At 34.5% G+C, this 121,896-nt stretch overlaps 3 protein-coding genes across 3 annotated transcripts; 1 reads left to right on the top strand and 2 right to left on the bottom strand.

Annotated features, from left to right (window-relative positions):
• Positions 1-12,552: 12,552 nt before the first annotated feature.
• sta (stubarista 40S ribosomal protein SA) lies at positions 12,553-15,029 on the bottom strand. The gene is made up of 4 exons (XM_089637837.1): positions 14,946-15,029; positions 14,209-14,337; positions 13,789-14,022; positions 12,553-13,168 (listed from the first exon to the last, which is right to left on the bottom strand). Exons 2-4 carry the CDS (start codon positions 14,305-14,307, stop codon positions 12,608-12,610), a joined length of 894 nt encoding a protein of 297 aa, XP_089493963.1. The 5' UTR covers positions 14,308-14,337; positions 14,946-15,029; the 3' UTR covers positions 12,553-12,607.
• Positions 15,030-18,340: 3,311 nt separating this feature from the next.
• drk (growth factor receptor-bound protein 2 drk) lies at positions 18,341-60,848 on the bottom strand. The gene is made up of 5 exons (XM_089638329.1): positions 60,310-60,848; positions 60,124-60,221; positions 37,019-37,138; positions 26,991-27,156; positions 18,341-22,594 (listed from the first exon to the last, which is right to left on the bottom strand). The coding sequence occupies exons 1-5, from the start codon at positions 60,385-60,387 to the stop codon at positions 22,421-22,423; spliced, it is 636 nt and encodes a 211-aa protein (XP_089494455.1). The 5' UTR covers positions 60,388-60,848; the 3' UTR covers positions 18,341-22,420.
• On the top strand, positions 48,217-78,269 carry Ucp4A (Uncoupling protein 4A). The gene is made up of 7 exons (XM_089638328.1): positions 48,217-48,309; positions 61,293-61,544; positions 61,778-61,851; positions 63,331-63,532; positions 65,760-65,936; positions 72,614-72,836; positions 73,640-78,269. The coding sequence occupies exons 2-7, from the start codon at positions 61,427-61,429 to the stop codon at positions 73,815-73,817; spliced, it is 972 nt and encodes a 323-aa protein (XP_089494454.1). The 5' UTR covers positions 48,217-48,309; positions 61,293-61,426; the 3' UTR covers positions 73,818-78,269.
• The last annotated feature ends 43,627 nt before the right edge of the window (positions 78,270-121,896 follow it).

The raw sequence follows: 121,896 nt of genomic DNA, 5'->3' as shown, positions 1-121,896 counted from the left end.
ATTCAGCAGCTAGAGGCGGACCTAGGACCTGTGATGCGACGTGTCGCTGAAGCTACTGAGGCGACCATGTCATTTGCGGACATCACCAAAATAAAAACTAAAGATGCGACTCCATTGCCGATCACTAGGATCCGGAATCGCGGTGGCTTTTTGAAGAATTCCAGGGACGCTCATTATTAAAGGCAAAACAATTAAATTATCGCTATTCAACGGGTTAAATTCGTTTTAAACATACTGTCCTTTTGCAGCTGCATGTAGTATACATACTAGAGGCTTGGTCTGATCAAATTCTCAATTTTACATTATTTTTTAAAGAAATTAATTTTCCTACGGGGAATATTATTATTTAATGGATAATTTGTATAGCGCCGCTTTTGTGAGAGGGGCGCTTTACAGTTGATGCAGGTATTACAGAAAATATAAATATTACAAAAATAGAGTGAAGTTAAGTTAAGTAAAATGAAGTATAGGAACAGGTGACACGAAAATAGACGATGGAGACTCTGCAGTAAGAATCCTAGGTGGTGAAGAAACTGAAACATTCCACTTAAAGTGAAATAACACAGAAGTGCGCTATATAAATGTCATGTTATTATTCTTATTCCCTTTCCCTTCCCTTCTCGCCCTGCTTGTTTCGACACTAATCGCGCGCAACACTAAAATTTAACAAAGTTTCATCACAATAGGATGAATGATATAGAAAAAAGAGAATTTTGATCAAAATTTCATAACGCAGAGCTCACCATTATTTACAGAAACCTTTCCTAGCATTCACACAACTGGCCAAAGTTTCATTGATATAGGAAGAATGGTATAGGAAAAAAAATTATACACACTTAATAACGCCAGAGCTCACTTCTATGTATAGAAACCTTCCCAGGCGTGTGCACAACAACTTGCACAACAACTCGCCAAAGTTTTATCGCAATCAGATGAATAGTATACGAAATAAAGGAATTTTATACAAATTTCAAAACACCAGAGCTCACCATTATATATAGAAACCTTCACTTGCATCCACACAATAACTCACCAAAGTTTATTTGCAATCGGATAGGAAACAATGGATTTTATGCACAAATTTTATGTTGCCAGAACTCACTTTTAGGTACATAGAAACCTTTCCAGGTGTGTGAACAACAAATTGCCAAAGTTCAGACATCCAAACATACATTCATTTTTATATATATTGAAAATATGAAATCAAGGTTAAAATTAAATTTAAACAATATTAATAAAAGACAATACAGTTTCCTTGTTGGTATCACTATGTAAGCCAGTACTGTGATTCAACTACGGTATACAAAATTTGAGTTTATGTGGAAAGGTTTATATCAATCACACTAAAATAATATTATGTGACGTACTGCTCTTTGTCCTTTTTGTGGTAAAAATGACTTTACTTGACTTGTTAACTGAAGCTCGGCCCACGAAATATGAAATCCGATACTTTTGTTTATCGTACCACGTTGGCAATCGATAATAATAATTTCGTCTTTTTCTATTCAATGAACAAAATATGAGAAAGGAAAGAGACAATAGGTAATGGTAAATCGGTATGTCTTACTTTAAAACAAATATTTTTAAACGACAAGCCGATAGGAAATATTTCATTTTTTTGAAGTTAGTTACGAATTAGTATTCATCAATCATCACCATGGCCGCGCTTATAGTACCTTCAATTAATCTAATAAATAAGTGGATAAAACCCCATCCTGAGCTAAAATTTGATCGTGGGGTGATTTATTGTGACGTGTGTGATATTTCTTTAAAACAATTAAAAAATATATACAGTAACTAAGCACGTTTCAAGCAGAAATCATTTGATAATGAAGACAAATGATAAGTGTAAAACAGATTTCTATTTTGATTTAGCTATGTTTTTAATATGTTCTAATATTCCATGGACAAAACTAGACAATTTTAATTTCCGTCTTTTTTTTTCGAAATATTTGTGTTGTAAATGTTCGACTATGGATCTTCCGAGTGAATCTACTCTCCGAAAAGTGTATTTAAATAAAGTGTTTTGTAATGAAATTAACGATATCAGAAAAAAATTAGGACATTCATATATATGGGCGACAGTTGATGAAACGACCGATAAGTTTGGACGCAATATAGCTAATCTGGTCGTAAAACCACTAGGAGACATTGTAACTCGGTCATATTTGATTGCTAGCAAGGTTTTACCAAAAACCAATGCCGAAACCATAAAGGATTTTGTAAAAAACAGTTTAATTTTTTTGTGGCAGGAATCTGCAGTTAATAAATTCGAAAAACTTTTAATTTTAACAACAGACTCTGCCCCTTATATGCTAAAAGCCGGACGCGAACTTAAAGATGTGTTTCCCAATATGATACACTTTACCTGTTTGGCTCATTCATTAAATCTAGTCGCTTCAAATGTGCGGGATAAATATAAGAAAGTGGATGATCTTATTTCCTGTGTTAAAAAAATATTTTTGAAAGCACCAACAAGAGTAGACATATTTAAAACCATGATTCCAGATATTGCACTACCACCAGAGCCGATATTAACGCGTTGGGGAACTTGGCTCAAAGCTGCTGTTTACTATGGTCATCATTTCGAAAAAATAAAAAGTGTCGTTTCAATTTTAAATGAAAAGGACGCTGTGGCAATAGCGAAAGCTAAATTATTTTTTGAAGATGCGAGTATTAAGGGTGACCTAATTTTTATAATGGAATATTTCGGAACAATTCCAAATGCTATTAAAAAACTCGAGGATCCTAAGCTTACTATCGTCGAATCGTTCGAAATTATAGATGAAATAAGGACTCTTTTATCGTGGAGCAATGAAGAGTGGGCAGAAAAAAGATTCGATGCCATATTAAATAGAAACCCTGGCTACGATAAATTACGGAGCATTAGTGAAAATTTAAATGTTACCATCGATTCAACACAACTCTATAAATTTGCTCCGCTGACATCTGTCGATGTTGAACGATCATTTTCTATATATAAGTGGATTTTTGAAAATAGGTATAATTTATCACCAGAAAATATGGAACGGATTCTTATACTGTATTATAAAAATAATGTTGACGTCAAAATGAATTGATCCTGCATCATGTACAATGTACATTCTGTTCGAATTCACAACAGGTAAGCATTAAATAAAGATATTATTAATAAGAGGTGTGAAAGTTATTTCTAATAGGCTTCTCCGAGAAAACTTTTCAATGTTGACAACATACTTGACTTCTGGCATACTAAAACTGGAAAGCGGTCTATAAATAAGTGTTTCATAAGTAGGTAATTATTTTTCCCTTGAGTACAGCACTGGTAAAGCCACCGCGATTCCGGATCCTACCGATCACTCGTACAGGACAAGCAGTAGGACCTACAAAGCCTACTATATGCGTTTTTCCTAAGCTGGATAGCATTAAAGACAGCGAGGAAACAAAACAAAATGTAAGAAAAACTTTAAAGCCCTCAGCTTTAGGTGTCCGAGTAACCGGCATGAGAAACATACGAAATAAGGGAGTAGCGATTCATACTGCCAGTGTTGAAGACCAACAAAAATTATTAATTGCGCTCACTAATACGAATTCAAGTACTTTAAGCGCACGACTACCAGCAAAAAGACATCCCAAGGTAATATTTTTCAATGTACCTAGAGAGTTATCCGATGAGAGCTTCCTGAATAGCGCTTTAGCTGGAATTCCAAACATGGAGCAAATGGACACTGGAGAGATGATTTCGAATTGCCGACTCAGCCATTTGGCTGGCGCTCGATCTGGCTCAACCTGTCATCGAGTGTATGAGGTTCCGGCTAAGCTACGTCATCTGTTAGTAGAACAGGAACGGGTATTCGTGGATTGGACGGTGTGCCGTGTACGAGATTTTATAGGGCTTACTGTGTGCTCTAATTGCCAGATGACTGGACATTCATTCAAATTTTGTAAGGAAAAACCAAGATGCGCTCACTGCGCCAAGGAAGGACACGGACGTGAATCGTGCCCAAGCGCTGAAGCCAAGCCGGTATGTGCAACATGCACGAGGTTCGGTAAGGCCGCGGACCACCCGACGGGAGACAAGGAATGCCCAGCTTATCAAGCAGCACTATCCAGGGACTTGGCAACCATCGACTATGGCTTTAAATAATTATATAGAAGATGACTGTGAAGTGGACTTTATAAGAACAAACAATTTGAATCAATGGGTAAAAATGAAACGTAAAAGTGAGATAGGAGATTTAATTTGCATCCAAGTTAATATTAGATCAATATGTAAATATTGGGATGTATTACATGTATACTTAAATAGTTGCTGGGAGTTTGTAGACATTTTAATGCTATGCGAAACTTCCATACAAACTGACCTTATTGATTTATATGAGATACCGGGCTACACATGCTATAACTATTGCCGCACTAACAAGTCAGGTGGGGGCATTCTACTATATGTTCGGAATAATATTGTATTCAAACAAAAACAACTAGAATCGTTTTATTTTGAAAATGTATTCGGTGTAATTACTCTTCCAAATAAAGAAAATATTAGTATTTTAGCAATATATCGACCGCCGAATCTTAGCAAACAATCATTTATTGGGGAAATAACATCTGTTTTGACAAGTTTCATAGATCCTCTCGATAATGTTTTGTTCTTTGGGGATGTTAATCTAAATTTGATGAATTACCAAGATCCTGCTGTAATCTCATATGAAAATATTCTAGCTAGCAATTACTTAATCAAGTGTATAGACGGCGTGACTAGAGAAGCAATTGTAGACGGACGCGTTACACGCTCATGCATCGATCACATTTATGTTAGGTACAATAACGGGCATAAACAAGTGGACGCGTTATCAGCGTGCGTATGCGAGATTGCTATAGCAGATCATTACATGGTCGCAGTTAATATTAAATATGACGAGCAAAAGGAACCTTTAAACATTGCGAAGGAGATTATTGTTTTGTCCCAAAAACGTATAGACAGCCAAATACATAAAATAAATTGGAATTCCTTACTTGATGAACAAGACAGTATTACACTGTATCAAAAAATTAAAAACAATTTTATTAACCTATACGAAAGATGCACAGTATCATTCCTGAAAAAACCGAATAAAAGACCAAACAGGATCAAAAATTGGATAACTACTGATATTTTAGAGAAAATTAAAAAAAGAGATTTGCTATTTCGAAGGTGGAAGAATTCACCAACCAATAAAAATTACGAAAATGAATACAAGGCCTTTCGAAATAATGTTAACAAACTAATTACTAAACAAAAATCATATTTTTTTAAAGATAAATTTAAAACATGTTTCATATATTATACCTACCGTCATTGATTACACAGTTAGTGAATACGCTCCACATTAAAACTTCCAAAACATTAGAAAATTGCAAGTAAACACAACATAAAGTGTCGAAGTAGTTAAATCACTTCATCTTCGAAATATTCAATCAGTTAGATTTTTAAATTATCGTGTGTGCTGTGCAGTGCTGTGTTTTAAAAATATTAAAATAACAATTTTCAACTGGTAAACATACCAAACGCGCAGGCGCATTATCAGTCCGTCATTACTATCGCCATTGGTCGAAAGTGTCGTCACTTTTGAATAGTGCTAAACAGTTTGCGGGAAACAGGCGTTTGTGTATAAACTAATTACGAATAAAGTTAACATATTTTTAACTCTTTTTAAATAAATTTTAATATGGATTTAAACGAGAACTCTCTTAACTATATGACCAAGGCCAAGGATCTACTCTGTTCGCTGATAAAAATTATTAATGACCCCGGCAACAAATTTACGAAGGAGCAAATGGGTAAAATTACCCCGATAACAACGGATCTGTTAGGAACCACAGGATTGATGGCTGTTCGTATGGGAATGTTGGAAGGAGAATTGTCAACATTAAAAAGTGTAACGGATACTCAGTCTATTGTTACTAACCCGACAAATACTTCATCTTCAATAAATGATTTGCTCGCAGAGGCCGAGGAAAGAAAAACCCGGTCAAAGAACATTATTTTATTTAATGTTCCCGAAAGTATTTCAGAATCAACAACAACAATTATTAAAATGGACAGCGATAAAGTAGTTTCAGCGATTAGTGATATAAATAATGAATTAATACCGAGTGTGGTTAAGTCGTACAGACTTGGTGTAAAAAAGTCCAACAAAATTAGACCGATTAAGGTCGAATTCAATGACTCTGTCTCGGCTCGTGAGGTTTTGACCAGGAACGCAAAACTGAAAAACGGTATAAAGGCCAGTAACGACCAAACACCATTGCAGAGGACTCAACTTCTAGATTTACGCCAACAACTCGAGACGAGGAAGAACAACGGTGAAACCAATATAACTATCAAATATGTGAACTCTGTACCTAAAATTATTGAATGTGCGCCAAAAAACTGAAACAACAAAAAATAAAATGCTACTACCAAAATGTGAGAGGGATCCGCACTAAACTTCCCATGTTGCTGACTTCGGCGGCAACTATCAGCAGTGATATCTTCATTTTAACCGAAACATGGCTCGACTCAGGAATCAATTCCGCCGAATTAGGCTTCCCTAATTTCAACATCTACCGTATGGATAGGAATTCTAAAACAAGTGCCAAAACGAGAGGAGGTGGTGTAGCCATTGCTATCTCAAAAAATCTCAGTTCTTCAAAAATATCCACAAAAAACACATCCATCGAGCAACTATTTGTCAATGTGAACACTTCTAGAGGTAAAATAATAGTGGGATGTGCATACTTACCTCCGAATTCTGATGTCCAAAGCTACAGCAATCACTGCGACGAGGTTGAATCAATTTGTGCTAAATATCCTAATACTAAACTACTTCTAGTTGGTGATTACAATCTGCCACATTATGATTGGTGTAATATGAATTCTGTCAATTCTTGTTCTAATGTTAATATTCGTGTTATTAGAGATATGGCACTGTTCTTAGGTCTAACACAGTGTAATAATGTTCTTAATATAGGAGGTCGTACGTTGGATTTGGCACTGTCAAATGTGTCTGACATCTGTGTTGTGAGAAGTACCGAAATTCTATTACCTGTCGATGTTTACCATCCACCACTAGAAATATGCATGTCCAATCTTAAACCAATTCCTATCGTAAAAAAGGTAGTAGAAACTCGAAATTTCAAAAAAGCTGACTATGTTAAAATTTCAAATTTCCTTAAACAGACTGACTGGTCATTCTTTGATAGCGACGATGATATTAATGTACACCTTAAAAAATTTTACTTCATCGTTAATTCTGCAATTGAACAATTTGTTCCTTTAACGACTTACAGAGAAACTCTATACCCAAAATGGTTCTCAAAAGACCTGATAGACTTAATTTACCTCAAAAAATTATCTCACAAGAGATTCAAACAAAGTCGCCTGGCCATCGATTATACTGCGTTTCAAAAATTGAGGGCAGAGTGCAATAAGCTCTCCGCAAAATGTTACAAAAATTACATTAGTGATGTCGAAGGCTCTATCATGGACGACTCAAATTTCTTTTGGAAATATGTTAAATCCCAAAAAGAAAATGGTACTTACATACCTAGTAGTGTGTCATTCGATTCTAAATTATCCCAAAATCTTCAGGAAACTGTTAATCTTTTTGCTGATTTTTTTAGCGGCGTTTACATTAATGCAAGTGAAGACAGCAATATTTCGTGCTTTGATTTGGTTGAAACTCTTGATATATCTGACTGTAATGTAACCATAGACGATATTATATCTAAGCTGAAGAGTCTTGATTCCCGAAAATCCGCAGGACCTGATAATGTTCCGCCCAGGTTTTTAGTAAATTGTATGCATACATTGTCATATCCTATTCATAAGTTATTTACAAAGTCACTCTCATCAGGTGTATTCCCGGACCTTTGGAAGTTTAGTCTTTTAACGCCCATTTTCAAAAAAGGTAATAAGAGCGAAGTAACAAATTATAGGCCAATATGTATAATGTCTACTTTACCCAAACTTTTTGAAAGCCTAGTACTAGATAAGTTGATATCCCGAATCAATCGAACCATCTCTCCCCTTCAACATGGATTCATTAAAGGTAGATCTACTCTTACCAATTTGATATTGTACACGAATGATATTGTTAATGCCCTTAATGCATCACATCAAACTGATTCCATATATACTGACTTCAGTAAGGCATTTGATAAAGTAAACCACAAAATATTATTACGTAAACTAAAATTGTTGGGAATAAGAGGGAGCATGTTGGAATGGTTTAAGAGTTATCTATTAGGAAGGTACTTAGCAGTCAAGATAGATTCGTTTACTTCTTATACATTTGCTGCCTCGAGCGGAGTACCACAGGGATCTCACTTGGGCCCAATATTATTTTGTTTGTTTATCAATGATATTGTTAATATTTTTACTAATGTTAAAGTCCTGTTATTTGCCGACGATCTGAAGATATACAGAATAATCAAAGACGATGACGATCGCGCAATTTTGCAGTTGAACCTTAATAAACTATGTGCGTGGTGTTCTGTCAATGATTTGCAACTAAATTTAGGTAAATGCCAGATTATCAGTTTTTACAAAGGCAAAAATCCACTTAATTTTTCCTATTTTATGAATGGTGCTAATCTTCTTCGTGTATCACAGATTCGTGATCTTGGTGTTATATTCCACGAGAGTCTACAGTTTAACGAACACATCGATGAAATAACAAGCGATGCGATGAGAATACTAGGTTTTATTTTGAGAATGGGAGCAAATTTTAAAAGTATGTCAACATTAAAACATCTGTATTGCTCGTTAGTACGAAGCAAATTAGAATACAATTCCACCGTATGGTCACCGTACTACAAGGTCCATTCTCAATCATTAGAAAAGGTACAAAATAAATTCCTTCGGTACATTAATTTTAAAATGAAAATTCCAATCGAATTTATAAATTACAATAACTTGCTTGCTGAAACTAAACTTCTTAAATTATCTGATAGAAGAGTGTTAATTGATTTGCTATTTTTATTCAAAATTATTAAATCTTTAATTGACAGCCCTAATTTGTTGGAACTTATTTGCATTAATGTTCCTGCTAGGCAAACTCGCAGTAAAGATACTTTTAAATTTAACAAGAACCTCAACACTAATTATTCTATTTTTTCACCAATTCCTAGAATTCACAACCTTGCGAATAAATACTGTGAACTTATAGATATGTTTGGTTTTGACAATTTTGTGAGCTTTAAAAGGCAACTTATTTCGATTTTATCGGCTAATAATTAACTTTTATAGCTTTAATAATTTTATTACATCTTCTCCCATTCGAAACCTTTCAAGTAAATTATATCCATATTTGTTTGTTTTTTATTTGCTCTACTATACACTTATAATTGTATGCATATACCTACTAACTACTTTTTATACATAACACTATGTTCCATCTCAGATCTTATTATTTCTTATTCATGTCGATATTGCTAAATTCTATTAGTTTTTGCTTTTTACAGGTGCAACTCTTATTTTGTTTTTTTTTTTTTTTTTTTTTTAAATCTCTGTTATAATGTTCTTTACCTCACGAGTAAGTTACACTCTAATTTATATTGGTTTATCGATTTGTTAAACTCACAATTAATACTGGGTTTAAACACACCCACTTACTTACTTTTTATGTTGAACTTTCTTTTACTTACTATTTCATGCTTGGGTATATTTTATATTGAATCCATCTTATTAGTGTTTAGCTAATTTGCACAAAATTTTATTATATGTGTTGCTTTCTTACAATTAACTCCATTTATCTTCTTATGTTCAATTATTGTAATCAATGTAAATGTATATTTTCATGTAAAAGCCCATTAGGGCGTAAATAAAATAATAAATAAATAAATAAATAATACTAAAAAAACGTGGGATGAGATAAATAAAATTTTAGGAAGAAAAACTAAAAGCAATTGTGATGAAGTCATCTCGCGATATGTGATAAAAGATCAGACAGTGGAAAGTGTAACTAACCAATATGTGAATTATTTTTCAGATACTATATGTCATATGTTGCACAAGTGTGATTTTAAAGCATCTAATATTGATACAGTAGAATTACCTCACAGTATGTACCTACCTAAAGCAACTATCACGGAGATAACAAATATTGTTAAAAAAATTAAAAACTCAAAATCTGCTGCAATGGATAGTATAAGAATGCACGACATAAAAAAACATATAAATATTTTAGCCCCAATTATTACGCACTTAGTAAATAGACTTATTACTCAAGCAGAAATACCTGATGATCTAAAGTGTGCTATAATTAGACCTATTTACAAAGGTGGAGTACACTCAGAGATAGGAAACTATCGACCTATCAGTATCTTGCCTGCACTTGAAAAAATCTTTGAAAAATATATTTCTTTAAAATTAAACAAATACTTACAGAAATTTTCCATTATAGACAAAAATCAATATGGCTTTCAAAAGAAAAAGAGTACTGAAATATTATTACAGGATTTCTCGAATTATGTAAATAATGAATTAAATAAAAAAATGCATGTTTTAGTATTATTTATCGATAATTCCAAGGCGTTTGACACAATTAATCCGCAAAAATTATTAAATATTCTAGAAGCAATAGGAATCAGAGGAAATCTACTAAATTTATTTAAAAATTATCTATCTAATAGACATATCTGTGTAAAAATATTTGAAAAACTGAGTGGGAAAAAAAAAATGTACGCCGGTGTCCCGCAGGGGTCAATTTTGGGACCCACCCTCTATATAATATTTGTATCAATAATGAGTAAACTATTCTCACATGTTAAACACTTTGTATATGCTGACGACACGGCACTGGTCATATCGGATGAACAATTATATACTGCGATTAAATATATGCAAGAAGACTTTATATCTCTGATTAAATGGTGTCATGACGTAGGATTAATTATAAATACAAAAAAAACTAAACTCATGCACATAAGATCTCCACATGCAAAAGTTTCCATCATGCCTGAAATAATTTCTCATAACTTTACCTGCATCCATCAAAATATTGTGCAGCCCTGCTCATGCGAAACGATTGAGCTAGTAAACGAATATGTTTATTTGGGCGTGACTGTTGATTGCTACTTTAAATGGGACATACAAATACACAAAATTTGTAAACGGCTGCGGGCGATAGTGGGTAGAATATACAAATTGAAGTGTTTCGTTCCTGTGAATACCTTAAGAATTATTTACATGTCACTCGCGGAATCAACTTTAAGATATGGAATAACCACTTGGGGACATTCTTGCAAAACAAATTTAAATTACGCACAATCAATACAAAATTCTATCGTTAAATTACTAGTTAAAAAAAATATTTTTTCGCAAAGACGAAACATTTCACTTTTGTATCAAAATTTAACAGTTTTGCCGGTGCAGGCCTTATTGTGGTATAAAATATTAATTCAGCACATATCTGACTCTGAGTATAAGAGGAAAGTTGAACATGGGCACAATACTAGGTTCACAAAGAATGAAGGCATGCTTGTACCTAAACATAATAATAAATACGGACAGCGAACCCTTGAGTATAATGTGCCTAAAATATATAATATGCTACCTGGTAATATTAAGAAATGCGAATTTCCAAATAGAGTCAGATATTTGCTGAAAACGTGGCTACTAGGTAGAAATAATTTGTATTAGGCGATTTAATGTGTAAGTTTATTGTTATTGTATAAATTAAGGTCTAAGTTGTAATCTGTAAAAAGTTGTAATAAAAATCCTGTTTGACAAACTACTTAACTGTAGTTTAACGGGATATATATGAAATAAAAAAAAAAAAAAAAAAAAAAAATTAAATTTATTGACAAATTAAATGAAATTGGGACGGTCAAGCCGCTTCCCGCGCTCTGCACTAGTTGGTTTGTTTCCCTTTCCCTGATTGGCTAAATAACTAACTAACCATCACGCCATCTCGCAAGTGTAGGCAGAGGACGAACCGCCAAACAACTCGGTCTTGGCACACACCACTTGCATCGTTCACATTCATACATCGTCTCATATATACTCTTCTATTCGGACTACTGACATGGCCCGACTCAAGTATCTAACTCCCTTCTCCGACTTCTGCTACCACTCACATCTGCATCATATATTCTCGTTACACACCTTTCTTCGCTCTACATGCCCAAACCATCTAAGCGTCCATTTATAGGCTGAAATAGACAAAGCCATGATGCATATACCATGTGTCGCCTACCTGGTGGTCCCTTTCTCAGCCTTGTTTAATTAGGGTGGTGCATGAATAAGGTTTTAGGCATTTTTAGGCACATTGGCACAGCCGTGTATATCATTTTGTTACCATTGTAAATCTCAGGTATCTAGGGAAAACAATTACACAGCTATTTCACAGCTATGTGTATAACCCTGCAATTTACATACAAAACAATGTATGCAGCTAAATCACCAGTGCCAAACTATCCTTACACCCATATACATACATACATCTCATTTCTACAAATACACAAAATTTTGTGTCATTTCAACGTCACCAAATGACAATTGTGTAAAGGGCTGGATGGGTGTATACAGAATTTAAAAAAACGAGCAAATAGATTTCAGAATTTTTCATCCTTTATTGGTCAATCATAACGAGTGTTGTGCTCCTTAGACGTTCCAGTCAGCGGGGGTGCCTCCCCACGATGGAGCGGGGGCAGCGGCCACCTGCGGGGTCTCGGCCGCCCACTCATCCTGGGGCTTGAGGCCGCCCTCCACTCCGGCTGCTGGGGCCACGGCCTCTTCAGACCAGGTGGAGGTGGCAGATGGGGCAGAATCGGTGATCGGGGCCGACTCGTCTTGGTTGGACTGCATAGCAGGCTGCTCAGACTTGGCTGGGGCCATCAGCTCCTTGGCTGCCTGCTCTTCCTTCTCTGTCTCATCAGGATCACGGTAGAAGAAGAGATCAACTACGACGTCCCAGCGACCCTCACGGGGGATGGATCCTCTCAGACGGAGGACCTCGCGAGCCAGCATCCACCACATGAGACCAGCCGAGTGGGAAGACTTGGTGTTGCAAGGAATGCAGATGTCCACGAAGCGAAGGGGGGCATCTGTGCTACAGAAGGCGATGACGGGAATGTTGACGTAAGACGCCTCAGTGACGGGCTGGTGGTCCGTGCGGGGGTCGGTCACGATGAGCAGACGGGGCTCACGGAAGGCGGCTTGCACCTGTCAATTGGAAATTATAAAGTTAAATTAGTTAAAACAATAGAAAGAAGTACATAGTAGAACTTCAGCACACAATTTGGTTTCAATAACTCAGGGACTTATATTGCCTCAAAAAAAAAAAAAACTGGTGTTTTGAGTTAAACTTTGTTTCGGTAATGCCATAATCATATTTATCAGTAACTTTCTAGTGAAGTCTGCCATTTAAGAAATAGTTGGGCATACACAGGTGGGGATATATATCCTTACTTGCGTTTATCTCAAAACTACATTTTTGTAGATAGGCCCTGTGATCCTAAATCCCCAAATTTAAGTCTCCTGTTGACATTTTCTGCCAATACAGAGACAATACAATTATTTGGATGAGAAATGCACTCAAAAAATGCAGTGAAAGATGCATTCTTTCCACAAGCAGCGTTTCGCGCCGTTTGAGGTTGTTTTGCTCAAATTATGTATCCGTTTTCGTATCAAAACGGTCAAATCAAGCTATTTGCATAAAGCATCTTTAGTTCAATCAATACTAGTTTAAGAGACTACACCAATTCTTACTTTTTCTTTCTTTATATGTTGTCAAACAAGATATGATGGGAAGGTTAGAAGTAATAAGTATGAATAATATTTACCTGATTGGTGAACGCACCAGGGGTGAAACGCCCAGCGATGGGGGTGGAGCCGGTGTAGGAGCTGAACTTCAGCACAGCCCTCTGGCCAAAAGATTTCGAAGAGATGGCGAACACCTCCGCGGGGTGCTCAATTGCGGCAATGGCGCGGGCGGCCAATAGCAGCTTCTCCCAGGTGCGACGCAGGTTGATCACATGCACGCCATCAGTACGGCGCTTGTACACATACTGTTCCATCTGGAAGACACATGTACAACTTTAGTTCAACATTCATAACGATAGCACGATACAGAACTGCATAGTGTTTGCTCAGTTGGGAGAATCATAAATCATCAAAGTTATCAGACTTTAAAGGAACAGTGAGATTAATCATCATTTATTATCAGTTTCATAAATTGTTTGGGATAATGAATTTTTATTTACCTGGAAGTTGACATTCTCAGATCCCAAGTGGGTGGTAGCCGCCAACATTTTAGTGACGTCATCCTCGCGCAGGGCGAGCACATCCAGTCCTCCCGACATTGTTACGTTCACAATGAGTTACGATGTAACCTAGAAAAGTAAACACATTTTATTAGACTACTGCAAACTCTCCCAACGATTGTATTGTGGGGAAAAACAATAGATTGGCATTACGGTTCAAAGCAAGAAGCATAACTGAATCCGAAGACTGTCAATGTTTACAGCATGGATTTGAAAACACGGGAGCATATGCATCATAAATCAAGCGTTAAAACAAGAACATATCAGTCTTACATTTGTTTTTCATAGCAGTGAGCTGTTTCCATATTAACATGCCAATGTTTGACACGCTCAAATTAACCTCAATTTCGACCTCTCATTTGCGATAAAATTCACCGGTTCACGCGAAACAAAGGTTTTGTTTAAGTCATATCTGTGATTTGACTAACTGCACCACCCTTTACTTTACAACTCAAATCAATTTGCGAAAGCGATGTTACTTCCAGTAACATGCCGACAATGTTATTTGACGTATCGACAGATGACATGTTATATCAAGAATCGGTAACTTATTAAATAAAACTAATACTGGAGAAATAAATTATTTCTCAGGACGATAAACAGTAACTTGATTAATAACAGACGTTGGAGAAAACTGTAAAGCACGGATAAGACGGATGATTTGAAATAAAACTTACGCGTGTAAATGCCACTGGGAGTGGGACGAAAATGGACGAGAAAAGGCAGTTTCCTTATCCGATTCAGGTTTGCCAACATGCGCGTTACAATTTTAAGGCTATTTAGTTGGCGCATTATCTAACATCTCAAAAATGTCCAGTACCTACTTTCTTTAATCCTTTTTCAGATAAAAAAAACTTTAAATCGATAACGAAAATTAAATTTCGCATAGAGAAAAGTAAATCTGGTGAAAATAATATATTAAAATAACGCCACAGTGATATTACTATCATTGAAGAAGTAAAATATTATATTTTCATATTATTTTATTTCAAACTATAAAAGAATATTTATTGACCCCCAACCTCCCTTGTGGTACTTGAAAATCACTCTAGCTCCGGTGCTGTACTCAAATTTAATGCTACGTCCAGATCCTTGCGACAAGCTGCTTGTCGCAAGCTCAGGCAAGCTCTGGCAAGCGAATGGCTGGCGACCCCACACTTGCAAGCGCGCCAGTACATTTGCACTATTCGCAGCGCCCAAAGATGGCGGACGTCGAAGCAGCTGTTATCAGCTGTCATTTTTGCGCTAACCTATTTCTATTTTAAAGCGAAACAAAACGAAAGAAAGCGAAGAATTCGAAAGAGAAGATGGTGGATGATTAAAATCCATAGAAAGCGTACCAAATAATTCATTTAATATTCTAATTTTTGTTTATTAGTCCGTAAGTTGTACCAACGTGTGGATGCCACGCCAGCGTTTGCCGCAAGCGCTTGCCGCTTGGGCCAAAATATCCGACCTCGATCGGATCGGCGGCAAGCTCTCGCAAGCTCTTGCAAGCCTACGCAAGCCAAGCCACACGCGCGGCACCAGACGCTGGGACTTGTGGACGCTTGCAGAGGCTTGCCACGTATTTGGACGCGGCTTAACATGCTTTCTTCTGCCCTTCACTTTAAAAAAATGTATATATATATATAAGACAAATTTCGATCAAGAAAAAAATATAATTTGTATGAGAACCTGGAATATTCTTTTGCTTGTGTAAAGAGTATATTATTTTATTTTTTTTCACTTGTAGTAAACACTTTGTGGGTAATATACTAATTAAAATAAAATAACTTTGTTTGAATACCACTTTATTGTATATATTTATAACCAACCGGATTCAGTTCAACCCGAACCTTCATCAGGGTTAATAAAATCATATTAAATTAATTACAGAGCTGTATGGGTACTTATAGTTAAGCTGGAAGAGGGAGAGAGAACATCAACTTCGGTGGGGGTGGAAGACTTAGATAAGAGAGAGGGGGTAAACATAGGTGCAGGGAAGGGAAATATATTTAAAATGGGGCTGTTTGTTAAATCTAATTATTTATTTAATAAATTGATTTTATTGACTTTAAGGGATTTTTTTATTTCAAGTGCTTCTAAATTGTTGAGGCGTAGACCTATCCCGTTTCTATATAATACATCTATACCTGAGAGCTTATAGGTCAGAACTAGCCTCAGAGAGCTCATAAGGACATCATCGATGTTCGTATTCTTCCTTCTCACGTGTCTTGTTTGAAAACATAAAAGATAGAAGATACCAGAACGATAACGTCACGTATGATCTCTCGCTGGAACTAGTATATACCCATGAAATGTTTTATCATGCCTGTAGCAAACCCACTGAAGACTGTATAAAAACATTTTAAACAAGGAAAGTAAAAATGGGGTCATGACGATCAATATCGTTGGGAACATTCTGTATGATGTGAAAAAAAAAGTGGTAACTCACCATGCCCAATTTGACTAGTTGAAATATGTTGTCATACCCATTAAAGTTGCTTCTTTGGAAGGATAAAATATTCAGTCTTAACAGCATAATTCTATACAGGGTGTCAAGGGGTAAAGTGCACTAACTTGTACATAAAATAAAATATAAACAACCTTTTCCGAAATTCCATCTTTAGTGGTACTTTTCAGGTAAAAAGGTAAAATTTGGTCCGCCGTGTGCGGCAGGCATTACTGTATTGCTTTGTTGCCAAATCTACCGTCTCGCGTTCAGCTTCAGTCAATGTTGAATTTGAATGCAACATCCCATGCCTCGCCTAGTGTATTTGACTTTTATTTTATTCGCAAAGTAATATCTGATAATGTAATTTACTTTATAAGCAGTGTTTGACTTTAAAAACTTGATAGTTATAAATAATTATAAGCAATAATTAGTCATCCGAAATACTAATATAAATTGAAAATATCTCCAGAGTAAAAATAAATGCCGCCAACGGGAATTGAACCCGTGCCTTCTGATGTCCGGTCAGGTGCTCTGTATCCACTGAGCTATGTCGACTTATTTCCAACCCGCCAAATGATTCAATATGTACTAGTACCTCAATCAACAATTACTACTTATTATATTTTTTCACCTGTAAACACCAACTTTATTTTTGTGGGAAAGGCATTGTTAGTGCTAAATTTCTCACTAGATGGCGTCGAGACATATAATATCTTCATTTATTGGTGAAATATTTTTGACTTGTCAAATATTATTATTTTTGAAGCATGAGAGCAATAATTAGTCATTTCGCTAATTATTGCTTATAATTATTTGTTATCCTTTATGCTATGCATAAAACCTTGTCTTATAAACGTTAGTTTATCATTAAAAAAAATAAAAATAATAATTGATAGTTATAATCAAAACTGTAGTGTGTATTTATTAAGACTTACTTAAAATAACCTTTATTCAGTGCGTGTTTTCTCCAAAGACTTAGTTTTAACATTGTGTTTATTTAGTTGTACACTTACCTAAGTAAAATTGTGTACCTTTTGTGCGTAATTTTGATATTTGATTACTGTGACAATGTCTGGCTTTACCCACGAAGAACGGGCAGATATTCATTATGTTTACAGGCCATGTACATGATGGAAATGTAGAGCTGCGCGCAGGGAATAAAAAGTGTACCTACATTTTATTATTTTAGTGTAGTTCTTTTTTTGGATTTGGTTTAAAACATACGATTTCGTAGCACATTCTAAATGTCTAAGTTACGATCTTTTGTTATTGTTTACATGTGGTTTCCATAGATACAGGCCACAGCACACTAACAGCGAATTTATCGGGTAAGTTTGTACTTCACACTAAAAAATTTTAATAGGTATGTCATCTTGTATGTAAAAAAAGGTCCGAATTTCGGAAAAAGTTACTTATATTTTTTACTGCTACCATCATGTATTCACCTCCCGAAGTTAGTGCACTCTACCCCCGGACACCCTGTATTTTAAACTTGTTATAACTGAAACCATTTGATATACATAGTATGTATGACAGTTTCACAAGAATATTCCTATTAACAGTAAAGAATATTCCTATTTTTTAAGGCTGTGGAAATGAATGAGAGGGTTTGAAATAGACAAGACAAATATTACATATAAGTATTTATTAGTAAAAAAGAAAATATTATGCATCGTCCATTCAGTTTGATTTTGAAAACTTAAAATTAGGTAAAATATATTTTTGCTAACAACTCTAAACTCGATATATATCTTTGTCCACTAAACCGTAAAACAAAGGCAAGCGGCAGGATTCGGTGAAGCTAAATACAAGTACATAAATATATATAATATTAAATGAGATACACACTAAAGGCACAAACTATTGATAAAGCAGGCCAGCAACCGCTCACTTTTGTCACACGCTCCAGTGGCAACCACGCTCGCAACCACGCCACTCACAATACACAGGGAGTAATCCAACCAACTTATGAGCTAGGCGGTATCAAACTGTCAAATGGTTAATGGCAATGAACAGAGTCGAGGACTCCGTCGTCTATATCCCTTTAGGGACATACATTAAAATTAGTATTTACAAAAGTACACAACTTAAGTCAAGAAATCATCAAACACCCCTTCCGATTAATGACACAATACAAGGACTTTGCGACGCCACTATATTCCCAAAGATCCCAGGGGGTAAACGCACAAATACTTATTTTTTCCCAAAACTGTTCAGAATTTATCTTTTTATTAGACAAAAAAAGTAGAAACTAAACCTAGCTAATTTCAAATTGGTCGTAAAATTGACTTACGGTGAATCTAACTTGGCCTGTTTAATCTCGGGAATGGTGAAGACTGGCTCTATATGCCATTGCATCCTCGTGAAGCCCTTGGATAGAAAAAAAATAAGCTTATCGAGTACTTCAAAATATGTACGTACGGAGCATTTTCTTATATACTAAAAGGGGATATATCAAATATAATTTACAAAAATGCCCACAGATATAAAACGCACATTCGTTTAAAATCTAATCGCCTTTGTAAATAATCAAGCAAATAATAAATGTTGAAAATATTCTTCACATCCGCAAAATCCACTTTCGTCATTCCTTCCTCCCGCAGGGGGTTAGATATTAGGTTAGAGATACGTCAATATTCAGGTGACATAATTAATTATAATGATTGTATGATAAGTCTTACAACTAAACACTAAACCAAATCAAATGTTTACAAAATATACTGCCACATAATTACTTCATACTTTCATCTCGCCATGCTTTGGATGAAAGTGAAAATGCAATGTTTAAAACAAGGACAAACTAATGTCAACTTCTACGACAAAACAGAACTACAAAGGTGTGCTCGAGAATAGTAACGAGTGTCATTTAAATTTACCATTAGCGAGTAGATTGAATATTTAACTAAAAATCTATAGAACGTGTGTATGTAATTATTTATGCTAGGGGCTTTGTTAAAACATATCCTCCTGTGTACTAAGAAACATCCGTCTCTCTAGATGAACTCAAAATGAAGTATGAATTCGGGAATAAATGAAGATGACGTATTAATGACTAATTGGTGTTGCATATTTTAAATAGGTCTGGTCCTCATTTATTCAATTACTATCTTATTCCAAATAAATTGCAAAATGTAGATCAGACCAAATTATACCAGTTTTAATTCAATTTATTCTAGAAAAATATACATCATTTATGGCTGTCAACTTAAAGATAGTCACGGACGAGAAATACAACCACATAATTGTGGGCTTGGCCTATATCAGCATACCGCTAGCCACATATTATATAATCTTGTCTGTGACTAGTTTTAATAAACTCTTTCATAAACACAAAACCAATACAGTGAAACAACCCTGATACATATTAGATTCTAAGAAAGTTTTATTATTTCAGTCCCTCGGAAAATCTTATCAGAGAGTTTCATTGTATTTAATTTAATTTCAATTTTAAAGTACGGCACAAAAAAGATTTTGAAATCTACCATCACTTAATTTTGTATACATAATCATTTTGTAAACATAAATATTTTGCATACATAATAATTTTGACAACCATAGCACAAATTGATTTCACAAATTGGATAATTCGACAGATAAGTAATTGAAAAGAAGCATTTAAATAACAATGTTACGTTTTATGTGGGATTTCATATTTGATTAGCCAAAACATCTTAAATAAATTATAAAATAATATATTGTTATTTTGACGATAATAATATGTAATATACTTATTTTAGAAATAATTTCACCAATCAAATACATTAGTTGAATGTTTATCATTATAGTGGACACAAAATAATGATCATAATATTACATGGATGGTAAATTGTTCGTTAAGTTCATTTTATCATAAAAATATTTATTCACAAAAATTATTAGTCAACATTAAAATTTGATGGCGTGAATTCTTATTAGAAACCAAATATTCAACATAGGACTGTATGTTTCATATTAATTAATGACATAGTACTTTTTCTAAACATTAAAATGTAATATTATCCTCTGTATTTATACATTTGCATACATAAAGAGTGAGAAACAACACGTTTCCGAGTTTATATACTTCATTTTGTTTTTTAGGATTCATTTTATGAGTTTTTTGAATGCTGCCATTATAGAATTGCTGACAAACAATAATAGATTTTCATTTTACTTAAAATTACAAATGAAGGGTGGAAATAATAACAAAAGCAGTCGTAGGCCATCCTTCAATATGAGATTAACCAACAACCAAGTTAAACCAAATACCTTAGAATAATAATAATATGTCCAACTCTAGTCAAATACTGGCAGTATTTACCCAACGCTGGCCGCTACCGTTGCATTTTGACATTCCTTACAGACAATTCAAAGTTTATATACGTATGTAGTTCTTGGTGACGGTGTTTTGTGCTTTCTAATTTAAATACATATTGATCAATATTGTAGTGTATAAAAAAAAACATGATAATCAAGCAGTAAGGTCATATATAAGTTACCTAATATTTTTAATTTTCGATTTCTATAAATAATTAACATAAAATAAAGAAAATATTTCTTACAAAATCCATTAAAAAGTAGGAAAGAAAAGCAACCCGCAGACCTGGCGCCGCTAGTGTAACATACTGCCATCAGAATGGATGGGAAATATTAAAAGTGGGAAGTATTGTCTCTATTCTAGAGTATTTGGTTAAACAGAAATTGAAGAAAATAACCCAAAGCCGTTTGGAGTGGTTTTGACAGTCGAAAGAAAATTAGCTTATCGGAAATCTATTAAAATTTTAAACTACTGATAATTTACATGATAAATAATTTCAAGTGACAATATGCATCACTTGAAATTATTTAACAAGTCAATTTGTCTACTGCATCAATCTTTGAGCATTCAAAAATTAATATTTGTCACACATTTAAAATGAATATTGCAGCAAATAAAATGGCCAAAATTCAATGGTTTAAGATTAATTTGTTACAATACAACGAATGACAAGTGCATGCATTTCATCTTGTGCCTTGCTGTTATGTTTGCCAGCATGGTAGAATCAAATACAAACGAGAATAGATTCAAACATGGTTGAGTACACATTCAAACATGGATGAGATTAAATCCAAATATGAATGAGTATATTTCAAAAACAGAAGAGTATACATTCAAACATGGAAGAGTATAAAATTGAAACATGAAAGAGACAATTTTAAACATTGGTGAGTACAAATCAAACATTTCTGACTGCGCACTAAACAATGGTATACAAAGAACATTATGTTGAGACATTATAAATTCAGTAAAACCAAACATCTAAGAGATATGATTTGAGATCTTCACGGCCAAAAGAATTATTGTGATTAATTTTTGGGTTACTATGCTGTGGTGCGCTTCCTCCTTCTTTGACCAATGTTTCAAGCTGCGTTATATTCAGGGCAATCATTTTGTATATTGTCCCTGATGATGGACAAGACGAAGAAAGCGCAACACAGTACAATAATCCAAAAAATTAGTCACGATAAACATTAAAGAGTTTATAGACATGAATGCACTCCCGGCTGGCAAAATGATAATATTACTGCAAACTGTGAAATGGACAGAAATTAAGACAGCAAATACATGCAGTTGGTCATTCGAAGGGAAGAAATCAAAGATTGGCATGAGTGAATTTCCGACTGGTACACAAGACTGTGCGGGACGAGGGTGTGAGGGAAGAGAAAGGGGGGGATACAGGTGCGGCGCTGCGTGTACTATGAGCGGTAGCTGGTGACGTAGGTGGCGGGGAAGAGGCCCTTCCTGTTGGCGATTTCGCCCTGCCACCAGTGCTGGTCGGAGCGGTCGGTGACGGTGATCACGTCGCCGCGCCGGAACTCCAACTCACCAGCCTCCTGCGGCGTGAAGTCATACAGCGCCTGCACCAGCATCTACATCAACAAACAAACATGTATTATCTGTCTTACAATCAAGTCCAAAACAGTATATATTTATACAAGCAATAATGATTGTACATCTTGTGTTGTTGAGTGTTGTTAATTCCCTCCAATCACAAGAATGACAAAAAATAAAATTATTTATAAATTTTTTTTCAAAATTTTAAATAAGTTTTATCTGGTTTTTTCAGTTCTTCAGATTGCCATACTTTTGTCTTCTGCTGGGTTATCATGCCATGGTAAAACGACACATAAACCCAAACAGACACAATAAGGTCAAACAGACACAATAAGGTCAAAAAGCAACATATTATTATTATTATTAAAGCAAACAATATTGTGTGGTTAGTTTGGAAGCGAGTTACTTATCTCCAATACAGAAAGGTGGAAAAAGAGATATTATTTTAGCTGTGTAATGTAATAGTTATATTTGAATGAACCCCTCTAATAAGCTAATTTGTTCACTTTTGGGAACAGCTCATATGGGTCTCATAGAAATCAGTGAATAAATTAGGTTATTCTCTTCGGTATATACAGTGGGGTATAACTCCCATCGAAAATTGAAGCTGAATTATTGTGACGTCATATGATTGCCTAATTATATCCACCAATGAAAAACTCTGAAAGTCTATGGAATAAACTTTCAGAGTTTTTCATTGGTGGATAGTATAATAAGTAGGCTCCAAATGAGAATTTTACTGTCTATATATTGGCATATCTATGGTTTCTTAGGACCAATTTGTTTCATACAAAAAGCCCGAAGGTATCGATCTAGTGAGTGGTTTATGCTGTCATGGTTAGAAATATGATCTAAATGGTGTTAGTGTTAGAAAAAGAAATAAAACAATCTTTATAATAAAATCTAGAAGTTAATCACAGATAATCTACGGTGACCGGGTATCTCATCCAAATGACAATTCAACACACCTACAAAAAGTGATTACATAGGAATGACTCTATATCACTTTTTAAAGGTGTGTTGAATTTTCATTTTGATGAAATATCATGGAACCATGATCTACAACTCTATAAAACCAAAGGTTCCGATTGGAATTTGAGAAAAATTTATGAAACTTTTTATTTATTATTTTTATGTGAAACAAAAAAAATTAGGTGACGATAATGTTTACATGTAATACATTTGTCTAATAAAAAATGTGTTTTCATTATCAGTTATTTTAGTTCAGTGTTTAACCACTTAATGGTTTTTTAATAAAAAGTTTTTTTTTATAAATCAGGTTTTTTAAAATTTTTATTCATAGTTTATACATTTTTCAATTACGAAAATGTGGAAGCAATATAGTAAAAACGAAATAAACAGCTCAAAAACACGACCGATCTCAACTGCAGGCAAATTCAAACTGAGTAAAATACATGGCTAACTTTCAAGAGCGTTACTCGTGTTAGCTAAAAATAGAACGCTGTAAGTCGAAACCGGCGAGCGTCACTCGGCCTAGCAGAAATTGGAACGCATTTAGCGCGCAAGCGTGACTCGTTTAAAAACATGAAGTGGTTAAAATAAAAAAAATGTAAGGTGAACCATGTTTAAAACTTTTTTATGTTTATATTCAAAATTTTAATATTTCAAAAACTATATGTTTATTTCTAATGATAAAATTTGAAAGCGTATTTCATCGTCTTTCAAAAACAGTTTTTAGTTTTCGGGTACATTCAGAACTATTCTATTTATTTGGATTTTATCGGAAAGCGGAAATGCTCCTACCTTCTGACAAATATGCCAGAGGCCTGAAGGATGATGTAAAGAAGGATTGTAGTAATAATATTCTACAACGTATTATATAATATATTGGGGAAAGGACGGAAGTGCATTTCATGCAGAATTTAGTGTGGAAAAAATACAAACATGCCATTTTTTTGGTAACAAAGAATACATTTTCTTAATCATAACAAAATATAAAGGCATACCACTGATTTTCATTCTGTTGTAACATCTCCCTCTTTCTAATATACGACTCATGTAACAGAAGGAGAGGTTACAACGGAGCTCTCAGCGACAGGACCATATCCTACTATCTTTCTAAACTAATTATTTATTTTTCACGACATTCAGAAGTTAAATTTTGTATTTAATTCAGGTTTAACAGACTAGAAATATTATATTAACGAAAATACCAATCACATAGATAGTTGTTATTAGAAAGCGGGAAATTGAGATGGGTAGAGCATGAAGAAAGCTTCAAACAAAACACACAATGATAGCACAGCACGCACACGGTGACAGGTGACAAACAGAAGAAATAATCATATTAATTATGTGACAAATGTATAATAAATTGTGAATTATTGTGTGATGCCATACCCATGTTTGGTCTTTTCTTCTGACATATTTAATAACAGGCTCATTCTACAAATACATGAGTCGTCTCACAGAAATGTGCCAAAATAAAGGTGGGTACTGACGAAATGTTTAAATAATGTCAATCAATGGTGGTAAAACAAACGGATGGAGAACAAAACAAAGAGTCAAGCGTAAGCGAAGCATGCTTCTTGTGGCTGGATGGATGCGTCTGATGGGGATGATGGCCAGAGAGAACAATGCGTTAGTATCGTCAATATAATATCATGGAACACTGAGATGGAAGCGGCCGGTCGCAGAGAAATGAGCCGAGAGATATTATCAAGTAAGGTACCTCCGCTTTGGGTACTCGCTCGGAGCGTCAGACCTGAAGGAAGACCAAACATTAGATGGCGGACACGTCACAATACCCTGGCACGGGCCTACACACTCTAGCTGGCCACTGGACACTGGACAATAGACACTACACGCCAAGTTCCTAGATTAGGCACCAGGCTCCCAGATACAAGGTTCCTTGATACTAGACGCCAGTAGGTGTGTTAAGTCACTAGGCTCCTAGACAGAACATACTAGAAGCCAGGCGCTTGGTCACTAGGTTCCTAGTACCCAGGCGTCTAGAGCCTAGGCTTCTAGACACAAGGTTCTGGAAACCAGACACTAGGCTCCTAGAACCTAGTTACTAGAAACTAGGCACTTGGACAATAGGTGTCCGGACACAAGGTACTAGAAACCACGCAGTTGACTCCTAAATATCAGACTTCTAGTCACCTGGTCCCCAGACACTAGGCTCCCGATATCTAGGCTTTTAAACAGAGTACTAGAAACCAAGCTCCAATCGGGTATCGGTCACACTGACCAATCGGAAAAGTCAAATCAGTTGGGAACAGCAAATCAAATTTAATAAACACAAGCAAAATAATATTATAATAACGGCAACATTTTTAAAAGACACAAGTCAAAAGTAAAAAAAATATGAGGATAGCGGTTTGATCTATCGTACAGGTGCATAAGAAATAATAAAATATGATTTTGAAAAAAAAAACAAATGGGGAGTAAAACTGGTGACTTTTTACAGGGATTATTATTAATGTGCTCTTGAAATAATGATAAAACAATAAGAATAATAATAAAAGTAACAAAAAAATATACGAAGAAATGTGGATCAGAGAATATTATGTATCAGCCATCTGCAAAATCAATCCGGTACTCTCAATTATTAATATTAATTATTCAGGTCAACAATGAATCGTTGCAAATGGTAATACATATTAATTTTTTGGGTTTAAAATTTGGAGTAACCATTGGACTATAGAATTAAAATCTGTCGGTACCAATCTCAAAGAGTAGTGTATTGGGCACACACAACTTCAATTATTTTAATATTATATGACGAGATGTAAAATCAAATAATGTAGCAATGTTAACAATCAATTTCATTTGGAAAAAGGTTCAGATAATGTAGATTGATATTCGTTTGATTGGGGAAAGATAAGTTCATTTCCTGCTTTAAACAAAAACCATTATCAGAACAATTTATTAATAACATTGTGAAACTTGGTTATAGTGTCAATAAAGATATGAAATTTGTCACTGTTGCTTTTCAATGTATGTAACAGCTATGTGTAGCACTACAGGTAGGCGTCACGATAATCATGAAATATCACTACATTGTTGACAGTTAGATAAATTGTGTGATTACAGCCAAATAGCACTGCAGTTGAGTGTCATTAAAGTCATGTGACATCATTATAGCCAACTGTTATTATTAAAATGTGTCATTACAGCCAAATATCACTACAGGCGAATATCACTCCAGTGAACTGTTATTAAAATGTGTCATTAACCCAAATATCACTGCAGTCAAGTGTCACTATAGCCATATGACTATCCCTGTGTAACTATATCAGAGAATCACTATATTGCAAGTTACTTTTATCAGCAGGGACTGAAGGATTTGTGTCACTTTAACAAAGATGCACTTTATGCATTAGATAATTAACATTGCTTCATTATAGAATAACTAATAGACAAGTGATCTGTGATCTTCAACTGGATGTTGAAGGGTAGAATTACCTCCTCGGGGACCATATCCCTCAGCTTGACGTCCTGGGAGCGTGAGACAGAGGCGGTGCGGTGGTACTCCACCAGCTCATTCAGAGAGCCGAACTTCACCACCCACAGGAAGAACTTGCCGCCCGCATCACGCAGCACCTTGAAGTGCTGAACACCGTCTGAGCACCTGCAAAACAAACAAACAAACAAACAATACAATATTATGATATTTGTTTAACATGATAGCTCTAAATCATTTTGCTAATTAAGGCTCATTTCGGATGCCTAGGATCACAGAGCCGGGCCTCTGATCAATCCCTAATTTCTTTATCAGTGTAGATTGCAACAAATAAAAATCCATTTTCGTAGGCTTCGCAAAATAATTGTTATTTTCATAATAATGTTGAGTCAGTGACCCAAAATGCATGTTTGCTATCTTTCGTTAATCTTGTCCAAATACCACGGCGTTCAAGGCTTGGAAAAAAATTGCAGTCAAAAGGGCAAAACCAATTGTGATTATAATGATATATACGGGCAGTTCCTTTAATGTTCAACTATTGCTTGATACTTGCTCACACTTTTCTAGCTCATTCGTTGCACAACTCTCGGAGTCTAGACAAAGCTGTTGAAAATTAATCCAAAATATTTAAATACTAAAAAGTACAATTCTAAAATTGTATCTATAAAAATCTGCCATTTTATTCATGGATCCTTTGAAAGGCAGTTATAACGGGATTATTAAATAAATACAAAATTTTAATGGTAAACACAATTAGTCTTTATTTTGGGCATAATCAATTTAAGTATAACACGTATTTATAGCAGTTCACTAATAATTATTATGACAGTGTAATAAACTTTAACAATCACTTTATGGATTCACTGGGAAATTAGGTCACACCTGTATCATTCCCCCCAATGGAACATAATATGTTCCCTTAACCCTGTGTTTTACAAAAAGGGTTGCAACGAGTATTTCCTCTCTGGGTTTAGCTGATCTCCGAAACCAGAGATTCACAAAGCGTCGCTTGAGTCAGTCCTGCCAGAGGTAACCAAAGTTAGGTAACTAAACTTTCTAAAATAAAACATAATCTTTTATCGGTCATCACAGATGTGACATTCCTTTCAGTGTCACACATATCACATCTGTAGACCAGAGCAGCAGGGTAAAAAGACTAACCAATAGCATCCCTCGTCCTAATTAGTAAAAGACGAAGAGACGAAAATGCGAGAATGAGAAAGTATTCGATCGAAGAAATAATTAATACAAGCTTAGAATCAGCATAATAACCAGTGGCGGATCGTACTCACAAAAATGAGTGGTGTGCTAAAGTCAGGTCAGGTAAACCTTTAGTGGTGAAGACGTAAGAACACACGAAGTGGTGACACTAGCAAATAGCAATTTTGAAGCTTATACTGACCTGTTGGAGTGATCGGTATGGGAGCTGGAAACTAAAGTGGCGCCATCTCACCGAAGAGTTTAAGATGCATTAGCGAGAACTGTTCACGTTTCGGAGAAATTTAAATACTATAGTCAGCAACCACGCTCTGCGCGTATAGATAATTGGTGTTCTCGATGAGCAATGAGAAATTCGCTTGCACCACATGATACACAGAACGAAAATTCGAGCCGGTTGAATTTAACTTAATTCTCATAGTATTTACTCATTATAAAGTAACAATAAAGTATTACTCTCGTTACTGTTATTTGCTTTGATTTTCGGTGATATTATTATCTGTTGATAATTATTATTTTTAGCTGACCGAAATTTTGGTGTGTTGCTCCAACTCTCCTAGAGATAGCTGCCTCTGATAATAACGTTAATTTGTTGTACAGTAGCTTATCAAATTTGGAAAAATCTGTAAGTAAAATTGTCAATCTCACACGAAATTTCTCAAGGACATGAACCAAAATTTTCAAGAAAGAATTTCCATGGTTTCCAAGACCAAATATCACCGCATTACGTGTTTGTGGTAATTTTTTATGTTGTTCCCTCTCCCTCACACCTGTTTTCGTAGACATCAACATCACATACACACCTGTTTCACAATCATAAATGTGAAGTAGCAAAGAAAGCGTGGTAAGTTATTTCATTTCGGTAGGTGAATAATGATGAATTGTATCAAAAGTTGAACATTTCAAAGTAGTGCGGTCATGAGCCATAAAAAAATGAAATTGTTTATTTTATTATAGAAAAGAGCTTGAAGATTTTTTTAAGCAGCATTTTCATTAAAAGTATGAATCAGTGCACATTAATATTTAGCAAAACAATAAAAATGATTACAAATGAAATAATTTTCAAATTGATATATCAACAAAATATTTTAAGACAACTATTCACCGTGTCTAATTAGAATCATAATTTTCACAAATTAAAATAAGATAAATTAAATGAAGATATCAAAATATTATATTGTAAATCCTACAGGCAATGTTTTCATAAGCACAGATATTTTACTTCTTTAACAATTATCTTTATGCTAAACGAAATTCCCGAAATACGCCAAAATATTGTATTTACCACAGAATCTAATTTGCAAACTTTCAATTTCAGTTATCTCATTATTATGATTTACAGAGATAGAATATCAACTCTAAGCCATCGACGTGAGAAATGTGTTAACTGTAAAGGATTATTTTTAGAAGGGATCCATTTCGAGTGGGCAAAACATGTTAAAATCATTCAAACCTACTGAAATACCAAAATGAACACATTAGAAATGTACATTTTAACTTGATTAAAGCAGAGCTTAAAATAGACTGGTGAAAATTCATACGAAATATTCATTAGCCTTTTTGAAGATACCACAATCGACCGTAGACAAAAATAAACCTACGAAACTGAACATGAGAATGTTGATTTTGTTACAAAAGCAGGGTGTAACCTGCCATATATTGTTTTAGAAATTAGTTCTTAATTAGGGCCAGCATTAATCTTTCTAAATGAGTAATGTTCCATTTATGAAAATGATATCCATAAAATAAACACATGAATTAGTGGAGATGATGGATGGGAAAGAAAATGTTGGTAAAAAAGGCTAATATGAAATATTCTGGGAATTGTTTGTATTGTAATATGATGTGTATTTGAGGTGAAAGCAGATACATGAATAACCCAAGGAAGAAGAATAAAGGTGTTGCTTATTTATTGTCAGGAAAGGCTTATTTATTGGCATTTGAAAATAATATACATAATATAAAATATGTAATGTTTTATTGTGTATTTATCAATGCTTGGTACATTTATGTAGTTACATAGGGTAATGTTGCTGAATTCCACCTCGCAAACACAAAAAAAAAACTGATTTCAACTCAGAACAGAAATCTTAGTGAGGCGGGTTACTTTCATGTTTGTAATTTTGATTATGTTATTGCAATAAACGCCTGAGTTGCCGGCAATTAAAAATAAAAAAACTTAATTACAAATGGAAACATCTATTTAAATTAGGGGAGATGTAAACATGCGCAAAATAGGTTTTTAGGTTGTTAGTTTGGGTTAATTTAATAACGTATGCATATTTCCTAGCCTTCAAACTTCTTTGATTGAGAAAAATTGAACTTTTAATGCATGTTTTATCATCTCCTCTGTCATAAATAGTTGTTTCTTGTAGTGATGAAGTTGAAATAAAGGGTTATTTAATTTTTTTGCATTTATGCGTGAGGCATAATTTAACAACTTTACCATACATACTTACTACACGGCTTTACCCGAGTTTCAACAATCTTTTACCTTAGGATGGGTTGTTTCACAGAATTTGAACATTTATAAAATTTCTAAGTTAATTTTTACATTCTGTGAAACAATGGGGGTACATACGAGCAAACCCCCATTTACCTCAACTCAATATTTAGGAGTTCCGTAAATGACACAATACACCTAACACAAATAACACAGTTTATGTAATACTAATAATAGACTGAGAAATTACTTATTTGATATTTGTATGTTTATAATTCGTAAAGTTGTTTATTGAGGTATATAAATAGAGTCTACGTTCCTTTTCTCGTCAGAATTAATATATTGAACCAAAACATTGCACATTGGAAGCCGCAAATTTTCCTAGTTCCCCAACTTGTTTTTGAAAAACGTCCAGAGTAATAATGATGTTCAACATTTAGATGTACTTCACATAGACTTCAAAACTAAGTTTGAGGACATTTTGACTGTGGAAATGGAATGTTGAAGAATCGGATATGATATGACAAGAAGAACTGATGGGAATAAGCGCCAACAAAGAACTTAAGGGGCAGTTCTGTAGGGCCAGCTACAGAAAGAAATTCCCGTTGCTTATCCTGCTCCATTTTCATTTGGTGTAATACCTCACAAGGGCGCCCCTGTCTGCGCAATGCAAAAACAGAGAAACTACATCGCAACCGATATTTTAATACAGTCAAACTTGGTTATAACGATCACGGAAATAGCGAGGTCATGGTTATAATGAGCAATTATAAAATGATATTTTAATTCGTGCTTGTTTTCATACAATCGTATGCTGTTATAACGAGCTTTCATAATTGATGTAACGTCCAAATATTTTTGTCAACACGATTTCTAAATAGGTAAATACATAATTGAGTTTGAAAAAAAAACCCGATTCTCGAAACCAGTCATAAACAAGACAAAAGGATGATCTCGGACTTCCCTTAAAATACCATTAGGGACGGATTATCCCAAGCTTTTATGACATTTAGCCTGAGTTGCCGCTCTACGAAACATTTCTATTCGGTAGGTACTATCGCGAACTATGTAAAAAGGGTCATATAAAACCTAAGTCATACGAATATTGGGGCTTCCAATTTGGTTCCCTTTTAACAACTTCTTTCGTTTTGCTACTCATTTTAAATTTGTGTCCGGTTTTGCCAATTTCGTTCGAAAATCAATAAATTTAATGTTATGTAGGATGAGTAGGTACCTACGTAAACAGTTTATTAAAATCATATCTTTAGTGATTAGTCAGTCAGAAGTAAACCCTTCGATTACAACCATGTCTAACAAGAGGAAATGTCTCTCAATTCGCGATAAAGTCCATATTATTCGGGAATTGGAACGCGGCGCAAAAAATGTCGAAGTGTGTAAGAAATTTTCTTTGTCATCTTCAACGGTTTCAACATTGTGGAAAAATAAGGATGTTTATTTATCTGCGTTGGAGAATAACATCACAGAAACTAAAAAATTTAGAAAGTGCGTGGTTCCTGAAGTTGACGAAGCGTTACTAAAGTGGTTTAGTGTGCAAAGAAGTGCTGGATTTGCTATTGATGGGCCGATTTTGAAGGCGCAAGCGGAAAAATTCGCGAATCAATTCGGAAATGACAATTTTAAATGTAATAACGGTTGGCTTGATCGTTTTAAAAAATCGGCATAACATTGTTTATGCAAAAATTAACGGTGAAGCTGCATCTGTGGATCCTGTAATATCAAGTGCGTGGGTTCAGAGTGTTTGGCCAGAGTTGAGAAAGGATTTCCGTGACCAGGACATTTATAATGCGGATGAGACAGGATTTTTTTATAACTTAACACCCACTAACACCTTTAAATTTAAAGGTGATAAATGCATTGGCGGGAAAAAGTCAAAAGTTCGTTTGACAGTGCTTGTGTGCGCCAATATGACCGGAACGGATAAACGAAAACTGTTTGTTATAGGGAAATCACTCAAACCGCGATGTTTTAAGAACGAAAAATTGCCTGTAGAGTACACAGCTAATAACAAAGCATGGATGACTTCTGAGATTTTCCACAAATATATTTCCGCCTGGAACAGGGAGCTTTTTAAGAAGAAGAGAAGCATTCTTCTTGTAGTGGATAACTGTCCTGCGCATCCAAAAATAGAAAATTTATCCAATATAAAACTTGTTTTTCTGCCGCCGAATACAACATCCATATTACCGCCAATGGATATGGGTGTAATAAACAGTCTGAAAAAATTTTATCAGAGGTTCGCGGTACTTCATCTTATTGGCCAGAGGGAGAAAAAGTTGAATGAGAATTTAACAATATTGGATGCGATCATTCTTTTAAATGATGCGTGGACTAATGTATCACTGAGCACAGTTGCCAATTGCTTTATAAAATCTTCATTGAAAACTAGAATTGATGATGTGCATGAAGAATACGACGAAGAAGACAACGTCCACCTATTATATAATATTTTAATGTTTTCCTGTTTTATATAATATTTTAATTTTAAAGTTCTTATTTTTCGTGCACTGTCACTGTCTTTTATTGTTGTCCTCTACTAAAATAGCACTATTATTGTTAAATTTTATTCTCTGCTTTTGTGTAAACCGTTTATTCTTTATTTCATATTATGTAATTAATTTTTTTTAAAGGAACACAATAGGAAATTTTATTTTAGGTTTATTATAGTTAAGCGCACTTGAAGTGAAACAACACAAAACTGCGCTATATAAATGTTATGTTATTATTATTATTATTATGCCATTATCAGAGTGGCTAAGAACGAATAATATTAATGATTTTAATAATGACAATATCGCAGACTTTGTGCGTGTTGATGAGGGTTTATCGACATGTGGACTTCCAACGGATAGTGATATCGTAGAGTCTGTGTTGCATAAAGACAATGAAGGTGATGAAAGCAGCGACGATGATAATATGAGTACAGAACCGGAACAAATTACAATAGGGGAAGCTAGTGATATGATGGATAAATTAGTGAGTTTTTTCGGTAGCAGTGAACCAGATGATGAAACTTTTAATGCGTTAAGTGTTTTGAGGGGGAAAATAAGAAACATTAAAGTGAAAACTTTAAAACAATCCTCGATAGTGAATTTTTTTAGTACAAATGATTTAGAGTAAAATAAAAACTTTTGTTTAATGTTAAGTGTTTGTACAATTTATTACATATAATAATTAGTGTAGTTGTAAGTTTAATCGTTATATATTAGGGTAAGTACCTATATTACATATATTTTTAAAAAATTAACGCGTTTGATTTATAATGCATATGTATGTATTGTGAGAGCTTTATACTATGTAGGTTTCAGAGATGTGCTTTATTTCAAATAAATCCATTTCAAATGGAAATGCAAAATGCAAAATGGGTATTTTCCATTTTGCATTTAAATGCTTTTCTAAAAACCATTTTGCATTTTAAATGCTTTTCTCAATGCATTTTCCATTTTAAATGCTTTTTGCAACATTCTTCCTACTTTCTCCACTCATCTTTTTTTCATAAGCCCCAAATATCAGTCGGTCCTCAACCTCACTATGAGAGATAATTTACATTTGTCAAGTTGCTCCCTGGTAGGAGCCCTGGCAATTGAGTGATACCATTACAAAAAATACTGAACATGGGGCCATGACGCTGTAATATTAAACGTTAGATAGCAGTTTCTATGTTTTACGTTGGCAACATTAGTCCCGCGCAAATTTTTTGTGGTTTCATAATCTGTAGTCGTGGTGTTTTTGGATTTACCATCATGTAATATGTTTGTTCTACATTGATGTCCATTATTAAATGACAAAATTGTTTAAAAATTCTATAATTATTTTAATTGTTTGACCTGAGAAACCATTTTGCATTTTCAATGCATTTTGAAAATAGGTATTTTGCATTTTGCATTTGAAATGCTTTTCTAAAAACCATTTTGCATTTTGCATTTTCAAATGGTTTTGGGTACCCATTTTGCAAATCTCTGGTAGGTTTATGTATATAAATTCTTATAAACCTATTTTGGATATAACGAGTAATGGCTATAAGGAGCAAATTTAGTCGGTCCCCTCGTGCTCGTTATAACCAAGTTTGACTGTATTTAATTTTTTAATATTTTTATATTTTTATATTATTTATTATTATTATTTATTTTTATATATTTTTAATATTTTTATATTTTTTCAATATTTTAATTTTTAATCTTTATTTTTAGTTTAAATTTATCTTTATTTTAATGTTTTTTTTCTTTTTTTTTAAATGTATAAATTCTTATATTATAAAATGGGGGCCTCAGCACGGGTAAACAACCCAGTGAGGCCAACATTACTGAATTAAAATATGAAATATTGTAAAATAATGTATCAACAATAAAAAATAAAAACCCGGTTGTAGTGCAGGCAAGGGGAGGGAATCTTTTTACGAAAAAAATAAATGATTATTACATGGAATGTTAATAGTTTTAGGAAAATTCAATAATCGGCAGGCAGGGGGTCTATGGAAAAAAAAATATTTGGCAAGTGGTCTACGGGGCAAAAAAGTTTGGGAACCTCTGTTCTATATAAATAAAAATATTAATGTTCGTTTGTTCAAAATCATAAATCCCCAAAAGTTCTTCACGGAATGCTTTGAAATTTTGACCCAACGTTGCTTTCAAATACGCGTGTGTTTTTATATATCTATATTATATAGATGTCACCTGTGACAGGTAAAAACGAGCATTTGTTTAAAACAGCGCCATTGTTGGTTTTTTTTTAAGCAGCTCCATCTATTGGACGTAAAAGCAACACGCGCTATTATTTCTCTGCCATCTGCACAGAGAGGCTGTGTAGAATATTTTATGATTACACCGGATTAAATGAAGGGTGATTTCAAAATAATGCTTCAAATCCGAGTTTCTTCATTTGTTTTACTTTCAAATAGTTTTAATTAGTTGGGTACTTTGATCTTCAGTAATAATTTATAAGAATTTGATTAAAAAAAAAAAATAAATATTAAAAAAAAATCAACTTCTAACTCGATTTACTCGATAACGAAAGCTCAAATAAAAAAAAATATATACTACAAAATCGACTCCAAATGTGATGTAGATTCACCAGTTTCCCGCTTGTACTACGAGTTTCCGGACACCCTGTATATTTCACTAGTAATAAGATAAAATATATTATGATATGATTAATATTTATTATTTTTCAATGTTCTCCCATAGTAAGCAATTGCTTGTGTTTATGGGATGAGGTATTATTTGTTTAGTTTCTTAGATTTATATTTTATTTTTTAAATTTTTGTTTTTCTTTTATTTATTTACTTTTTTTTTTATTTAGTTTAGGTTTTCAGTATATTTTTTTTAATTGTGTTTTGAATTCTTTGAAACTATCATTTAGTGATCTTATATTTTCTGGCAATTTATTGAAGAAATTGGTTCCTAAGTATTTGTAGTTTTGCTGACCCAAAGTTTTTTTACAAATCGGAATTGGTAACATGTATTTTTGCCTGAGATTTGCTGTGTTTTTTAATGGTACGGTTTTGTTTAGGATATCATCTTTGTAAACTTGTAAGGTTGCGTGATACAGGAAAAGAGTATTTACTTTTCTGACTTTAAATTCTTTGAAAATGAGTTCAGATGAATATAAAAATGATTTCTTTAATATTATTTTAATTATTAGTTTTTGCGCAGTGTAAAAATAGACTAATAATAATAGATAATATTACTAATAACTAAAACATAGACTCGTACATGCTGTTTTATTATTGTGACTCTTGACATGGCCCGACTCAAGTATCTGATTCACTTGATCGTACCGTGTCTTCCTCGGGCATCCCCGACTTCTGCTGCCATTCGCATTTGCGTCATATATTCTCCTTACACTTCTTTTTTCACTCATTCGCTCTATATGCCCAAACTCATTACGTTTACATCGGCCTTGCATTCTTTGCGAATCTCCCAATTTCTCACATGATCATACATGGTTTTACCACACATACGCCTCAGGGATCTCATTTTGACAGCATTCAGTGTTAGTATTCACACATAATAACAATTATTATTCATGAATTTAAACAATTTGCATAATAATTATTCTTATGAATTGCTGATATTCATCCGTCGAGGCTAGACAAAATTATAGACAAAAATAGTATCATGGTAGTTACAAAATCTGACAGATTAGAGATATATTTAGAAATAATCCCGCACAACAAAAACCCCACTTTGTGACCTGACGGGTTAAGATCATCGTCTCAGAAATTACGGCATTACCATTTTTTTATTTATTTAATCCATTGAAGAAAAAAACATAAAACATCATAATATAAACCAAATAACAAATTATTATTGGTAAGGCCATTAACAATTATTAATAAAAATAAGGCCTTACTTGACGGAGAGTGAGAAGTCTCCCGGACTGGACTCGCTGATGCGGATGAGGAAGCCTCCCTCATGTTTGTTGAGGAGCAGCTTCTCTGCGTCAGCTCGCGTAATGCGGCCGTAGTACCAGCTGGAAGAGAAAACAACATTTTATGGATCAGCGATCACTACATTATCGATTTGTTATGCAGTGGGAAGGTTCACATGAGATTGCGACTGTAATAATGGTTTATTAGACTAATAAATATCTAACTCCATGTTTTTTTATTTTGTAGTTTCACAAGTTGAGGGAATGTTCAGTGTGTAAATAAGAGAACTAAGAGTGTATAAATTACGAGATCAATCGTAGAAGGCTAAAAGCTCCGGGACCAGTGGATAAAAACCAAACAAAATTTACAGGCAAATCATATTAACCGGAACTGTGCCATAAGCGCATTGTCGTCGTTTTACATTCATTATGCCTTCGTTATTTTTTTTTTTATTTTTTTTTTTTACTATCAATATAAAGTTTTTTTACTGGCTTTTTTTTCGATGTCTGTCTCACTAGGATAAACCTGTGTCGAGACAGACGTATTTAATACATAAATTAATGTTTACATATTATTTGATACATATAATATTTCATTACATTAAATGACATTGTGAAAATGATAAAAAATAATAATAAATGATAAATTGGTTAATCAGCATCTAGTACATACTTATGAGGGGATTTTTATAAAATTTTTGATCTTGGATCTGTCTTGGCTGATGATCCAAGACTTGATGTCTGTTTTATATTTAAAAAAATAAATTTGGTTCAGTCTAATGGCTAGTGGGAGAGCATTATATAGCCTTATAGCAAAATATCTAAAATTTCTCTGGCCAAAAATTTAAAATAATATATAAAATATTTACGGCATGACTACCATTCAGAATTGAAACGTTGCTTGAAATGTCTTTAGTCGTGTTTGGTGACCAGATCCGAATAGTCAGGTACTTCCCCACCTTCCTCATCCCCATCTTCTTCCACTCCCCACTACCTTAAGCCTCACAAAATACCTCAAATGGGGATGCTATGTCTCACTGGCTCCAGACGGTTGGGATTCTTGTGCACATTAAAAAAAAAAATTAAATTCAGTTCCTGTTTTCAACTCATACTGTTTCTTACTGACAACAATCTATAAATAGGAGTGCAACAGCCCCACTAGTGGAACTCTTGTGCTACATAAAAAATAAACAATTAAGCAAATTAACAATGCAAAAGTAGATGAAAAAGGTAGTTGGTGTTTGCTCGCTAATCTCGTTAAGATATACCCAAGGTTCACTTTTCAGTGCGTACCTCAGAAGAAAGTGGTGCTACATCCAATTAGTACTTTCACACGATAATCATTGTTGATTGAAAATAAGTATCTACTTAAAACAACAACAAAAGATCTTCTCAAGATGTTTTTTAAATAATATTTTTTTATATCATTTGCATCGAAGATCTTAAATCAACACTATGTATTTGAGAATTAGGATTCATGATAGTAAGCCTGTTAGTGTTATTATTGACAGAGCCTAGCAAAGTCCTGTTTTGACTCAACCATTTTGCATTTTATCCGTCTGTTAATTTGTTTGTACAAATTTGGCCATTTTAATCGTTCACTAAAGAGTCTTTTTTCAAATGTGAAATCACCTTGTTTATTTGGACTAACTGGCATTTTAAATATTATGGTACCTACCTGCCTGAAGAAAGTTTGAAAAAAGAATTTTCATTATGACAGTGACGTTTCTTTGAAGAAATTGTACAATTCCTTATTTGAAATTCAAATAATATTATGTAAAATATTCAGTTTATAAATAAGTTGGTAGATATTTTAATACCTACTTACAAATCTTTACATTTTTATTTTGATTTATTAAATATAATTAGAAACATTATTTTTTGGATGCGAGGTCTACTGTTCACAGAACTACAAGTTTATTTGCAATAGGATACCAAATTAGATATTCAATGGGTATAACAGTCTGCATATAATGTATAGACACCTCAATGTCATGCATGATATAGGTCGAGGTTCCAATAATCAAAACATGTACACATACAATCAATTATGAATGAACCAATACAGTTTTATGAAAACATTTTAGGAAAACAAATGTAAATACATGAAATGAATAGGGGCATCATAATAGAGTCTGTATAATGATTTCAATTTATATGCCATATTCTAAATTCTCTATTTAAATGTAATATCTCTCAATAATTTAGAAATCAACCCAATCAAAATTTCTAATGTACAAGATTTCTCTAGTAAGTGTTTGTGCAAAAATTGCAAAAAATACAACACATTCATTTGATTAATCTTTGGCTTACTGCAAAAAATGATTCATCGATTTGAGAATAGAAAACAATATTACGCATGCATATTTTGATTTTCCAATATTTAATCGTCTGGCGAAAATTATACACTAGTCACTTGACTGCTTATCAAAAAGCAAATAAATTATATTCTAATTTTATAAAGGTCGGTGTATTATAAAGCTTGGTGTCTTGGCGAATTTCAATTTAAATATTGGAAGGCGTAATTTATAAAGGCGACAAGAAGCCACAAGCCAAAAATGTGTATATTCTAAATGCTCGATTTGAAGGGCCTAAACATAGACATATGAATATTAGTAGACCTGCCCTAAGTGATTAAAAGCGTATTATCCCCACTCCCCATACCGGTTCCATTGGAGCCGGCTGTGCTCGCGTATGGCCTCAAGTGAAATTTGAAAACGTGACGTCATCATTCTTGTGCGAACTATGGTCGAGGCCTCATCGGTTCATTTTACGAAATAACACGGCAAAATGTTGACTTGTACTATGAAAACTTGTAAAAATAGATGTGAAAAAGAGAATAAACCCAATTGTCGTATTACATTCCATATATAAGCATTATTTTACTTTATTTTAAGCATATTCACATCGTATAATATGAATCAGTTGTTACTATCACATCGAGAAACGTCTGGAAGCGAAACACAAAGCTGGTTGGTTGCTGGGAAGTAAATTATGAACATTTATAAAAGTGTCTTAACTAAATACTTAAACGAAATATTCGACTCTGAAAATAAAACCGAATTTTTTTGCCGAATTTGGACTTCGCAAATTTGTTCATAACGTGGCGAGTAATTTGCGCTCCCATGTAAAAATGTCTATTCATTCAAAAGCAGATTTTACTTTTAAGAAGTAAATGGTGATATTATAATGCGAGATGCCTATTTACTGTCAGATTGATTTATTGACGAATCACAGTCAGCTTCACTCCCTTCGTTCTTCAACAGTTGATTTTACCCCTCGCCATTATCTTATCGTCTATTAATTCCTATGTCTGTGGGCCTAAAGTTGTTTTTATTTATTTTGTGAATCATTTTGTGAATCATTTTGTGGAATCATTTTGTGAATCATTTTGTGGAATCATTTTGTGGAATCATTTTGTCAATTATTTTGTTAGAAAGAAAAAGTTAATAAAGGGATTAATTAATTAATTAATTCAACGAGTTAATTTTAATTTGGGAGGCGGGTATGGGTACCGCCGCCCCGGAACCATTTATTGGATAACCAAAACCTCTGCCATAGGTGACCGCAAATGGTTCGCTACATTTGGTGACTTAAGAGTGCCCTGGTTCATGGGGTAAAGTTTATCCGGGTGTTGGCGGCGGATGTGAGGGACTGGTTGAGAGAGACCTCTCCGATAGGACTCTCTCGGAACATCGGCTTGCACCGCAGTGGGGGGGATGGATTTATACGTCTGTCACTCCTGGACTCACTAACCCCCAGATTCCTACCCACCCCGTGTACCCTTTTCCTTCCCAGAACTTCCATTCCTAAAAAAATCCCTCCACACAGCATCCCCAAAGATGACATCGGCCCTGAAGGGAATTATTTTCCTCAGTGCCTCCTGTGTGGAGCTAATGTAAAAAAAAAAGTTAATTTGTCACAAAAAATCTTAGCCAATACAATATTTCCTTTGAAAAAATACATTTTTTAGTAGTTTACGCTAATATTTTTTAATAAAGTGATTAACAATTTTTTTGTAATTCTAATCAAGGGAAACAATAGGAAAAAAATTCAATTTATCCAAAGCATATTTTTTTGTATTAATAAAAACCGATTTATAGTAAACATTAATGGAAAATAGTGACTTAGCATTAAGCTTCACCTTAATTTGAAATATATAATTTTTATTTACACAGGTGGACGTTGAATTTTACATAAAATTTATTTCGCAATATCAATTTTAAATTTCAATGAAACACTAGACATTTATTATAGAGCCACTTTTAAAAAATTGTATACCTCAGGGCGCATTTTAAATAACTAACCGTGTCCATAACTGCCTTGTTTCCTTCAAACTCATACAAAGTCTCATATTTGAGTCATCAAAATGTAAAACTCGCTCAAATGTAAAATTCAATCAAAATGTAAAATTTCTGCTGGTTTTGATGTGTTCACAAAAAGTACTTGAGTAAATTGAAATAAAATTAAATATTTATTTATTAAAAAACTGTTTGGTGTTCCAAACATTTTTTTTTTATATTTAAGGTGTTCCAAACAGTTTTTTTTATATATTTAAGGTGTTCCAAACGGTTTTTATATTAAAGGTGTTCCAAACAGTTTTTTTTATATTTAACCACTCGGAACATTAGAACGTCAAAAGACGTAAATATGATAATAGCGGTCAAGACATTAGTACGTCTTTTCACGTAAACGCGCGAGATTTTACAAAAATCGATTTATTTCCATCACTAGTATACGGATTGCCATGATTTAAAAAACAGAGTATCGATAATGAATAACGCTACGCGTCTGCATTCAAGAATATCTATGGAATGTAGAGGTGCATTATCTGAGTCGATAGAATCTGTCATCTTGTTCGTTCGTAATTTATTGCGTTTTTAAATAATTTATTAAAAATATTTTAGTTTGGACGGTTAATATTTTGAGGTGACTAATAGTTTTTAATTATATTTCTTCAATATATAAAGTGTTATTTTTTATGATACTCAGAAAAAAGTACATTTTTCACAGCTTTGAAATAATGGTCAGCGATTTTTACATATTTTTGACGTTTTCAGAAAATGTATATTTAGAAACGCAAATATTTACGTATAACAAAACAATACGATAGTGAATTTCATAATCTTTCCAAAACATTTTTTAGAATGAGGCTACGTTTCCCAAAACGTGAGTTATGAAGCTTTTAACAAAACTCGTGAATAACACAAAAATTTTCGCGTTTTGACAGTTCGCAAAGGAACACAAAGTAAATAAAAGTCCTTTTCTGAGAGGTTAAGGTGTTCCAGTTTTTTTTTTCCAAATTCTAGAGCAGGTCTTGCAACTCCACGACTCATCTTTAACCTCTCAGACAAAGGCATTTGTATGCTATGTGTTCCTTTGAGAACTGTCAAAACGCGGAAATTTTTGTGTTATTCACGACTTTTGCTAAAAGCATCATAACTCACGTCTTGGGAAACGTAGCTTCATTCTAAAAAATGTTTTGGAAAGATTATGAAATTCACTATCGCATTGTTTTGTTATACGTAAATATTTGCGTTTCTAAATATACATTTTCTGAAAACGTCAAAAATATGTAAAAAATCGCTGACCATTATTTCAAAGCTGTGAAAAATGTACTTTTTTCTGAGTATCATAAAGAAATAACACTTTATATATTGAAGAAATATAATTAAAAACTATTGGTCACCTCAAAATATTAACCGTCCAAACTAAAATATTTTTAATAAATTATTTAAAAACGCAATAAATTACGAACGAACAAGCTGACAGATTCAATCGACTCAGATAATGCACCTCAAGATTCCATAGATATTTTTGAATGCAGACGCGTAGCGTTATTCATTATCGATACTCTGTTTTTTAAATCATGGCAATCCGTATACTAGTGATGGAAATAAATCGATTTTTGTAAAATCTCGCGCGCTTACGTGAAAAGACGTACTAATGTCTTGACCGCTATTATCATATTTACGTCTTTTGACGTTCTAATGTTCCGAGTGGTTAAATAGTATAAACCAAAGTCACCATCCGCGTCTGTCTGTTTGTGTGCTTAGTTTGTCTTAACTATGCAATGGATATTGATAGGGTTTTCACTGTCATTTAGAAAGCAAATTCTGAAAGGTTTATATATTTAATACATGCATATATATTTATATAAAGTATAGAAATGTCAATGTTTTGTAATCGAGTCGTAAAAAAAATATTTTCAGGCTAACGCTGGCTAAACCTTATGAGATACATCAAAATAATGTACCATGGAATTGGGTATCTTTAAAAAGGCCTACAGAAAAGTCTGCGATGGTACATGTCTAACTCCTAAGGATTACCTAAGTCCTAAGTCAGCTAGTAATATATACTCCTGTTATTCTGACTCTTGGCAAGAACCAACTCAAGTATTTAATTCACTTGGTCGTGCCATGTCTTCTTCTTCTTCTATTAGAGTGTTTTAAAAATTAGAAAAATAACCTTACATAGGTATTACAAAAACTGATTAAAGATTTTGAAGACTGTCATAGTCTGAAAAATTTTAATCTGTTTGAATTGAAAAGTTGTAGGCTATATGTATAGGCAGATTTATGAAAACAAAATGCCATACATTCAGCAGATTTTGATAGGCGACACGGCCGAAAATAAACCTAAATATCAGCAACTAGCTCCAGTAAGCCTAGGACTAATAATAACTACAGAATAATTATTCAGAATAAGTTCCTTGAATTTAAAGTGAACATGCAGCCGCAGTGATTGTCAGAGAATACAAAAGCCCTAGCGAAATGCAATATGCATTTGTGCAGTGCATGTGACTAGTGCCAACACAATCATGGCACAAATGCACCACCAACACAATGCACAGTGTGTGAAGTGGGACTGCATTGCGTAAGAATGGACGTTCACTATTCACACATCATACGCCACTAGAGACAATTCACACTATTAAAATAACTTTCCAAGTACAGCATTAACATACGCAAAGATGAGAACCTTGTCATGTGTTGTGAATATTCATTACATTACGATTATTCTCGCTTTCATTGTACGTGTGGAATGAAATAGATTTGATGGAAGTTGTAAATAGATTCTCAGATTGGTTTAATTCATGATTAATTTATTAGCTGTGGCGTGAGAAAATTAGATCTACAGACATATGTGAAAAGTGGGTATCGTAGAGAATAGAAAATTAGATCTACAGGCAGATATGAAAAGTGGGTATCGTAGATAGTAGTTTTTTAGATCTACAGACATATATGAAAAGTGGGTATCGTAGAGAGTAGAAAATTAGATCTACAGGCAGATATGAAAAGTGGGAATCGTAGAGAGTAGAAAATTAGATCTACAGGCAGATATGAAAAGTGGGTATCGTAGAGAGTAGAAAATTAGATCTACAGGCAGATATGAAAAGTGGGTATCGTAGAGAGTAGAAAATTAGATCTACAGGCAGATATGAAAAGTGGGAATCGTAGAGAGTAGAAAATTAGATCTACAGGCAGATATGAAAAGTGGGTATCGTAGAGAGTAGAAAATTAGATCTACAGGCAGATATGAAAAGTGGGTATCGTAGAGAGTAGAAAATTAGATCTACAGGCAGATATGAAAAGTGGGTATCGTAGAGAGTAGAAAATTAGATCTAGAGGCAGATATGAAAAGTGGGTATCGTAGAGAGTAGTTTTTTAGATCTACAGGCAGATATGAAAAGTGGGTATCGTAGAGAGTAGAAAATTAGATTTACAGGCAGATATGAAAAGTGGGTATCGTAGAGAGTAGTTTTTTCTAGTTTTAAGATTAAAGTAATTTTCATAAATATATCAACATTTCTACGAAAGATAAATCAAATATACCTTAGTCAATTTTTTTTTTTTTTTTAATTTTAGAATGAGTTAGTTTACTTCTTTTTTTCCATATCAATTAATTATAGCAAGCAAGAATGTAGTGAAAAGTTATTATTATAATACATATAAGATGTATAAATACGTAACAATCTATTGCCAAATACATGTTTTTAATTGTTATTATTATATTCTTACAGCATTACAAAAAAAGTGGTCTAAATATTATGCAGCGCGTAACAGTGAAAACTTGACTTATTACCATGGCTATTGTTTGGTTAAAATGGTCTTAAACCAGGCTCGAGTCCGGCATTACCACACAAACTTTAAACAGCCATGTAAAAATCTAATATTTAGTAAGATTTATTAGTTATTTTGAATTTGGAAGTGACCGACTATTTGATAGTTGCTTGTGTATCAATATGAATAAGAAATAAATTACTTTGCTAGTAAAAAAATAATATTAATATTGTAATATATCAATCAATCCGTAAAAGAAAGTTTTTATACTATTTATAATAAATACATCTATTTTTATTCATTATTTAGTATTTAAAAAAACTTTTTTTAAGGTTTGATTGAGGATTGAACCTTCCTCCCCAGGGACTGACTAAAATGAGTGAACCGCGCCATCACTCCAGCCAAATCCTAATTGTGTGGTACTGAGATTTATTCTGTATATTAACTGCTGTAAACTTGTACAATGTCATCCAATTTCAGAGAAATGCGTGCGAGCTTGTGTGTACATGAGTTCCACCAAAAGTTGATAGAGTGCATTGTCATCAACAATGAGTCTATATTACATAGGAGAATATCTGTATTACATAGGAGAATATTTGTATTACATATGAGAATATCTGTATTACATAGGAGAACATATATATTACATAGGTGAACATCTGTATTATATAAGAGAACATCTGAATTACATAGGAGATTATCCATATTACATAGGAAATATTAATATGTAATTCTCCTACACCAAACTCAAGAGCTAGTTCTCTTCATTGGTGTAGAAATACTAAAAAACATATTTTTCACTATTTTGTTGTTATGCCATTCACTAAGTATTTTTGTAACAATATTATAATTTTTTTATATTTTAAAAGAATAAATTATATATAAGAAAGAATAAATAAATTGTGAAAATACTTTTTCCAAATTAAAAAAATTTAATTATAAAACCAGTTAAGAGTGGGTAAAACAAAGTGACTTACTATGTATGGCACGGGGTGATTTGGCATAATAATATTATATCTTTCCGTTAATCTGTGTGTCGTATTGACCCCTTGGAGTCTGGAACCCCCGGGAAGTTGCCAAGTGACTGATAGGTATTTGCCCTCAACACAGTCATTAAACTTCAATTGGCCAATGCATTATTCATGGCCTTCATTTCAGCTTATCAAAACATTCATGAAGTAATAAATTACCAGAGATAACATTGTAAGTAATAAATTTGATATAAATCATGATAAATAGTCAATAGAAATATAATAAAAACAAATCCTTATACAGTCAAACTTGGTTATAACGAGCACGGGGGGGGGACCGACTAAATTTGCTCCTTATAGCCATTACATAATCATTATATCCAAAATAGGTTTTTTTTAAATTGTATGTACCTTCCTACCTGCTTCTACTTTTTTTTTAAATATTAACTCCACACAGAAGGCCCTGAAGAAAATAATTTCCCTCAGAGCCTATGTCATCTTTGGGGATGCTGTATGGAGGGTCTTTTTGTGGAGAGGAAGGAGTGAACATGGGTCTTGAAGAGTCCCAAGTTGTAGGAGTTGTAGGAGGGAGGAAACACAGAGGGCAGTTCGTTCCACAGCCGAGCTGTTGAACCTAAGAACCAATCGTAGAAGCGACCCGTTCTCATGTGACAAATGTCAACCGTGTACAAATGTTGGGCGCGCGTTTGGCGTGTATCCCGACTACGCACCGGTGCCGAAGGGATCAATGACGCTAGTTCCTCAGAGCATCTTCCATTATAATACCAAATAATACTGTCGATATATTCGCAAAAGTACAGTATATTTTCAAAATACGAGTAGGTATTACCTGTTAAAAAATAAATTAGAAAAATTCACTTATATTACTCAAATTTATTATCATGATTGTTTTAAAGATTTCGCTTTCATGCTTCTTAATTTCCACTACATAACAATCAACGCATTACAACCATCATCACCTGGTTCAAGGCTTCCTTGAAATATATCATTAAATTGTCTATCTTTTTATCACAGCTTGTGCATACTGTACTACCGCTTGTAAAATCGCACTTCTCATAAATAACTAAGGGGGCCGACAGACGTAGCTATAAAAGATCAAAAGTTATTTGGCTTGGCGTATTTCGGCATATCGCTCGCCATACATTTCAATTGGAAATGTACGGCGAGCGATATGCCGAAATACGCCAAGCCAAATATCTTTTGATCTTTTATAGCTACGTCTGTCGGCACCATAACTTGCGAGATTGTTCTAGTTTTCGGCTGAAAAAATTTACTTGTCACAAACCAGTGATGCACAACCTGCGGCCCCAATCTTATGGCCCGCATGTAAATTTCCTACGGCCCACTTGGCGATAGAGAAAAATCTAAATGTTTGGGGTAACTCTTGAAAACCCTGGCTGAGAACATTTGTTTATAGAGTTTTGGTTAATTTACGCTGCATTTCCTAAAGGGAACTAAATTTGTAGAACCGATTTGAAATTGAAAAAAATCAACAGAAATCTTAACTCTTGAATATCGCTGTCAATCCCCTCCACCTCAACGAAAACAAAAAAAATCCGCTTGTTAGTCACAGCCCATTTGAAAAATAGGCAATGCGGCCCCTCTGCTGCAAAGGTTGTGTACCACTATCATAAATTTACCCCATGCAGGGATGTAGGTTCTCGTAACTAGGTACCTTCATAAACATATTTATTGGTTTTAAAACAAAATTGGCGATGATTTGTAATACAAAAGAAGATGTAAAAAGGGAACAAAATTGCAAAGCTCAAATTTCGCGTGACTTTTGCAGATTTCATGACAATTTTACATTATGCGCGATGGATAGCAATATTTCACGTAGCTGACAATTTTACACAGTGCCATAAAAATATGAATCCGTCCCTTCCGAGATAGGAAATTCCCGCCCCTTTGTTTGTTAGTACTTACTTCGAGAATACTTGAATATTTATTTTTATATTTTCAGACCCAACAACCATTCATGTACTCTAAAATTGTGTTGACAAAATTATTTGCTCAGTATATCAGTGAATCGATCTCGTTATAACAGTCAACAATTATATGAAGATAAGCCTGAACTAAAATATTGTTTTGTAATTGCTCATTATAGCTGTGACTTGCTATTGCTGTGATCTTATAACCAAGTTCAACTGTATTTTAATTGCACTAATAATATACCTAAATACATTTTACATTCTTTGCAATCATTGCATTTTAAAAGGTACCAATGTACCGTTATTAAATTAATTATTAAACTGCTACTTTTCTCAGTGAACGGTTGCAGCGAAAGCGTTTAACACAAAAGCATTTCGGCGCAACAGGATACGGTGTTTCACGTAGAAACATAATTGTGCTCTATTGGAATCATTACACGATTTTATAAAAATTATTAGGTTATAATAATAACATGGCATTTATATAGCGCAGTTTAGTGTCATTTCACTTCAAGTGCGCTTTACTATAACAAACTTAAAAATGGCAATTTAGTATTAGTATCTGTGAAACAGTTGCAACCAGTGGCGGCTTATGACTTTTGAGTGTACTAGAGTGCTAATATTAAAAAAAATTGCATTATAGATGTTTTTGTAGCCGAAAAAGTTTTTTTTTTTTGATAATTCGGTTTTTTTTATAAAGATTTTCAGGAAATTTATGCGGCGCATTGCAAAACTGAAATTTCCTGAAAATTTCACATAAAAAATCGAATTATAAAAAAAAAAAACGTTTTAGACTAAACAACATCAACAATGTCGAAATTTTCAAACATAGGACTCTATCAAACTCAAAAGTCAAGAGCCACCACTGGTTGCAATCGTTTCGAAACTTCAACGATTACAAAAAAACTGTTTGGCATTATTTAACTCACCTCTACTAAAGATACAGAGGTAACTATTTGGTCAGTAAAAATATTAACACACAAGGGGCATAGATTGAAAAATCTCCCGACCAAACAAAGTGCTTTGCAGCACTTCAGTTCTAGAGTGCCTATACTGTTGAACCACACATAGTTTTCCTAATATAATATGATAAAAGAAGATGAAATTTTAATGTAGCTTTTGCAAATGTTTATTGTCAAGTTTAACCCCTCAAGCGTTTGAGGGTCATATGTGACCCGGCGTCCATATTTTATAAAAGTAATTTTTTCTTTTTTTTCTGCCATGCAGAAATACTTAATCTCGGTTTGCCTCAAATATTTATACTGGAATCCATTAATAAAATCCTAAAAATAGCCAAAATGAATAATTCATATTTCGCGCCACTATCGTAACAATCGGTTTAGCTTTAAAATTATTTTTTATTATACGAATGAGATATAAGTTAAGGTACAGTTTTCTTACAAATTCCCCAAACAAAACGAATGTGTTCGAAATATCGAGTTCTTTCAATTTTTCTATGATTTGAGTAAAAATTTAAGTAAAAATGTTGTTAGTGTTTTTGACAATATTTTTCATGTTTGACATTAAAATTTTATTATTTAGAAACAGTAATTTTTGTTTTAACCCTTGAGACGTTGTTGATTTGCACGGATCGAACTTTCTACAAGCTTCCATTTTTTCAAAGACAATAACAAGCACTATTTCTTTCTCTTTCTGACATAAAAGAAATAATTAATTTTTAGATGAGAGGAAGAGAGATATATGCATTTTAATAATGTGCGGTCGTTCTGGGACAAATATGGTCTTAGGAGAGTATAATGCGCGCACGGCATTTGGGACTGTTTGGGTCTTAGAAGGTCTCAAGGGTTATATGCATACACCCGAAAGATAATTTTATCTAGTATTTAATACAGTATTTGTTTTTACAGAAAATTAAAAAATAAGATGTATATAGCGCATTTCAAACACACAGAAAACATTGCAAACTGAATAAATGTGATGAAAATGCTGAAGGGTTAACAAACGTTGAAAAATAATCAGTCAGTTGCAAAAAATTGCAAAGTCTTATGAAATAAAGACAGGAAAATAATAAAAGTATACAAGTTTAAAGGAACAAACATGATTGAGTTTATTTTGTATGTTCGGGTCAGCTGAACAGGAAAAAAATCATTAAAATGACCTTTGATATTTAACAACTTACATTAAAAATATGGATTTCGTTCAAATATTTGTGTCCCATAGTATCTACGGAAAGTATGAGCAGTATTCTATGTTTGGACAAGTGCGACGAAATAACGCATTTTGTCAAGTTGTTTGCGTTGGCCCTCATAGACTCACAACGTCTACTCACGAGATAGGAACATTTTAATTTAGAATAAAAATAAAATAGACATGATTTGAAATTTTCACGGCCTAAAGTATTATGGCGATATATTTTAGGGTATTATGCCGTGTTACCTCCTTCTTTAGCCAATGTTTCGGACAGCATTACAGTGTCAACAGGGTAGATGTGACGATGGACACTGTAATGTGTCAACAGGGTAGATGTGACGATGGACACTGTAATGTGTCAACAGGGTAGATGTGACGATGGACACTGTAATGTGTCAACAGGGTAGATGTGACGATGGACACTGTAATGCTGTCCGGAACGTTGCTAAAGGAGGAGGTGGCACACAACACGGCATAATACCCCAAAAATAAATCACTATAAACATTAAACAATTTAATCTTTTGAAAGAATGTATTCATTAAAAATAGTGACTTATGTATTCTGGCTCAGTTCTTCGGAAACTTTGACATAAAATTAATCTATATTTATATAAAGGAGATTGTCCGTGACGGACAGGCAGACACCGGGCAGCGGCGTTTGTTTGACTTTTATACAAAACTACAGTTTTATTCAGATTATTTTAAGAAGCCATTGTGTAAATTATAATATAGAGGTGGATAAAAATAGGTTTTCCGTTATTATCAGCGACTTGGATCCTTGGTTCCTTGGCAAATCGGCACCTGGAGCGGACTGTTCCAATTACTCCGGCGCAAGACCGGCCCTGATTGTATAATAAAAAGGTATCGCCATTTTAAGCGTTCTTTAGATGTTCATCTTAGACGGATGAAATTTTGCACACTTGACATTTAAAACAAGAGGAAGATCACTGTATAAGTTTCACTTTGAAAACTCTATGTAAAACTCGGCCCGGATTTTGCGGGTTTTGCGAGCACAAATATATGCAAACTGAATTTTTTATATATTAGGATTACGAATGTTCATCTTCTACATTAAATACCAGTATTTTTTTATTATTTTTAAATGTCGATTTCATAGTTAAAATAATTTTCAAGGTTTGAACTTTTCAAAACTAGCCAAAATGATCGAAATCTGACAGGGTATGCGTGACATCATACATACCTTGTCGGTTAACCTCTGGAAGACCGTTAGTGCACCAGTGACAAGAATTTTTTACCACTGACAAACCGTTTGTGCGCTGCTGGGATTGGAATTTTGCCCTATCTGGAACTTTTTGATATGTGATTTAAACCTGTATGGCATGAGAAAGTGCATATTTTTTTTTAACAGAATCGCCTGAGCTTAAAACACTTTAGGGTTGGTATGATATCATCAAATCCAAATTTAAATAAATATATTATAAGATTTTCAAAAAAAACATTCATTCTTTTGAAATAATTTGTAAACCGCAGTAGTGACTCGTGTGCGAGTATACGCAGCGCAACTTGACACAAAATTGTCCTCATTCTTAACCTCTCAGAAAAAGACTTTTATTTACTTTGTGTTCCTTTGCGAACTGTCAAAACGTGAAAATTTTTGTGTTATTCACGAGTTTTGTTAAAAGCTTCATAACTCACGTTTTGGGAAACGTAGCCTCATTCTAAAAAATGTTTTGGAAAGATTATGAAATTCACTATCGTACTGTTTTGTTATACGTAAATATTTGCATTTCTAAATATACATTTTCTGAAAACGTCAAAAATATGTAAAAATCGCTGACCATTATTTCAAAGCTGTGAAAAATGTACTTTTTTCTGAGTATCATAAAGAAATAACACTTTATATATTGAAGAAATATAATTAAAAACTATTAGTCACCTCAAAATATTAACCGTCCAAACTAAAATATTTTGAATAAATTATTTAGAAACGCAATAAATTATGAACGAACAAGATGACAGATCCAATCGACTTAGATAATGCACCTCTACATTCCATAGATATTCTTGAATACAGACGCGTAGCGTTATTCATTATCGATACTCTGTTTTTTAAATCATGGCAATCCGTATACTAGTGATGGAAATAAATCGATTTTTGTACAATCTCGCGCGTTTACGTGAAAAGACGTTCTAATGTCTTGACCGCTATTATCATATTTACGTCTTTTGACGTTCTAATGTTCTGAGTGGTTAATGCACGCGGCAGGCCAACCCGTAAGGTAGCACTTTAGGGGATATCGGAACCCGCTGACCAATCACGGGGCGTTAAGTGGCTTATGGTTTTAATAGATTAGAAAATAACAATATATTAATTCTAAGTGTAATTATGTAAAATAAAATTTATATATTCAGAATCAGCGCTTGTTGTTCAATCTATATGAATATATGTTTTTTAAGCCATAATATTTTTCACACAAGTTCCTTATTATAATTATTTACCTGTTCACATAAATGATTTAATTCCATCATAAAATTCATGCCTCCTGGGAAATTGTTTAGGACCCCTAGTTTGAGAAGGTCTGTTCTAAAGAAATATTGTGATCTAAATTACTAAAATTTTCTTTGAATTCTTCATTTTTATCTTGAATTTTTTCAAAAGCAAGAATAATAAGTAAATTAATTAATAATCAGTTATGTTTTGCAAGGCAAGTTAGATTAGTATCTACATATTGATATTTCCAATATAATACAATGTGCATACTGTCTGTCCCTGTTCAACCCAAGTGGCTGAATTCATTACAGATATGGACAGGTGGTCTTTGGGTGCGATAAACACACATTACCTTTACATACCTATCGCAATGTAAATATAGGCGGGAGAGGGTTTGTAACATAACCTTGCTCTACAGCAAGGGTGTGACTAAATACTATCTTAATCTCATTGGTATGACATATTGGTTAAACCATGCCATTAAACTAAAGAGCCGAGGATGAATAGGGTTGCCACATAAAACATGGCCCAAAATTAAAAGTTTTACATTATTTACCTGCTTGCCTGACAATAAATTGATTGTGGGTGTAAATTATCTAACACGATTATTTTTAGCCAATTAAAAAATGTTTTATGCCGAGTTCACACGAGGACAATACAGAAGACAATACAATATTGTACTGTCCCAGCTCCGTGAACAGACTCGAATGTGTAGGATAAGACAACGGGAGAATATAACAATTCGACCGTAGATTAAACGCGGATGCTGCGAAAATGGATACACATTGACACGCGTTACGATCGAGTTTGTGAAAATATTATTCACAATATTCGGTTATAAATTTAGTAATCTCTTCCGGGTAACATTTATGTGACATTTTCGGCAGAAAAAATGTGGGGGAGAGACACTTATGCGCGTGGAGAGACCGGCAATTGTCTTACTGTCCTGTCCTTAACTAAGCAGCCGCGCTGGGGGTAAGACACTGTCCTGCAGATATAGCCTACCCATATATGTCTAGGACAATATCTTACCCCATCAAGCTTCAGTTTACACTAGGACTGCGGCAACCCTGCAACTGCACTGTGAATCATCAGTCGACTACTTACGAGAAGATACGATAGCATCGGATTATGCCAAATGGCATCCTCTGGATGTTCCAGAATTTTTCGTCATAATATTCTAAATTTCTTGGACTTTTGAATTAATAATTATCAATCTTCTACTCAACAAGACTTTTACTTAAAATAAGTGAGATGAAATTATATAACATTGTTTAATTATATTCTCTTATTACAGAAATAAGAACATAAATATATGTTCGGATAACCAGGCGGCCTTAATGGCACTGGAAAGTAACCGATGCAACTCCAGACTGGTGATGGAATGCAGGACTATCCTAATAGAACTGGCGACCATCAATAAAGTAACCCTGCTCTGGGTACCCAGGACATAAAGGTATTGAGGGCAACGAGCGGGCTGACGAACTAGCAAGGAAAGGGGCGAAAGCACCACTTGCGGGATCCGAGCCGGCCGTAGGAGTAGCAGCTTGCCACACCAAACTACATATCAAGAGGTGGGTCAAATCCCAACACTGGAAGGAATGGAAGAAGGCACCCGGAATGAGGCAATCTAAAGTACTCATAAACGGACCGGACCCTAACCGAACTAGGCAACTACTCGATATGGACAGAAACTCACTGAGGGAACTGGTAGGACTATTAACGGGACACTGCCATCTCAGGAGACACATGCAACTGTTGGGAGTGGAAAACACCAACATCTGTAGGAAATGTGAAGAGGAGGAAGAGACTCCAATTCACCTATGGTGCCAATGTCCCGCTCTGCTGGGAATAAGGCTCAGATACCTGGGAAGACACAGTGTGGAACCAGAAGACATCGCCACATATCCAATGACAGCCCTGGTGAACTTCATAAAAGGGACCAGGTTACTGGCAAGGGAATGAGGTAAAATGGGAGATAGTACAATGGGCCTATGGCCTAAGTGCTCGCGGGGAACGTAAGAAAACCGCCTCCGACTTTTAAAAAAAAAAATAAAAAAAAATATTCTCTTATACTTCCCGGTCTGTTGCTACCCTGAATAATGAGTGCGTATTTTTTACAGAATAGGATAAACGCATATTATTTTACTTTTATTTAATCAACCCAGTGAGAGACCGCCATTCAGAATCTAAAGAATGCTTAAAATGGCGATACCTTTTTACTATACAATCAGGGCCGGTCTTGCGCCGAAGTAATTGGAACAGTCTGCTCCGGGCGCCGATTTGCCAAGGAACCAAGGATCCAAGTCGCTGATAATAACCTTAAACCTATTTTTATCCACCTCTATATTATAATTTACACAATGGCTTCTTAAAATAATGAAATAGTTTCATGTCGGTACAAAAATATTTATGAGAGCGAAAAATGACACAAATGACGTTTTTTTCATTAACTCCACACAGGAATCACTGAGTAAAATAATATTCCTCAAACCCTAAGTTTTCTTTGGGGATGTTGTGTGTAGAGACTTTTTTTTGTTTAAGGAAAGGAATAGGGAAGAAGTTCTTAGAAGGAAAAAGATAGGAATCTGAGCATCAGTGTCCAGGAATGACGGGCGTATGAATCCATCCCTCCCACTGTGCTGCAGAGCAGTGGGTCGAGAAATTTCAAGGTATCAACCGGCCTCTTCCGATCTGGCCCTGGACAAACCTCACCCCGTGAATCTGGGCACTCCTGCTAAGTCGCCAAACGTAGCGGACGGGATGACCTGTGGCAGAGGTGTTGACTATCTAATTAATGGTTTCCGGGGCGGCCGTACCCAAATCCGCCTCTCATAATGATGGGTTATTGTAGATGCACACAAAAACAATTTTTTTCACTAAATATTAACATTAGTTTTCAACCGAAACTTGCAGTTTATTATTTGTTCATGTAGTGTGTCAATTAACACGTTGTATGGGCTGTTGGTTATTTCTATATCAGACGTCAATCAAAAAGTAATTATTAAATGATAAAGATGTTTAGAACATGTCTGCAAATGCAGCCACGGAAAAAGAAATGTGTTATATGAAGCAGCAAAAACTCATAAACAGTAGTGAGCGCAAAGTCATGAAATCTGCACTGCTTTCTGTCTGGAATGTCTACAGCTAACATGTAAGCTAATTTATTAGAGTGGGAATTTGGGAAAAATAGTAAATACCTAAGGGCAATTCACTCAAGTAGTGCATTATGTTACAGAGCAATTAAATTGAAGTTACATTGGTAAATAAATGTATTTAGCATTCATAAAATTTAAGAAACTTATATATTATTGTATATTTTATATTCAATTTAGAAGCCGGGTATGGTTACTTTTGCCCCAGGAACCATTTATTTGATAACCAACACCTCTGCCATAGGTCACCCCAAATTGGTAGCTGCTACGTTTGGTGACTTAGCAGGGATGCCCGGGTTAATTGGGTGAGGTCTGCCTACCTATTGCGTGGACACTGGTTGGGGGAGACCCTTTGACCTCTCCAGCAGGATACCATTGACCCATCGCCTTGCACCGCAGTGGGAGAAATGGATTCATACATCTATCACTCCTGAACACACATACCTTCAGATTTCTACCCACCCCTTATACTTGTTTCCTTCCCAGAATTTCCTCCTTTATTTCCTTAAAAATATCCTCCACACAGCATCCCCAAAGATGACATAGGCCATGAGGGAAATTATTTTTCTCCTCCTGGCCTGCTGTGTGGAGCTATTGCAAAAAATATATAAGTAATTCTCAGAATAAGAACACAATTGCAAATTGGTTCTACAAACATCAAAATGTACGCATAACAAAACGCACATAAATAATTACTAGTCGCAGTTTGATAATGGTTTTGAAGGCTAAAATATCTGTTGCGCAATATTATTAGTAACATAGGACAACTTGTATCATTTTGCATAAGTATTTTTTTAATTATTTATTGTTAAATTATATGAAGTTCCGCAAACTAATAGATATCTGCTATTATTCAGTCATATTGTCAGTTTAATTAGGGGAAATTACAGGGAAGAGAAAAGTGCAAAGGAGAGTGAGGCGTTCTCACAGACCGAAGAAAGGGGAGTTCCTGACTAAACTGATCTCATTGCTGAACAAAAGACGAGTTGTTTTGAACACCAATAGTATCTACTTTCATGAAAAGAGCATAGATGGAATTTGAATATTATGTATATTTGAAATTCAATCAGGATTGTATATCCCAAAATTAACAAGTTTACAAGATATGTGTCCGTGTATATTATCTTTTGTCTTATAAATATCCTACCTAGATTCAAAATAATATAAACAAGTTTATTTCAGCCGCAAAAGTTTACAAGTTTAAAATCATACCAATTCACCTAAACCCATAGGGGATTCAGAAATCTTGCGAAGTTGTGTAAATATTTTATTGAAAACCTAAAAATAGGCGTTTTAAGAAATATGGCTCTTGAATTAGGTTTAGTAAACAATTACATAATATTGTGGTGCAGAAAGATATCAAAAATCCAAATAACATTATCTCCTCAGGTACCAGCCATATTTTAACAGAAGGTCGGAGTATTTCAGCTTTTCCATAAAATTCAAATAAGTGGAATATTTCTGAATGTATCTGAAAACTTAAAACCAAATAAGTGGAATATTTCTGAATGTACCTGAGAACAAAAAACTGCTTTTGAAGGTGATGAAATACGCCTTCAAATTTTCTTATTATAAATAAGAATTTGAAATGGCTCATCTAACGTATTTTTTTTTAAATTACTGATAACGAAAAAATATATAAAAATACAGTCAAACTTGGTTATGACGAGCACGAAGGTACCGACTAAATTTGCTCCTTTTAGCCATTTATCATTATATCCAAAATAGTTTTTTTAAAAGTCGTATGTACCTACCTACCTGCTTCGACTATCAATATATACACGCAGAAGTACAGCATATTTTCAAAATATGAGTAGGTATGTATTAATTATTGAAAAAATAATTAGAAAAATAAACTTTTATTACTCACATTTATTATCAATGATCGTTTTAAAGATTTCACTTTCATGCTTCTCAATTTCCTCTTCAAAACAATTAACTCATTATGACTATCATCACCTGGTTCAAGGCTTCCAAGAAAAATATCACTACCTTGTGCGTACTGTACCTACCACTTGTAAAATCGCACTTGTCATAAATAACTAGTTTACCGGATCGCTTTGGTTTTCGACTGAAATTTTACGTCACAAACAATTTCATACAGCCCACTTGGCTTTAGAGAAAAATCTAAATGTTTGGGGTGATTCTTGAAAACCCTGGCTGAAAAAATTTTTTTTATAGAGTTTTGGTTAATTTAAGCTGCATTTCCTAAAACCAAATTTGAAAAACCGGTTGGCATAACACGAAATTCAAAAAAATCAACAGAAACCTTAACTCTTGAATATCGCTGTCAAACCCCCCCCCCCATTCAGAGAAAACAATACCAAAAGTGTTGAAGTGGGGGCGGAGGCGTGACTAGAGATTAAAGAAGAGTGGGGGGAGGAGATAGAACAGATGATTAAAGGGAACAAGTCTAAAATGGGACTGTAAGATATCTTTTGTTTATTGATAATAGAACCATTATTATTTAGTGATTTCTCTATATCTAAGGCTTCTAAGTTATCTAATCGTTTTCCATTATTATTAATATGAAGAATATTTAACTCTCATTACATTTTGGTTTAAATATACCGGACGAGTCAATTTATGGTGTACCAAAGTGTAAAAAATTAACCCTTGTCGCACTAGATTTCATTTTCCATATAATTGAATGTCCCGATCCGCGTTTCTAAGGTTATGATTTCAAATGTCAGATAAAAAAATAGTTTTACTGTAACATGAGCAATCAAATTAAATGCCTGTTCATAAACTTTAACCCAGTGTACCGACACTCTCGATGCCTGAAGATTCACACTCAGCATTAGAAATAGAGTTATCCCTTGTACCGTACCGTCTCTCCCTGGATTGTCTAGGACAGTGAAATGTTTAACCGAAAGTGCACTCAAATCATAAGACTTGTCAAAAATAAATTGGGAACTCGAATTCCAAAGTAAGGATACTGAAAGAACCGTATCAGATCGTTACGACATCAACTTGCGCAAAAAATACATACATGAAAAAAAAAAGTATGGTAACTTAGAAAAATTGTTGCCAGGGGCGTGCCACGACACTGTTCGCAATTTTTAATAACAAAAAAATTAACATGGGTAAAATAAGAACCATACGTGGATATAGGCAATTATTCATTTTAATTAATGCCAAAAGGTGGAGTGTTAAAAGAATTACATTTATGTATGATAATATCAAACTGTTAACGTTAATAGCTTTTTAGTTTTTACCCTGTAGTTTAATATTATGTGGAAGAAATATAAATAGCAATTTTTTTAAATCTTAATAATTAGATTCATTTGATTCCTTGTCATAATTTTTTACCAATAGAAAGTACATATTTATGTATAAATTGTGGTAAAACTTCAAAGATTTCAAATATTCAGTACATTAAAAATGACAGATAAGATTAGGAAGTTATGTGCTTAAGTTCTTAATGTAAACATTTTAATCTGGCTTGTTATGATTATTCATGTTATGTTCACATCTTTAGTGAAAAAGGTAAATATTTCACTCAACCGCACTTTTAATAGGCACATATTATGGAAATTACACTTTGTTTCAACTTAATTACTACAAGAAACAACGATTTACGTTGGGATACATGGTAATTGCATTATAATTACATTTTTATTCAATCAAAGTTCAAAATTCACGTTAAAAAACGATACCTTTGCTGCCATTTTGGACTTTCTTTTGTGCAGAATGACACTTGCGATAGTTTCGTTTCAGTAAAATTACTTAATCAACCCAAACTAAGAACCTAATAACCTATTATGTGCATGTAAATAGTTGTTTTTGTTGGTAATTATTGGAACAAAGTGTAATCCATAATATGTGCCTAAAAGTGCGGCGGTTAGAGAAATAATTACCAAAAAAGATAAGTACCCGACTGAAGTTTAAACAAAAATTGCTCTGTGTTAAAACTGAATTGATAAACCGGGCCTTGGATAGCAAGATAAATACTAAAATATCATAAGTATTTTTACATCTCCAATGGCTGGTAATTAAATTAAGAATGTATTTATAAAAAAGTTAAATTTAAACTAGGTCATACTCAAGCCACAACATCTTCATTGTATTGGATATGTATGAGAAATAACATGAGTAATTTCCTTATTGACTTCTCTGAAGACTGCCTTGTGATTCATCTAAATACTGGTTTTGATGCAATGTTAGTTGGTAGAAAGCAATGGAGGCATCTTAATTTATTCCGGATCAGGGAAATCCAAAACAAAATGTGAATAATTTGGTCAGCTATTTAACATTGTGACATAAACATTACGCATTACGAGTGTTATATTTAGTCGGTACTTATGAGATGAAATTAATATTAGGTAAAAAATAAATCTCACTCGTGATTCTTCATGGATATGTAGTTGCTAGGGATTAGACCTTCCCTCCCATCCAGCTCAGCCCTGTACCAGTTCATGTCGTCTTCCATGTTTAGAATCTGAAAGCATCGGGGGTTGGTACGTGAGAACTTGCCGACAAGCGATTTCACTTTAATGGATTCACATAACTTAGATTTACTACCATACCTTTAAAATTTGATTTCTCCTAAAACTAAGTTCATCGTCGGCTGTCGCGTTGAAGTCATGCTTCGCTACCGCTTCCATGTTTATTTTATTTTTTGAGCACCCCGTTAAACGTCACTTCCAGAAAACGAGTATGAAATAGTTCACACCCAAACTAATAGCGAAAGAACATAAAAAAGTTGTACACTGAACTTATCGTGCATTCAAACACAATCTAAAAAACACTTCTTTAACATTTTTATCCAACAGTTTGCACTGTAAATTCACAAATCGTTAAGGGATGCCATGAGCCCCACACACCCACCAGCAGCCATTTCTAAAAAAAAGTAACTATTGCACTTGCGCCCGAGAGACCACTGAGGCGCGTGACTTATTTTCGGAAGTTACGGCAAAAGGATTACAAAATAACGTTCGATGCGTATTCGCAGAATGTAATGTCTATATCCTATATTAGATATTATTTCATATTCCTCTGTCGCGAGCAGATGGAAAATCGACGAATCTTGGATTACTTCCAAAAGTCGCCGACAGGATTGGATAAATTGGATTGGCCACAGATTAATGACGACAGTGCTACCAAACTACCGAGCAACTGATACTTAATACTATAGACAAAATACTAGAAACTCACTCGTTTTAAACGCCAACATTATCATTATTGCCATCTAGCAATTTGGATGAAAACTAACGAATACATTATTGATAATAATTTGAGACCAAAATATTACATTGTAATAGATTGTAGTTCACGCTCAAATAACAAGAATATCTACATTTTAAAATTACGGCGTTTTAAAGAGGGTTTCATATCTTGATATTCATAGTATTTTTTTGGGTTAACTTCCATTGCAGGAGCCACCAGGAGCCCAATGTATAAAAATGAAAACCCGAATTTTATCACCTGTCAAAGGTCAAAATTTCAGAATTCGGCCGTAGGTAGTTGTCATAATAATATATAATATATTTAATTACTATGCATTTGTTAGAATCAAAAAAGTAATGCAGCTATATTTGTGAAATTAATTGAACTTTGATGTACGAATTTAAAAGACTGAGTTTCGTAATGTTCGTGCTGTCGATGATATACAAGGTTTTTTCCAACCAATAAATTTTCTGAAAAATGCCGTCACGGACCTCTTTTGCACATCCATCACCCCCGCAAAAAGAATTGGGATGTAGTGACAAAATATGGTGTACTTATATTATGTCAGTTTTTGCTGCTAGCATCGCTGAATTCGGTAAGTAAGCCTAACTTTAGTTGTTATGAATTGTTTTATCAAAGTGAATTCCTAGAATATTAAGGACACTTTCTTTATAATATTATTATGTAAGCATGCGCTATATTTTTGTCTCAAAAACTCGTGACTCATCGAACATTCCGCCTGTTTGTCATTGAACCCAAATTCCAAACACATAAAAAAACGACTGGCAATGAGGAAAATGTATTAAAATTTTAATGTATTTCTTTCAGTCACGTATCCCCTGGATTTAACAAAAACGCGTCTTCAAATCCAAGGGGAAATAGCCAAGAAAGATGGACTTTTGGTAAATTGAGAGTTTTTAATTGTTTATTAATATATAAATAATGTTATCAATGAAATAATCAAACACTTTTTAATGAAATCCTTTCTTTCTTTATCAATTTTTCTTTAAGTTGGCAAATATTTTCTTTCCTTTAAAGTCTTGAAACCTATATATATATTCTTGTATATTTTATGTTGATTCGTCACTCGATTTTGTAAATATGCGCATGAATGATTCTGAGAAAATTGATTTAAAAAAATTTACCAGGCCTGATAAATTTGCACACCTTAACATATTTCAATCTACATCGATGTTTTAATTTTTATGTTTATCAATTAATGCCCTACCTCTGGACAAAATTTGTTAAACTATAACATAGTAGTTAAATGGTATTAGATAACTTTGTTTAAACCACTATTTAAATCATGGACCTAAAAAAGGCTTTTTAGGTCCATGACTTAACTAGTAGTTCTGTGAATAGTAGAGCTTTTGCCAAAAAAACTTTATTTTTTAAAATTTTCTTTTATTTAATAAATCAAAACTAAAATTTTCCTCTGCAGTCATATTTTTAAGTAGGTACTTAGGTAATTATAACCCATACATTTTATGAAACAATTAAAAAAAAATCCAATGATTCGTTTTTCGAACTTTCTTCAGGCAGATAGGTACCGTAATATTGAAAAATGCTAATAAGATAGTCTAACGTAGATAAGCAGGACGATTTCGCATTTGAAAAAAAGAATCTTTACTGAATTATTAAGATAGCCACCATCTTGGAACTGAAACGGAATCTAAAATAAATTTACAGAAAGACGAAATGCAAAACGGTCGACTTAAAACAGGACTTCGCTACAATTATCAAAAGTGGTTAAGCTTCTGGTTCGCCATTATTTCCTTGAGGATACTATTAAAAACATTTCTCAATAAAACTAGTTTATCTGGGGAAACCACTTACATACTATTTTTTATAAATATTAAAACACATTATTTGGTAAAACGGTACAATTTACAAAAACATAATTTAAAAAAAAACAAGTAAGTTATTACGGAAATAGAATCAGCTGGTGCATAGCGAATATTTAGCATCGGAGTAAATCAAGTCAATGAAGGAGTAAAACAAAACCACAATTTAAAGACATGTTTGGTAAACTTTCGGCGGCTATTCCAAATATTATTATTAGTAGTTTATTACTAAATACAAATTACTTATTACAGTTGAGTCGATGAATCCAAGTTATGATTGATACTGGAATTTATTCTTATATTAGCTATTTACATATTTCTTTAAATATAATCTGGCCATAAAATGTTTTCTTATAAAGATCAGATATCCAATACAAATATGCATTTGAAAATTCAAATACCTCGCATTGTGTTTTCACACTGGCAACACTGCAAATAACTATTATGGTGTTCAATGTGTATTCTTATTTTAATATAAGATTGGTACCTACCCTCATTCATCATTAATCATTAATGTGGTGATTTTAACTCTTTCAGGTACCTTACCGGGGAATGCTTGGCACCGGGCTAGGCATCGTAAGAGAGGAAGGCCTTGGTAGCCTGTGGAAGGGAATTGAACCCGCGGTTGCTAGGCACCTCGTGTACTCTGGATGTAGGATAGTCATCTATGAAACTCTTAGAAATGACGTCTTTAAAAAGAAACCGGAAGAAATTTTCCCGCTATGGAAGTCTGCTATTTGTAAGTCGGTAATTAAATTTCCTTTCATATTTTTCTAATAGTAATTTAGCATGTATTTCAGACGTTTTTTTCATCTTATACCTTTTTTAATATGAATTGTTGTGAGGTTGAATTAAGAAGGGAAGGTAATAAAAAAAATTGTAAAATACCCGACTACTAATTAAAGCCATTTCAAGTAATGTTTTGATACTGAACGATGGTCTCTCACCTGAGAGATACTGAAATTATCGTCCACTCTGAAACATTCTGCAAATTGGAAGAGACGAAGGTGGCGAAGTACCTGGTTATTCAGATTTGGTAACCGAACACGGCTAAAGTCATTTCAACGTTTCGATTTTGAATGGTGATCTTTAAGCAAAGCGATACTGAGAGTATATGGGCAATTTTTTATAAAGTTTGCTATGATGAAATATAACGAAATAATATCATGAAATAGCAGCTTCTCTGCTAGCAATGTTATGTGTAAAATATTATATTGTTCTATTTGTTAAAGAAAACCAACTGGCTTTTGAACCTGAAATCCTTGGGTTCAAAGACAACGATTTAACCATACTGTAATAATAAGTTATAAAATTGTACAAATATTTATATTTCAATAAACCAACATTGTGCCGGTAATATTTGTTACATAGAACGTGTCGCCGTTGATATAAAACGAATCAAAGAATCGGGACCAATCTAGGTTATGTGCACAATCGTTTATCGTTTATTATATATATCGTTTATCGTTTATTTATTTAAATTTATCGCACAAAACTCATTCAACTCGTTGATGCATCTGAATACAAAACTGGGAAGTTTTTTTGCTTCCCCTGTAAAATTTGGTAAAACTCACATGGGCAGTCTTGCAAGCGCAATGACAATATTTTATTTTGATATTTGAGTTCATCTTGCATGTAACAAATTTTGAGATTTGAGTTTATCTTGCATGTGACAAATTTTGAGATTTGAGTTCACCTTGCATGTAACCAATTTTTGTTGTGCCAACTCAATATTTTTACATTTGAAGAACAAAAATAGATTTTCTTTTTGTCACCAGAAGACCATTGTTTCAAACACACAGCAGAAATTACCCAACAAAATTATCTATAAATTCTTTTGCCAGAAACAATATTTAAAAAATCATTTCACTTACGGATATTACTGGCATGTTGACAAAATGCAAAGTACATTATTTTGATCATTTCTAAATAACAAAACGAAAGCAGGGAACGTCATCGACCAAGAATTATCTAGCTAGACAAGGCATGTGAACCTTAAAATTAACACCAAAACCAAACATATTGCTTTAAAAAAACATTCATTAAAAGCAAAGTGCATTATCTCGCAGTCGAAAGAGCGGAAGAAGCAATGCTTTTTACCTTTTATTAGTCTGCATGGAGCAAATTTGAATTCCAGCAAATTTGTCCCAACGCTCGATAGACTCCTGTGAAGATCAATTTTTAAAGACGAATTTGAGGCAGTTAGAAGTAGTTTTGGTAGGTGTTCTCGGGGACTATTAACAAATTAATATTAAAAAAATATATGTACCTTATAGATAGCTTCTAGGTAACGATCGATTAAAGTAACAACTATTGAAAAAATATTACTACATACAACAAATTACGACAACACTTTTGCCACTAAAAAAGCACGATCTCCGCTGGTTTTGCAGAAGTTTTTAGTAGCTTGTACAACAAGTTTACATCAAGATGGGGAGTTGTATTATGAAATTACTCTTAGGTGGTTAGAAATTATATATGAGAGAGCTATTGTTATTATACATCTATATGGGGAACTTACATATTATCAAAGTCTTCATTCTCCACAAATATGTATTAAATATAATCTCTTTCTATTGTACTTTCCTAAGTGTTTTCAGCAGATCACCAGTGTCATTTGATATTCTTTATTTACTATACTCCTTATCTGTATTCTGATGATCGCATACAGCTTGACAACTTTGATATCTTTGAAGGTGGCCAAAGGAGGAACAAAGGAATGAATAGTTAATAATTACAGATCAACATACTTAAATTTACAGATAGTGGCGTCGATGGTGTAGATTTTGAGCATAAAGTGTTTTTAATAAATTTTTTAATGTAGTTAGTTTGTTCGGTAGTTGAGTCAACCATACCCTTTTTATCTGTATCCTAATTACCTCCCTTATCCTTCTATGAGAAAGCAATATCAAATAATCGAAGTGAAACTTATTAACTTTACACTAACGTCATTCATATATTTCTAGGTGGCATGACATCGGGCATGATTAGCCAGTGGCTATCGAGCCCCGCTGACCTGGTGAAGGTGCATTTGCAGATGGAGGGGCGCCAGAGGCTGCTAGGAAACCCCGCCCGGGTTCACGGGGCCTGGGACGCCTTCCAGAGGGTGCTGCGGACGGGGGGCGTACCCTCCCTATGGAAAGGTGACAAAAACACTACACACTCCATTTGTGGTGATCATGCCGAATCCATACCATATCCAAAGTATTAGATACTCTCAGTATCGCCCTGGTGAAAGTCCGTTTTTCAGAATTTAAACGTTGCTTCAAATGGCTGTAGTCGTGTTTGGCAACCAAATCTGAATAGCCAGGTACTTCTCAACCTTCCTCATTCCCATATCCTTCCTCTCCCTACTCCCTTCTGTCTCATGACATACATCATTTGGGGATACAATAGTCCCACTGGCTCCAGATGGCATTCGGGACTTTTGTCTGATATTCACATAAAATTTAAAAATAAATAAATTTGGCCAGAGCTTCTTTACGAAGTAACGTTTAAACTAAACGTAATGTTTCATAATTATCACACTTCATAACAGAGGCGGCCCGTGAAATTGCCAATAGTGCGTTTCACTTTTAAAATGTAGCTAGCGTGTAATACAGATGGACAAAAATTTATTAATGGGGGTACCTACTGTAATTTAATATCTTATTAAGTTATTTTTGTAAAATAATTGATTAAATAATACTGCTACGTCAGCATTCCAAAATCATCTCGAGAAAATATAGCAAAATTGTTTTAATTCACTGCTCATTTTTATTTTATTTTTTTATTGTTGATACATTATTTTACAATATTTCATATTCTAATTCAGTAATGTTGGCCTCACTGGGTTGTTTACCCGTGCTGAGGCCCCCATTTTATAATATAAGAATTTATACATTTAAAAAAAAAGAAAAACAACATTAAAATAAAGATAAATTTAAACTAAAAATAAAGATTAAAAATTAAAATATAATTATCACACTAAAAGAAAAATATTAAAAGAGAATGTAAATCGGCATTTATAATGATTTATGTGTTTGTGCGTGTTGCGTGTTTTATATATTTTTTTGTGTTGCGTGTATATGTTTTATTCTTTTATGTTATAGAATTTTGGTAATATTGTCTTTTTGTTCTTTAATCCATTTTTTTATTTTGTGTTTGAATTTATTTTTATTTTCCTCAATTTTTGTTTCAAGTGGAAGACTGTTGAATGCTTTAATAGCGTGGTATTTATGGTGTCTTTATCCAAAGGTAGTGTTTACCATCGGAGTTTTTATGTTTTCTTTGTACGCTTGTCTGACCGGTCTATTAGTGATATTTTGTGTTTGTTGGGGTTTGTTTTTTTGGTCGAAAATGTAGTTTAGTGATGTTTTAACAAATAATTGGCGTATATCAAGTACGTCACAGCTTTTAAATATTTGGTCTGTGTCGGTTAGTTATTTTAGTATGTTTTTTGAGTATTACCTTTAATATCGTTTTCTGTGCGATTTCTATTTAAGTGATAGCTGCGTTTGTTGCTCCTCCCCAAGCAATTATTCCATATTCTATTATTGATTGGCATAGTGCAAAATATATTGTTTTCAATTGTTTTATTTTATATATGTTTCTTATATTTAGGAAAATGTGTATTGTTCTGAGGAGCCTATTTGTGATTTGTTTGATGTGATGTGTCCATCTAAGATTATGGTCAATTACGATTCCTAGATACTTTATTTGTTCTGTTTTTTCTAGAGGGGGCAATCGCAGATGTTGGTGTTTATGCATTCGTGTATTTTTATGGTGTTTGTATTGTTTTTTGGCTGTCTTGTGTTAGTTATGCTGTACGTTGTGAATTTTGTTTTCGATATGTTTAGTGTAAGTGTATTTGAGTCCAACCATTTTTTCACTTGCGTGATTCCTAGATTCGCTATGTTATATACCTTATTCCAATCCTTAGATTTAAATAGTAAAACTGTGTTGTCTGCGTAACTACTGCTCATTAGTGCCAAAGTGTGAATGTCGAAGCACTAACATTATAAATTACTATGTATTCCTAAACGAATGCACTCCACACGCATTGGATTATGCATGATCAAAGAGGTGCAAAATTCTCTTGCCGCCAAGGCGGTTTTGTGCATGCATCGATAGTACACGGGATGAGTTATATTTCTGCACTGCTCTAACACGTGATTTGACGTTAAGAGTGTAATGTGTCTCGTTTCGGCTAGATCGAGCTGTCTCAATACCGCTTGACGCCATCTCAATAGTATGTTAAAACATGGTTTTGTGCATATCGGAATATGCACGACCCATTGGCGCTTGGACGGGAGTCTTGTACTAAAAGATAGCTTAAATAATAGCCTGGCGGGAATTATGACTGGAGCGTACGTTCGTATATCGATGGCTGGAGCACAGGTGTCGTTGTTGTCAGTTGTTATGTGAAGACGAAAGACAAGCAGTGCAATGCACAAATGCACATACCAAGGAACCGACTCTGCTTCATAACATTCAACAGATTAGGTAGCTTTTTTAAACCACTATTTACGTTGATAGCATAGTTTTTGACGGTATCAATCCTTGTTCGTGTTACACATTAATATTTTTGTGGTTTACAAATCATGCGGTATGAAAATAGTCAATTTCCTTAGTAAACACTAAAATATAATACATTTATATGAATATATATATACATATTTTTTTTAATGTTAAACCACACAAAGAGTCCTAACTGCTCCCAACCGTCTAGAGCCAGTGAGACTATGGAATCCCCAATTGGGGTATGTTGTGAGGCTGAAGGTAGTGGGGGGAAAGAGGAAGGTGGGAAAGTACCTGGCTATTCAGATCTGATCACCAAACACGTCCAAAGCCATTTCAAGCAAAGTTTCAATTCTATATTATGGTCTTACACCAGGGCAATACTGAGAGTATCTTCTGGAGATAATATTTTTGATTTATGTAAAAAAAAAACCATAATTGGGATTTTATAAAACCAGGACCACACCTTTAAGGTGATTTCTCACAAAAATGGTGTTGCAAATTATCCAATTATTATAATGAATGACATACAGTGGCGGTTGTCTTTAATGCGGATATGCAGTGAAACCCCAAAGAATAACTACGCCAAACAAGAGCCACTTGGATTATAATGTTTCTAAAGTTTGAACAGCACGCCATTACTCTATAGTTAAAAAAATCCACCGACCGAATCCACAAGGAAGCTAAAAAAACCTATGGCATTTTTCATACAAGATAAATTCTGTTCCGAACAGTGCTACTAAGGGCCAAAATTCGATATTCGTGTGCCGCAATAACTTTGTTGGACTCGAACATTACCGAATGCATTCACGTGACATATCTGTTCTTCGTCTGTGGACTTACGCAGATATATTCACCTTACGTGCATCTCAATATTTGCTTTATTGTTGTCAAGTAAATGATTAACCATTTTATTTACTTGTTTCTGCATTTCAACAATTATTTGGTGTACCAATTTCAAGTATGTGAACTGTTATTTACGTTTTAAAATTACTTTATCCAATGCCCATATTCCTAAGCTACAGATGTATTAGTCAATAGACGTATTATTTCATGTTGCTAATGTAGTAGGCACTTAGCACAATTATTTTTAACTTCATAAACAAATAATTGTGCTAATTCTTTTCGAAACGGACTTCTAAATCGGCAGTCTTTTAAAATGAACTCCACGTATTCGATGAAGAAAAAAATCCGATTTTCATTCCTTTTTTAAATCGCTTTAATGTTAAACTCCCAATGATTTAGACCACAAACTGCCAATGATGACAAGTAATTTTTATTATCTATACGTCATTTTTGAGTGAAAGAGACTCTGTATTCCAAAATTCAGAATCGAATACTTTTCTTGCAATACCTTTAGCTATATTTAGTGAATACCACATGTTTCCCAACTTTCCTCTCCCTTTTTCCTTCTCCTCCCTCGCTTGCTTCAGTCTGACAACATTCCCAAAAGTTGGGATGCCAAAACCATTAATAATAATAAATGTTTATTCCGGTATGTGGGAGGTTAGTGCAGTCCCACACATTCCATATAGAGATACGAAAAAAAATATGATCAAAAACGAAAAATAGAACAGGAAACCAAAGAAAGAAAAAAAACAGATGAATAGAACATAAAATAGAATAAAATGATAAAAAAATAATAGAAAAGAAAGTTGAAGCCTTTAGGGAGCCGTGACTATATTAGGCGCTGCTATTTTTCTCCAGTGTTCGTCAATGCTGGAGGATGGAGTGAGGCGGGCTTCCATCGTGAGGATATTTTCAGAGCTGCTTATCCTTTCCCTCATTCCTGCCACCCTGGATCTAATAAGGGCTGCATATCCGGGAACTAGCCCCTCCATGAACATACGGGAAGCGCTGCAGTATCTGGGGAGACAAAACATTGTGCGGAAGGCGTTGTTATATTGGACCCGTAGTCTTTCTATAGTACTCTTTTTGTAGTTTGCCCATAGTTCGCACGTGTACAACGTTGCGCAGAAGGAAAGGAAGAGCGTCCTTTTTATTGCGGTACTGCAAAGGCGAAATCTTCTACTAAGCATGTTTACTTTAACGCTGAGAGCTCATCTTTGTCTATCGATATCATCATCGTCCATCAGATTACTTGTGATTATGTGTCCAAAGTATTTAGTTCCTTCAGTCACCTTCAAGTTCACACCGTTCAGGGTAGCTGGAGGAATATTTTTCGGACCTTGTCCATGTCTTATGACTCTTCACAGATTTTCAGAAGAATACGCAGTCCCCTTATAGAAGGTGCCATCAGGACCATGTCATCCGCATAACTGACGTTATTCAGACACTCTCCTCCAATGTGGCAGCCTACTCCTGCATTGTTTAGCCTTTCGGTGAGTTCGTCCATGTACAGATTGAACAGTATTGGCAACATGCATCCTCCCTGTCTGACGCCACTCTTTAGGAGGAAAGGTTCGGAAAAACCATTCTTCCATCTTACTAGGTTTTCCTGCTGTCTGTGCCACAAGTGGAGGATATATATGACCTCCGATGATATGCCTCTTTCTCTGAGTTTAGCCCATAACAGAGGGTGAGAAACCCTGTCGAAGGCCTTGCTCAGGTCTAAGAAACATACATATGAGGTGGTCTTTTTATTCCTGTAGTATTCCAGGGTTCTTTTTACCGTAAATATAGCAGTATCGGTAGCAGTTTGCTTTTTGAATCCCATTTGGTTGTCATAGGTTTCCAAACTGATCCGATCCTGTTTAGTAGTAGATGTTCGAATAATTGTGCGATGGTGGTGGCAATTGAGATCGGTCTATAGCTGTCCTAGCAGGTAGAGTCCAACGATTTAGATTTGAGAATAGGTGTTATTATGGTTCTTGTCATATTAGTTGGTAAGTATCCATTCTTCAAGATGTCGGTAAACAAACTCGCCAGCAGTAGAAAAATGGGTCCTCCAGCGTGTTTGATGTGTTCGGTACTCAGTCCGTCATGACCCGCTGATTTCCCAGTTTTCATTTGTGTCAGGGCGGTAATGACCATGTCTGCTGTGATCAAGACGCCGCTGTCTTCATTTGTTATAAGACTCAGTGGTGGTTCGCTTACGAGGATCGGAGAGGTCGGAGAAGAGGTGGCGAAGTACAATAAATTATATGATAGATCATCATATAATATGATCTTATCGTAAAAATGATGATTTTTCCAAAAATTGTAGTTTATGCAGATTTTCTAATGGATTTCAATTCAAAACATAATTCGTAGTAGGATTTGGTATTTATGTATAAATTAAAATTAAAATCATACAATATTCAAAAGAATATAAGAATATGTATAAAATTGGCAAGTGGTAATTGATTCTCTTACAAACTCTGGAACTCCGAATCGAATTTGATAGTTAACGTAATTTTAATTCCCTCTTAGAAAACATTGTGTCCCGGGCATATCGTCTTCTTAGATTTCTGTATCCACTTACTAAACCATCCAAAAACCCAATGTCTCCCATATATGTATGAGGATTGCATCAGTTCAAAAGAGACTAACTCGGGCATTATCCTTTAGAACCGGATTGTACAACACACTGTAAGAACACTGTTGTCCAACACAATGTGAGAAACAGACATAAATTTCTTTTCAAAATTATAAATAACCCGGTAGAGTCTTCCCTCTTTACCAAAATCAATATCAATCACTACAATCAATGTCTACTTAGTTTAGCAAATGAATTTACCAATGATATTGACATTTTTAATGTAACAAATTTGATGTTTAAAACCTACTTACAATTTTTTTATATCAAGATATTATTTCTGATAATTTCAGCTTATAATTATTATTTTATTTTATCCTATCGCAAACGTAAATGTAATGTAATATTTAAATATAAGAAATATTTTTTAACCATTGTTTACAATGTACAAAATTGTAAACATTTCAATGTACCTAAATGTAAAAGCCCCATGGCTATAAAAAGAGTAATATAAAATACTAAGAGACCTCGAAACTTTCCGTATTCCTTTCCAAATAACCAATTTAACCTTCTCCCAACATTCTGCGAATATGTCGATTATGTTCATAACATCCACACAGTGAGTGGCAAGGAAATTAATATATTTTACAATAGCCCCCAGAACTTTTTCAATTTGTCAAATCACTTGTAATCAAGTATTTTTAACTCTCTGTACCCTTCTACTCTCTCTGTACTCTTTCAGAAAACTTAAATCTTATGTTTTGTTTTCACATAACTCACATTTTATTTTCTCTTGTATACATACTGTAGTACAACGTTGTCGGACGGTTGGTATTATTTATGGTATCTTTTTGTAATTTTTATGTTAACCCTCTAACAGCTAACTGTATCTTCTTATCCTAGGATCTGTCCCCAACATGCAGCGCGCGGCCCTCGTAAACCTGGGGGACCTGACAACCTACGACCTGTCCAAGCAGTACCTGATGCGATACACGGGCCTGCCCGATCAGTGGCCCGTGCACACCATGTCCAGCGCGTGCGCAGGCCTGGTGGCCGCCGGGCTGGGCACCCCTGCCGATGTGGTCAAGACAAGGGTCATGAATCAGCCTACCGATGAGAGGGGACGGTAAGATTAACATATGTTATGCGGCCAGTCCACGTTAGCCCAACGCATTGGCCATTGCGCTGGCCCAACGTGTGCAGGACTACTTGACCGTTGCATGTGTTGGCCGCCAACGTTGGCCAGTCAACCCGATTATTGTTGGTTTTCGTGCACACATCAAAGGATCTTGGCGGCAATCCGCTAACAGCGTTCACACATTGGCCCAGTCTTCAGTTCGCAATATGCGTTCAGCGGAGACAGACGTGTTGATTATTGCGTGAGTAATTATTTACATTTACCTATTTCGATAATTTAAAAATTAAACATGCTGTACAAATAAATTGCCACAGCTGCGATAATTTTCACATCCATCTAGACTTGATGGCCTCCATGTAATGATAATGCAATAAATGGGTTATCAACTAGCGATCCGAAGGCCGCGGGTTCAAATCCCGGCGTGCGCGAATAAATTTTATTTGATGAATTTGTGTTATTTCACAATTTATTCATTTGAATGTATTATATAGTATTATGGCGGCACATTCTAGAATTGAAGATACTCTCATCGCCTTGGTGTAATACCACCATGCAGAAAAATTGCTTGAAATGGCTTTAGCCATGTTTGGGGACCGGATCTGAATAACCAGGTACCTCCTCACATTCCTCTTCCCTATCTTCTTCCCCTACTCACTACCTTCAGTCTCTAAACATACACATTGCCATAATGAAAAATTGAAATCATTTTTCAAAATAAAGGACTGTTTTGTATGATTATTTATTGCAGCAGAAGTACATACCGACATAGAATTCCTCTATTCCTTTTACAGCGGTCTATACTACAAGTCGTCGTGGGACTGCCTTAAGAAGACCATCGCCGGCGAAGGATTCTGGGCGCTGTACAAGGGCTTCCTACCCGTGTGGATTCGCATGGCGCCCTGGTCCCTCGTCTTCTGGCTGAGCTTCGAGCGCTTCAAGACCATGGCATCTCCTGTCAGCGACGCCTAGATTCATTGCGGATTCCGATGCGCCGATTTGTGGATGGAAAATAGGTTAAATCAATGAAATCATTAGAAAATAGATAAGTGTTGTGCATTGTCAATGTGAATCGATTTACGTGTAAGTCATATTTGGCCACATTCCATACATAAAACCGGCGGCAATGACACGCATTATAGATTTACGTGATATATAAGTTCCACACAGGAGTCATATTTCATATATGGTGATGCTAAATGGAGGGTCTTTTTTAGCAAAGGAAGGAAAGTACCTTGGTCTTAAAGAGGCCTGCTGTTTTAAAAACCGTTAATCTTTCCGCTGCCAAGAATGAATCGTGCGGCAGGTGTAAACTGTTTTCAAATGCTGACACGCATGTCTCCTGGTTGCTCGCAAGTTCAAAAGGATACAATAATTACGATACTTCTTTTGAGCATCTTCTATTAAAATACTGATTGAATGAACACAGCATTCCCACCTAACTTTCTGTTGGAAAAATATGATGTATATTTCTGCCGAATTAAAATTATTGCCACTTTCAAGTGTCATTTCATGATGACTTGTGAGCAGGGTTGCCATGTGTCCCGATATATCGGGACGTAACTCCGACAAAATCTATAATATCCCGATTTTAACCTACACAATGCAGCAACCTTATTTACTTATGAACATTTTCTGTGGCCGTGCAGACTACGTGCGAGTAGATACTCCCGCACGCCCTGCGGAGATCACAGGTGCCAGGATGACAAGCCATTGGTGCGACTCAGTTCGCGTGACTCCCCGTCCCGACAAGACCCTATCCACAAGTGTGATTTCACTGCAACAATATTTTAATTTCAATTAATGTGAAAATGTCAAAGATTGACAGATCTCCTTGCTGCAAAAATATGGTGTATTGAGGTTCTGATATAGATTCCAGTTCTATAGTATCCTGCCTGTACCAGCTAGCCTTTCCACCGAACGATAGAAGCAGTGTAGATAGTGTAGATATTAACGATTTAACCTATTTTGCAGAAATAAAGTAAATTCCCTAGATTATTAAGAGAGTTAGTCAAATGTGGGTGTTGTAGAGTTACCTACTGAATATGTACTTCGATTTAAATTCTTAATCCTTTGGTTGTAAGTGACTTGTATGCTTCGAGTCCCAAAATGTTTTATGAGTGACTCAAGTATAATTCACATTTTTGAGTCAAATGTATACAGCACATACCGGTATTTAGCACATATTTATATTATGTATGTACATATGAAGATAAAAATATTTTTTTCAACACAAAATGTGAGGTGCCAAATAGTTTTATTGAACAATATTTCTCAGTGCTATTACTCTCGAATAAAATATTTTAAATATGTCAATTTAGCAGCTTACCAATAATGATAATATTAATGTAAGACTTATAATGAGAACAAATAATAATTGTTGCAAATAATAATCAGAATGCATTCAATTTAGAATATGCGCACATTTACTCATTAAATATTATATAAATATAGTTCAAAAACAAAACGCTTTGCGTACTGTTCAAAGAAGAATCAAACTTTATATCGAAAATTGATGTAATGATTGAATTGTAACTATAATTTTTATTTGTTTGTCTCCGTGAGGTTGCATCACATTCATTTTAAGATAGTTAATAAGTCTTCTACAAAGATGTAAAATCGATGGCAAGGTGCTCAAACGGGCTAAGACAATTTTTTTATAAATTTTAAGTTGTTTTTCCGCATCTTACATTGCAGAAATATTTTGCATGATATTTCTTATATGTATTCCTTTTTTTTTCTTTAAAGCCTAAGACACTTCAGGCCAAATGCATCAATGCTTATTTGGGCGTGGCCTATACAGATTACTTGTTGAGGTGTCACATTACGCTATAATTTTCTCTCCCTACGGCAGGAGAGGGGATCAGATCAATTACGTAGGTTTTGCGGAATATCATTTCATTGTACAGGATCTGTTACCTTGACAGCTGACAGCCGCATGATCACAGCGCTCCGTAAATTGATCTGAATCTATCGCAGGAGAAGGAATCGCCTCATTTTCAAATATCGCCTGGCCAGCAGATATAGCTTTTAACACATCATCAGTCAGGTTTGTATGGGATGGTATAGCGAGCGATATTGTGTTATAAAAAACATTTGATGCGTATAGCGTAATGTGTCGAGACCCTAATACTGTTGTTTTAATCTATAATTTAAATGTGTATTACTCTTCTCACTTAAACTGTTTTTACACTATGCCAAAATATTGCAGTTTTTGCATTCCTCTTTTCCAGCTCACAATTATTCCATTTTCGTTGTATGTACCCTATCACAAAGCGTTATTCTGTAATATTCATGTCAATGTTCAATAATTTGTACCATGTGTATACCTAAACTATATCTTATTTACTTAGAGTATGGTATATTTGTCTATTTATATCTTATGTGTTGTTTTAAATGTGCAATTGTTTGTGGCTAGCACTTAAATAAATATATATATATATATGTAAATATATTTGGGCAATATATATACAATTTGATCAAAATTTGTTTGTGGTTTATAAAGTAAACTTTGAACAACTTTTGTATCTTTCAATGTGCAATTAGATTCTGTGCCTTCGGAGTGAGAGTTGTACGGTACGGCTTTCTGTGGTAGAAAGCTATTTACCCGTGTATAGAATGTTTAGAAGAAAAGTACTGTACCTATATCATTTTTTTCTGAACAAAACACGCAATGACTGCCAATTGACTATTTACTTAATCTCACCTAACTTGTAATTAGCGTAGTTAATAAAACATTTTAATCGTCCATGAAGTTTCACTGAAACAAATGTGCTTCGTGCGTTGATAAGGCCAGCATTTTAAAAGTTAATTATATAGAATAGCCTATAGCAAATGCCACTGAATCTCAGAAACCAGGGTGCATTTTTATCAAACATTTTATTAACTTTACAACTTTAATTTTCTTTAAATTAGCACTTTTTTATAAAACCAAAAATATTATGGAATTTAATCAGTGAACCTTTAGATTTTTCTCTTCTATTGTTTTGCTCTTAAAAGTTATTTAAAAGCATAACATAATACATAATGATTCTGTGATTTTTAAACATACATAGTAGAGGTTCTATTTCTAACCCCTCAGACCTCTGGCGTATTCTGTCATACGTTTTGTATGTGTCTGAAAACTAAAAACTGTTTTTTAAATGTAATGAAAAACGTTTTTAAATTTTATTGTTAGAAATAAACATATAATTTTTGAAATATTAAAATTTTTACTGCAAACGTAAAAAGATTTTAAAATGGCTTACCTGACATTTTTTGTAACTAAAATTATTAAAACACACATTTTATTGGATAAAATTATAACAAACATTATTTACATCTTACTTTTTTCGTCTTTTCACATAAAAATAATGAATAAAAAGTTCCCGCAGTATCATAATTTTTTTTTTAAATGCGGTTGGAACCTTTGCTTTCATAGAGGTGTACATTTTTATTCTTCTGCAGTTAATTCCTGGCTTTCTCTTTCTAACATCGCTTAGATTATATTTCTCACCATGAGAGTAAGGGAGAAAAGGATTTCTATGAGAGCGTTTGAGCTGTTCTCAAAAGTGAACAAATTTGTTTGAGGGGTTAATAAGGTCAGTTACTTGATGCTAGAAGCCAACACGGCTTTCATTTACTTAAATAAATATACCTAGAAGAACTTTAAAAATCTTATCTTATTAAAATAATAGAAGTCAATATGAAATAAATAAAAGACAAATTTTGTAAGCCATAAATTGCTATTAAACTCATTTTTATTTTTTCATTTTATAAATAATTTTTAACTTTAGGGTAGTGGTGCACTCTCACAGTTAACTTGCATGTAGACATGACTTCGCACTTCACATACTAACTTACATTTATAGTTAATAATGGTAAATACGTAATTTCAACTTACAGACCTCAAAACTTTAATTCTAACAAATATGTAGTAATTTTTTAAAATATTTTTAGTTTCTTCCATTTAAGAAAGAATGAAAAAAACAAGAAAAATTTCCTGCTATTTTTTGCTTTGGAAACTATGTATTCGCTAAAATATCCAAAAATGTATATTTCATAACACAAATATTGTTGAAAAGCAGGCTCAATTATTATAACAAAAAGCAATGTTATTTTTTTATGCTTTCATCCATTATACATATTGACAGATAATAAAACACAAGTCAAATCACTCTAAAAACAACTCCTAATCGATATACCTAGTTCAGTTTTAAAAAAATCATGTTTATATTTTTTATTAAATTTATTAGAAGCTTATAGATATCCAAATAATTTTTATAAAAGAGAACATAAACTGAAAGCTAAGCATATTTTAGTGGTAGTTTGTCCTAGACAAAGTGTAGCTAAGTACAGCATAATTTTAGGGTTTAGAAACAATATGCAAATTAATGTAACAAAAAATTATATTTTTTCTTTTAGATACTCGTTGTGTTGTTTGTTATGTACAGTTATTGTTATTAAAAAAAAAATTAAAAAAAGATTTTTCATTTACTCCGGTAGTCCTATATATTTTTTTATTTGCTTTCTACTGTATGTTTTAAAAAGTGTAAAAAAAGGAAAGTGTCTTAATTAATGAGAAATTATATGTTCACAGACGGCCTAATTCCCGGCCAGGCAATCACTCAATATAGATTTAAAAAACTAACTAAGGAGCTAGTATATTAACAGGACACTGACACCTTCGGAGACATTATACATGGTGTCCGGAAACATTAGGGTGCGCCATAGATTTTGCACTTATGATATCGCTCCTGCAGGGGAACTGGACGAAAGAGAAAGGTTGGTTCTTGTAAATATTTCGCCATAAGCTTTAGGCTTTACGAAGTATCACCGTGCTTTCTGCGCAAAACAGTTTTACAAACATTTGGAGAACATTTGAACATACGAGCATTTGGCCAAACTATCTTTACATCGAATATTAAAATTATATTTACGATTACACCCTTCTAAGATCCAGTTGGTGCAGGTTTTATATCAATGTTTTCATTTTAAGTAAAATTTTCATTGACACAATGCTCAAACGCTTCCCCAGTTTTACATCATCTTGTGTTCAAACGAGTCCCGTTTACATCTGAACGGGCATGTTGATTAAAGTAGATTCTGGAGAAAGGAAAATCCTAAAACAAAATATCAAATGGCTTTATTCTCCAAAATTAATGATTTGTGAGGCCATCTCATCAAATAGCTTCTTCTGTTCTTACTTCTTCAAAGATGCTGCGAAAAATCTGATAATATAAATTCTTCAGAATATATTATAATATTAATATGTATGTAATTTTATATATTCTATCAAGATTTTTACAGAATATTTCTTACAAAGTTGCAGCAAATCCATTTTTAAACAATTTTATGCGATCCAGCAGTTTACGTGAATAAACAAACCACAGTACCCCAACGTAAGACACCCGCCGCATCAATGCTCCAAAGATTTGGTTTAATATTGGTCCTTAATTCGAGGAATGCCGGCGGCGCAATGGTGAATCTTTATATAACATTATTGGTTATTAATAAATATTCTGTTCGTCTACTTTTATTAAAATATGGAAACATACACGGAGTAGGGTTGATTTATTCCATTTCCTTATTGTACGAAACAATATACTGTCCGTACAATAACTGTAGATACGAAGGTAGCTGGGTACACTTTTTAGCGTTTTCAGTCTTGGTAGATGTTGTAGAGCCTTTGTGGTGGAGTTTAATGCCACGATCAGAGAGGAATTTATTCCAGATCTGAACTGACGAAAGGAATTTATTACTGGCAAAAAACTGAATTTACTACTGAATAAAACACTTGAAAATATTTCTTGAGACTTTGGAGACTTGGAGATGGTTTCTTCAGGAGAGAGGATTCTCTTTCAGAGGTAGTTGTTGAACTGACTTTGTATGGAATTCGGTTCGCTATTTATAGAACGTTTTCAAATCGAACCCTCTCGGAGGTGTTCTATCCTCTTTCGTGAGGAGTAAAGTGGTTAGGTATTTTTCCTCTCTGCAATTATCTTGTTGAGAGGAAAGTTATATTTTAATATGATACCTTTCACCAAGTCAGTTCAATCTACCAAAACCATCTCCCGCAGTCCCGTTTATTTATTTTGTAAATAATTATACAAGTTTTCATATTGGGTTTGAAGTTAAATATCTTTGGTTTGAACATTTCCCAAAGGGTAACAAATATAGTTAGATATAATTATTCATGCAAATATATTAGTATATAATCATTTCTTGATGTTGATATTCATTTCGTAGTTATATCTTGCATCTTTTTCCCGTAAATCCAGTCTGATGATATCACAATTAATCACATTTGAATCTGTTATCAGTGTTTGATAAGAAAGTCAAGGTGATATGCCGGGCTGTGATTGGTTGGAGACGGCGGCCATCATGGAATTCCATCCGGGGAGTAGTGGAGGGGGTCCTACGTAAATACTGGGTAGCCCTCCTAGCCGTGGTCACTTCATGGGTTGGTGTGTCCGAGGGAGGTGCTGGATGATTATTTTCAGATGTTTTTCAGGTTCTGCTATTATATTCCTATGTAATTATCTTGATTAATCACATATAATACATCATTTGATTGAGTTATTTTGATGTAAAGTTTTCCAAATGTGTCGGCAACACGGTATCGAGCGGTTTCGGGGTTGAAGTGTTTTTGTGATTTTTGGCGTAAATATGAATTCCCTTGAAATATTCTGGAGGTCTGGATACGTATGATACACCTTATAAAATATCAGTCATCTGATTGCAATCCATTTCCTGATAAAATATCAGTCCATTCAGAATATATTGGAACACATTTTACATTTTCCTGAAAAATATTATGACGAATTTTTACAAACACAAGTTCCTCTGTCCGCATAACTTTCCGATACTTTGTTAGGAAATCTATCAATTCATTCGTTAGAGGCCTGCAGTCCCGTTTTCAACAGCAATATGAATAATTTGACAAGATTTTAAATAAAATAGCAATATTTTAAATCGGTAAGTTTTCTCTGTAGGAAACGTTTACTACGGTTAAAAGCCAATGAATTCACCTAGATTTGATTGTTATCCCATACTTTTAGGTTCAATAAATTTGGCACGTTATGGGCAAACGATCGCCTAAAAAGTTTTTGCAAACTTGGCAGAATGTATGCCAAAAATCACTTGAGTGGATAAGTGCAAAAACTTATGGAGCATCCTATATTTGTGCAAACAGGAAACTGGTGAATCTATGTCATGTAGGGAAACCAACAAACAAAAAAAATCAATCCAAACATTTCGTTTTTTTTCGGAAACTAAAGGATTAAAAAAGCTTTTTTAGATTTTAACAGCTGATAATAACCCCATAATTTCACCTTGAAAATTCGAACTTGGAACTTTAAACGAAAGTACACATTCAAAAAAGTTATATTTTATTTACCAATATATCGACTTGTGATGTAGATTCTCCAGTTTCTCGCCCTTCGTTCCATTCCTATACCATTCATTTCCAATCATCAATGCAAACGCATTTGTTGAGTGTTGAGCACTAAGAACTGTTATGGTAAGAAGTATCACCGATTCAGTAAAAGGTAAAGCTCTCGACTAACAATCCAGAGGTCGGGGTTCAAATCCCGGCGTGCACAAGTAAATTTTACTTGATTAATTTGTTTATTTCACAATTTATTGATTTTTAAATAATGTATTACTCTCAATATTCTCATGGTGTAACACCACCATTTAGAATTGAAACGTTGTTTGAAATGTCTTTAGACATGTTTGGTGATCAGATCAGAATAGCCTGGTACTGCTACGTAGAGTAGTTGCTATGGTTACCTGCTACGTGCAACCTACAATACTCACCAGACATTTCAGGTTATAATAATGAATGTGGAATCACAAACTTTATCCAGTACTGGAAGCGCCAATTCTTGAGGGTCAGATACCCACAAGAATGTTTGTGATCCCAGGGTTCTCAGGGGGTTGGGTTCGAAACCAGAAATGTGTCAGGTTACAATGTGTAATTTAGAGTCAAGGAAAGAAGGTTTAGAGTAACATTAATGTATATTATTTCGAATACAATACAAGTCTATACACTCTACCGTGTGAGTTATAACGAAAACAATATAATAAAAGCCAGATACAAGCTTACCCCCAAGGTTCCGACCACGCTTTATCTATCTAGCTAATTAAGTAACATCCCACTCGAGCTGGAGCAGCACCTCATCAGGTTGAGCTCCAGGGGGCTCCAGACGGAGCAAGAGGAAGAGTCAGTTCCGCCTCCTGGCGACTGTCCGTGGCAGGAAACTGGCAATCTGGCGACTGAGGAAGAGGAATCTGGTGCCCGCGGTCGCATCCGTGTATCCTGGCGAGGATTCCCTTTATGCAAGGAAAAATAGGCCTCCCTACGGCCCTGGTGAAAATGCGGTCGGCGTAGTGCCAAACCGCGAGAAAGAATACCCTCCTTGGGCTTCCGGTAACCGGGCACAACATTTCAAGCCACTGGCTTCTTCATCCCATAAAGGATGGGTCGGATTCAAGCAGATCACACGTCTGACTCCGTTTGCGATTCATGATGCCGCGTGGTTACAATATTCGAACGAGCCACGGAACCAATTCCACTATGGAACCTCGTATTTTACTCCATTTATACGACTCTATAAAACTAGACTTCGCCACTCCGATTAAAGGGAAACCATTCCCAAACAATTTCACTCCGGAAAACTGTGACTGTCGTCTGCCGAGAGATCAGGCCCACTCTCTGGTTTCTCTGCAGGCAAGGAAGTGTTTTTGTTTTTTTCTGTTTCCGCCCGGTACAGATTTTAAATTTTAAATTATGATTCGAAATTTTACCAAAACCAATACCCGCGACAATCGCCCAGTTCCTAACTAGGTTAGAGAATCGGCGAGGATAAATGTGATGATGCAGAATAAATTAATGAATAAAATATTAAAACAAAATGAGTCTAGCCCTGCATCATAACAGTACTTCCCCATCTCCTTCCCCTCCCCACTACCTTCATCCTCACAACCTACCCCAATTGGGGTTGCCATAGTCTCACTGGCTCCAGATGGTTGGGAACAGTTGGGATTCCTATGCGGTATTAAAAAATATATTGCCACTGTCCACTTTGATGGGAAGTAGTATCAGAGGGGAACCATGTCGCGAAAACAAGAGACATCTCCAAACACCCAATGACAACCCTAGGGAAGGGATTGCGCTAGCTAGCCGTACTCAATCTGCAGCCTGCCAAGCTTTTTAGGTATAAACATTTGAAAATCAACACAAAAATATCTCAAAAATTTTGAAATACAAAAACGCTACACTTTCCAGTTTTTAGTTATTTTTTTGCATCATTTCACTATAATGCGACCACCACACATTTTGACAAGACTGTCCTGTTTTTCGGTACCTAATCTGCAAGTTCAACATATTCATATTGATAAGTTCGTTTTTTGTTAATAAAAAAATGATGTCAATGTTCTTTGGTTATTTTTTTATAGATACTTAGTATGTATGTATTTATTATTATTTTATTCTTTATTTTGGCTTTCACCCATTAAGAGTGATCTTGGCCATACATTACAACATTTTTCTTATTAATAAATACAACAAATTACAGGATAAAATTGACATGATTGACAAAACAACATTGATAAAACAACATAACATAACATAACGTAGCATAAATAAACCAAACATAACATAAACATAACATAACATAAATATAACATAACATAAACATAACATAAGCATAACATAACATAAACATAACATACTTAACATAAACGGTACAGAGCTGGTAACAGTAGATCACAAAATTATAAAAATAGGAACTTGTGTACAATATAAGTGGGCGCTTTTCGTTATTAAACCAAAGATTTTTCTAAAATTAGTAGCGTTTTTTAAAAATAGAATTATGAAATTGGCAATCTTATAAACAAACACAGCATATGGGAGTAAACAAATGTGATTATAAAACATAAAGATAAACATAACACAAACATACTATGAACATAACATAAACATATCATAACATAACATGCACATAACATGAACATAACATATCATAAACATAAACCTACCATAAACATAACATGGGTGTAACATAAACATAACTTAACAAAAACAATACAGAGCTGGTAATAATGGGTAATTACAAAATTATAAAAATAGGAACCTGTGCACAATAGTAGTGGGCATTTTTTGTTATTTAAAAGAACAGATTTTTCCAAAATTAGAAGCATTATTTTTTTTTAAACAGTTCTATGATATGAATATAAACAAATACAATAAAAGAATCAAGAAAAATATACAAATGCATAAAGAATAGTGTTTTAACTCAGTCAAAATATGCAGAGTTGGGATTAGTAAAAATAGATGAAAATAGGAACCTGAACAAGTGAATACAAATGAAAGTGAAAGAAATTTGGTTTATATTTATTATTATGGTCAGATATAAAGGCCATTTTTATAAATAAATTTTGCCAACAAATGGTAAATTTCAGGAGTGTTTAAACTAAGAAGGCAGGGAATACTGGTAGGCAATTTAATATCAAGTTTTACCAATTCATGCATGAAGTTTGGAAATTGGTCATTGATAGGACACTCAAAAAAATTATGGTTCAGAGTATCCTCTGACCCACAATCACAGTACGGCGAACTGACTATGTGGAACCTGGCAAGATGGCTAAGACAACAAGTGTGACCCAGCCGCATTCGGGTTAAGGAAGAAATATATTTTTTAGGCATGGTAGTGTATTTGTGAAACCAGGGCTTAACAGGAATAGAAGGTTGAATTAATGAGTACTGGTGACCTTTTATCAGAGAAGATTTTTTCCATTCAGAAGACCATTGGAGTTGGTACTTAATTTTTAGAATAGGGAAATGGTCTCTAACCGGAATAGGGATATCACTTAACGGACCATGGGCAGTGGCTTCCTTAGCAATATGATCAGCCATGTCATTCCCAGTAATACCGAGGTGTCCCGGTATCCAGGCTAGGACCACTGATGCATGAACCAGTGACATGGAATGCAGTAGGTTCCTGATCGAGCAGATTAGAGAGTCGCTACTGGAATTGAGTGGGGATGCGCTTATTTTTTGTAGTGAGCTAAGCGAGTCTGAAAGGATGAGTGCGTTTTTAATATTTAATGATTTGACGAGTTGAAGAGCTTCTATGATAGCTATGCATTCAGCAGAGAAAATGGAGCATTCTTTGGGAAGTTTGTGTGGGAAACACAATTTTCTGTGAGGAACATAGACACTGGCCCCGCAATGGGAGTCCTGACTGAGTTTGGAGCCATCTGTGAAAAATTTTATGTAATTTGGCCAGTTGTTTTCAATAATTGTGTTAAATTCTGCATTATTTAATTGAGTTGAGTTTTTAATGTTTTTTTTACTTATTCCTATAAATTGATGGACCTTCGGATAGAAAGTAAGGCTTTCATAGGGGTATGAGTATAAGGGAAGAGATTCATTGAGATAGGTGTTTGTAGATAAATCCAGGAAAGAGTTGTAGCAATCATAAAAAAGGGGAGGGGTATGATTTTTCCAAAAGTGATTTGAATTAACCTCATACTTTAAGGATTGAAGTATAGGAATCAAGGGATGGGATGTTATTGAACATGTTTTGTAAACATATTTTTCTGCTAGGCATCGCCTTCTTATATGTAAGGGAGGTTCGCAACATTCCACTTGCATTGCGTTGATTGGAGAAGATTTCATGGCTCCTAAGACAAGGCGAAGTGATTTTGACTGGATTTTATCTAATTTATGAGAATTTGAAGTGGACATTGGATCAAACAGACAAGATCCGTAATCGAGATGGCTTCGGATGAGGGCATTGTATAGAAGTTTTAATGAAGCTGGGTGGGATCCCCACCACACTCCTGCTAGAAATCTGAGGGGATTGATGTTGCTTTCACATTTTGTAACAACGTGATTTATATGAGAGTTCCAAGTAAGCTTGGAGTCCAAAAACATTCCAAGGAATTTAACTTCCTTCGAGATAGGGATCACTTCATCGCCAAATATTACCTGAATATCCGGAAGCTTTCGTCGACGAGTGAAGATGACAACTTTGCTTTTGGCAGGGGAAAGTTCAAGACCATTACTATTTAACCAAGCCAAGAGTTTTCTAAGAGCGTTGTTAATTGCTGATGCTGCGATGAAAAGATTGGCGGATATTTTGTAAAACGTTAAGTCGTCAGCATATTGGAGTATGTTGCACATAAAATTAATAGATTTTTCCAGATCGTATGTGTAAATATTATACAGTATCGGGCTTAAGACAGACCCTTGCGGGAGTCCTTTGAATATTTGTCTTATGTGGGGAGAGGATTCGGATCCATCTACAAAAACAGTTCTTTCGGAGAGCAAATTGATAATGAATTGAACCAATTTAGGAGGAATGCCAATCGCCAGTAACTTTTCTTTAAGAATGGGTATATTTACATTGTCGTATGCTCCACAGATGTCTAAAAATACTGCAATACAATATTCGTTTTTAGATAACGCTAATTTGACATCTGTAACAAGAGAGGAAAGGTTGTCAAGGGTACTTTTACCCTTTCTAAATCCAAACTGGGATGGGGGAAGAATATGATTTTTCTCTACAAACCAGTCTAATCTATTCTTAATCATTCTTTCAGCTACTTTGCAAAGTGTTGAAGAGAGAGCAATCGGTCTGTAACTTGAGCCTAGACTTGGATCTTTGGTACTTTTGCAAATGGGAATGATTTTTTGAATTTTCCAGTCCGGGGGAATAATACCAGAGTCCAGAAAGATATTGATGAGAGAGAGAAAGTAGGAAAGGGAATTGTCATCAGTGTGGCGGATGAATATGTTCAAGATTTCGTCATTGCCCGGAGCTGAGTCTTTTAGGTCTTCCGTGGCTCTTTTTAACTCGTCTATGGAAAATGGAGCATCTAGCCAAGATGAAGAATTTGGGGAGTAAGATAAAACAGGCACTTCGTCAAGATTAGGTACATAAGGGGGAGCAATTTTGTTAAGAAAGTCAGAAATCCAAATACCAGAATTGTGAGATGACTTCGGCAGGGAAAAGGAAGACCTAAACCTGCGAATCATGGACCAAACCTCCCCCGCCGGAGTAGCAGGGGATATATTAGTGCAGAAATCACGCCAGCTGTTTTTTTTTTTAAAACGGAATGTACGTTTAGCAACAGCTTGGGCATTCTTGGCGTTCAAGAAATTTTCCATTGTCATCTGTTGGCAGTATATCTTATTGGCCGCTTTCCTCTCCTTCAGCACTCGAAGGCATTCTTCATCCCACCAGGGGGGAGGGTGAGCCTTCGTGCTTACAGGGGATGATTTGGGAATAGACTTGTCTGCAGATTTTAGAATGGAATCAGACCAAGATTTGTAAGAGGAGGTGCAGTTATCTGAAGAAGGGGTAGGCAGGGAAAGGGTGTGACCCTGGACAGATTCTCTAAAATGGCACCAGTCGGCTTTTTTTGTGATAAATTTTGGCTTTCTTTTAAAGAGGTTAGTATTTAACCCTTGAGCCAGATTTATAATAATTGGATAGTGGTCACTGCCGCAGGGGTCTGATGAAGTTCTCCAGGAAATTATTGGATATATACTTGGGGAACAAAGAGTTATATCCACCGCACTAGGGCTCTGCCCAGGTAGACTTAACCTTGTTGGGGATCCGTCATTTAGAAGGCACATGTTCAAGGAGTCCATAAGGTCAATTATTTTGATTCCTGAGGGATCCGTTGATGAAGAACCCCAGAGAGGGGAGTGGGCATTGAAGTCACCCAGAATGACCAGGGGAGAAGATATTTTTCTAAACATGTGGATCCATAATGAAATGTCAAATGGGGTAGAAGGGGGAATGTAGAGGGATACAAACGTAATATTAGAGACAGTAGCTGCCACTAACTGGAAGGATGAATCTGGGGGTTTAATGGAAATAGGGGTGAAGGACAGGGAGTTTTTGATTAGAAGGGCTGCACCACCCTTCCCATCAATGCGGTCGTCCCGCAGACATTGGTAGCCACTCACCTTGAAGAGCTGAGATGGTTTAAACCAAGTCTCAGAGATGGCAGCAATAGAAATTGTGTGTAATTGTAGAAGGCGGATGAGGTCAGCCTTATTGGAGAGGGCGCTTCTACTATTCCACTGAAGAATCCCTGCTGTCAGGGCAGCCATTGGAAACAAGAGAATTTAAGGAGGAGAGTATAGAGGCAGCGTTGGACGGTAGGGAATTATTGTTATTAATTATAGAAATAAGTAACATGATGAGAGTTTGAATAATATTAGAATTGTCATTAGAAATAATGTTGTTTGAGGAATTGGGATTTGAATCAGGGATAAAGGAATTGCAGTTCAAAGAATTGGTGTTAGGAAAGACGGTATTTTGTGGAAATGGGGAGCTGATGTTACCATTTGGGAACAAGAGCTGGGAGTTATGGCCAAGATGATCATATCCGGGGGATTTAAGAGGACGAGAAGCAGATTTTGTCATTACAGTCTTCCTGTATGACGAGTTTGGAGGAATAATGTTTTGAGTTAAATGGGGTTGAGAGGCGACTTCAGCAAAAGATTTTTTAGAGGGAGCTATTATTTTAGAAGCGTGGAAGTATGATACGCTATTGGAAGCCATATAACTTTTAATGTTTTTTTGGCGTGAAAGTTCGGGGCAGGATGGATTTATGGCTGTGTGAGAGCCTGAGCAGTTGATGCAAGTAGGGGGGTTGGAAGGGGAGGGGCATTGCTCTGCTAAATGACTTTCTGCACATTTAAAGCAGCGAGGAGAAGAACGACATGATTGCTTGGAATGGCCGAACCGACAACAGTTAAAGCACTGAATTGTCGGGTATGAATAAATTTCCACTGGGAGAGAGTTGTGGAAAAGGTACACATGAGAGGGAAGAGATTGGCCTTCAAATGTAAGAACTACAGTTTGGGAGGGTTTCCAAACTATAGAATCGGAAGTTCTATCTTTATAATTCAGCCGCCTAGTCTTTAAAACTTTCCCCGAAGATGCTGGGATAATAAGTTCCGTGATGAGTTCTTCCTCGGATAGGTCTGTGGGGATACCTCTCACTAGACCCATGCGGGAGACATTAAATGAAGGGATGTAAGCCTTGTATTTTTTGGCAGAGAGATAGTCAATGGAATTTATAAATTTATTGGCATTGAGTGCAGTTGTGAACTCTACACAAATGCGGAATCTTCCTTCGGATCTGATACCACCTGGGGAAATGCCAAGTGGTTTTTTTCCAACAAATTTACCGAAATCAAGGGGATGCAGTGAATGGCCTTGTGTGTTGTTTTGCACATACACGATGAAGGGGGCTTTTGCTGAAGTTGGGTACAGTGAAGCGAGTGGAGGAGCGACAGTCTCTACAGGAACTGTAACCTGAGAAGATTCCTTTTTCGGAAGGACGCTAACTTTTCGTTTTTTGGGAGTAGAGGAATCAGTAATTATTTCAACCTCGCTAGCAATGTCATTATCAAAATTAACAGGGTCAGGATCAGGGGGGACGGGATCTGGTGGTTTTTTACCCATGGCAAAGGCCATTGGGGCAAAAGGAATGTATATTAATATAAAATAACACTTACTGGACTTGGTCAGCAATAAAGGCACTCAAAGAGGACAAAAAATATAGTTTTAACCGAAAAAAGGCAATAAAATTAGGTTTTTTCGTATTCGAACGGAAAAAAGACAAGTGAGTTCTTCCAGTATGTATGTAATTAAATGGTATGTTGTACAATGTTGCGGCTAGCGTAGCATTACAAACATAGGAAAGCTGCCCGAGAAGAAAAAGGTTGAGTATGACTGGGCTAGGTGTTGATATTGTTGCAGACCGCCTATAATAAAAACAGCAAAGATCTGACATATATGTGGTGAGTTGTGTGATATTCTATCCACATTGTTGCTTTAGAAGTTTTAATAGTGCAGCAACTTTGTGCTTTCAAAATATCAAATCAACACATTTTTAGCATATAATAATCAGAACAATCATAATAAATAATTAATTACTTATTATAATTGTTCTGATTGTTTAATAATTTACTAGAACGAACCCGTGATATTATAATTGCAAAATTTGTGAAGCTGATGCTAAGATTACATATTTTTAAAAATATTTGCCCCAGAATCATTATCTTTCAAAAACAAATAATGTCAAATTCAATATTTTTGATTAATAATTTGAGAGGCGATTAGAAATTTTCCTTTCGAATGAACACCGTTTGTAAACATGAAAATTCACGAAATCCGTCAGAAATTTAAACAAGAGAAATACACTTTTCAAATATAGAATCATTAATTAAAATAACTCAGTTTCAAATGATAGGTAGGTAGTGTCTGGATTCAGTTTAAATTTTGAAAATTACACTTATTCAAAGCAAGTTTGAGTTCATTCAACCCGATATCACGTAGGAATAACTAACGCACATCACAGATAACCTAAATTAGTATATTTAATTTTTTATTTCTTGTTTTCTCTGAAATAAATAAGCCAAAATTTTTATTTGTTTAAGGGTAATGTTTAAATAAGCGCGGGAATTTCATACGACTTTTCGATGGCGGAAACATGGCGAACTTACATCACTAGCCCTACTGACCAGAAACAATATTACGGGGATAGTCGTTCAAAAATATATGTTATTGAAATCAAGACGAAATTTCAAATTTTTAGAGATCATTATTTTATTCACATAACAAAAAGTAATTGATTGATGCAACAATAATATTCGTTATATGAATATTTTTTTTTAAATATCAATTATTAATTGTTTGGTTAATTTACAGCACAAACGTTTACTTTTTTACCAAACGCTTTTATCGTGAATGTTGCTATCAGTTTTTACGTAAACAGTAATATTTTAAATTTAAAAAGTAAAAACCTTGAGTACTGTTTTTTTTACAGAGGGACACACTTTGTTCAGTGTTTCCTGACAATGTTATTTGGCCGAAAGAAATTTGAGAGAGAGAGAGAGATATGAATGGGAACGAGAAAATTAAATAAATATTCCTCGCTATTTAGATCTGCTCCTTTTTTTCAGTATTTTTTTTTTACAATTATTGTATTTTACATAAATCTTACCAAACTGAGTTATTATTTTTTAATGATAAACCAATGTTTATAAGATAAGGTTTTATGGATGGCATAAAGGATAACAAATAATTATAAGCAATAATTAATCGCCTGAAATATCAATACAAATTGAAAACTGAAATTGCCCGTGGTAATACAAATTGAAATTACCCGTGGCGTAAAATAATAATTCACCAATAAATGAAGATATAATTTGTCTCGACGCCATCTAGTGAGAAATTTTGCACTAACAAAGCCTTTTCTACAAAAATAAAGTTGGTGGAAAAAATATAATAAGCAGTAATTGTTGATTGAGGTACTAGTATATATTGAATCATTTAGCGGGTTGGAAATAAGCTGACATAGCTTAGTGGTTTCAGAGCACCCGATCGGACATCAGAAGGCACGGGTTCAATTCCCGTTGGCAGCATTTATTTTTACTCGGGAGATATTTTCAATTCGTATTGATATTTCAGGCGACTTATAATTATTTGTTAAACTGAGTTGTGATGCAGTTTGATTGTAGCCATCGATATCACACCAATCGTTGTATCTAAAGAAATAATAATATTACTATCGTGAAACAGTTTCGACTTTCCGCCACGGTTCTACGCAACGAACAGCACGACCTAGTTACGCCATTATTTCATACAATAATTTACGAAAAATGTACTTTGTGTGCACGCGTGCGTGTGCGTGTGTTCGTGTGCGTGAATGCCACCAATTTGATAAATATACTGTCAAGAACCTTATTTTTGTGCTAAAATGTACAAAACTTCTAGATACTATAAACAAATAGACAACGAGTCCATCTGCCAAGTTTCAGCTCGATCCGATGTCGGGAAGCGGTCAATTTCCACTTACAAAATGTACGCACATATTTTTGCTATTTGTTTTTGGGGTGTTATGCCGTGTTGCGCTAACTCCTTCTTTAGCCAACGTTTCGGACAGCATTGCAGTGTCCATCATCAGGGCAGATGTGTTATTTTTTTTTGAAAAAAATAACACATCTGCCCTGAAAAAAAAAAAAAAAAAAAAAAAATAAAATAAAAAAAAAAAAAAAAAAAAAATAACACATCTGCCCTGATGATGGACACTGCAATGCTGTCCGAAACGTTGGCTAAAGAAGGAGTTAGCGCAACACGGCATAACACCCCAAAAACAAATAGCAAAAATACTTTTGGCCGTGAAAATCTTAAATCATTTTTGTACGCACATAATCTAAATTAAATTAAACAGAGAAATTCAAACAGATGTATTTAAAAATGTTATTAATTTTTGGATAATAATTACGAATATAAGCATCTTATAAGTAGCATTTATTTTTTTCAAGATATAAAAGTTAATTTAATTTAAACAACGTACTTTTTTTTTAAATTTTATTTATGCTGTTTATGTATTAGGGGTTTATTTACGCATCCCCAAATTCATTGCTTTTTTATCATCGAACGTTAAACTTTAATTAAATGACGTAGAGGAAGATGGATGATGACTGTTCAGATCTGGTAACTAAACACGACCATTATTATTATTAACTAGCTGTACCCCGCCACGCGTTGCTATGGCTCATTCTGTATGTGCAAATAGAAAAACAATAGCGTGTGTTACTTTTACGTCCAACAAATGGCTCTTTAAAAGCTTGATTTTACCTGCCACAGGTGTCATCTATATAATATAGGTATATAAAAAAACGCGCATATTCAAATGCAACATTGTATCAAAATTTCAAAGCAATCGGTGAATAACCTTCGGAGATTTGAAATTTTGAACAAACGAACATTTCGATTTTTATTTATATAGAAGATAGAAAAAGATTATTCATTGCAAAACGCAATGTGCAGCGAAGTAATTAATTGTGTAGGTATAAATTTAATGTATTCAAATCGCAGTCCGCCGCTTGCTTAGAGACGGACGACACATGTTCAAAGTAAAGTGCAAAGGTGCACTTTACTTTGAACAGCGTGATAAAGACTCGAGAATAATTATTTGTCCATGAGATATAAAACATTATGACATGAGTTATTATAATACTTAAATTACTCTTTTCTTTACTTTAGTTGATGTACATTTAAGTTTACAAATTACTAAACATTACGTACATATTTTATATTTGATTTTTCTTAGTTTTAAATCACTATTTTTGATTAATTTTTAATATGAATCGGTTTTGCATCAGGGTCATAAATGACCAGGAGTCCGTATTTTGTTTTTTTTTTAATCTTTTATTCTATTATGCGGAAACACGTAATTTTTTTTACGTTAGAAAGAAAAATAATCATTCATTTCAGTTTGCCTCTAATCTATTTACTGGAAGTCATTAATAAAATAGCCAAAATGAATAATTCGTATTTCACAGCACTATCGTAACAATCGGTTTAACCTTAAAAATATTCAAAATTAAAGTTACATTTTTTTTTCAAATTCCCCAAACAAAACGAATGTGTTTTCGAAATATCGAGTTCTCTCAATTTTTCTATGATTGGAATAAAAAAATAAAGTAACAATGTGGTTAGCGTTTTTTACAACGCTCGTTTTCACGTTTGATATTATATTTTTATTATTTATAAATACTTATGTTTATTTTAAATGCATACATCGGAAAGATAATTATATCTAGTTTGTAAAACAGTATTTGTTTGCAACAAAAACTCATTCACGATAATAATAATAAATATATATATTTTTTTTAATTTTCAATATAAAGTTTGTTACATGTGTTTTTCATGTGTCTCACCCGTGTCGAGACATACGTGTATTATTCAGTATACATACAATATAGCCACGATTGCCATTTATTGGTAACTATTAGGGTGCGTATAAACAGGTAAGATGTCCGCGAGCTGATCCAGGAATTATTTACGGGAAGTAATTAGGCAACCGCTAGCGGCGTTCTATTTTTTTTTTTAATTTTGTCCTCTTTATACGTAGCATAAGAAGAAAACTGGGTATTGCTAATTTATTGAAAATCCCTTCAAATTATTAGTAATCCAGTTAAAAACGGTATTGCAGGCCCTTAACGAATGAATTAATAGGTTTACTGATAAACTTTTAGTAAAATACGAATATATTATCACGATTTCGAAACACGTCTACATAAAAATCATTCGTCATTATACAGGGTGTTAAGGGACGTTCTTAACTTACTATAACCAGTGTTTTCTGATATTATACAGTATATTATAATACATTTAAATTTAAAATTTTGAAAAAATCATCAAATAAGTCACCGGAGACCAAAATTTTCTTTTTCATTTTTACTGTAAATAAGGTCAGGAATCACTGGTTAAAGTAAGTCAAGTACGTACCTTAACACCCTCTATATTGTCAAAACAAATTCAGGTGCATGAACACGTGGTCCGATATATAAGGAATTTATTAAAAGTTTATCAGGAAACGGTCTGCATTCCTGTTTTTAACCGGTTTACCAATAATAATTTGAAGAGATTCTCAATAAATTAGCAATACTTTTCAATTTCAATTCATAACATAATTATAAATATAAACATCATAAAAGTGAACTCGTGAAATATCATTATTTTAACCCTTTCTAGAATGAACTGTTTTATTAATGTTTTTATTGCAAGTCTTTGTAATAATCTAATGACACTTACATAATAAATATATACCTGATTAATACTTTATTCCGTTTAGTGGGCGAGTGGGCAAATGTTTCGGGTTCCCACTCAACCGTCGCAGGTTCAACCCTCTGCTAACTAAGTCCTCCATTAGTTCACAAGCAACATTTTTACCTGATCATGATGGTAGTAGTGGTTTTTCAAATATTCGAAAACCGGGAATATTTGGCTTTCTTTAAAAAAAACGTCAGATAGGTACCTATCTACTATCTACCTCTGCAAATTTAAAGCACACGCAGGTACAAATCGAGCAATTAAAGTCGATGCAAACAAAACATATGGATTGTGTGTATTGGTGCATATATTTATTCACTTCTAAAATTAATGTCATGTCGTTGGGATATGTTACTGAGACACTGCATTTTGTCTTGCTTACGTCTACTTAGAGCCAGTTATTTCACAGAACTTGAACAATTCATAAAATTTCTGACTTAATATTCAAGTTCTGTGGAAGTTTTAGTGGAATAATAACAGAACTTTCACAGAACTTAAATATTAACTTTGAAATTTGAAGTTCTGAGAAAAACTGTCCTTTATTGTTGCGACAAAGAGACAATAAGTATAAATATGTTGTTTTTAGCGATAAAAGAACCACAAGTTTAAATGTTGTTTTTTTGCTATAATGGGACAACAAGTATAAATATTACGTTTATAGCGATAAAGGGACAACAAGTATTGTTTTTAGATATTTAATAATGTTTACAATTTTTTTTTTATTAAATTAAGTATTAATTTTTTTTTCATTTTACATTCTTTCTGATGTCGAATGACATGTTTGAAACATGCCATATGCGAGTAAAGCATAATGTCAGTTACTGTGTTACGATACGATACGATACTGCGATACGATACCGAAAATTATAATATTTTCAGCTCGCAGCTTCATTTCCATTACGTGCTTTGAAATTTCATTTTAACTGTTAAAAAATAAAACCGGACGCCATTTTTATTTCAATACTTATTAAATAATAATCCGTTGAGAAGGGTGCGCTTAGATGGTGTGAGCAGGTAGAGCGGATGAACAAAGAAAGGAGTGTAAGGAAAACATGTGACGAGAATGTGAATGGCAGAAGAAGTGAACCAAATACTTGAGTCGGTCATTTAACAATAATAGAAGAGTATGTATGAGACGATGTATGAATGTGAATTAAACAAGGAGTGTGTGCCAAGACCGAGTTTTTTGTCGGTCTACCCTCTCTGCCTATCCCTCTGTGGTAAAACGGCGTTATATTTGATTATTTAGTTACTGAGAGTCTCCGAGCGCACTTTACAGTAAAAATATCATGTTAAATTTCATAACGAGTAGAATATTACTTGAAAGGACAATCCCAAAATTTCGGCTCTGTATTAGGGTCGTTCAGCACTTGCGCCCTTGGGGTGATTTTGCACAGAAAACGGCGCTATACAAATCATCCAAATATTATTATTATTGAGGTAGGTACAACAAATTAGGAAGGTACATCCTGACAAATAATAATGGGCAAAACCAAAGATATTAGAAGAACGAGATGTGCTATGAGCAGTTCATACTGTGTGGAATTGTTTTGCCCAGTGTCGCCGGTTTTGTTCACCAATACTACTGCACACCTTCGCTTACGCTAAGGTATCCGCACTAATACATAGAACAGATTTCTGTGCGTACACGTCCCGATAGTATTCAAAGTACCCTAATTAGGTAGTACTCCGCCTACGGTCCGGCGGCCAACATAGCATATCTCGTTCTTCTAATATCTTTGGGCAAAACAGACCATTCAATTTGGTTGAGCGGTTGTATCAATCTGGTTGAGTTGAACGCAATGTTGAACCGTGTGGAGATGCATTATTTGCGATAAGGGGATCAAGTTGAACGGTTTTACCGCTAGAGAATCCAAACGCCATCCAGTAATCCAACCGCCGCACAGTGGGCTGAAAATCGCCTTTCATAGACATAGAGACTTGAATATTCAAGGGTATTTTTTTGGCCAGAAATGGATTCTGCTGATCATTACTATGCTATAAAATTTCGTATGAAGCAATTGCGTGTACAAATGAAGGAGTTATCATTTTTTAAAGAAAAAATTGTATGGCACTGACATTAAAAATGAGGCTATCTCTGGAATCATAAGGTTGGCCATTAAATCTAATCAACTTCGCGAATGTCGTCGGACAACTGACTGATTGGGCCAGTTGTTTGCATATTTATTGGATTAAAATTCAACAGTTTCTACACGTGTTAATGTGCAGCAATTATTCTTATCTCTAAACAGGAAGCACGAGAGAATTAAGGAACCAACAAAAATAACCTAAATCTAATTACTACGGTTAAATCCCATTTGACACATGATACGTGTCCGATGATCCTCATAAAGGATTCGGCGTCGTAAAATGTGTGATAACAGATAAATATTCATTTCCTTAATTATTTAGGTACATCCTTCTGCTGTTCGGTAGACTATCTATGCGTCTACTGGTTGAGGTGTTGAAAGAAATGGGAAGGGAAGGAGATCGGAAGAGGAAGGTTGGGAATTACCCATCTGGTCATCAACTACGGATCTTTATCATTATTCGAAATCGAAATCTGTCTTATACCGAGAGACGAATCACGTTTGGAAGATGAATTACCAAGAAATAAAATTTGCTTTTCCTTTCCTAAACACGCTCATTAAAAAGCATAAATACATATTATTAAAATAAATACCAGAAAGTCCAATTATGTCCTTTGCATGCAAACCGTATCTAAATTTATTACACATAGGTATATATTACAAACAAAATGAACCTTTGTCTGTCCAACTGGGAAGGATTCCCGTTTCAGGACAGCCAAATTGTGTATTTAGTACATAATATTCTTACAATGGAATGGCGATACTGTCAAAACAAATTTTGAGAACATTGTTGATTGCATTTGAAGTGAACGGATGGTTTCTTTATAGGGTCAATTTGGATAACATTAGTATTGCATTCAGAACAGATGAATGGTTTCTTTAGGGACATCACAAGTCTGAGATTCCATCCAGGGCATTTTGGAGAACATTTACAATTGTATAGTTAGAATTTCCACATTTATAAATCAGTATAAGACATATGAATCCTATAGTACTATATTTTTAGAATTTCTTAGGTGATAGAAATTACACATTACTAGACCAGAATATATGCCGTATGACATGAATTTCCAATTTAAAAATTTCGAATCTTTATTTATTAAATGGCTAGTCATTATTAAACAGTAATCGAAATAAAACCGCGCAAAAAAATCGTTAATTTAAATTTAAATAATAACAACAATGAAGGTCAAGTATTAGGAACAAAAATAACTATTTATAAACTTGAAATAAAAAGTGACTTTCTCTCGTATAAAATAGCCTTTTGGAAGATAAAAAATAAAATTTAACATAATATTATCAACGCTATTATATTTTTTAATAAATAAGTACTTACTAAAAAATAATATCTCTACAAAATATAAATAAATGAGAATAAAAACTGTGTAAATGTATAATATATTTTTTTAATAATATACGCTGTCCAAATATTATTATTATTATTAAATTATTAAACGACGGCAGACGTTTTACCACGTTCTGTATAATGGCGGGTTACTTAACCCCTGACGCATCAGCACAAATCGACGTACTTAAATGTGCAGTATGTGACGTCAGTGTAACCTACTGATAGTGAGAATGCACTCACACTTAAATAACATTTAGAAAAACTAATTTAATATTTCATAGCGTCATTGATGCCCACGTTTCGTGACGATACCGTCAAATTTAAATTGCAATATTTCTGAGAGTGAAATTCTTACATAATTTCGAAGTACATATGTGTATTCTAATGACCCGACCATCGCGCCGGAGCGGAGTAGGTAAATTGGACCGGATTTTCCGCACTAGCGTAATTTGTAAATCGTAAATATTTTCGCGTATGAATGACCTCTCCTCCCCCCTCCCGCTCCACCCCGCCACACTCTTTTCTATTCCCGCTCCCGATTGGTCGCTCTTTTGTTTACCATCCGCTCCACGTGGTGGCGGTGCATTACTTGACAGGTGGCAATAATGTATATAGTCACCAATACACGGACAGGCACGCACACATAGCAGTTCCGCATTGAACAGCTGACTGTTATCAGAGGTTGGTTTCCCCACCCCTTCCCTTCTCCGCTCTGCGTCATGCCCCCTCCCCCGCCCTCCCGGTAACATCTTACGCCGATAGAAATAAATAATTCGACCGAGAATGCGTCAGAGCAGAAGTCTCACGAAGTCTCTGCGCGCCGCACATGACAGTCCCCCGTGCTGCTTACCCTTCCCCTTGTCCTTCCGCCCCACTTCATCCCACAGCCTTGTACAATCATTCATGATTATAATTGCCATTACGTATTTCAATTCGAGGAAAATATTTCCAATTTGCGACAAGAATGCTAGTTTTTTAATATTTATTTTATTGGTTGACTACTACTGTACACGTTGAAAATGACTTGCATAATATATTACTAATTGAATCGCTCTCGAATTATTCGCAATCCGGGAATTCAGGCCCTTAACGAATGAATTTATAGGTTTCCTAATAAACTTTTAGTAAAATCACGTATTATCACGGTGTCCGCGCGTTCATAGATTACCAAAAATTTCAGATAACCTTACCCCTAGGACACGTCGTCAAATGACCACATAGGCCTTGGTGTTCATCAGTGAGTTTGAAAGGATTTTTGGCACTACATTCTAAGTATATCAACGGTAGGTACTTTTATAAAAAAAATAGGTACAATCCACTTGTGATGTCGTAATATCAAGTGCATATATAAACATTTTTTCCATATCCTTTCCACAAGGTTCAATAAGGTCAAAGAAAACTTATTGGGAGAATTATTAAAATTATCTGCGTTCTTTATTGAATGTAAGTAAGTCTAAAGTAATGGTGTTTGAAAGAGAGAGTACGAAAACAGTGTGCAATATAGTTGTGAATGAGGAATACTTGGAGCAGGTGGATGAGTTTGTGTATTTAGGAAGTGTGTTTACGAGAGATGGGAAGGCTGACTGAGATATTGAAAGAAGGGTAAATGCAGGTAACTCCATTAATGGCGAACTGAACGCAGTTGGCGCAAACAAAATATTGTCCAAATAAGCGAAGTTAGCAGTCCACAATGGAGTGCTGGTACCTACCCTGATATATGGAAGTGAGGCATAGAACTGGCAGAGAAAGGATGAAAATAGATTGAATGCTGTTAAAATTGGATCCCTGAGGCGTATGTGTGGTAAAACCGTGTATGATCGTGTGAGAAATGTGGAGATCCGCAAAGAGTGCAAGGCTGATGTAAGCGTAATGAGTAAGATTATGAAAGGGACGCTTAAGGGATGGTTTGGGCATGTAGAGCGAATGAGCGAAGATCGGAGTTTAAGGAAGATATATGATGCAAATGCGAATGGTAGCAGAAGTCGGGGACGCCCGAGGAAGACATGTCACGATCAAGTGAATCAGATACTCGAGTCGGGCCATGTTAAGAGTCAAAATAATAGAAGAGTATGTATGAGACGATGTATGAATGTGAATGAGGCACGGAGTGTGTGCGAGTTGTTTGGTGGTCCGTTCTCTCTACCTCCCCTGCTGGGAAACGGCGTGATGGTTAGTTAGTTAGTTAGTTATCTGCGTGGTCTAATTCAATAAGGATGGGTTGTTTCATAGAATTTGAACAATTCATTACATTTCATTGTTCATTTGCGAGTACTGTGAATGTCCTATTCAAGTTCTGTTATTATGTCATTACAGTTACTTGACAGAACTGAAATAATAACAAAACTTGAAAATTAACATTGAAATTTGAATAATTGTTCAAATTCTCAGAAACAACCCGTGAACTGACTCACTATAACTATAATAACCATTGTAAAATAACACTATAAATAATATTGTTATTTTGTATATGACACGTCTTTCTGTCGATTAATTTGAAACCTTTACAATAAATTTCTTACATAATTTCGGAATCAGATATTTTCATTATCAACACATTCCGATTATAGGCGTACTATTACTAAACTGTGATAACTCCTCATAACGTTTACTTACGCAGCTAAACAGCTTTTTTGAATAGGTAGATACTTTCAGTATCACCTTGGTGAAAGATCAACATTCAGAATCGAAACGATGGTTGAAATGACCACCGTGTTTGGTGATCAGATCTGAACCTTTCTCTTCCACATATCATTCTCTCCCTATTTAAGTCATAACATATCCCAATTTCAGTTGTCATAGTCCAATTTATTTTTGGCTCCAAACAGTTTGGAGTAGTTGGGAAGTGAGACTCGTGTCACGTGGGATTCATTGCTCATGATGGGAATGGCATTGCGAGTTTAAAATTGGCACCATCCGAGACATTTAAGGGGGGAGGGGGACATAAACTGCTTTTCTGCCACTGAATAGTCGAACAGAAGTTTGTTGTGGGCGTGTCTGGTTTTCCCGGAGTAAACTTTCTCTTAGTTCTCGAACAGATAATCAATTTCACTGGCCTATCTGCAGCCCAGGAGACGAAAGATCTTATGTGATTTGGTGATTTCGGTTTACTTTCAAATCGGTATAGATCACACTTCAAGGGACTGTGCGGAGGAAAGGAAAGAGAGGAAGGAGAGGAAGATCTGGGAGAGAAACAGGTATGATGTGTCCAGGAGTGACGGTCATTTGAATTCATCCCTCCCAATGCGGTGCAAGGCGATGGGTCGAGAGAATCCTGCTAGAGAGGTAAAACATCTTCCTGAACCAGTCTCTCCAAATCCGACCCACCGCACAGTAGGTGGCCAGACGCATTCGCCACCAAGACAAGCTTCACCCCATGAATCCGAGCATCCCTGCTAAGTCACAAAACGTAGTGAACCACTCGGGGTGACAACGGTTGGTTATCCAATTAATGGTGACCTTCCAAATAGTGAGATTAAAAAAATAGCGTTCCGGCTTCCGGCTGTTAAAACCATTAATTCCGAATTTTGAATCATACCTATTATTTGCAACCTATTGTATAATATCTCATAGAAAGTCATTCTATGTCTGCTATCTATACGCAATAGTTAAGTTGTGTTGTGGTCTGTTTCCAACATCAAATCTTATTACTTACATGGTTTTATTTCATCAGAACTAGCCTCAGTTTTGTTGCTAAGCATTGTACTGGCCTCATTTTTTTTTCAAATACAAAATATCATGCCATATCACGTTGGTGGTTCATAGGCAGTATGCTAATAAGGCAAATTCAAAACTCTTATCCTATATTGTAAGGACTAAAGAGAAGTATCATTGTGAATACCAAAAATATATACTTTGGATAAATTGAAGCATTTCCTATCGTTTCGGTTGAGTAAAATTAAATTGAGGGCGATAAAATTATTTATTACTCTGAAACAAATACGAGCCTAAATTATTAAAAAATATTTTTTTACCATTAGTAATGTATGAATATACAATATTATGGCTAAGGTTATCTGTGACAGTTTCCCTTGATTAACTTTTTTCTTTCTTATAAAATTATTCACAAAATATATTTTTTTGAACTCTTTTGCGCTTGAAGTCGAGCGTTTCGAGACTCTGTTTGCCAAACGATTTTTATGCCAATTACCTATAAACGTGGCGAAATAAGGCACACTAAGAATATTCCTACACATTTTTAGCTTGTTGTTTCCTCAAAAGTCCAATATGAGAAAGTGGACGAGGTTGAAATTTGAAGGAGAGCTATCAGCAGCAGTATGTCAGTTAGTTTATAATTAGTCAGTTCGTTTTGCGTTATAATTAATAATAATAATATTTGGCTAATTTATATAGCGCCGTTTTCGTGAAAAACCACCTCAAGGGCGCTGCACAAATAATAAATGAAGTTAGCTTACACCTAGGATTCATAATAACTAGTGACTTACATGCAGAGATGTGCAAAATGGGTACACAAAACCATTTGAAATGCAAAATGGAAATGGGTCAAAACTTTTCCATTTGAAAATGCAAAATGCAAAATGGTTTTTAGAAAAGCATTTGAAATGCAAAATGGAAAATACCTATTTTCAAAATGCATTGAAAATGCAAAATGGTTTCTCAGGTCAAACAACTAAAATAATTATAGAATTTTTAAACAATTTTGTCATTTAATAATGGACATCAATGTAGAACAAACATGTTACATGATGGTAAATCCAAAAACACCACGACTACAGATTATGAAACCACAAAAAAATTGCGCGGGACTAATGTTTCCAACGTAAAAACATCAGAAACTGCCATCTAACATTTAATATTACAGCGTCATGGCCCCATGTTCAGTATTTGAATCAGTATTTTTTGTAATGGTATCTCTCAATTGCCAGGGCTACTACCAGGGAGCAACTTGACAAATGTAAATTATCTCTCATAGCGAGGTTGAGGACCGACTGATATTTGGGGCTTATGAAAAAAAGATGAGTGGAGATAGTAGGAAGAATGTTGCAAAAAAGCATTTAAAATGGAAAATGCATTGAGAAAAGCATTTAAAATGCAAAATGGAAAATACCCATTTTGCATTTCCATTAGAAAAGGATTTATTTGAAATAAAGCACATCTCTGCTTACATGTAACACTTATTTCTAATGACTTACGACTAAGGCCTTTAACTACTATCTTCATGACAACAACTAACATACTTTTAAAAATACATTGATACTCTTTTACTAGCGCCAGAAGAAGAAGAAAGTTCTATAATATTAGGGTGTTTCATAATTAATTTTAGAACACGGGTGCAAAATGCGCCCAATGTGTTAGTTGGATTTATAGAAAATTAGTTATTATTGCTTTGTATAGGTGCGTAAAGGTTAATATTTTTACATCCTGCTTTATTTAGAAAGTCAGAACCATCGTATGATACCAATAATAAATACCACATGATGGTACAGAGCGAAGTCCGGGCCATAGAGGCTAATTTTACAGTCACTTCTTGCTACAACAGGCTGTAGGCACGAATGTCGTAAAATCTACCGCTATGTTTTTCTTCGTAGCCGAGCTCCGAGCGCCGAGCCCACATTGTGTTCTGTTACTCACCATTATTCGTATTACTTTATCCACTGGCAGCTGATAGTTCCGTTGGAACCTCTCTCTCTTTCTTATAAACGATGCGAGTAACAGAAAGACAAATTGCAAAAGAACTCTCAGTGGCATCAGTGTATCTGTTGCTCTCTGGGAAACTCCGTGAAATTATGGTACGTGTTATTATTTATGGTAAAGTGCGTGAGACCATCCCACCGAGGCGTAAGGCATATAATATAATATGGTTGAATAGTTTTTTTTATTTTTTATAGTGAATACCTCACAAGAGTCCCAACTGTTCCCGTCTGGAGCCAGTGAGACTATGGCATCCCCAATTGGGGGATGTTGTGAGGCTGAAGGTAAGTGGGGAAGGGAAAGAGGAAGGTGGGGAAGGACCTGGCTATTCAGATCTAGTCACTAAACACGGCTAAAGCCATTTGGAGCAACGTTTCAATTCTGAATGGTGGTCTTACACCAGGGCGATACTGGTAGTATCTTCCACTCTGTTGGTTTGTAAGCAAGAACATTTAGCCAAAACTTTTAACTTAGCTTTATATGTAACTCTCAACCGACTTCCTTGACTATAATAAGAGGAAGCTGCAAGCCAAAAATGTGTATATTTTTGGTATACCTTATACTGTAGGTAATAGGCATTCAAATCGCTTTACAAACGAAGTCTAGAAACGTTCGATTTCAAGCACAAAACTGTTTTTTATTTATTTTGTAAATAATTTTACAAAAAAGCAAAACAGTTAATCAAGTGAAACTGTCACAGATAATCTTAGCTAGGTTGTTTCCTTTGCGCGTTCATACATTATTTTGAAAAAAAAAATTTAGCAGTTTTTAGAGTAGTTTACATTTATATTTTTTATTGAGGAATTTATTATTTTATTTGTATTCTACTCAAGCGAAACGATAGGAAAACTTTCAGTTTATCTAAAGCATATTTTTTGGTATTCATAATGTACACCAATTCGTTATAAAGATTAATCAAAATATTGATTTAGCATTAAGCTTCGCCTTAAATAGAATGCAATGATAGTAGGTGGTTGAACATTTGAGTTTTGAAACACGACACGAATAGAACTGTTTCATTAAAGAAGAAGATAATACTAAGAAATCTAAACGAAACATGAAACAGAACAAGACACAAAAAAAAAAAAGATAACGGTCACAACAAGGAATAGAACCCAGAATATGTGTCTTATCGGAATAGAGTCTATAGCTAATCGACCATTTCGACCTAACTATTAAACGTCATATTTGTCGATCTCATATTTCAAATTCAGAATTAAAGATATTATCTTGGAACTACCTAATTGTTCCCATATTTTTGGCAACTACCTTTTTAAATGATCACAAAGTTCTAACGAATTGATTTGTAACTTAGATAGTGTCTCGGATAAATATATCAGATTTTTTTATTTATATGCGAAAATACTTTTATTACTTTATGGACGGCCTTTTTAAGAACTTTTCCATGTGAATAGTAAAAATTATAAATTAATCGGTACATCTTTATTAAACATAACTAAACTGCCTCAATAACAAGTTAAGGCTATTCCATATTTTAATTGAAAAAAAATGTTACCGGACAGCAAAGTGCCTATAACATTTTTTACTCCAAATGTGCTAAGGAATAGCTGGTTAAAGTTTGTCGGGTACGTGCCGATACACCCTGTATATTATAATAAGACAAAGATCCTGGGTTCGATTCCTAATTGTGAGTTGTGACCGTTACCATTTTTTTCTGTGACTCGTTCTGTTTCTTGTTTCGTTTAGATTTGTTTGTATTATCTTCTTCTCAAATGATATATTACATTGGTGTATAACTGGGTACATCCTTCAAAAGAGTTAAAGTAAAATAGAACTGTTTCAAATTAATAAATTATCAATCGTAGCCATAGACTAATAAATACATCAATGATCGTAGCCCACCGCCAATGTGGATATCCAAACAATGTGTTGATACAGTGGTTAAAATATTATGAATGAACTTCAGAAAATGAGTTCAACAGATGTCACTTAGGCCCGGTATATCAGTCAGTCCGTATCCTCGCTATGTGCGACATTCCATCAAATTCAAGCGAGCTAAATCGGCCGCATAAGACTTGGTAAGCTGCAGAATAGTTCCCTTTTTAGATCCGCGGCGCCAGCAGTAACAAATGTCAAAGATCACGTTTACTTAAGTAAGGTACATATACATTTGCGAACCGAAACGTGAACCGAGCCACGAATTACGGGAAAGGAACGAAGCAACTGCAAGCGGCGTTTCGCGCCTTTTTCCGTTGCTTTATTCCTTTCCCAAAAGTTGAGATTCAGTTCGGCAACTCGGCTCACGTATGTATACGTAGCATTACACCATGCTGATTGATGAAATTAGCCCGTCTAAAACATTTGACATTTCGAAAGCTCCTGATCTTCCGATGACAGTAGATAGCACAGATGTACCACTCACGTGGATAGTAATTTTGGTTGTTTTACATAGAAAAATTAAGATAAATCCTCTATTAAAATCAAAGACAATACGTGCAATATTACTAATATCTAGGCTTCGCGCCAATATACGGATTATGTTCCATGCCGCGCTAAGCTCGGCATTCGAGCCGCCAAGCCTAGCTTTAAATCATCCGATATACCGGGCCTTAATACTTCTCACGGTCAAGAAGTAGGTCGTGGCTATAATAGCCAAATTTAAAGGCTAACTTGTATGAGATTGACCGTATAATAATAAATTGTCTGGGAACTACGTATTTAAATGGGTACATTTTTATATTTTTGGTTTCGCCAATTTTTTTTTATTAAGTAGATAAATAAACCGGTAACCTAAATAATGTTCGCTAAACAGAAATCCTTGACGATCATCAGAAAGTGTTTATTTAATTTATTATACCTACTATTACATTATTTATTTTATTTTAGGGAAATCAACAGTTTACAATAAGATTGGTTTATACATGTTCAATATAAAACCAGTTAAGTATAAATTTCTAATTTGTATGCTAATGAATTATTTTCGAAATTTTTTTGATTAATTTGTGTTATTTCAAAATGTAGTCATTTAAAATAATATTATATATACGAGTACAGAGTATATTTGCGGTACGTTCTAGAGTGGAAGATATTTTCAGTATCGTCCTGGTGTAAGATTGAAACGTTGCTTGCCGTGTTTGGTGACCAGATCTGAATAGCCAGGTACTTCTCCACCTACCTCTTCACCAACTCCTTCCCCTCCCCACCACCTCCAGCCTCACAACATATCCCATGGTCTGGGATGTCATATTCTCATGTATTTAACTATTAAACTGTATTTGTTACTTAAATACAATTACAAGAGATAGGTACTGCTTTGTGTCATTATCTTTATTCATTACATCACATTTCATTCAGTTTGTTTAGTTGGGATATGAATATATTTTTAAAAGAGATTTTATATTTATTTTTGTTACAATTAAAGATATCTACATCCGAGAGAATGTTCCTATAAGTTCCACATAAAATATTAAATTTTTAATGATCACCGAAATCTGAATGAGATAACGATTTTTTACCAAAACGCGATAATTTCTGCCGAAAATTTTTTTTGTTTTAATATATTATTAGGTGACAATAATTGAACCTATTGCTTGCCCAACGTTTGGTGCTCAAATATTATTATTGGAAGCAGATGGCAAATAATAGGCATTAATTAATATCCGCCTAATTTACTATAACAATTAAAACCTATTGCTATATTGCTGTCATCATTTGGTGCTCAAAATGTTGTAAAAGGAATTTAAATAAGTATGGTGCTTCAAAACACAAGCCGAGAAGAATCATGGAGTGATAAATGACACGACAAAAGTACGTCGCGCTCTAGAATTTTTGCTAACTTCCAAAGCATCGGTGAAAATGGCGTGATGGTAAGCTTCCTTATTTTTAGCGCCCTTGCGGTGATATTTCATAAAAAAATAGCGCTTTAAAAATTAACCTCGTTTAACATTTATAACAATATGAAGTTAGAATTTTTATTTTTTTTTAAAGCTTTGAAAATGATTGATTTATTTTAAGGGTATCTAGTGATTTTAATAATGTGAATATTGTAAAAACATTATATATGTCACCAGTAAGGAGTCATGTAGATTATGTAGAATACAATTCCACGATATGGTCCCCAAATTATGAAGTTCATTCACATGCGATTGAAATAATCCAAAATAATTTTTTTAGATATGTAAATTTTAAAATGGGCATTCCTAGAGAATGCCTAAATTAAGATAACGTACTTGGTTCATTAAATAATAAAATTATCTGATCGTAGAATCATTTCCGATTTAACCTATTTGTATAAAATCATTAATTCAATGTTTGATAACCCCTTTTATTGTTCTTCAAAGTACTCGTTAAACCGCAATTAAGCAGTTTGTCAACAATTAATAATTAATTATAACACAAGACTGGAGTATTATGGCCTTGTCTCATTGAAATCGTTGTGTCTCGTCTCCTTTACCACCGTAGTTAGAAATATGAACTAAGCGGTGTTATAAAGAAAAAATACCAAGCTTTACATTCAAATACAGAAGTTAACCATAGATAAATTATAATTTAAAATTAAACAGTAACTTTGTAAACATCACTTATGGGTAAATACTTAATGCCGACCGGGTTTCGCTACAACCGTAGCCTCATCAGGGCAGTATAATACTAAAAATCTAAAAATTAAATTAACATGTGTAGATATCACGGTAGGTGGACAGTCTGAGCTACAGTGGAAGAGGTAGGGATAGGTCATGTTAATTTAATTTTTAGATTTTTAGTATTATACTGCCCTGATGAGGCTACGGTTGTAGCGAAACCCGGTCGGCATTAAGTATTTACCCATAAGTGATGTTTACAAAGTTACTGTTTAATTTTAAATTATAATGTCACATCACAAAGTAACCGCTTCATATGAAGAGATAAATTATAATGTACACCTCTAGGTTCCGACCGCAAATTGAGAAAACATATGAAACTTGTGAATTTTCGTGACGCTCGCGCTGTCAGAAAGTCGGGGAGTTTGTGTGTATTTCCACTTCGCGATAAAATACAAATAAATGGAATGTTTCTGAAAGTACCGAAAAATTAAAATCTGATTTTGAAATGTGATGAAAGGCGTTTTTAAATTTTATTGTTAGAAATAAACATATAGTTTTTGAAATATTTAAAATCAAACTACTAATTTTTCGTATAAACACTGAACTATAATTACTGATAACGAATTAAAATAAAAATTATATTAGATTAATTTATTATAAACATTATTGCCACGTCACTTTTTGTGGTTTCATTTTAAAATTATTAATTAAAATTTAATAAGCAATTTAAGAAAAACATATTTTTCTCAAATTGCGGTCGGAACATTTGGTTTCAAAGAGGTATACATTATATTTTTTCTTAGTTTAACTTCTGGATGTGAATATAAAGCGTGGCGTTTTCTCTTTCTAACTCCGTTTAGTTTATTTTTCTCACCACGACAATAAGGAAGATACAACGATTTCTGAGAGACCATATGAGGTGTTCCCAAAAGCGAATAAATTATCTCTACGGATAATAGCTGTTGGTTCGAAAAACCGAACGAATTAGCTTGCTGGGTTCTTTCTAATATATTCAAGGCGTCATTTTTGAAAAAAATAACTGATAGCCTCCAACGGAGCTATCAGCGGTATGCCTGTATGGTATATTACTTAATCGTGTAGGTGCCGTTGAGCAGAGTTTATCGCAACATTATTTTATATCCGATAGCTGTCCGAGTCTGATAACAGGTCCGTGCCTCGCACAATATTTTGAAGCGAAACTCTACGAGAGAGATATGAAATATATTTCACGCGTGGATAGGTTCTGAATAAATAATTATTTATCTCTCTGTATTTTTATCTGTGTTTATTCAAGCTTGACGCTTCACTTCAGATCTATTCATCCGTGTTTCCTACTTATCTTAGAATATGTAATAATTTAAGTCGGTAATATCTAATAATCTCTAAATAGTATAAAATAAAGTCGCTATCCGCGTCTGTCTGTGCGCTTAGTTCTTCTAAACCACCCAACAGGGTTTTCAGTATCATTTAGAGAATTTCTTCTAGAAAGTTTTGATGTATGATACATGCATATTATATTTATGGAAAGTAGAGAAAAGTCGATGTTTTATAATCATATCGTAAAATTATATTTTCAAGCACTACATTGCTAACGCTGGCTAATCCTTATGAGATACATCAAAATAATGTACTACGGAATTGTATATCTTAAAAAGGTCTACAGAAAAGTCCTTGATGGTATATGTCTATCTCTTAAGGATAACCACCAGTAACGCCGGGTACCCGTCAGATAGTTTATAATAAATTTAAGCGTAGGTAGATAAATTACACAGTTTTAAGAAAGTCGTACTTAATTTACAAATAAGAATATTATATTTAAAGAAGAAGCAAGATTCACAATCTAGAATCTAGAGTAAGTCCTTTTTCCCCTTACCGTATAAATCATTATTTCGAGGTTGCAGTATTTTACAGAGTATGAAAAACAGATAACTTTTCGGTAACGATGAAGGAGCTTTTTTAAAATTTATTATAATTTGAGATACTTACCACATGTACATTCAAAAATTTAAAAAAAAAATGTAGGTTGTTGATTTCAGAAATTTATTTCTAGGCAGAGAAATTAAATGCTGTAGAAATGAGATCCCCGAGGCGTAAGCATTAATACCATGTTGTTACAAATGTATCCTGAAAAAATTCAAGACTAAAATTCAAGATTACAGTGTAATGAACAAACTTGCAAGGTACTCTTAGGGGGTTTAGGCATCTAGATCGAGTGATCGAAGAAAGGAGCCCCAGGTGGATATATGACGCAAAAGTGGATAGTAGAAGAAGTCTGGGACATCCGAGTTAGAAAGGAAGGTAAATAAGGTAGGCACAGAGGACAGACAAACAACTCGGTCTTGGCATACACTTCTTGCTTCATTCAACATGCATAGATCGTCTCATACATACCTACTATTCTGTTATTCTGTCCCTTGACATGGCCCGCCTCAAGTATTTGGTTCACTTGATCGTAATGTCTTCCTCGGGCGTCCCCGACTTTTTCTACCTTTCGTCGTATATTCTCTTTACACTCCTTTCTTCGTCCATTCGCTCTACATGACCATCTAAGCGTCCGTTTCTTTAAATTACTCATTACGCTTACATCAACTTTGCACTTTTTGCGAATCTTCTCATTTCTCTCACGATCATAGCTGGTTTTACCACACATCCTCCTCAGGATATTATTTATTACTTATTATAAAAAAAATCAGTCTATGGACGGCTGGTTTCAGAGAATTTGAACAATTCATCAAATTTCAAAGTTAATTACCAAGTTCTGTGAAGGTCCTATTAAAGTTCTGTTATTATATGACCATGAGCCAGTTGCTTCACAAAACTGAAATAACAATATAACTTGAATAGAACTTTCACCGTCCTTGATAATTAACAGTGAAATTTGATGAATTGTTCAAATTCTATGACGGGTTGTTTCAAATTTCAACGTTCATTTCCAGGTTCCGTGAATGTCATATTCAAGTTCTGTTATCATATCATTATAGGCCAGTTACTTTACATAAATGTAATAATAACCTATCTTGAAAAGAACTTTCACAGAACATGAAAATTAACTTTGAAATTTGAAGAATTGTTCAAATTCTCTGAACCAATTCGTGTTAAAATGACATATTCCGAAATATTATCAGTTTTAATTATTTGAAATTTTATAGGAAAGATCCAAAAAAATCATAGATCATTGTGGAATACACTTTCAGATTCAAAAACCAAGAATCTTGAAAGTAATACTGCAATTAAAATTTGCATTGAATACAATTTCTTTAATTCGCGCACAATTCTCTGTTAGATAATGCTTACATCAAATGTAATCATAACATGTATTATAATTATAATGAAACACAACGAACGAAGTACGCGTCGTCGTGAACTATTATTGCGTTGCCCCTTTCCGAAACTTTTTTATCTACCCCAACTTCGTTTTATGATTCGGGTTGCACCCTTCACAGAAACGTATGAAATGTTTGATTAATTCTGTTCCAACGTTGTTCGTTATTCCAGCCAGCCCGCGCGGAACACAGGCAAACAAAATAGTATTAGTCCCTAGCATTGAAATAGAAAATGCCATAATGGCTACTTGGCAAAATAGACATGTAATAGAAGGTACGTATAGTACGGTCGTTTGAACAGATTATACATTAAGTAAGGCATTTTAAAATTATGGTATTTAGTATTGACCTACACACGTTTGCTTGGTAGGAAAATATTATATACTAACTAGCTGACCTGTACCCAGCGTTGCTGGGGGTTATCCTTAGGAGATAGACATATATCATTGCTGACTTTTCTAATAAATAGTGGTATCTAGCAGATGAAAACTTGTTACCGCGGGTTCGATTCTTTTTGAAAATAACAGAGGGCGCCACTACCGCCTACAACAATTAAAACTGTACAGTCATTCAGCTAATAATACTTCAATATCAAACCACTTTTGTGAAGCACAGTTTACTTTAATACCACACTTAATTTTTTTTTACTAAACAGTGTACATGTTCTTAAAACTACTCCTAGCTCCGTACGTAAGATTATTGATAAAATAACATGATATATAAAATAAATAGATCTTTTAATAAAAAAAATCAATAATTAATGAAAATATAACTAGAAGTCTGGTTTTGATATGCGCTAGACTTTTGGATAAACTTTAAAAAAAGTATTGCGAAGGAAGTCCTCAAACTCGATTAATTATCAGTATTATCACTATTTGATTTCATTTTAATTCTACAAATCTTCGTTCAACGCAGAAGTGAAAAATCAATTATGACTAGGTATAAAAAATAAATCCGTGTGAAGAAGTGGCAAAAATGCTCTAATGGCGAGCTTTGGCGTCATGAAATTTGAAAATACCTTTTTCTGTAATTTCTTAGGCAACTCAACAATTTTCAGGTCGCAATTTCATTTCCATCATATTCATGAGCTATGGATCTTTGAAACGGCGTGAAAATGAGAAGACAAAAACGTTAGTCAACATTAAATACCAGCTTGCTTTTTCTATATCATCGAGCATTCCCCATAGAGACCCGTCTCACCCTCCACCCTGTCTAAATGTACATGGCTTCGATGGCGCGTTAGATAAAACGCCAGAGGATCGAGTGCGTTTTTTCAGTCCGTTGTCGGCCCGGCCCGAGCGGCTTAGCGGCCGGAGCGGGCGGGAGGCGGTAGATGACCCAAAACGTCGGTCGTTGGATGTTGAACCAAGCGGTGAAAAGAAGGCGTGCGCCAGTGTTGGTTGTGCGTGGTGTAAATATACAAGAGTGCGCGTGTGTGGGGCGCTTTATTTCGTGGGGCACGGTCCAATACTTTCAAGGAACCGAATTCGTACTCCGTTCGCGTACTGTTCGGTAGATTTAAATATTATTAATTAACTTCGTAACATAATATGTTTGCATTATGATTAGTTGTCGATAGTTAAGTCTTCGCAAATATTCGATTCTCAATATTGCGTGCATTTTCTAAGGACGGGTTGTTTCGGAGAATTTGAACAATTCATCGAATTTCAACCTTAATTTGCGTGTTCTGTGAAAGTCCTATTCAAGTTCTGATATTATATCATTATAGGCTAGTTGCTTGACAGAACTGAAATAATAACAGAACTAGAAAATATATTTCACAGAACTCGCAAATTAACGTTGAAATTTGATGAATTGTTCAGATTCTCCGAAACAACCCGTCCTAAGTACTGTTTACTTTTGTTAAATATAATTTTAAAAAAACATTATTTTTGGCTTATATTTTTTGTTCTCATTTCACAGTATTTGAATATTGATTTTTTTTCTTTCGGATACATTTGCAGAGTCAGTATTTTGCCAGAGATGTGAAGGCCGGTAAGGAATCGACATATACCGAGTGTAAGACCCTGCGCAGAAAAGTAATGTTCAATAAGTAAGGTAACGGTTTGCAGCGCAGTTCATTGTGGGACTTTTCTGCGCAGGTTCTTACAGCACTCGGTTTATGTCGATTTCTTACCGGCCCATAATGAAGCCGCCTAAAAGTGTCGAGGTAGCGAGGTTATCCATCTAAAAATGGACACAGCCCGCCCGAAATAGGGGACACACACGACCGAGCCGAGTAAAAATGATAATCGGTAAGTCTTCAAATATTTATAGAGGCTAGTTGTTATGTTTCTGATGGCTAAAGAACTTCAGAGACAAAACTTTCCCCTGAATATATTAGCAATGGCATCACTATGTACGTCACCATAGAGTTAACAACTCTAAATAAAATAGTTTTTTTTTCACAAATTTTCTACAAAGGTATATATAAAATTATGTAGTAAAAATAATATAGGTACCTAAATACACAAAATAGATACACATTTTCTATAACATCAAGAAAATCTGACTCGATGTCTGAATGTTACACGATAGAGGCGGCGAGCCATTGGCTCGGAGATTTGCTGACCTTCGGCTTTTGGATCGACTTTGTGGATTTTGGCCTCGCCGAATGAAAGCTGAGGGTGACGAGCCTCGCCGAACCATTTGAGTTTCCCCGCGTTTTGGTTTTTGACTCGGTACGGAGCCATTTGGCTCGTTGGCTCTATCGTGCGTATACAGCTCAAGATGGAATCTTAGTATCTTCAATGGCAGTTAGGTGAGCTGTAGGACGAAAGCTAACATAATTCTGTATAAAATCAGATACCGATAGTTCAGTCTTCGACTCTTTATAATTTTTTGTCTTTTTTCAGTCTCAGAAAAGCAGAAAAAAATATACATTGTTCAAATGCTTTTAAAGTCTCTCAGATTCACTTTAGAAACCTTCTGACTTCTGACAAAGAAATCCAAAAAAAAGCATTCTGCCATAAGATTTTTTTTTTTTTTAAAAGAAAGACAAACATTCCCGGGTTACGAATAACCCAACAATGTTTGAAAATCTCCTACTACCATCACAGAAAGCCGAAAATGTTGCTTGTGTTGTGATGGAGGACTTAAGATACTCGATAACTTCCCACGACATGCATTTACACGATTCCACAGAAAACAACTACACGTTTTATAATTTACATTCCAGTTTACAACAACAATAACAATATTAAACATAATTCCGCATTAATTCAACGAACGTAGTATAATTTCGTCATTGGATACGACCGCTGGTGTACACTGTACAACACGCCAGGTAGAAAACCTGGCTGCCCTTTAGGCCGACCCAGTCCAAATTACCAAACAGTTTAATAACACCTCACAAAAAAGTTTCAACTAAAATAAAAAAAATTTAATGTTACCATTGAAATAATCTTGTCCTTTTTTGCATGTCTCTAAATTGTTGCATAATTGTTTTGTTTGATTGGCGATTGAAGTTCGTAGCAGTTGTATGGTATCTAACGGCTGAGGAACCAACCACCATAATAAAATTCTACTCTCCGATGTGAATACAAACTTTACTGGCCCCGCATCTTTTTCCAACCGAATTTTAAAACCAAACTCACGTTTTGTTAATTCCCAGAACTCGTTTCTCCGGGGTCCGGGTACCTGTGAACGTCATCATATTATCATCATTAGCCCCACAGATGCCACGATTTTGGGATTCTGAAGGATTTCGTAATTCAGGCTATTAAGACAGTCAAGCAGAATATTCTGCTTTCGTCTTCAGCCACCTGTATTATGTGACACCTGTTTGTAGTCCACTAGTACTTCAAAATGACAATGGTATGAATAGGATGAATAAATGCCTCCGCAATGCTTTGGCATTATGTTGTTTGTCTTGTGTCAATGCTTGTTTTATCACTGTGTCGTTTACTAGAAAAGAAATTTCGTAATGAATCATAAAATGTTTTTCAATCATGGGTAGACGTATTTTTTGTTGTATACGCGTAGTAAAACTCTTAGTGTAAACGGGAAACTGGTAAATCTACATCACTTAAAACCAAAATCACCAACCAAAAAAGAACTTGTTTTTCGATCTGAGCATTCAATTTTAATTTATTTATTTTTTATTTTTACGGCAGGTAAAAGGTTAAACTCTTCGACACCCTTTCAAAGACATTAAACAGCTAATATTAATCCCCAAACGGCCGATTTTCGCCAATTTTGACCTAAATATTTCCAACATTGGACTCGATTTACTTGAAAACGAAAGCTCAAATAAATAAATTAAACAGCAAAATCGACTCACCAGTTTTCCGCTTGTAGGTACTACGAGTTTCCGGATACCGTGTATATAAAGAATGTCTGGGGGTTTGTTTTTCGTACAAATCTACGGTTTTATTCCAGGGTGATGAAATTTTGCACACTTAACCTTAGATCAAGAGGAAGGTCACTGTTTACATTTAAAAAACTACTCCATCTTCTTTTAATTTAATTTTCAAGTAAGCAGATTTGTAATAATAATAATAATTTGGCTAATTTATATGGCACCGTTTTCGTAAAAAATCTCTTCAAGGGCGCTGTACAAATAAATTTATTATAATTAATACTAGACCTACTGACTTACCTATGTAATTTCTTAAAAAAAGCTTTCTAAGAGAAATATGTAATTGTAAGTACTTTTGTAATGTTAATAAAACGTATACAGTGAAATAGACAAAGTAGATCAAAAAATGTTTTACATGCAAAGCAAAGTGATGTTTGTCTTTTATTGTGGAATCCAATTGTTAGTTTAATTTTTGCATTTACAAAGGAGGCACAAACAATGAAACACAAACCATCAAAAGCAAACGGAACAATATTTTTTAGAGGGGTGGCTTGCTATTTTTGCGAGCACTTGAATGGGGTAACCCCCGGAAAATTGAACCGTGGGCACCTTTCAAATTTCAAAGGGTAGGTACCTACGTTCCTACGTATAACTATTATAGAATGGGTGGGTTTATTCATCTGGCAATCCATTAAATAGGAATAGGTACTTACTTACCAAGGTAAAACACAGTGTCAATGGTAACGGTACCCAACGCAAAATAGTTTATAGACCTTGAAATCATAAGCGTAATGAACGCGACGCGACGCGACGTTTAGATAGTTTTGCAGATGTGGAGCGTATGAATCATAGATATTCTAAGTATTGTAACTATGGTATGAATGGAAAGACATGGCACGATCAAGCGAATGAAATGAGAGGACAGATTATTTCAATGATAGTAATAACATTACGTTTGCGTAGCGCAGTTGTGTGTTATTTCACTTCAATTGATCTTTACTTTATTAAACATTAAAATAATAATTCTTAACCCCATTCGGTCCACAAGGGAGTTCTATCCTGGGGGCAAAGGAAGACAGGGGGGAGAAAAGGGGGGATGGTAGAAAGGTGGGAAAAGGAGAAAAGGGGGGAATAGGAGATGTGTGGGTATGGGAGAAAGGGGGAAGGGACGAAAGGTGTGAAAGGGAGAAAAGGGTGTGGAAAGGAAGAAAGGGGTGAATGGGGGAAAGGGGTGGGTTATGGGAGAAAGGGGGAAAGGGATAAAGGGGGGAAGGGAGAAAGGGAGGGGGGATAAAAGGGGAAATGGGAGAAAGGGGGGAAAGGAAGAAAAGGGTGGGTAAAGGGAAAAAAGGGGGGAGAAAGAGGGGGGGGGGAGTGGTTGGAAAATTTATTAGATTTTTGTGATCTCTGCTTAACACAACTTATTATGTTTTTACATCACATTAATAAAATAACTAACTAACTAACCATCACGCCGTTTCCCCGCAGGGGTAGGCAGAGAGGACGGACCGCCAAACAACTCGGTCTTGGCACACACTCCTTGCCTCATTCACATTCATACATCGTCTCATACATACTCTTCTATTATTCTGACTCTTGACATGGCCCGACTCGAGTATCTGATTCACTTGATCGTGCCATGTCTTCCTCGGGCGTCCCCGACTTCTGCTACCATTCACATTTGCATCATATATCCTCCTTACACTCCTATCTTCGCTCATTCGCTCTACATGCCCAAACCATCTAAGCGTCCCTTTCTTAATCTTACTCATTACGCTTACATCAGCCTTGCACTCTTTGCGGATCTCCACATTCCTCACACGATCAAACATGGTTTTACCACACATACGCCTCAGGGATCTCATTTCAACAGCATTTAATCTACTTTCATCCTTTCTTTGCCAGTTCCATGCCTCACTTCCATACATCAAGGTAGGTACCAGCACTCCGTTGTGGACTGCTAACTTCGCTTCATAAGCTTCGGTGCAAATACTATTGTTGTATTTCCAGGAATGTAATGTACAATTATCTTTTTTCCAATGCAATGCTGAGGCCGATAGGGAGGGGTGAACCCCCTAAACCCCCCTCCCCCCTTACACACGCCTTTGACTCCTGCAGTGCTCCTTACATAGTTGATAAAATAAAATGACAGAATATACAGATATCGTCGGTCAGAATAACCGAAGAGTTTAAAGTGTGCATGAAGCAAGAAGGTGATCGAGGCAGAGTTATGTCTTGGTCAAAAATGTAATTAGGCACTCCTACGATTTCATAATTAAATTTTTTAATGTTTCATTTTTTTTACCTCGCAAGAGTTTCAAAATCTGAAGCCCGTCATTCTTTAGCATTCTCATTTGGAAAATCAGGGAATTCATGCATCTTATTTGAGGCCGAAGGAAGTTATATACCCGGCTAGAGTGGCTAGGCTGTATCAGTACCTACTTATACCTGACTTATTGATAGACGGCCGTGGGATTTCCCGGAAATATGTTCACATGTTATGCCTACCAGGGGGTCTAGCACAGTGTAATCGATAACTTTACAATATCGGTTCAATATGATTTTATACCGATTTCCCGAGCACGGTCGCGCTGTTGATACCCAGACCGATATTGATACCTAATTTCATTGATACCTAATGAAAATCGATATATTTATGCTGGCTACACTGGCGCATCTGTCTATGAATTGACATTCTTAAACGTCAGACGGCTGCGTACAAACTAAACTAACTAAGCGTAAACTAAAAAATACGAACAAATTGACAATGTCGAATTGAAATTAATAACTTCATATTAAATTGGCATTCCGCATGTACTTTTTCACACTAAAAGGAAGTTAATTAGTTAAGGCGATGCACTACATCGTGTAATATTCTAAATTGTGTTTTTTTTATTGAATAAATAGTTAATACATATCAACAAACAAGTCCTGCTGTCAATAACAATCCTTACGTAGATGGCGATAAGGTTTAAATTCCCGCTTAACACCATCCGCCTGTTTTGATTTATGCAAGAAAAAAACATGGCCAAAAAGTGCCTTTTATTTTATTTTGTGGATGTTCAGGCATAATTATTTAATTTTTTTCGATCATTTTATAAATAACTTAATTTGCAACATTATACAATAAAATCATAACCGAAAATGGGTTCGTAAGTAGGAGATTTTGAACTTTAAATCAGTTTTCATAGGCCTTATACATTATTTTTTTCCGGGCTTATAAAAAGACTTATATAAAAAATATTTGTTTATTTCAAAGGCCAAGATGTATTCTACTCGCAGTATTTAATTAAAGCATCTGAAACATTTCTAGGCGACAAAATTTTCAAACCAAAAACACATGATTTTGCATTACTACTTATGGCATCGCCTTAATGAGGACTTTAGTCATAAATCATAACAAAAACATTTGTTTCTCCATGTTGGAACGGAATCAATTGATCGCGTCTCAGATGAATTAACCATTCATTGATAAGCCAGTCATTTTGCATAAGGAACGATATTATCCAATAAGTAGTGCATATTTACAGATTATCCGCTTTTATCTACCGACCGCCGGAATCATATTCGGACCGTGCTCACAAATATCGCTAACTGACTATAAATACGGATTTCGTCAATATCGTATTGACGTATGGGCTTTATCGATCGTCCGTGCACCTTCTGAGGTGTGAGTACCTGTCTATGCATATCTAATGTCAACGATTGTTGTTTACATTAACAGTATAATATAAACCAGTCCCAGTGAGGGCTCGTACGTACATCCTTCTCACGCATCTTACGGGACTAGCATAAATCACTGCGTACGTATTTGAATTTAGACCAAGAGGAAACTTTACATTAGTGATGTAATATTCTTTAATCGATCTCACTATTAATTTCATATTTAGGTACCTGTGGGCCATGATTGATTGTGAGACATATTTACGAAAACGGTTCGAAAACAGTCATAAGGAGCATCAATCATATTTAACTATAAAGCTGAATATCTGGTTGAATGTCTCACTAAAACCCTGTAAACCTGAGCTCTGTCATCATGAAAATTGCTTGGTTTTTGTCTGAAATTTACATTTAATTTCTAGGTTCAAGTAGCTATATTCAGACTACGTCCTTTCAATCGTGTGCTATGAAGCTTTAAAATCTTTATTTAAACGTCTGAAAGTAAGACAAGATGTCATATTATTAATAAATTAATATTTATTTAATTGTATTGATTCATTTATCTTCAAAGAAAATGTACACCTTCATTTTATTTTTGCTTCTCCATAGAAATGTGATAATAATTACATACTATATTACTCACCCACAGTATTTACCTTTATGGGATCTTTTGTTACGCACTACACTGCATTTTTATTTAAAAAACTATTCCAATATCATGTATCCAAATTTCGATTAAAAATATATAAAGAATAATGAATACAAATCTACACTAACAAAATTACAGCAGAAAATTAAGTTCGTCATAGTAAGGTAACAGTCTGCAGTGCTGTTTAGAGTGAAACTTTTCTTACAGCAATTGGTTTATGTCGATTGCTTACCGAGCCGTGGGACGACGGGCTAAATCTGATTTTGAGAAATTCTGCGTAAAGCCCGGGCAACTTCAGAAGTTTCTTACAATCAACTCAAAAGAATGATCTAATGTTTTTGTCAGTGTTTTCCCCATAGCGTAACCATAATCTTTTTTATTGAGTGGGGAAGAATGGGGAGGAAAAGGAAGTTAGTCAAATGGATGTAAGAGGAACATTAAACTGAAAATACCATTTGCCGCGAAGTTAGAGTTGATGGCAAAATTTACACATAATTTAAATAACTTAACTATGCACTATCGTACTTTATCAATGAATTAACTTCCAATATGGTGACATTATTTTAAGATAAACCATTTTTTGGTTACATGAAACACAAAACTTTCTTTATAATAAGTTTTAAAAATTGGTTTTACACAGATGTATATTTTACGATGTGTGAAAATATTTAAAATAATATTTTCTATAGCGCTGTTTTAGAGAAAAATCAAGAATATCTTTAATACCAGTAATTGCCATTTATATAGTTTGTAAATTCGTCTTTACATTTGCTGGATATTTTTATAAATACTATTATACAGGGTGTATCGGCACGTACCCGACAAAATTTAACCAGCTATTCCTTAGCATATTTGGAGTAAAAAATCTTATGTGCACTTTGCTGTCCGGTAACGTGTTTTTTTAATAAAAAATTTACCATTCATATTTTCACCACATGTCACCACTGTTTTATCCTTTGTCAAAGTTTGAAAACCCATCTGGCAATATCTTATTCGAGTTCCGTTGAATAATGTACGTGTGTACCTTTATTGGCGCGCTTTTACAATCACAACGAAATGGCACGGCACCATTCGTCTCATTTTTAACTATTATTATTTAGTGTGTGCGAAAGAGCGAAGACGCTTTTCGACATACTTGCTTATAACAGCTGTTGAACACGAAAAGCAATGCCAATGACAGTGATGTAGTGTGGAAATTTTTATTTTTTTTATTTTAATTGAAAAAAAAATGCTACCGGACAGCTAAGTGCCCATAACATTTTTTACTTCAAATGTGCTAAGGAATAGATGGTTAAAGTTTGTCGGGTTAGTGCCGATACACCCTGTATACTTAATTTTCTACATATTTATCTAATAATATTCTTATCAGCGCGTAAAACAATATAATACTTCTTAATTATTTCAATAGTACAATAAATAAAATTGATATCTATGTACCAATAGGTTCCTACCTACTCCATTTAAGGCGATGCACTACGTCGTGTAATATTTTAAATTGAGCCGCTATCAATAACAACCCTTACGTAGATGGCGATAAGGTTTAAATTCCCGCTTAAAACCATCCGCCTGTTTTGATTTATGCAAGAAAAAAACATGGCCAAAAAAATGCCTTTTATTTTATTTTGTGGATGTTCAGGCATAGGTAAATATTTAATTTTTTTCTGATCATTTTATAAAAAACTTAATTTGCCACATTATACAATAAAATCATAACCGAAAATGGGTTCGTAAGTAGGAGATTTTGAACTTTAAAGCAGTTTTCATATGCCTTTACATAATTTTTTTCTGGGCTTATAAAAAGTCCAGTCCAGTTACAGTCCCTCGTGTCTAGGATGAACGAAGTATGCATGAAG

Source organism: Hesperophylax consimilis, chromosome 12 (genome assembly GCF_061612785.1).
Source record: "Hesperophylax consimilis isolate HC1 chromosome 12, BYU_Hcon_1.0, whole genome shotgun sequence".
NCBI classification, from domain to species: domain Eukaryota; kingdom Metazoa; phylum Arthropoda; class Insecta; order Trichoptera; family Limnephilidae; genus Hesperophylax; species Hesperophylax consimilis.
The sequence above is the reverse complement of the archived record's forward strand: the minus strand, read 5'-3'. Positions and strand labels throughout refer to the sequence as shown.

Coding starts and splice junctions, on each gene's coding strand:
- drk (XM_089638329.1), bottom strand. CDS start 60,387: ATGGAAGCGGTAGCGAAGCATGACTTCAACGCGACAGCCGACGATGAA. Junction 60,222..60,309: donor GGAGAAATCAAATTTTAAAG/GTATGGTAGTAA, acceptor CGATGCTTTCAG/ATTCTAAACATGGAAGACGA. Junction 27,157..37,018: donor GACTTCTCACTCTCCGTCAA/GTAAGGCCTTAT, acceptor TTTGTTTTGCAG/GTGCTCAGACGGTGTTCAGC.
- Ucp4A (XM_089638328.1), top strand. CDS start 61,427: ATGCCGTCACGGACCTCTTTTGCACATCCATCACCCCCGCAAAAAGAA. Junction 63,533..65,759: donor GCTATGGAAGTCTGCTATTT/GTAAGTCGGTAA, acceptor ATATATTTCTAG/GTGGCATGACATCGGGCATG. Junction 65,937..72,613: donor CGTACCCTCCCTATGGAAAG/GTGACAAAAACA, acceptor TTCTTATCCTAG/GATCTGTCCCCAACATGCAG.
- sta (XM_089637837.1), bottom strand. CDS start 14,307: ATGTCGGGAGGACTGGATGTGCTCGCCCTGCGCGAGGATGACGTCACT. Junction 14,023..14,208: donor CTGAGAATGTCAACTTCCAG/GTAAATAAAAAT, acceptor TGTGTCTTCCAG/ATGGAACAGTATGTGTACAA. Junction 13,169..13,788: donor CTGGTGCGTTCACCAATCAG/GTAAATATTATT, acceptor TCCAATTGACAG/GTGCAAGCCGCCTTCCGTGA.